The 144,179-nt window shown below is 38.4% G+C and overlaps 5 protein-coding genes across 14 annotated transcripts; 3 read left to right on the plus strand and 2 right to left on the minus strand.

Annotated features, from left to right (window-relative positions):
• Positions 1 to 1,872: 1,872 nt before the first annotated feature.
• On the plus strand, positions 1,873 to 100,453 carry ripor2 (RHO family interacting cell polarization regulator 2). Of its 8 annotated transcripts, none has more exons than XM_069195041.1 (25): positions 30,631 to 30,931; positions 51,596 to 51,693; positions 52,074 to 52,128; positions 53,119 to 57,066; positions 64,769 to 64,889; positions 65,310 to 65,465; positions 65,878 to 65,956; positions 66,497 to 66,520; positions 67,194 to 67,247; positions 76,131 to 76,280; positions 77,207 to 77,270; positions 77,387 to 77,430; positions 77,836 to 77,961; positions 78,426 to 78,574; positions 80,413 to 80,542; positions 81,889 to 82,563; positions 83,648 to 83,814; positions 85,267 to 85,432; positions 87,233 to 87,368; positions 88,966 to 89,127; positions 89,859 to 90,029; positions 90,639 to 90,841; positions 91,501 to 91,584; positions 94,505 to 94,595; positions 97,362 to 100,453. In XM_069195041.1, the coding sequence occupies exons 5-25, from the start codon at positions 64,795 to 64,797 to the stop codon at positions 97,460 to 97,462; spliced, it is 3,027 nt and encodes a 1,008-aa protein (XP_069051142.1). In that variant the 5' UTR covers positions 30,631 to 30,931; positions 51,596 to 51,693; positions 52,074 to 52,128; positions 53,119 to 57,066; positions 64,769 to 64,794; the 3' UTR covers positions 97,463 to 100,453. The 8 variants fall into 8 exon arrangements, with proteins under 8 accessions (XP_015212726.1, XP_069051140.1, XP_069051142.1 ...); XM_069195040.1 differs by lacking the exon at positions 30,631 to 30,931 and adding an exon at positions 45,397 to 45,639; XM_069195042.1 differs by lacking the exons at positions 30,631 to 30,931; positions 51,596 to 51,693; positions 52,074 to 52,128 and adding an exon at positions 45,397 to 45,639 and having other exon boundaries at positions 56,969 to 57,066.
• A 7,351-nt stretch (positions 100,454 to 107,804) lies between these two features.
• Positions 107,805 to 110,261, plus strand: armh2 (armadillo like helical domain containing 2). Its single transcript, XM_015357273.2, has 2 exons — positions 107,805 to 108,015; positions 109,747 to 110,261. The coding sequence occupies exons 1-2, from the start codon at positions 107,817 to 107,819 to the stop codon at positions 110,169 to 110,171; spliced, it is 624 nt and encodes a 207-aa protein (XP_015212759.1). The 5' UTR covers positions 107,805 to 107,816; the 3' UTR covers positions 110,172 to 110,261.
• Positions 110,262 to 110,430: 169 nt separating this feature from the next.
• Positions 110,431 to 116,806, minus strand: gmnn (geminin DNA replication inhibitor). 2 transcript variants are annotated; one of them, XM_015357271.2, is made up of 7 exons: positions 116,704 to 116,806; positions 115,717 to 115,763; positions 112,878 to 112,982; positions 112,516 to 112,672; positions 112,134 to 112,216; positions 111,540 to 111,650; positions 110,431 to 111,139 (listed from the first exon to the last, which is right to left on the minus strand). In XM_015357271.2, exons 2-7 carry the CDS (start codon positions 115,750 to 115,752, stop codon positions 110,972 to 110,974), a joined length of 660 nt encoding a protein of 219 aa, XP_015212757.1. In that variant the 5' UTR covers positions 115,753 to 115,763; positions 116,704 to 116,806; the 3' UTR covers positions 110,431 to 110,971. The 2 variants fall into 2 exon arrangements, with proteins under 2 accessions (XP_015212757.1, XP_015212758.1); XM_015357272.2 differs by lacking the exon at positions 116,704 to 116,806 and having other exon boundaries at positions 115,717 to 115,787.
• A 2,413-nt stretch (positions 116,807 to 119,219) lies between these two features.
• On the plus strand, positions 119,220 to 128,176 carry c10h6orf62 (chromosome 10 C6orf62 homolog). Of its 2 annotated transcripts, none has more exons than XM_015357270.2 (5): positions 119,220 to 120,627; positions 121,377 to 121,553; positions 122,130 to 122,270; positions 123,745 to 123,879; positions 126,887 to 128,176. In XM_015357270.2, exons 1-5 carry the CDS (start codon positions 120,499 to 120,501, stop codon positions 127,010 to 127,012), a joined length of 708 nt encoding a protein of 235 aa, XP_015212756.1. In that variant the 5' UTR covers positions 119,220 to 120,498; the 3' UTR covers positions 127,013 to 128,176. The 2 variants fall into 2 exon arrangements, with proteins under 2 accessions (XP_015212756.1, XP_006635756.1); XM_006635693.3 differs by having other exon boundaries at positions 119,222 to 120,627; positions 122,130 to 122,255.
• Positions 128,177 to 130,272: 2,096 nt separating this feature from the next.
• On the minus strand, positions 130,273 to 134,313 carry acot13 (acyl-CoA thioesterase 13). The gene is made up of 3 exons (XM_006635712.3): positions 134,158 to 134,313; positions 133,143 to 133,327; positions 130,273 to 130,689 (listed from the first exon to the last, which is right to left on the minus strand). Exons 1-3 carry the CDS (start codon positions 134,239 to 134,241, stop codon positions 130,533 to 130,535), a joined length of 426 nt encoding a protein of 141 aa, XP_006635775.1. The 5' UTR covers positions 134,242 to 134,313; the 3' UTR covers positions 130,273 to 130,532.
• Between the last annotated feature and the right edge of the window lie 9,866 nt (positions 134,314 to 144,179).

Consider the following 144,179-nt stretch of genomic DNA (forward strand, 5'->3'; position numbering starts at 1 on the left):
CATTTGAAATAATCCAATCTATCAAACCCTTCCGAATGTTTATAATGTCTGTAAAATAAAGCTGTGCACCAGAGAGCGGTTTCTAATTATTTTGTAGGTTTTTAGTAGTCTTGTTTTTTCAAATTCCCACTAGATGGCACTATAGTTAGTTATAGTTCAGGTGGGTAGCTGCGTCAGCATGCGTAGGCTGCAAAGGAACAAGTAATAGGTTTATTCCATGCTGAAAAAAAGAAGAAAGAGAACACAACGTTTCAGCCGTGGAGCCTTCTTCAGGTGTCTTCAGGAGCCTTCTTACACCTGAAGAAGGCTCCACGGCCGAAACGTTGTGTTCTCTTTCTTCTTTTTTTTCAGCATGGAATAAACCTATTACTTGTTCCACTATAGTTAGTTATTTGTATTGTCTTCCCAAGTGGCTCCATCAGAGAAATGTGGTGAAATTTCTGTAGGTACTTAATATTTACTGTTTATTTTAAAAAATGATTATGGTAATTGTGTTTTGAATGCTTTCAAAATATTTAAGGAAGTATGTTTATACATCTTACAGAGTCTCACTCTGTGACTCTTCAAAAGCTCTTTAGTTCTGCTTTAAACTGGTTGGAGATCTTTTAGAGACCAGCAAATAAATTAATATACATGATACATACTTTGTTAATTTATGAAAGTAACTCTCTTTAAGGTGTACATCAAGCAAAAGACAGAAAAAGAAAATATATATTTTTAAGCATATTTTGAGGTGAGAACTAGAATTGATTTGGAGGTTGAAAACAACAAAGGTTACAAATTAGAAAAGGTAATTTAGTCCACATGTCTTTTTTTCTAAGAACACAAGAATGAGAACAAGAACACTAAGATCTGCAAATGAGAGGGTCCATACTACACTCAAGTTTTCACTATTATTTCTTAGAAGTATTTTGGAAGTGCAGTGGGTATAGAAAGTCAAAATTTGTACCTTTTGTTGTACGACGCTCTGAAAATAAAAACAAATTAAACTAGGCTTGTTCCATTTTTATTCACACACAATAACCCACATTAGCCAAGTAAAAATACAATTCAAAAACATTCTGAAAATTAATATTTCAACAGTAAAATACCTTATTTGGATAAGTGTCACACACACACACACACAGACACAGACACAGACACAGGGTCTATTTAGAGACTTAAATTACCCAAACCAGCTTGTCTTTGGAAGGTGGGCACGTATGAGCACAGAACTCAACACAGACAGGCATCTCAGTCCAGAATCAAACACAGGACACTGGAGCTGTGAGGCAGCACTTTTAACCACTATTAAACTGTGCTGCTCAAATCACTGAAAATAAAAACTGTGCTGTTCAGATCACTGCAGATAAATCAAATTGCTTTTTATTCCTTGTTCCAGACAGTGGAGTCCTTGAGGCGGTGCTGAATAGTCTTCAGGAAGCTTTTTGAGTGATGCCATCGTTTCAGACTCATTTTTCTCTATGAGAATGACTACACCTACTGCACAGGCCTTTTTCACTCAACAATATTTCAATTTTGTGACAGCAAAGCAAAAAAAACAACAGTGAAACATGAATTAGAACTGGAGCTAATTCTGTTATAATGTAGGTTAAATATATTCCTGTAATAAAGTTTTGACAAAGTGTTACAATGTTCCCAGCCTAAGTATAGATAATGTTTTATGCCCTGGAGATCACACAGCCTGACTTTTTAGTGGAAATTTTAAAACTCAATTTCAGAATTAGACAAGGACAGTGCGACAGCTCCTATCACTGTAGTTAGAGGGCTAGAGCAAGGTATTCCTTCTTCATGCTAGTGATGGCAGCAGAGCAGAGATGGAAGGAGCTCTGTTTTGCTTTGGCCTTTTGTCAGCTTCTGCCTGGCAGGGATCACATTTCCACATCATGATCATCTGCAGCTTCTGTTCCTTCTAGGCGGCTTGGTGCTCAGGCTTGGGGGGGAGAGGAGCAGGCTCATTAATGTACCAGCCTCTCAGTGCAAAAGGAATTATGTCCCCAACCTCATGCATAAAACATTGAAGCTGAGGGAAGCGTGAGGGGAGTCAGCCAGGTACAGTGTCACAGCTGCAGGAGAGATTGGACTGCCCAGACCTGAATGAACAGCAGGTCAGTTGAAACAGAAAGAAAAGACATCCTCCTCTGGGGCTAAAGATGAGGGACTTGCAAAGTGGGATTTTGTTTGTGGAGTGATGCGCATGGGTTACAGGGACATCTACCCTGCATTTGCCCTTCCCCCTCGAGAGGCCATGGATTTGTCTGGACGGCTCCACTGGATCAGGAAGCGGCCATGGAGAAACTGGGCCCCCAGACGGGACTTCAGCAGTAAGTGTCTCAGTGCGTGCGTCACTTTGAAGAACTGTGCTTTGCTTTAAAGCCTCTAGAAGGTGATGAGTCATTCTGTCTAACGTGGCCTGTGTACTGTGAAAGGGAATGTCATTCTGACTGACAGGATTCATCTTGTCTCAGCTTCAAATGTTGTTTTAATAGTCTCACTAATTCTTGCTACAAGACCAAAGTAGAATAATTTTTTATCATTTACACAAGCACCTAGTTTTAGCACTATCTGTTAAAGCACAGACTTGCTGTCAGTCTCTCTCTGTGAGCATAATTAGCTTCTCAAAATCTCAAGGCAAAGTTTGATTTGGATTCTGTAGTCATATTTGTTCTTTAAATTGCTTGTAATGTCTCAGCTGCTGCATTACCACATGATAGCTCTAAGATAATTTAAGTGAAAATGAAAATATGATAAATTAGGGGAACTTATTGCCTGTGCAGGGTACTATGGGATACAGCAATGATGAGATGACTTCAAAATAAAATGCACTGGTGCTTTTGGAAATGATTCTACTCGATCCTTTCTTTTTGTGAACAACTTTAGTTTGGAGAGGAGCACTACTGAAAAACTTAACACCTAAGGACCCCTAAAATGCCATCTAACAGCTATACCAGAGCCACCCTACAACAAGGCTTTGACGCTGATCTGCAGCTGCATTCCCCTTGACCCAGTGTGACCCCACTGGCACCATGGATCAAAGTAGCTGATAGCTCCATATAAGTAACATTAAGACAGGTCAGATCCTGTGATGCCAGGGGAGAGAATGCAGAGGCTTCCAATTCAGTGCCAGGACTTTTTAGCAGCAGTCAGACCAGCCCACCAGATCCATTTTTGCTGCTGTGAGACGCCCAGATAAGAGTCACAATCCAACAAGAGTTCTAAATGTGACCATGGAATGTGTGTATTTGGAATAAAGGACAAACGCAAAACAACCTGTTTCAGCTATTCATCCATCACTGGGACTCCAAAAATATGTAAAAATGTGCTGACAGGCAGGAGACTAGAAACTGTTTTAGAAAGTTATTGTCTGGGATCCACATACAGGTATTGAAGTAAATGTAAGTGGAAAATTCCATGGTAAGGATTTCTGGAGGCAGAATTGGAATTATCCTAAATTCTGTACCAGGAAAAAGGTCATCTGCAGCATTCAAGTCCCTGTCCTAAATTGGAACCACGGCTAAAGTTTTATAGAACGGTGCTGTAATAGAAGGGCATCCTTAGAAGAAGCCAGTTTTTTGGTTTCTACAAAGAGGCTGTACACTGGGTGTATAGACAACCTCGCCCTCCAGGGTGCAACGGCAGCACACATTGCAGTACACAACGAAAAAAGAGAGCTGTATGATTGCTTGAAATGTGGAGACTGGAGCACTCCAGCTTAGTCCCACTCCCTTTTGAAAATGCAGTGCATTCATTTAAAGGTGATCAGATAATTCCAACATACAATAAAAATTCCTTACACTTATATGGTGCTTCTGTGGACAGTTCACTCAGAGTGTTTTACGGGTAATGGGGACTCCCTTCCGCCACCATCTGCACAATGTGTAGCTCCCACCTGGATAATGCAGCAGCATTCAATCACTGGGGAGGAGAACAGAGTAAAGAAACCAATTCATACATGGTGAGTATTAGGAGGCCATGATTCATAAAGGATAGGGGGATATTTGGCTGAGGTTAACACCCTTCCATATAACCTACATTCAAGAACAATGGTTTACAGAAAAGTCTCTGTACAGACTTTATCAGATATATGGATTCTTATATAACTTATAACTTGCACCTTTCCCAATTCATAACATTAGTATATATTTTAAATTAAATTATTAACTGTACACCTATAGGCTGCAGTAAGGTGGTATCTGCAATTGTAAAAGAAAAAGGTTAACTTTGCCAGGGCTGGACTACAGCTAGGATCACACCTTACCCCTTCTCTAAACGACAGACTACTTTCTTCTAAATTTTCTCCATTCATTGGAAGTTCCATTTCACACCTCTCTAAACCTATTCTGACTTCACACCTCTCACTCCTCCTCTCTCCCAGCCTTTGTTCTCCCGCTACATTACCTTTGCTTACTGCCTTGTCTTTCTCACACCTGAAGAAGGCTCCACGGCCGAAACGTTGTGTTTTATTTCTTTCAGCATGGAATAAACCTATTACTTGTTCCTTTGCAGCCTACGCATGCTGACGCAGCTACCCACCTGAACTATCTTCAGCTTCCTATGTAACATGACTCTCAAGATTTTCCAGGCACCTGTGATCTTGCAGTATTGTCTAAATGTTTTCAGAGTTTTCAGAACTCACCGTTCTCTCATTCCTCTTGCTAGTTCGAGACCCATACTCTGCACTGTACTGACTATTGACTGGGATAAAGTGAAAATTTCTTTACTGGTTGTTTAAAGAAATAAATATACTGCTACAATTTTTTATTAAGAAGAAACATTTATTGCTTGTGTTATTATGTTTTCTCACTTTAAATTAGTGGGTCAATGTTTTTGAAAGTCACAAAGCCATTCAGAGTTTGACTCTCTTATGTCACTTTTTGCAGAAGAGGTTTTAGTTCACTACAGAACATTTAGTTTAAAGATGCCATAAATGGTACCGTAGAATACTTTTTGGGTGTAGTGCCCAGTCTTGGGAGCAACAGCCACTTGTCAACTCTACATGAAGAGCAGTAGTTGTATTCTGTACTTAAAATGATCTGTTGAACAGCAGACAAAGGATATGCTACTGTACATCACTCTGTAATTGTGCTCATCTGGCCAGCCAATTCTGAGGCTGATTTAATCCTCAGTCTTACCACTCCAGGAAGGAGTAGTCTATATAGCCATTAAATGGGACATAAAACAGTTCAAAGAACTCATTAACCTTTTAAAAAACATCTGTGCTGAAAGAATAGCCTCTTTCTTTTCATAATCATTTCCACAGCAGGGAATCAAGTAGTTGCTATTTTTAGGGTTTTATCTGATGTTCTGTCTAATGTTCTTTATAAGACTTGCAACAACAAGCAGATATCCTCTGACATGCAGCTTTTTTCTAATCTGTGCTCTATGAATATCCCCTCTCCAATTACTATGTAAATTAGTGGCACATTTTCAGGTCCTCTATTTTATCTGACTTTGTAAACACTAATGATGACATCTCTTATCACTCACAAAAAGTATAACTTCCACATATAAACAGGAGTAAAAATAATAAAAAATCCTTTGGGCATTTTCCTAAACATCCTCCATCTATTAAGTGATTTTATTTTCTCTGTGCCTTCCTTTCTAGCTATAATTACAATTATTTGTTGTTTTTTTTTTTACCCAAAGCAACTTATATTTGCAGACATTTATATAGCTGGGAACCAGAGCAATTTTGGTGAAGTTCCCTTCTCAACATCATTGTCTACTGCTCCAGGGGTGCTCTGACCCCAAGATTCTCTCCCTATCTGTGTGTCTGTATCTCATGGAGAGCAAGCGGGGGTATGCAAAAAGACGAATTCCTAATGCAAGAAATTGTATGTGGCTAATAAAGTGATCTTATCTTATCTTTTCAAAACTAAACTCAGTTTTGCTTGAATTTGGGGTAGCATTGAGGTCTCTGAATAAAACGGTATTCAAACTTTAAATATAATAATAATAACATCATTTTATTAACCCTTTACAATTTCTTGCATTAGGAATTATCTTTTCGCATACCCCAGCTTGCTCTCCATGAGACACACAGACACAAAGATAGGGAGAGAGCCTGGGGTCAGAGCGTAGGGTCTGCCATTGTACGGCGCCCTTGGAGCAGTTGGGGTTAAGGGCCTTGCTCAGGAGCCCAACGAAGTAGGATTCCTCTGCCGGCTGCAGGATTTAAATAAATATTAGGCCCAATGATTTAACTTAAATAATGCATTACTGAATTTCATCATGAAAATCACATCATCTAGTCAAGTATAAAAGTCAACATTTTTTTTAATTGAATGTATTTTAATGGATTGGGATTCTCAGGGCATGTGCCCTCCCCGCTCCCACCCCAGTTCGAACCCAGGTCTCCGGCGTCACGCAACAGGGAACTGGCCTAAATCTCTGTTGGCCCGGGCGGCCAAGCTCCCTTTTATGCGCAGGGGCGTATTCGTTACACTATAACAAATTTACAAATACAAGTAGAGGAGAAAATACAGATGAAAAAAAGAAAACATTAACAGAACAAAAAACAATTAACTGCCAGCGGAAATGAGAGAAATATTTATGTAACCAAGTTATATTTTTACATAGATCAAACGTTTTTCTTGCTTTAGCATTTTTCATGTTCTTTATGGAATTTAAATAAAATTTAAACTCCACCTCAAACTGTTCATTGACTTCAGTTCACCATTCAACACAATCATCCCCCAGAAACTGATAGAAAAACTGAGCTTGCTGAATCTCAATGCCTCCCTCTGCAACTGGATTCTGTGTCATGATAGTAATCCCTCCTCTTAAGGGTGCTCTGGCTCTTTCACATTTTAGTTGATTATGTGCACCTGCATCCAATCCTGCCCCTCCTTATTTAAGGCCTCGTGTCAGGATCGCTAACCCCTCCTCTTAAGGGAGCTCCAGCCCTTCCTCGTTCCCTCCCATTGTTTGCACCTGATCCCTATTCCCGTTCCCCCTTAAAAGCCAGAAGCGGACCTCACTCCTGGTTCCTCATTGATGTCCACATCATGAGAGTCCGGGGTCTTGCTGCATCTGGCTCCGTTATGCTTTTAACTTTCTGTTCCTAGTTCCTGGTTCCCCTCGCCGGTTCCGACCCGGTTCGTGTTTTAACTCCCTGGATGGATCCCCTGGCCTTGGACTCTACCCTTTGTCTCGGATTACTCTTTTGGATTTCCTACATGGATTGTTCGCCTGGACTCACTTCCCCTGGACACCTGCACTGAATGGACACGCCCCCCGTCTCCAGACCCTTTTTCTGCATGATTATTTTTCCCCTTGTGTCTTCACTAGTCTGGATCGTGTCGTCCGCATATGGCCCGGAAAAAACTGTTCGTTACACGTCATCCCTGTTTTTATTCTCTCTCCCTGTACCAGATTTCCTTCCATTTTTTAACTGTCTTGTTTTTGTCTCATCTGGATTTCCCAGTTTTGGACTCTTAGACTTCACCCTGGATTTCCCCACTGGACTCCCTCGGACTTGTTTGCCATGGTCACACTCCCCGAGCACCAGTTCACCATGGTCACCCCCCCGTTTGTCAACCTGCCCTGATCCTCGTCTCCTCCCCGTTGTCCTTTTCCACCTACTTCCAGATTATGCTGTCTGCATAGGGTCCAGAGCCACGCATTGTAACATTCTGGACTTTCTGACCAAGAGACCTCAGACAGTCCGAATTGGAAACCACATCTCTAGTTACACCATATTGAACATCAGAACCTCCTAGGGCTGTTTACTCAGCCTGCTCCTGTTCACGCTGATGACTCATGACTGCACTGCTAAGCACAGTTCAAATTACATCATCAAGTATGCTGATGACACATCAGTGGTGGGCCTCATTAGTAATAACAACAAGGCTTAAACAACAATCTGTCTCTGAATGTCGATAAGACAAAAGAGATGATAAATGACTTCAGGAGGGCCCATGCTGATCACTCCCCACTGCACATCAACAGCTCCCCTGTGGAGACAGCTAGAAGTACTAAGTTTCTTGGTGTGCATATCACAAATGCCCTCACTTGGACCATCGACACCACCTCCCTAGCTGAAAAAGCACAACAACGTCTCCACTTCCTATGGTGACTGAGAAGGGCAAACCTCCCCCTCATACTATTCACATTCTATAGAGGTACCATCGAGAGCATCTTGACAAACTGCATCACTGTTTGGTTTTGGAATTGTAAGGCCTCAGACCGCAAGCCCCTGCAACAAATTGTCAATATGGCAGGAGCCTCCCTTCCGTCGATTCAGGACATCTACCACAAACACTGCACACACAAAGCCTTCAGTATTGTGGACGATCCCTCCCACCCCTCCTGGAACCTCTTTGCCCTGCTACCATCTGGTAAAAGGTATCGCGGTACACTGTCTGATGTATTCTTTGCACAATTCTTTGCACAGTCCTGTAAAGTAAATTGCAATATGCACATTATACTTTATGTACCCTGTACCCTGTCAGAAATGTCTATAGCATTGTCTTGTCAGTGCCTTGTCTGTATTCGCGCTGTAGACTTGGAGAACGATATCACGCTCCTCTGTATACTTGTGTATGGCTGGAATTAAAAACAAACTTGAACTTGAACAATATTTCACAGTGAGTAGATGTGTTTTCTCAACATGAGCTTCATCTTTTTGTGCTCAGCAAAATGCTGATGCTTGCCAACCTTGAGTTGCCTCTTTTTGTGGTTATTCCTTTAGAAGAAGATTCATCCTAGCAGCCCAGCTATTAATCTCATGATCAAGGTGACTTCGATGGTGATGTTTGACACTTTGCATTTCCAATTGTTGCCTCGCAAACCACTTGTTTAGTAGGTTATTGTGTCCAGTTATGCTTGTAAACTATTCCTGGCAAGGTAACGACTATTCCTTAAACCCTTAATGTTTAATAATAAACGCTACAGTGAAAAGGTGGTAGAATAATCTTTTTGTGGATTTTTTATAATCATCATTCAACTTGTTAAAGTCAGTGATCGAAGTGTTCAGACCTTCACCATGATGATGCATGATAGAACTGAATGTTGAATTACCAGAGAAACAGGAAACCATTGGAGGTCTCTGTATAGTTTTAGAGGAATCTATTGTACTTCCAAACATCAGAATGATGTTGTGAATATGTTTTTGTTCAATTTTTAAATAACTACTTAGAGGGGTAACAAATGTGGTGCTTTTTTCTGGAATTTAGTTATTAATTACATGTGTTTGCTCTGTACAATGTTATTATGATTACCATGTAAATATAAGAAGTTTTCAAAGTGAGACACACTGTCTTCATATGAAGACTGTATCTCATTCTACTGTATTGCCTGCCCTATTTAACTAGAGGGATGATTAATTCTGGAAGGCAGTGTAAGTGGTAGGAAGTTAGATACCCACGTTCACTGTATTTTATATTTTATAATGACACCCCTTCTCTAGAGCACTCACAACCACTTCCTAAACACCAGCAAAATCCACAATGCCAAAAGACCTGATCTCTGTCTGCAGGAAAAGTCTACCCTGTCTAGGTTTCATAGGAGTGTCGTCAGTTCAGTAACATGCTCAATGTGTTGGGCTCTATTACATATGGACTAATTCCAGTGCATCAATACACCCACACCCTCCATAATTACATCTCTGTAATGTAATTGAACACTGAAGTGTATCTTAAACTGAAGTGTATCGTGATAATGAATTTCCATGGCTCAGTTTGCTAAAACTGTAATCACTGGGAGAATCATCTAATCCACCACACATGGTTGAAATAGCAAAAAAGTTCCACACACTTCCACAGAAGTGGAAAAGGCCTTTTGATAGTTTATGTGTCAGAAATGACTGAAATTTAGCTGGTTCAAATCTAGGCTATGTCATTAGCCAACTGTGTCTGAATTGAAGCATTGTTACTGAGAGACACATCACTTCTCCAATTAATACAAATGAATCCTGTTGGATTGAAAAAATATGTGAAAAAATGTGGAAAGATGACTAGAAGAAGAATAATATGATAGAAGAATAAAAGTGTGCAAGATACTCATCACTAATAGTAGTGCTAAGATCATTTTGGTAAACAGAAATTATTTACAGTTTAAATTGCGGAGAGCTGAAGTACTGTAGCAAAAAAAATATTTGTATGTATTTTTGACAACTGTTTTTGTATCCAAAATGCTGTGTAGCTACAATCACCAAAAAAAATACACATGCAAAGAATAGGAGCTCACACAATACAAAAAACACCTTGTAGTCAGATCTCATTACTAACTGGAGATCTGACTACTGGGAGACAGGAGCCTCTGTGCTGAAGAAGGTGCCTTTGTTCATACAAGACACTTAACCAAGGTCCTGACTACCTTGTCATTACAAGACCATATTGCTCCATAAAATTGGAGTTCAATTTAAAATCTACTCTAGCCTTGTGCAGTCTGGGCATCCTTAAGGTTTCCCTTAATTCAGCTGGTGAAGTAACTTCTCATTTCACCACCTGATCTGCTGAGTGGTGGAGCTACTGGCTCATAGTGGCTTTCACCCATCATCTCTTCGGGTGCTGCAGCTGAAATGGATCCCCTTTTATATGTAAGGCATCTTGGGATCCTTTTTGATTTTTGTTCTGTGTTCTGCTGTTCTTTTGTTGAACCCATAATTTCTTCGATATTAGGACTTTTCCTATATTTCCCTTCAGTTTCATTGTGATTCTTCAGAACAGACACAGCCTCTAAAATCAACACATAGTCACAGCTGAAGGGCTTATTCTTGTTACCAGTTTTATATCACTGATAATTTGGCTCCTAGATAACTGAAAACAAGATTCAAAATTGAATAAAAGTGAACAGAAGTGCAGAAGTTACTTAAAATGATAGTGTCTTTAGAAGAAGAAACTACCTAGTAAATTCTCGTAACTTCTTGCCCAGGACAGTGCAGAACCATGATTCTTGTTATGTAAAGCAGACTACACCAAATGGTTTACCTAGTGATAACTGGTCGCACTCACTCCCACACATGTGTGCACACATTCATCAGAGCCACCCACGATGTTCATAAGTATCAACAGCAAATATCATCACATGCTGAATCTGATGCTGCAGTCTGCTATATGAGAAAGACTGTCAAAAGTATTTTATTGACGGTCACACAATAGGGCTCATGCAAAATTGTGACAATTACAGAAATAGGAATTAGTTGTTGTTTCCAGAGTACAGATAGACTCTCACATTGTTGTTTCCAGAGTGCAGATAAGCTTTGTTGATATAGCTAGACTTATTTAGAACAAGCAGATTAAAACATTTTGACAGAGCACTCCCTATTGATTGTATCTGCTCATCAATTTACATCTTATAGTTTTGAAGGTCATCCTGTGCTGATATTTGTTTATGATATATTGAAACATTTCTTCCATTTTTTTTTGTTGGTGGATTATTTTAATGTCCTCCTATTTACGAGCAAATAGGCAGTTTTACTGCTTGTGATAGGACTATGCTATTTTATTGTTATATTATTTAATATTAATTATGTATTATTTGAAGCTGACCTCACTTTTGCAATTCAACACCAAATACAAGTGTCTTATATGTCACTTTCATAAAACAAAACTTGCACTTAGTCTGCTGCTCCTGTGCCAATTCAGGACAACATGTTTAGATTTCACTTAATGGAGCACAGAGATGTACAAGAACCTGCTCGTGGACCCACAGGGAGTCCATGATAGATCCTGACATGGACTGATGTGGGAATGTCCTACTAGAAAGGGCTACACTATTTCAGTGCCTTCCCTCTTAGCCTTGAAATTATGGCACTTATAGAATTGGGGGTTGTTTTCAATTGAACAGTTTCTTCCAAATGTGTGTCAATAAATATCATGTGATTTATTACTGCCTTTATTAAACTGCAGAAAATAGCTGTAACCCTCAGTTATTGGTACGTCTTAAAAGCAATGTCATAGTTACCGTACATGTGCATACTGTAGCAAACTTCTTTCAAATATCATTTTATTTCATTCAAATGAAGTTATTAATAAGACACTGATTTTATTCCTATGTTGCATGCATTGCAACCTTCAAATATTTTTATATGTCTGGGGAACATATTGACTTAGACCTCAGTTATAAATATTAAGTTATTTTTTATCAATTTCTCTAATCAATTTTCAAGACAACCAACCAAAAACAAATATATAAATTTATAAACAAGTATATAAATATACAAAAACACAGAAATAGGAGATCACACATGACAAAATAGGGCAAGGACCGAATTAAACAGGTTTTGAAGAAAAGAACATTTGACTGTGTTGTCACAGTTTGTGCAGTATCCAGATGTATCCTAGCTATACATTAAACTTATGAAATGGAATAAAACCAAATGTGTTTTAGGAATGTTTCAGTCCTCATTCAAAGTCAGGAGATGCAACATGCTTCTATAGCTACTGGACGCAACCTGAGTCAGAGAGACACCTTTATGATATTATTTACAATGCCAAAAAGGCCTATCATCCAGTTTGCCTAGTTCTCTATCCTAATTTCAGTGTAACGTGTAATGTTGCCATAGCCGTCCCAGGGACGCCAAAATGTAATGTAGCGTGCTCTCTGAAGGAACCAGTTCTGTAGGGTTTGGGCATTTACTGGGACAATTTCATTAAATATATTGCAGTGTATAGCATTAACATGTGAGCCATCTAAAAATAACAATTTATTAAAAGACAGAATACTGCATCACTGTAAGCACGAGCCTAATCTGACTCGATTTCTTACAATCTCCTCTCACCATGGCAACCAGTGAAAACACAAATTAAACACAGTGTCATACTAATACAACAACTGCCGAAAACTCAGACCATAACAGATGTCACCTTGAGTACGAACATCTCTTGTAGACCAGGGTGGGGAGGCAAAGGGCTGAGAACCCAGCAGTGAGAGGAAATTATTCCACATAGATAAAAGTTTATAGTGTGTCGGGGGGCCAAGAATGATTGACTTTCCTTGAAATTTCCACTGTTTCTGAAATGCTTAGGCCATCTGAAGGGAGATCCAGCCCTTTGGAGCAGAAAACAAAAAATCCTGTTATCTAATTGGCTTAAATAGAATTTCTTCAATTGGGCTCCATGAAGCTGAAGGTCTGGAATCCATGTCTTAAAGACCCTCAAGAGAAAAGACAAATTGCATTTCTTTAAGATATGGTAATGCAACTTAAAACTTTCCAGTACTTTGAGGAATATTGTTCACTACTGCAGATGAAACTTATTATCATAACATTATTGTGTTGGGTATTGTAGCGGGAATTTGATAGGAATAATGTAAATTAAATATGATGATGAATGAATATACTGTCTTCTTCAATCTGCTTTAATTTTATTAAAGAATTAAAAGCATCATTTTAAACAAATCTAATGAAAATTGGGGGAGATCTTCAGGCCCAAATTTGTGAAACCAGTCAATCGGCACTGAACAGTTCTGTTAATATGTAAATTCAAGTTGCTTATAACAGAATTATTATAGTTCCTCATCTATTACAGTAGGTTTATCTGTATTTTACTGAATGGGGGCATAATATTTTAAGAACCCTTTTTCTCTGTCTCTGTCATCCTAATTTATTATAACTCAAAACAACGAAAGATGAGAAAACTATGTAACAAGCAGTACCAAACATATTTTGGTACCAAACATATTTCAGATACATTGAAACCCTCTTACATGGAGACTGGGATGGGAAATATGTATTAACAAGTGCAGACAAATAGCCAGTCAAAATAGGACCTTAGTTTTACTTAATGATCAAAGCCAAGAGCACAATAAGGTTATGTAACTTATTTAGGATGAAACAAAGCAAGTCTGTGGCAGAGCTGGGGCTTGAACCATAAGCCACTTGGCAACACATTCTCTGCTGCAGAACCCCTGAGCAGCTCAGGTTAGTTAGTTTCTGAAGCCCTTTCCATTTACTCCAGAAATCTGTGGTAACACTTATATTTCTGCTTGTGGTTAAGGCTTATCAACAAGTTTTCAGGAAATAACATTTCTTGGTGGACTTTTCAGATATATCAGTCAGTTCTATGGCATCACAGTGCTGCCTGCATGTTTCCTTAGGAAGGCCACACTACCTTCCTGATTTCCGGGGTCTATAGTCTTAGAAGACGTCGAAACAGGAAGGCGAAGGAATATAAACAGTGCTAAATATAAAAATAAATTGAATTTAATTTTTAATTACTTTTGTTTAAATTTTATTTGAACATGAATTGAATATTCATTTAATCAAATAGAAAAATGTTTAAAAAAGGAACATCACCTCATGTTGGAGTGATTTAAACAGCTATGTATCTGCTCACAACAAGGCCCTGAAGGGATAGACTGAAGGAATTGTCAAGAGCTCCTGTGTCAAATTCAGCTTGATTTCAAACATGCTCCATTTTTCACACTGTGTTTGTGATATTTTTATCTATTTTCCCCTCCCTGTTTAATGTTATTGCTTTAACTTGATTTGTAATGGGCTTTGCAGCCCTTAGAGGCATTGTTAGGAACAACTACCCACTCCATGGCAACCAGCTTCCTATATTCAGCCTGATGCAAGAGTCACAGAATCAGGGTCTCTCTGCTGTGATGTCTTTCTGACATGCCACACATCTTATATTACTCGGTACTGCAAAAATATATTTTTGATTAAGCTTCTGATGTGGTTGAAAAAAAAATAGAATTACAGTGCTGAATAATTGAATTTTGTGTTTATGAATACTGCGGTATGACAGTACTGCTTAAAATCAAGCCTTGAAAATGTTCTCAGTGCCTCTTCAAGATATCTTGGAGACTGAACACTTGATCTCCCTTCTAGTGTTCTTTGGCTCTACAGGGTCTTGCACAAGACTCTGATAGCAGCAGAAAATCAAGCACAGGACTTAACTTTAGAAAAAATGACATTCTTGCTCATAACTTAAATAAACCCAAGTGGGAGTTCAAACTTCTGGTGCTGCTGAATTAAATGAGATCACTATGACCAATCAAATTCTTTTCACACTACTGATAAAGATATTCCTCTAATATCTGTTTTGATTTTCATTTCTTTAAAGTGTTGTCCCACTAGTTTGCGGTGGCTTGTTATAAGTTTGGTATGTACTGTACACACCTGCATTTGGAAACAAAACCTTTTAATTCTACAACCATATATAAAATACATATATAAAACTATATATGAAATACGCTTGCATCCACAGATCCTCACCAACTTCTACAGATGTACCGTGGAGAGCATACTGACCAATTGCATCACAGTCTGGTATGGCAGCTGCACCGCATCCTACCGTAAGGCACTGCAGTGGGTGGTCAGAACTGCCCAACACATCATCGGCAGTGCTTTACCATCCATCCAGGAAATCTACAACACAAAGCCCCCAAAATTATGTCTGACCCCATTCACGTCAGTCATAACTTGTTTGTCCCCCTACCATCTGGTAGAAGTTTCCGGACGCTCCAGTCGCACACAACTAGACTCCCAAATAGCTTCTTCCCCAGAGCCGTCAAATTGGTGACGCCCCCACTCAATCCCATCATACTATGATCTCTCCTCACTTCTTCCTGCACCCACAACGACTGTACTCCTACACCACTACATACATGACAACTGAATGTAAGCTAAAATTGTACTTAAAACTGTAGCAATAATAATAATAATAATAATAATAATAATAATAATAACAATAATAATAATAATAAAACTTTATTTTATATAGCGCCTTTAAAGGTGGCTTCTCAAAGCGCTTTAAAGGATGAAAAGCGCAGTAGTACAGAAGTTGTACTATTTATTAATTGCCGTATTATTTTTGCACTGTTCGCCAAATTACTTTTGCTTTGTTTTGTCCTGTTTGTATACTTTTGCACTGGCACCTTACTGTTGTTTACACTGTTAATTTTATTGTATTACTGCCTATTGTCTTGTCTTCTGTTCTATTTATATACTACACCTGAGAGACTAATGAGAAACACTTTTCTCTATACTTTGCAATTGAATATAACATGGACAAAATATAATGCGGTCTAATAAATAATACCTGTTACAAATGTGAAGCCATTGAGTCTATCTTGCTCATGTGAACTCTTTAAATATTTTAAATTCTAAAACACGAAGGTGGTTTCAACTATTGCATTTCTTAAGTAACCTACACTCTCCAACAACAGAGTAGGAAGAACTGTTAAAGGTTCTAACCAAGAAAGGTGTTCAACTAAAGACTAATTTATGTGATAGATAGATAATACTTTATTAATCCCGTAAGGAAATTGATGTGTTACAGCAGTCCAGCCCAAGACAAGCAAAAACAGACATCAGAATAGTTATAAAACCAAAGACAAACAAAATAAATAAATACATAGGTGTGTGCAAAATGTGCTGATCATAGTCACTGTAAAAACAATAAAATATGTGCAAAATGTGCATAGGTTTATACAGACTGATTGTCCAAAAAGTACAATGGAGTAAACATGCTGTCCATAGAGGAGCAAATGAAGGGCTAACAGTCCTAGCCTAGGGCAGCGTTATACACCCTGACAGCCGTCGGGAGGAAAGACTTTTGGAAACGTTCCCTTGAACACCGTAGCTGGAGCAGTCTATTGCTAAATGTGCTCCGCTGCCCAGTAACAGTCCCATGAAGCGGATGAGAGGTGTTGTTCATGATGGCTGTGAGCTTGGTCAGCATTCTCCTCTCAGCCACCACCTCCATGGGGTCAAGGCTCATCCCCAGCACAGTGCGAGCCTTCTTGATGAGTTTATTGAGCCTATTTGCATCTTTTGTCATGATGCTGCTGCCCCAGCACACCACAGCGTAGAAGATGGCCGCCGCCACCACTGATTCATAAAAAACGTGTAGCATTGTTCCACACACACTAAAGGACCTGAGTCTCCTAAGAAAATAGAGTTGGCTCTGACCTTTCTTGTACAGGGCATCAGTGTTACCAGACCACTCCAGCTTATCATCCAGGTGTACCCATAAGTACTTGTAGGAATGTACGCCCTTTATGTCCTCACCCTGGATGGAAACAGGGTTCAGCGGAGACTTATTCCTTCGAAACTCAAAGATAATTTCTTTGGTCTTGCTGGTGTTAAGCTGGAGATGGTAAAGATGACACCACTCCACAAAGTTGGTAATCAAGCTCCTATATTCCTCCTCCCTCCCCTCTCTAATACAACCCACAATTGCAGAGTCATCCGAAAACTTCTGCAGATGACATGACTCAGAGTTGTAACTGAAATCAGAGGTGTAAAAGGTGAACAGGAATAGAGCGAGGACTAACAACCTGCTAACAACCTGTTCGGACACACAGCTCTGTAGCCGTACATACTGTGGCCTGCAGGTCAGATAGTCTATAATCCAGGACAACAGGGGAGTGTCCACCTGCGCCACCCTTAGTTTATCTCTCAGTAAAGGTGGATGGATGGTGTTAAAGGCACTGGAGAAGTCAAAGAACATATACTCTCACAATGCTCCCCGTCTTCTCCAGGTGAGAGTTAGGTCTGTGTAGCAGATAGATGACTGCATCCTCCACTCCCAGGTGTGACCAGTAGGCAAACTGCAGGGGGTCCAGTGCTGTACTCACCAGGGTTCTGAGGTGGTCCAGTACAAGCCTTTCCAGAGTTTTCATTAGGTGTGATGTAAGTGCCACTGGTCTGTAGTCATTCAAGACTTTAGATGTCCACAAGTCTATGTAGAGATTAATTATTTCTGCCCTGGGAGTCTGCACATCCACATTATCTCAGCATTCTATCTACAGCTGCATTGTTGTAACATGTCGCAACATGCTGTGTACTGCTAGTTAAGGGTCTGAGGTTAAATGGTGAATTATTCATAGCTGTATTCAAAACCAAAGCAAGGGAAAGTGTAAGTGTCTTTTTTTTAAAGTATATACCCATCGTTGGGAGCATAAGAGCCTTCAAATTGTCATCAGAGACAACATTGTCGGGGATCAGATGCTGAACAAAGATTAGACATTACTCATAAAAATTCTCAAGCCAAATCCAGCAATGTCACTCTCCTATTGGTTAGTACAAAAATATTTATTTATTTTTATATCTGAGGCTACTTAGTCATTAATCAAGTTCCATCACTAATCATAGCTGTTACTGTTATAATTCATCACTTAGTTGGTGTTTAAGGTGTTTTTTTGTCAGATTTCATGTGGACACTTAATTATAATTAATTCACTCTTTGTGTTAAAATTGTCTTAAACAGGTTAATAATTTGCAGATATATGTTGTTTTTTCATGAGTCCATGTTTTAAAAAGTAGAAGAGATACAAAAAATAGCAAAAAGAGGGCTCAGTGAAGAATATTTTAATTCAGTAAAACATTATTTTCTATAATTGAATGTACTGTATATAACAAGTAAAACAAGTGATACATACTCATGGAGTTAAATGCCACTTTCTCAGACCGTATGCACAACAATTTTATATATTTTTATTTTATTTATGTGTTTACATTTTTAAGCCTTTTTATTGTTCTTGTATGTACAAAGTGTGGGTAGGAGATAAATATAGTTATACTGTAGAAAACAACACTTAAACTATGAATTTACAATTTTTAAATACTGGTACAATGATGCATTAACACAGAAAAAGCATTCATAGCAATGAAAACTATAATTATTCCATTTGAAAAGGGATAGGTTGCAAAGCATTTTGAAACTAATGATATAACTTACTGAAAAAGAGAATATTGCAAAAGGAGTACAGTTTTGATTTAATAGTGTCTATTACATGTATAAACGTCCAATTAAAGACATATTTTCTGCTGTGCGCTTCAATTTGGTCTCTAGATTAAGGCACTCTCCTAACAAAGATGGTGATATGCACCATCAGCATAGTATTCAGTAGTTACACACATGAGTATACTCAGGAGTACAGATTACACTGTAACTAAGATTACACTCTGGACAGGATGAAATGCTACTGCAAGGCACATACAAGCACAAAGGGAAAAGTCAGAGAAACCCATTTATCTAGCCAACATCTCTTGGAAGGTGGTAGGAAATAAAGACCAAAAGAAGATCTTCCTGAGCCATCAGAACATTCAGACACCACACTGAGGACACCCCAAAAGATGCATGTGACATTTCACGAAAATAATAAGACAAGAAAAAAATGAAGCATCCTAAAACTAGTAATAATATGAGCTGAGCATTCTTTCATTTTTTATATTTGCTGAAAAGCGTCATCTTTCATTCCACAGTATATTTACTGTAAATGTATATGTAACTCTATTGGGGATTTGCAAAACATGAAAAAGATGGCATTATTCAGCTTGAGAGATTAAAAACACCTTTGTATCTCACTACAAATTCAGAACTCTAATTTATGCAGGGTTTCTGAATATAAATTTATCCTTTTTAAATGTATCCTTTTATTGAATAGAGTAATCTCTATGGACCAGAATCACAGAGCTTCCTTTTTAACCATAGAGAAACTCAAAAAGCACATTTAAATTTGTGCCAAACTCTGCAAGCTTTCCTTCATAACCAGTGCATCTATAAAGCTTTTTAAAACATTGCTATTAAGATTTCTATAACAATGGAAAAAATAACACACTGTGTTCATTCAATTCAAAGTGTTCTTATTATATATAATATATAGAAAGTGGGGCAGAGTGGTGGTTCTGTGAATAAGGATCTGTGCCTGTGCCTGGAAGGTTGCCTGGTTCAAATCCTGCAGCCAGCAGAGGAATCCTACTCCATTGGGCCCGTGAGCAAGGCCCTTAACCCCAACTGTTCTGGGGGCCCTGTACAATAGCTGACCCTGTGCACTGACCCCATGCTATCTCCCTGTCTGTGTGTCTCATGGAAAGCAAGAACACTTTTATTATACATGATGTGCATTTTTCAGCTCTCTTGCCCAATGAAGATGATAAAAGTGATTTTGCTATGTGTCTTCCTGTAAAATTGCACTTGAAGGCTTGGTTCCTTATTTCTGGTAACCTGCTTCATGAGAACGGATTCTGTGGGCGATATGTTACAAACCACAGTTCAACTCCACCTTTTTGAAACTTTTCATTAATATTGTTTATGTTTCATACAAAAATAGCAACATAAGCAGCAAATCACTTACATATACAGTACATATTGAACAGTTAAAGCAAGGGCAATCCTTTGTACACAGGGGGGTGCATACACTATATTCCTTACAAAAAAGATGGAATTTGATCATGGAAATTAATTATGTCACTTTTAACATGTCCACATTTTCATGTTATTTTTAATTTCCATTTAATTTAATTTCAGTCTGATATGCACAATTCTGGCAAAGGGTTAACTCTTTTTGAATCCGCTCTTGATTTAACAATTAAACTACTCCTTCAGAGTCACTCGGGATGTTGGTTTTACACCACATTTACCTTGGACTGAGTACAAGGAGGATAAAAGGCTAGCTCAGCTCATCATACTGATGTGGTGGCAGAGCTGGGGCTTGAACTGGGAACTTTTGTGAAGCTCTTTTTTGTGAGGTCCACCATCTGCAAATCTGAAAAAATAAAACTTGGAAGAGCAAATCAGGCAGCTAAAGCAGTACAGTCCCAGAAACTCTGAACCAGAGCAAAATGATAATTGCTTGAAACCAATATACCCATGCAGATACCTTGTATCCATGACATTAGTGTCAGATTGACGTTATTCTGTCATCCAGTTTCTTACTGGATTTAGAAATCCATCATCTTTAAAGAGCAAGAATTCCACATAAATTGTGACTTAGAACAGATTTACTGTGATATGGACGAATACAATACTTTGGCTCACTCAAGCACGATTTTTTGGCCAGAATTAAGAGGCCTAAGCAAACAGAATGCAGCAAACAATCACTGGGTTGGTCATTTTCAAAATGGGCTTGGTTAAAGTGTTGATTTGGTTTTATCAAATCAACAACAGGCAAACCTTTCCAATGTTACATTTGTCTTTCCCAATGTAATGCTGGATGTCAAATACAGATGGCAACATGCAGCTATAAGCTGTTAATTAGACTGTCTCAGTATCAACACTGGAAAAAAATTACTTCCCAATCACTCACCTCTTAAGTTATTTATTTTTGATTTATGTCAGGAAATGTGCAATCCTGATCCTGTAGCTTTAAATGAAGAATTGGTAGCCAAAAGCAGTGTCTAAACTTCCAGTTGTGCTGTAATTACGGCATCCTCTGCATGAAATTTCTTCTTTCTTAATTGCTTCACTTTTTAACAATATTCAATCTGTTGTAAAAATTCTCTTGGGATGTTTTCAGTTTTTTTAATAAAAAGTGGCTTTGTGGCAGAAGAAAAATACAATTATTCAATCTTAAATTCCAGAATTTAAAGTGCTTAGTTCACTAGATTATACCCAAAGCAAAAGGTAGAAACATATTTTGTTTCTGAAGATGTTTATTACTCAGCTTCAGTGATGCTTCCTGTAAGGCTCATTTTCAAAACAGGTGTAATGTGATTTGTTCCTTAAATCTAATTGTGAGAGGAAGTGGTGCTCATTTTGAAACTAGGGTGTGGACTTCAACGGTTGATTCTGAACTCTTTAAAAAACTCAGACAGGGGTCCTGGGAGTAAATGTTTGTTCATGAAAATATTTAGCTGATACACTATCAGCTTCGACAACATGGCTGGGTAGCTTGTTCCACACTCCCACAAACCTTTGGGTAAAGACGTATGCCCTGTTCTTGATTTTAAATACACTCCTACATAATTTCATGTGCAGTCTATTTCATGTTTCATTTTAAAGAAATCCACTGGATGTTCTAGTGTCAGAGGATTACGAATACTTGTATAAGGTTTCCTCATAATCTTTTTTTTCAATATTGAAAAGGTTTAATATGTTCAGCTTGCCAGTAAAGGACATTATCTTAACCCTGAATATATCTGGTTGCTCTTTGCTGAAATGATTCCAAATATTTTTCAAAATATATTCCATAACTTGTACACAATATTCTAAATGAGGTTTTACTAATCTGTTACATATTTTTTATATAACACCCCTTAATTTCTACACATTTACATATACTGAATATTTGCAAAAGTTTTTCATTAGTACATTAGAAAGCACTTTTCTTATAATGTACTATTATGTATTATACCTAGGAGTACATTATAAGAACATGCAAATTCCAGAGAAGACCCCACAGTCTGGAGCCAAACCCAGAAAAAAAAAATTAAGCCTCAATATTCCCTTGAATCTCTCTCTTGGCCCTTCTAATATTACTTTTTACCAGTGCTTGCAATTTCTTGTACATTTTTCTAACTTGATCTTTTTTAAAATGATTTTATAAAAAGCTTTCTTTTCCTTTATATTTTACAAGTTGATTTGTTAAACTATTTGGAATACAGTTTTCAAGCTTTTGATTTATTCATTTTTGTTATTAATGTGTTCCATATGGTCTGTGTATGTTACATGTGCAATAGTGTTTATTGATTGTCACTATTATAATTAAAGCAACAGAGAGTTTTCTGTCAACCTTAAAAGCAGATGGCATTAAGATCTCGAAGATTAAGAAGAAAAATCTTTCTGAACCAAAGGTAACCACTGGCAAAATATGGTAGGGAAGACTGTCAACACATCTACACATCACGTGGATGAAATGAGCAATCCTGATCTAAAATATACAAAGTGGGTCAGAAATAAAATATAATATGTGTTGTCTGAAGGAAAAAAGTATTTTATCCAAAGATTAATCTCTTCTTGCATTTGTATAGAATTGTTCAGCCCATAGGACCTCACTCTTCATTTACAGGAGGAAACCCTCTTTGTCCACCACTGCAGTGCAGCACCGCCTGGGTGACACAAAGCAGCAATCATGTGCTAGCAGTCCTCCCACACAGTAGATTGAAGGAGAAGTGAGAAATTACTTCACCAATTAAATTAGACCAAATAGTGTAATATCACAATGGAATTTAACCAGGACACTGGAGTTAACACCCCTACATCCCTATCCCATCCTTCGGATGAGACCTAAAACTGAGGTCCTGACTCTCTGTGGTTATTAAAAATCCCAGGGCGTTTCTCAAAAAGAGTAGGGGTGTAACCCCAGCGTGCTGGCCAAATTTCCCATTGACCCTCACCAATCATGGCCTCCTAGTAATCCCCATCTATGAATTGGCTTCATTACTCTGCTCTTCTCCCCACTGATAGCTGATGTGTGGTGAGCATTCTGGCGCACTATGGCTGCCGTCGCATCATCCAGGTGGATGCTGCACATTGGTGGTGGTAGAGGGGAGTCCGCATTACCTCTCATGCGCTTTGAGTAGAGTATCCAGATAAGCTTCAGAACAAAGACAACTCCTACAGCACAGGGGCCACTGTCTCCATTTTGGGGTTTTATTACTACAACTATGCCACTTACTACAGTAACCTGGTCTCCCTTGGAGGTCTCTCATTCCAGTACTTTGCCAAACCTTGTTTTATTCATCATTCTTTGTTTTCAGCAATGTACCTATAGTATACATACATTTAACATTGAATAATTATGAAGAAAGATACAATAGCTACTTAAAAATGATCAGGTACAATAGCATGTATATTAAACATCACTGATCTAGCCTGTGGCTCATTATTAACAACATGCCCCTCTCATTAAAAAAGGCATTTGATTAACTATGGTCCATAAATTCCCCATCTGGAAAAGAATCCAGTTCTATTGCCATAAAATACATGATATAAAGTGGTACCTCAATGAGCAAGTGACCTACCTTCTTTTCTGTAGGTTCTATTAAAAATCTGAGGCTCCTGCCTCCACATTCCATAAATATCTAACAAAATGTATCTGATAAAAGGTTCATCTTGCCTCAGGCATTCTTTTGACAGACCAATTTTGCATGTACTATGGCACAATTAGCCGAATCTTGATACGCTTATTTTTTTTAATTTCCAAGGCTGATCAAACAAATTATGGAAGACTAGCATGAACATTTTATCTTCGAAGGTAAAAAAGCCAGAGACAGATGTACACAGCAGTAAAATCTTTAAAAGGCTTTAGAGAAAATGGACAAGAGCCAAAGTCAGCTTTCTAGTTCTGGCCTCAATGTTGTTCCCATGGTAACACAGCACCACTTCTCAATTATTGCTTATATTGAGCCCACTATGTATAGCTGTTGGTGACACACTTGTTGCCTATTTAACCATCAAGAGTTTATATTTTCTCAAAAATCATTTCTCCAGCTTTACAGTTGTGTAAATAAGTATTAGAATATTTTCAGACTTGTCATTTGATGAGCTTTTCATAAATGTATTCATCTATTACAGAAATGATCTCTTCATATGTTTTGCAAACATCCATCCATTTTCTAACCACTTCGTTCAGTACAGGGTTGTGAGGGAGCTGGAACCTGTCCCAGCAAGCAAGGGGGAGTACACACTGCTGGACTGGTTGCAGTCCATCACAGGGCACACACAAACACATACATGCACACACTCACACCAGGGCCAATTAACCTACCAGTATATCTTTGGACTGCAGGAGGAAACTAGAGCACTAGGAGGAAACCCACACAAACATGGGGAGAACATATGAACTCCACACAGACAGCACCCCACGTCTGGATTGAACCAAAAGCTGCAGGGCAGTAATGCTTACCACTGTGCCACCATAGCACCCATTTATCACAAATAAAAGCGTATCAAAACAAAACTAAAAAACCTAGTTAGAAGATTGTTTTGGGGACTAATCTCTGCTGAGAGCCTGTGATGTTTGAAATATGTGCTGTTTTAAAGGTTTATATTTTTAACAAAATAGTTTTATTGTTTGAGTTATGAGAAAGTTCATTGAGGACAAAGTTGCCCTGGAATGGGAGGAGTTAAGATATGCTGTTGTGTTGCCCACATGTGAATGGGTGTGCATGTTATCTCAGACAATGCGTTCTGTTGTTCTATGATGACATAGACAGGGCAGTGGAGAAGCAGCCTCCTCTCCAAGATTAAAGTGTGTGTATGTTTTAACAAGTTATAGGATTTCTATAAACCTAACAACAGGTTACAGATTTAAGTCTACAATCACGGCAAATAGCTTTTATGTCTTCCTGATTTTAGTATTTACTTTACTAAGGCCTACTTCAAACTAAGGGGCATCCAATCCACTGTTGCACTTTAGTGCAATCAGCACCTTAGCTTTTACAGTAATTGATAATTAGCTGGGGAATGTATCATTTATGGTCCTGCACTGAGGTACTAAAGGACAACTGTTATGTCCCAGTGTGTGTTCTGTGTGTGTTTTTTTCTATGTTCCACACTGCTGACCCTTGATTGTTCTCCCTTCCCCACTGGCCCACCATCACTCCACTGTTTCAGTATGATGTCATCATTAATTAGCCTCAGCCAATCAGAACACATCTTATTCAGCATATAACGTGGAGGTTTTCAGAAAGAAGAGGCCTTTTGTTTGACTTCGGTCCCGTTCGGTTTTGGTTTCCGCTCCGCTCCGCTCCTGGTTATTGCTTCAGCTTCGTTTGTTGGTTTGTTTTGCTTTGTGTGTGTGTATTTTCGTATAGCTTCGGCTTTGTTGTTTTGTTGGATTTACGTAAGTTTCTTTGTACTTTTGTTTGTTTGTGTGTTCATCCTTGTTTTGTCATTACCTTGCCCCAGTGTTACATGTTCAACTTTTGTGTTCTTTTTGTACCCTGCTCCTATTTATTACTCTTGTTTTCCCTTATTTGTATTCCTGGCTCACTTGTGTTTTTGTGTGAACTTTTGTATATAAGGTTAGTTTAGGTTGTTGGGTACACTTACACATTTAGTTGATTTTGTATTAGTACACTAGTTTAGTACGGGTGAGTGCCGTTTGTCTTGTATGGTTTTGGGTAGTCATTGCAGGTTAGCTAGGGTGTTGAAGATGCCGAAGACCATGTGTTTCGGGGTTTCTTTTGTAGTCAGATTAGCTTTCCCTCACTGTCCTAGCCAGCTCCATTTTTGTTTTTCTTTTCTTCGGCACCACACTAGTTCCTTACCCTTATCACGCTTCCTAGTCCCTCACCAGAATCCCCCTGCTTCCAAAAGAATTATCCTAAATGTTACACCCCTTTTCCCCTAGACACTTGGGGTCGTAAAAACAACATTTGTGAAATCCTGGTCTTTGACAACTGTATTTTTTAATCTTTCTATCTTCCTGATTAATTAACCTCATTTCAATTTGAATAAGTCACACTGATCTCTTTATCATACCTATGGGATTTTAAGACACTGTAAACAGGAAAGCAACTTACATACAACTTAATACACTGGTAGACTTGCAAATTCCTTTCAGTTCCAGGTTTCTTGTTTCAACCACATCCTGTATTATTAATGACCCTGCAAGGAACACCAGTATGTGTCATGAAGCGTTCTTTCAGCACCTTGTGCAGACAACACAATGCGGGAGGAAGTCAAGATAACACGGGGAAAAAGGCATGCAAGGGGCTGGAAGGAAAACAGGGGGCGTGTCCATGGTGCGCTGGTGTTCGGGGGAGGTGTGGCCTAGGCAAACAGTCCAAGGGAGTCCGAGACAAATCCAAGAGTGTAGCAAATGTCCAAGACTGGGTAATCCATCCTGACAGACAGAGTTAAAAGCCAGTGCAGGATCCGGCAGAGGGTCAGGGGAATAAGAAGGGCGTAACGGGACCAGATGGTCAGGACACCGTTGTGAAGCCTATGCCATTGAGTCGCTCCTGGAATCGCGGGTAGGTGTGCTTCCGGGCATCCATCTTCCAAAGCTGAGCCCCAGTAGGCAGGAACGTCTGGCTTATATAGCATGGGGGGCTGGAACCGGAGGCAGGTGCAGGAGATAAGTACAGAACAAGGAAGGGCTGGAGCATCCTTAAGAGAAGGGGTTTACGATCGTGAGATACTGTATGTAAGCAGTGCATCCCTGGATCATGAACTTGTGGATTTAAGGGACAGTTTCCTAGGAAAATTACTCATTTAGCAGCCATATCACCCTGCAACTCACAACTGGCAACTCACTGAAGCTAAGCAGGTGTGAGCCTGGTCAGTACCTGGATGAGAGACCTCCTGGGAAAAAACTAAGGTTGCTGCTGGAAGAGGTGTTAGTGGGGCCAGCAGGGGGCGCTCACCCTGTGGTCCATGTGGGTCCTAATGCCCCAGTATAGTGACGGGGACACTATACTGTAAACAGGCGCCGTCCTTCAGATGAGACGTAAAACCAAGGTCCTGACTCTCTGTGGTCATTAAAAATCCCAGGGTGCTTCTCGAAAAGAGTAGGGGTGTAACCCCGGTGTCCTGGCCAAATTTCCAATTGGCCCTTACTAATCATGGCCTCCTAATAATCCCCCTCTATGAATTGGCTACATTACTCTGCTCTCCTCCCCACTGATAGCTGATGTGTGGTGAGTGTTCTGGTGCACTATGGCTGCCGTCGCATCATCCAAGTGGATGCTGCACATTGGTGGTGGTGGAGGGGAGTCCCCATTACCTGTAAAGCGCTTTGAGTGGAGTGTCCAGAAAAGTGCTATATAAGTGTAAGCAATTATTATTATTATTATTTAGATTTTCCAAGTGGACCTACGAGTAGTCAGTCTGTTTGTGTGTAGAGCATATAAGAAATCAATTGTTGTGTTAAATGAAATACTCATGTGACAAGCTCTATATTTTCTACAAAAAATACCTGAAATAAGAGGCAAATTATATATTGGTATTTCCAATTTTTCTTTTTAGCTTTTAATGTGGATTGTACAATGATTTTTGCTTTATGGAAGTCCCAGTTTTTTTCAATATCCAAATGTTTGTAACCACTCAGGTGCAGTATATACAGAACAGCAGACAAGACAATACAATAACAATAACAATTTAAACAATAAGTATGGTACCAGTGTGACAGTACCCATATCTGTTAAAAACTGTGCAAAAGTACACAAAAAGAGCAAACAGTGCAAAATAATACAGTGTTATCAAATAGTACAACTCAATCAAGTACAGTTTTATGTTCAAGTTCGGCTTACATTCAATTGCCTAGAGACACGCTGTACGTACCGGTGTAAGAGTACAATCGTTGTGTGGTACAGGAAGAAGTGAAGAGAGAGCATAGTTTGGTGGGTGGGAGTGGGGGGGTCACCAGTTTGATGGCTCTGGGGAAGAAGCTATTTCGGAGTCTAGTTGTGTGTGACTGGATTGTCTGGAACCTTTTACCAGATGGTTCTACCAGATTTTTTCAGACAGTGTTGTCGATTTCCTGGATGGATGGTAAGGCATAGCTGATGATGTGTTGGGCAGTTTTGACCACCTGCTGCAGGGTCTTGCGGTAAGATGCGGTGCAGTTGCTGTACCAGACTGTGATGCAGCTGGTCAGTATGCTCTCCACCATACATCTGTAGAAATTGGCGAGGATCCATGGATGCAGACGTATTTTCTTCAGCCTTCTCAGAAAGTAGAGCCACTGTTGTGCTTTCTTGATGAGACTGGAGGTGTTGAGTTCCCATGTAAGGTCCTCAGTGATGTGAACACCTAGGAATCTGAAGTTGTTCACTATTTCCACTGCAGTCCCTTCGATGTAGAGGGGGGAGTTGACTTTTCCTTGTCTCCTGAAGTCAACAATCAGCTCTTTAGTTTTGCTGATGTTAAGACATAGGTTGTCTCACATGCCCTCACCTTTCTTGATCTGTCAGGCACCTCCTCCTTTGCCAGCAGCCATATCACCCTGAAAGTCCCAACTGGCAACCCACTGAAACTAAGCAGGTGTGAGCCTAGTCAGTACCTGGTTGGGAGACCTCCTGGGAAAACTAAGGTTGCTGCTGGTAGAGGTGTTAGGCACTCATCCTGTGGTCTGTGTGAGTTTAATGCCCCAGTATAGTAATGGGGACACTATACTGTAAACATTTTCATTAGAAGTAATGGCATTTTCGAGTTTTGTCAGTCTTGGACAGTGGCATTTAGCCAGTCGTGTTCCTCTCATGCATACATAGCCCCGAATATAAAGTAACAGCTCCTCTCTAGGGAGCTAAAGGACCCTACCTGCTCTACCCTGAGTAAGTGACTTTACTGGGCACCTCAGAGTCCTGGTCCGGAGATATTCTGCTTTTCTGGTCACATGTGTGTCACCTTCTCTGGCAGCTCTCCAGAATTTTATAACAGCTGAGAGTTGTTATGTCACAGGTTTCATAAAAAAGTTATTAAATGATTAAACAGCCTTCATTGTATTAAAAAGTAATAAATCCTTAAGCTTATACAGAACTTTTCTGGACACTCCACTCAAAGTGATTTACAGGTAATGAGGGCTCCCCTCCACCGCAACCAACGTGTAGGCCCCACCAGAATGATGTGACAGCAGCCACAGTGCGCCAGTACACCAACCACACACCAGCTATCAGTGGAGAAGAGAAAAAAGTATTGAAACAAATTAATTAGTTTATGAACATTTGACTTTTCTGTGTCTGAACATACACAGGCCAGCATAATGAAACCTGCTTGCTTATAATGTCCTCCAAAGAAGGTCAGGTTAATCATACTTAATTAACGTAGAGTACAACATTCAACATTGTTAACTGATTGGTTTCCATGAGTACTGTACTTTATAGGTTCAAAAAGATTTCTCTGGATCAGTTTTATTGCACAAAATAAATAATGTACAGTAAAAACACCTGACAGCAATAGATTAAATAATGCTTTTCTTATGCAATCTCATAAGTTGCCCTTTCTTAATGAGATCTGAGTCTATTTCTCTGGACACAAGAAAATAATCGTGATAAGATTAGACTAGAAAAGTGGGAGCTAAAATCAATTGAATGCAACCTAGTTACTATTTTTGGGCCTTGACTTTCAGCTCCTCTCTCTCACTGGAGTGAATCACATCACCTTGTCTGAAACACACAACACAATTGTGTTAAAGCAATGCCTAAAGTTTTTTCTGCAATGACATTAGAAGGAAAATAATGGCTTGCAGGAACAAACAACTTGGGACATCAAAGCCTAAAGAAATACTCAATTTATGTTCTACCTCCTAGCTTTTTTAATTGGTACAGTTTAATGTTTGTTTTCTGTGTTCTTTGCTGCTGCTAATTAAAAAAGAGCTAACAACCAGTAGAATTTTGGAGTCAGAGTTTATCCTCCTTGCATGAACAAATGTTGACATGGATGGTAAACCCATTGTTTGGATGCATAAACCAACAATGCTCCAAACTTACAAATCAGATGTTTCAAATTCGATTAAACATTCTATAGCCCTTCACGGTGTCTGAAACATAAAAAAAATGTAAAAACAAAAAGAAAAATGCACACCAGAAAATAAGAGGGAGTCATGACCCTTTACATTTTTCTACTGTTTTACTGTCAGATACGTTCTACTATATTACCAAGCACTGTGTACCATAAGTTTTAACCATAAAAAGCTACCACATACGTCTTGTCATCATCCCTAATTTATACTGTACATCATTCACTTTCACATATATCCCCTGTCCCTTGTTCACAAGTGAAATTAACTGTAGTTTATTTTGTTGGACTGTTTCTTATAATCCTTTGTAAAAGGGATTAAAAAAACTGTTTATTTACCATGTGGGTACTCCTTCCTTTTTTTCTGGCTGGTAAGATCATACTTTAATGATAAGATGTTATATCTCTAGAAATGGAACAATCCTGTGCTAGTGTAACATTAAGAAGAACATGACACCCTTGAATGCCGCTGGTGGTTGTATCCACTCCTCCACACACAGCTAGGCAGGGTGAATCTGGAGACGCTTATCGCTCTCTTTCTCACAAAGAGGTTATGAAACTTGTATATTAGTGGGGAAACAGTTAGGGTGGTGGAAGTTGCACTTTTTTTTTCACAAAGTGAAGAAAGCACTGTGCAGCTTTTCATTTCACTCAGGCAGAAACTGAGAGGCAGTGCATATTATCTCAAGAAATTGCCTGGAGGAATTGGGCAACACTGATTAAATTTAACAGTACAGTGAGCAGCTCAGAAACAGCAAATTGACAAAAAGTGGTCATAATGACAGAGATCACTGAAGATGACCTAAATGCCCTGATGCTGGAGGAATCTGAGGACGTCTTCTTTGAAGGTATTTTAGCCTAACTAAAGAGAATTGTTACTAAATAGAGGGAAAGTATGGCATTGTCTATGTGCACTAATGCATTGCAGGTCATGCAGACAGCGCTGCTTGAAGTTGAGCCCTTTATGGGTGTAAATGAGAGATTTTCTTGTTAGAAGGTCCAGGATAAAAGCTAAGAAAATAGGTGCTGCTATAGTAGCACTATGGTAGGTTTTTATCTAACAACAGTAAATTATTTGTATTATTTTTTCATTATAGTTTTTATTAGGATTATTATTTATTGATAATTAATGTGTTGCTTAGACAATACCACACTCCCATATTGCATGTGGACTGATTTATCAGACAGCTAGATTGCACAGTGCTGAATTTCATTTTTGTCTTGAAAAGCACACATTTAGTCTGAGCATATAGCCACAATTATTGATTTTTGTCATTGGTATTTTGTTTTTTTACACTTTACAGAAATAATAAAGCTTTGTTTTTTTTTGTGGGGGTGTTCCTTTATAAGCCACACATTTCTAAACCAAGAAACCATGGTACAGAAGGAATTTCTGTGGTTTGTTTTTTCATTGTGCTTTACAAAAATAAAACTGAGGAAGGATATATACACTAGGCCATCTGACCTATTTTGTTTGCTCCATTGGTATGTCATGATTTTTCCAAGAAGTCCAGGTTTTATTAAGTCAATTTCTTTGCTCTGAGATTTAAGGTTTTCAGTTTACAGTTTTTCAGTTTTCAATTTAAGATTCCTCTTTACTGTAGTTTGTAAGATTCTGCATGCCTATACAGCTCCAAAGAAGCTTGTAGTTTTAGCTACATTTTAGTAGTTTAGAACATTTCTATAATGCACAAATCTCAATTCCCAGCCTGATTTACTATTGGACATAATCACCTTTTTTAAGACAGTGTTGGATTTACTACATTTGAAGCCTTCAGTTGTGGTCTAGATCTCAACAAGTACTATGGATTAGGTTTCTAAAGCTTGGGCATTTTACATAAACACCAAGATACGAGAGAAAATGTATTACTGACCTTTATCATGGACTTTTACCTATTAAGACACACTTTTACATTCTTCGGAGGTGCACAGTCATGGTGTCACAATTTGCACAGCAGTTGCATAATAGCTACACAAAAGAGCTATGCAGATTTGAAAGACCATATCAAAAATAGTCTTTAGGTTTACAAGCCTAGATTTGTATAATGGAATGGGAGACTTAAAATTAATGGTTATGTTTAAAGTTTCATATGACAGAACATAGTTTGTACAAAACATAGCTAGAGGGAAAATGTCACACTATGTTTGTGCATTAACTTTTCATATGGACCTCAAGTCATCTGGAAAATCATCAATGCTTTTTTTAATAAAAACCTCTCTCCTAGGATAAAGAAGCTCATAGCAGTTTACCAGAGTAAATATGTAAAGCTACTTTGCATTTCTGCTGCTGTTTCTCAAATAGCCATGTTGTAACAAGGCAACAGGTAAAGGTTTATTCTATGCTGAAACCTGAAGAAGGCTCCACAGCTGAAACGTTGTGCGTCTTTCTTTTTCTTTCAGCATGGAATAAACCTTTACCTGTTCCTTTGCAGCTTATGCATGTTGATGCAGCTGCCTGCTTGAACATGTTGTAACAAGGCCTATAATATAAAACTACCATCTCAGCTTATCCAGTAAATATATATATAGTGGTTGCTCTTGCATAAATCTATTTATAATATACAGAATATTATTCCCCAAAAAACTGATGTTATGCTCTTAAAACAAGTCTGGTTTTCATCCAGACACTTGTAATGTTCATTTTTGTCTAACCCATCCTCTGCCGAGAGGTTGATTCAAGAGTCTCCATGTTTCCTTAGTGATGTTCATCTACAGTTTCCTGCAATAAAAATGTTCTTTGATGTTTGTTGCTTGGTATGTTGTTGATGTACCTGTTATTTTTTATATTATTTTCAAAGAATTATTTCCTCCTTAACGATTCTGCCTTGACTTCTAAAGCCAAGATCATTGGGAAATGCAAAGTGGAATCAGAGCAGGGAAGACGTGCTGTTTGATCCTGACAGAAGCATACAGTAGGCTTAGCCATGTTATAGTATTACATTACATTCTATGACCCTTGCCTCACCCTTTGAAGTGCCCCTGCTCTCAGAGTAACTTACCAATGCCTAGTGTGTCTGAGTGGCGACAACCTTTTAAATGGAGTTAGTGCTGCTACCACAAACAATGCCTAAAAACAGGTGGAGTGTGGGGGAGGAGGAGAATCTGTGCACTCACAGAGAGTTTCAGTGTGAGATAATATAAAAACAGTCTGTGACTAGTAGATAAGTTTGTATTGTGTGTGTAGTAAGGTGGAAAGAAATGTCTCATGTGAAAGTGGCTGTCGTTAGAGGAGTTTCTTGAATTGTGTTTCCTGGATTAGGTATCAGGCTTTCTTGGATTATAGCTTTCCTTAATTTCTGAGATGAACTGGCAAAACTGCATTAGCACAGTTCCCTGCTTCCTCTTTACCTACAGTGTTGTAAAACATTTGGCAATGTTTTGTATATGTTTCTGGATGGGTGATGGACCACCATGGCGATGGACCAATTCTTGTTGGAAAAATGACAGCATCTCACAAAGAATGTGTGCAATAGGAAAAGCAACCCGCACTGAAACTAAAGACACAGGATACACTGTACTTTTAAAAGATTATTTAAGAAAATAACTAGCTTACGTGTGGATGTGTTAGCATCTCAGTCTTTTGACACCTTCAGATCTCTTCCTTAATTATGGTCTTTGGCAGTGATCACATGCAACAGGCTTCTTGACTTATCAGCTGTTTACTGTGAATCGGAAGAAGCAAGATGAGTTTAAAAATAAATTGTTAAGACCTGGGTGTAGCTCAGCTGCTTCACCACAAAGAGGAAATATAAAAGGAAAAACTCTCAAATCAGTTTAGTCATAGTAGGAGAGATGCCCTTTTGAAAAATCAAATGCAGGAGCTTATCAAATGCTCTATTTTTAAAACATATCATGAAGTAAAGAAATGGTGTTATTAATTTTGAAATGTGCAAATATATTAGCATATATTATACATTAATATGGCTGGCAAGCACCTCCTCCTTTGCCAGCAGCTATATCACCCTGCAGCTCACAACTGGCAACCCACTAAATCTACAGTAAGTTGTTGTGAGCCTGGTCGGTACCTGGATGGAAGACCTTCTGGGAAAGCTAAGGCTGCTACTGGAAGAGGTGTTAGGTGCTCACCCTGCGGTCTGTGTGGGTCCTAATGCCCAGTACAGTGACGGGAAGACTATACTGTAAAAAGGCACTGACCTTCAAATGAGATGTAAAACTGAGGTCCTGACTCTCTGTGGTCACTAAAAATCCCAGGGCATTTCTCAAAAAGTGTAAGGGTGTTATCCCGACATCCTGGCCAAATGTCCCCCTGGCCCTTACAATTCATGGCCTCCTAGTAATCCTCATCTATGAATTGGCTTCATCGTTCTGTTCTCCTCCCTACTGATAGCTGATGTGTTGTGTGCACTATGGCTGCAGTCGCATCATCCAGATTGGGTGCTTCACATTGGTGGTGGTGAAGGGGAGTCCTCATTACCTGTAAAGCACTTTGATTGGAGTGTCCAAAAAACAGCTATATAGGTGTAAACAATTATTATTACATAAGCAAATAAACACTATGCTCTTCATATGAAAACAGCTTGTCTGTTTTATTAGTGTACTGTAGACAAACTTAAAAAAAGCTCAAATGTCCTAAAGGAACAAGCTCATATACAGTATCTATCTATCATCAGAATGCCACTTCCTGGTGAGTTTAAAGCCAAACTGGGGCATATCACAGAAGCACAGAACACGTCGGGATATCACTGCATGTCAAAAACACACGTACTAACATAGGGGCAATTTAGAGACACCAATTAACCTATCTAGTATTGCACCAGAGCACATTAAAGCTGGTTGGAAGAACAATATCTTTTAGTTTATCAGGCCATGACAATTCAAAGACAAATACATGAAATGTAGACATCCAAAGGCTCCCAGAGACATGTTCCAGGTCTCTGGGGCTGTCGAGAGTCAATCAAGGTTTTTGCTAAGACCATTTAATTGTACACAACCAGGTTAGTCTCTCCCAGTATTGTTTATTTGCTGTTGTGTTTTTTAAGTACCGAGTTGGAAAATGTAAACCAAAATCTCACTTCACCTCACACATGTAATAGAAGTATTGAAAATTGTTTGGTTGAGCCTCATTTCCCCAAACAGATCTCCTTTTCCTTCGTTGTCCCCTTTTAAACTCTTATCTACCATTTAAAAAATGTAAAGGGGACACATGCCGCTATAAAGACAAAGTGTGTTTCTCACCACAGCTGTCTGCTGGATTTAAACAAGATGTCAGTTTGTCTGTCAGTGGGGCACAATTATTTCCTTGTGAGCATGCAGTGGTGCTGCATTTTTCTCTGGCTCCCAAAAAATAGGATTGTACGTCCATTTCATAGTCTATGGATGTAATCTGTCACCGTGCTTGCATTGAAGTTCACTGAATGGAGTCACCTGCCACACTCGTGGTTATTCAGTTCATTGTGCACAGTAAGATCTCTTCATGTCTAACTACCCAAAGGCACTAACAGTATTCACACTGAGTCCCATGTCTCAAAACAGTCACTCTTTTGGAGGAGTGCAGCCACCGATGGTTGACCTTGTATTTGCTTTCTTAAATGAGAGAAATTGTCTGAGTTGTCAAAAAGTGGATGAGATGGTTTGGAAAGACACAGATGACAGAAAAGAATGAAGATTCAACAGCACAGGGACTTATAAAAGCTTCTTAGGGTTACAGAAAAGGGCTGTAAAAACAATTACCATGATTATTCTTTCCTTTCAGGTATTACCGTTTTAAATATATGCTTATTTACTTTGCAGAACTGTTTTCATGTCTCAATGCACATTAATATTCATGCTATGAATAAGAAGAATATATATAAGTATTGCCATCTTTATCTTTTATTGCATAATTCACCAAAAACGTTTTTGTGCATTTTGTAAACTAACCTAACATTCGGATGATTAGACACTTAAACAGTGCCACTGAAAATATTTGAACTGATAACATTATTTTAACAAATAATGTTTATCATGGGTGACACAGTAGTACAGCGGTTTGAAAATAAGTAGATGTTTATTGCACATTTGAAAGAATAGTCTTGTTTCTAGAAACAGGCTCCCAATACACGCTGAATGTCTGAAATGGTATCATGTTATAATTTAATAGATAATCAACACGTAAATGTAAATGTAAAGCATAGTTCAGGACCCTGTGCAGACGGTATAATCTGGTAGTAAGTGGAGAAGGACAACAGGGAAAAGATGTAGAGGATCAGGATGTGTTGACAGACGGGGGGGGCATGACGGCGGTGATCCCGTGCTCGGGGGGTGTGGCGAAGGCAAACAAATCCAGACAGTCCAAAGGGGGAATCCGGGGCGAAGTCCAGAGTCCAGGAACTGGGGGATCCATCCGTGACAGACAAAGTTAAAATCCGGAACAGGAACAAGGAGTAAAAAAAGGGTAACGAGGCCACGGGCCCCGAGCAGATGGTCAGGACGTCGGGAGGAAGCCTGTGCCGTCAGGTCTCTCCTGGACCCGATGGTAGGCGGGCTTCCGGGCGTCCATCTTCCAATGCTGAGCCAGGAATAGCGGGAGCGCCAGGCTTAAATATTGGCAGACTAAACAGGGGGCGGGTGCACTTAATGAACTAAAATACAAAGGGTCAGAGTGCCCTTAAGAGAAGGAATGACGATCGTGACGGTAAAACAACACTCCAGAAAAGCTGGAAAGCAAATCTGTTTTTCTAATTATTTTTTCTTTTCAATCCTTCTTTAACTTCCGTCTCTGACTCAAAGGCACATGGTCTTGAGGGACCTGTGCCCAATAACCTAATAAGAAACTGTGTTAGTCTTTTTTAGACTGTTTCCTGAGAAGTGGAACTGACTTGAAGCATATGACTACAGCTAGACAAGGTGCCTGAAAGCTCTGAATTACAGTAGATTTGGAACAAGCCTGAGGGCACACTCAGAGCACTCTCAGTTTCTGTGAAATCTAAAGTCATTTTTCCCAAAAACAAACAACTGACAATTAAATATATGTATTAGAAATCAATCCCAAAACACCAGTCTCTCTTTAGTTTAAAAAATTTAAAAATGAACACCAAAATTCACAAAAATAAACTTTATACCTGGAATATATGTGTGCTGATGGAAACAACACAATGGACATTATTGTCTAATACTTAAACCTTATACTGAATAGATTTTATATTGAAAGCTTTTTTAATTAAAACATCCTCTATTAACCAAATGGGAGATTTCCAAGCAAATCAAAATTCAGTTTGACCAGTGTAAATCATAGTTTGACCAGTACAGCATCATAGATTTCTGAGATCACTGCACTGGGGAGCTGTTCTTAGTGCAACATTTTGCATTAACATTTTGCCAGCAGCCATATAACTCTGCATCTCAGAACTAAGCAGGTGTGAGCTTGATCAATACCTGGATGGGAGACCTCCTGAGAAAAACTAAGGTTGCTTTTGGAAGAGGTGTTAGTGGGGCCAGCAGGGAGCACTCACCCTGTGCTGTGGTCCATGTGGGTCCTAATGCCCCAGTATAGTGACGGGGACACTATACTGTAAACAGGCGCTGTCCTTCCGAGGTCCTGACTCTCTGTGGTCATTAAAAATCCCAGGGTGTTTCTTGAAAAGAGTAGGGGTGTAACCCTGGTGTCCTGGCCAAATTTCCCATTGGCCCTTACCAATCATGGCCTCCTAATAATCCCCATCTATGAATTGGCTTCATTACTCTGCTCTCCTACCCACTGATAGCTGATGTGTGGTGAGCGTTCTGGTGCACTATGGCTGCTGTCGCATCATTCAGGTGGATGTTGCACATTGGTGGAGGAGGGGAGTCCCCATTACCTGTAAAGCTCTTTGAGTGTAGTGTCCAGAAAAGTGCTATATAAGTGTAAGTAATAATAATAATAAAAATAATAATAATAATAATAATAATAATAATTATTATTATTATTATTATTATTATTATTGTTGTTGTTGTTGTTGTAATTAACATTTTCCATTAAGCAACTAAAAGACAATTTTTTGAGGAAGGCTGGGAATCACAAAATTATGCTTCAGCATTCAATATTTTCTTTTAAAGGCCTTCCACCTGCCTCTCATATATTTAAACCTATTTTTAAATTTGTTTTAAATTCCAGTGCCTCACTAATAACAGCATGTATCAGCATTTCATGTTGTGAATTACTGTTACATTGTCTGCAAGTTTGAAAGGAAAGACCACTACTGCTTGACAGTCGGTCTTCAGGAGAGAGTTTTTTCAGGAATGAACACCCTTGTTAGCTGAAGCCCTGTAAAAAGCAGGGTCTATAACAAATGCTGGAACCTGTATGAATAGTAGGCAAAACCAAGATCCAGTTTCACAAATCCATTTATTGTGGTGATCTTGTCTAGACATGACTTAGGTTGTTTCTAAGAAACATAATCTGCTGCTGGGTCTGCTAACGAGTCAAACGTACAACATTTCAGTGGAATGGCCCTCATGAAAGTGATTAATGGTTAAAAAAAGGAAAGTGGTGACAAGAAGGGTTTGTTTTCAGGGCTGAAATAGTCATCCAAGGCATCGGCGCATTTAGGTTCATGCTGATGTTAAGTATCAGCCTTCTAGGATGCAAGCCACAGAGCTGCAGTATTGGTTGTTTTTGTTATGGTGACTTTTCTCAGATAACATGTACTAATTGATTTGATTAAATATTTTTAGCCATTGTCTGCCTGGAATTTCCTCCCCTTAAACATTTTGTTATATCTCTGCTGCAGAACATAGCAAGAGCCTGGTTCAGGTCTTAAATTGAAGCTAACGCCCTTGGCTTTGAGTATGAATAGTCATATTTCTTTTATTTCAGAATGTGTCCACTCAGCAGACATAAATATGAAAAACAGCAGGTGGAAATTTTGTTTTGGTCTTCAGAGGTTTTAGAATTTTAGAATTCTAGGCCTGTCAGGTAGCTGAAAACGCTGTGTAGGCCTTGTCCTAGATGTCTACTAGCTTGGATAAAAATCTGGCACAAATTGATCAATCTGAAAAAAAAATCTAGATAATGTTTTGTGAAAACTGGACCTGGAATGAAATTTCTCACATCCCAAAATAAGTCATAAAAAATATTGAAAGCAATAACAATAAAAGCCATTGCAAATTGCTATAAAAACCTTTAGACATGGCTAGAGAGCCTTTTTCTGCTGTTAGACATCGGAAAAAAAAACTTAGAGTTGCCTTCTGGTGTGAAAAAAGGACCACTGATAAGAAACTGATTGATTACCCCCTCTGAATCAATGATTGACAGCTAGAAGGCAGGTAGAATGCAGCATGAGGCTTCTAGAGGAAGTCTCACCCCTGACTTACACTGTGGTTCCTTGCGACTACATGGCGCACAAGCATAGTTTGATTTAATTACCTTTTTTTTCGGTTCTGAAAAAGGTTTTCTGAAGCTCTAGTTTAACCTTTTTTGATTGATAACAGGTTTTCTGTAAAGGTTTTGTGGTTTTGTTGATGTAAAACGATGAAGTGAGATGCTCCTCTTAAGTCAATATTTTCTTAGACCGTGGTCACAATGTTAAGAGGTTTTAAACTTCACATACTAATACACTTCTGATTGATTTTACTTATTTAAAGGAGGGGGCAAAGAGGATCGAAGAGGGATGTTCTGCTTTTGGGTATACGCACTATGGCAGGAACCTATCTACTGTATAAAACGCGTGTCTACTGTACTTAAATCCTCTTGTGAAGGTGACAAATTTCTTTATGGCTTCAGACTCAAGTACTGTCAGGCATTCCACATGCACTCACACTGACACGCATTCCACACGCTCTCGCAAATGCTTTCACATTCCAACATGCACCCATTTAAACAGGTGCTCATGCCGAACTAATCTTCCTTTCGCCTTTCACTCCCGTTACTGCTTAAACCCCTCTTTTCCCTTACCATCGCTTACTATTTCAGATTCTCCCTGGAGCTCCCTAGTGCACGTACCCTCCTTCAAAAGCTTGTTCTCTTCCTTACTTTCTGACTCTCACTAGATTCTGACCACATTTCTGCCTTTGTGTTTTGGGATTGGTTGCCTTGCTATATTGTCTCTACCTGGTCTTGGCTATCTCCTGCCTTTTGGATTTAGGATATAAGGACTTGTTTCTTTTTTTGGTATCCTTTTCTATTTGGACTTCCTGCTACTGCTCAGAGAATAAGCCTACTTGAGCCCTGCACAGGGTCCTTATTTTCGGCATTCATAATTGCTAACAGGTACATGATCTAATCTTGTTTAACTGTCTTTGCACTGCCTAAGACATCATACTTACAATCATACAATCCTTCTAAATCAATAAGAGGCCTGAGTTGTTATCTCTGTGATTGTTCTTAGTCGGATGAGGTCCTATCTGTCTGATAAATAGCAAATTTGTGACAGAAGGACATAAAGCCTCTGACACCTCTTTGGTTACTCTTGTCCCACAAGGCTCAGTTCTAGCACCTCTTTGATACTGCACCTACATTTTATTACTTGCACAGATAATTTGTTGCCACAGTATTAGCTTCCAACCTTATGATGGTGACACTCGGATGTAGTTACATACAAAGTCTGACACTGATCTAGGTGTTTGTTCTAACAAGCTGTAAATCAAATATACAAATTTAGATTCAACAACTATTTAAAGTTTAATAATGATGAGACATAAATTATGCTACTGAAGCCTTCATACAATTTATGTAAGATATATTTCTAGCATGGTCATAGAAGGTTTGGAGGTTAGGTCAGGTACTCTGATAATGTCTTAATTTGCCTGTCTATGATCCAGTAAGATACTGAGAAACTGATTCATACTGTGGTGTTCTGTGGATTAGGTTACTGTAGTGCACTGCTTCCTGACATCCCTAAGCATACTAACAACAGTCTTTAGTATGCTCAAATTTCAGCTTCTCGATTTTTAACTAGATCTATGTCCTGAAAACACAACACTTCTGTTTTGGCCTCCCTGATTGTCATACTGTAAATATTGGAACTAATTATAAAATTAACAAGGTCCTAAATGATCCAGCTGAATAATACTGCAAAGGCTTACAGATTTATTGCACTCCACCCTGACTGCTCAGCTCACTGTATTCTGGTTTGCAGTGTGTCCCATGATGAGGCACCATACTTTGAATTAAAGGGTTGTCTGCAGTTCTGCCCTTCATAACTTATTCTCAGCTGTGTTATGCTCTTCCTGAGGCTGTATTTCCAGATTTGTATTATAACTGAACATGATTTTATTTTTGTTATTTTGCTTATATATTGATCTTTTAATAGTGCTTATCAGTGTAACTGAGTCTTCCACATATTGCATTTACACAGATTACAGCTGAGACATCTGAGACATTAAGTCACCAGGAAATATATGCACTTACTGTATATTTCTTATGATTTGATCTTCTTTAGGAATAAGATAATAAACAAGAAATTAAACTAGAACACATATGGAACAGAAATAAAAATGTTGTTGCATGTCCATTGAGGAAACCCTTAAGAACATTTTTTCATTCCATACAAACCATAGGATATTTACCATAATGTTTCAACTTTACCATGGTTTTAAGATGGTTTTCTGTATTATATTAGGGCCATTTCTATTTAGACTATATTACGACTGAATAAATATATGGAAGAAGACATTTAATGTCGACATGTTCAGGGTGTTGCATAGAGGTAAAAGTACCATAAAAAATGCATAAATATAGAAATGGAAACACCGAACTAAGAGAATGCTTATTAGAAAGTCTTTTTGATGCTGGGGAAGGAATAAAAAATACAATGTCAGAACACACAATTAACAAATAAAATGAAGAAAAAGGAATGTTGTGTTAAAAGTGTATGACTACAAGGGGACCTCATTCAAGTATTCAAAACCTTCAGAGGTCTTCAGCTGTAATGACTGAGCACCATCACAGCATAGTTTACGCTGGTCGATTATGGTAAACACAGTGATAACATTCTGAAACCATAGGAACGTACAGAAAAAGCCATGAAATCCCACAGTAAAGGTGCATAAGTACAGTAATATGTTCACCGTGTAAACATTTGAACTGTCAGTGTCATTGTTTAATTCAAGAGTCCAGGGAATCCTGAGATCCTCAACAACTTTCCACTCCAAGTCCAGTTAGCCTTCCTGGAAAAAGAATGTGGGGGAGGCATTTATATGAATTTGGGGGACTGAATCTGAGAAAGTGTCCCCACAAAGGCAGTAACCCCTGACACATGCAAGTATGACTTCCTAATTTGTCCTACACCATATCAGATGAATCTAGGGAACATGATATGCCAAGTCAGTTACAGTATATTGTAGGTAAAGGAACTCAGCAGGGTGAATTTTGGGGTGTAATAAAGGAATCCACGTTCTGGACAGTTAAAAAGTAATCCAAAGGCTGACAGGCACCTTGCTATACCTGCTATACCTCTGTTGAAAGAATTCAAATATCAGGGCTGTTCTGTCACACCATATTTTGTTCCTGTAATGCAGTGACTTGTTACCTTTTGAGATCTATTCAGTTTACCTCAAGGATAAAAGCCTTGTGTTCATCCAAAAACCTGCACATGCTACAATATGTTTTGTTCCTTCTACAGGAGTGTTTGCAGTTTATGACCTACTTTTAACTAAGTAGCTCATTTTTCTTTTAATATTTTTTTTATTTAATAAAAAAACAGAACAAAACAGCCATATGCAAAAAAGAAAACAAATTAAAAATCATCAGAAATGGGAGATCACTTATAAATACAGGAAAAGTAAACATTAAAAAAATGATTGAAGCGTGAAAAAGCATCTGGCCATGTTGTCACAGCTTTTCCTCTAGCAAAATGTAATCTACTAGTACTTCTTTCCTAACAGCAATTTCTTCAAATGAATGCAATTAAGTGTGAGCTAAATTGCATTCTCATTCTCCACCAAACATCAAGTACATTTTTTAGCTGTAATCAGACCTCTAAATCTCATAGTTTTTCCATCATGTGGCATTACAAGGACATGGATGTAAAAATAATGATGACACAATAAGATTAATTCGAATTTATTAATCTGTGACTGGTTTATTTTTGGAGTAGTTTTCTCAGAAAAATTATTCTTACAAAAGAGTTATACTACTAGGTTTCCAGTGCACTCATTTAGTTTATTATTACCTTCTGTGCAGGAAGACCATGTAATTATTACTTTCATCATCTTAAAGAAAGATCTGCACTTTTTGAAGTAGTGATAGTTTTGACCACCTATTGAACATCACAATATTTTTGTTGGAGGCTTCTTTCCAGACCAGTTTTTCTCTCAGCTTCACGTGGGCTCATTTATAGATCACATGGTCATTGACATTCTGTTCAATCAATTCCTTCTGGGGGAGCTTCAGTAAAACATTTCTGCATTCAGGAGAAAATGCAGCTTTAGTTGGAGCATACTTTCAGTAGACCAAGCAAACTACAGTACATACAGTAGGTTTCTAAAAGGGACCAGGAGGTAAAAACAGACTTCATTGATTGATTACTCATCATTTTAATGTTTCTGTTTCACTGTCTTGCTTTCAAAATCACTGATTAACAAGGTAATAAAAGACACTAATTACAAAATTGTCTAAAATGTACTGGGAAAATGACAATACCAAAACACAACTGGGGCACCTATTGGCACATAGATGGTGACAAGATGGCAAGCAAATAACTAAAGGTCACAGAAATTGATCAAAGGCTTCCCATTCTTTTATCCTCCCTCATATTATGTTTTAGTACTTATTAGCATGGAAACTGAAAGGCAAAAAAAGATCCTTCTCGACAGGTACAGTAACAGATTATAAATATAAAGTGTTGCATTAAATAATAGGATTGTACAGGTTGGTAGTAATGTAGTTTGTCTATACTATTTCATATTTAAGACTTTAAAATATTAGATTTTTATTTTCCAGGAATATGTATTATTTTGAAAATATGTACATGTTGTGGAAATAATCATGGCAAAATCACCAACAAAAAATAATTAACCTGCTCTGAATTCAGGTAATAATTACAGTACATACTCCTTGTGACAGTGGCACATTTAATAATGGAAAATCTTTCCACTATTTTTGTCTCAGTTCATTTACTGTATGTTTCTGGTACATGATTCTGGATGCTGATGACAGTAGTAATTACAAGATAAATTCTGACTTGAGGTGAATATTTAAAGCACCCTCTGCAATTCAGGGGTTTGACTCAAAATGGCCTTAAAACAAATTCCTCCAGATGCTTCAGTTTCCATCCAGATCAAAAGAAATACTGATAGGCTAATAGTCTTCTGTAAAAAAAATGGCCCTTGTGTGTGTGTGTTTGTGGTTCTATGTGTCCTGCAATAGACTGGCATCCCTTCCAGGGTGTACCTTGCCTAGTGGTCGTTGGTTGTCAGGATCGGCTCCAGCTCTCCATCAACCCTGTTTTGTTTTGTTGTTGTTGCTGCTGTAAAGAGTTCTGCCATATATGAAAGTTAATGTTGCTGCAGCCAATTCTGCTTTGCAATAATTTTTGCAATCATTTGGAGGTAAAGAGTAACAGAAATCAGCCTTTTATGGTTCTCTAGGTGCATAGAGACATCAGGCAGATTAAAATTTCTTGCTTTGTAATAGAATATATGATTTATAGAGAAACAATTTGCACTGACAGAAATGTTACAAAAATGACCATAAAAAAATTGTGTGTTGTACAAACTCAAATACTGTAGACGTTTTTTTTTTTACATTTATACCGGAGTATTGTCACGGAGACCAAAAATAATTTTGTATCCTTTAATTTAAATACACAATTTAAATTAAATTGTGTGTCTGTGTCTGTTTGGTTTGTGTGTCTTTGCTTAAATTAACTCTGCTTTAATAATAATAATTGCTTACACTTATATAGCGCTTTTCTGGACACTCCACTCAAAGCGCTTTACAGGTAATGGGGACTCCCCTCCACCACCACCAATGTGCAGCATCCACCTAGCTTCAATTTAAGACCTGAACCAGGCTCCTGCTATGTTCTGCTGCAGAGATATAAAAATTGTTTAAGGGGGAGGAAATTACAGGCGGAAATTGGCTAAATGTGTCCATGGACATAAGTTAATGGCAATTATTCACCTCAACTCAGAGAGTAAAAATGCAACGCAAGTACAAGTTTGAGATGTAGGAATTATCAAATGCAGCAGGTCTGTCTGAAGACTTTGAAATGTCACGACAAACAGCTCTTTAAATCGTTTACGACATAAACAGGACCCGTCTCGTACAACTCACTACACCCCCTCAGCACTAAACATACAGTATCTCCTGTGTTCTGTTATGGCTCTGACGAATCCCACCCACTCCATGTGGACCGCCTGCTCATTGGCTGGTATTCAGCAGCAAAGCGAACCTAAACTGGGATGAGCATAATGTGTTTAGTCGCTCTCAGTTTAGTCACTGTCGAAAGCACTGTTGTATTTTTGAGACACTTGCCTAGTAAGCAGTGGCCCAGGGATTTTCGGATGCCTCTTTTTAATTGTTGTGCTGTCAGATTAAAAACGGAGAAAGAGTGAAAAAGGTTGCTCAATTTCGTTTCAATGGAAGGACGCAGATAGTAGCCTCTGGTTTCAGAGAAAGTAGTTTTTGCTTTTAGAGGTGAGTAGATCCCCCTCTCGTAAATTTACATTTCGCGTGAAAACATAAAAGGTCTGCGAGGCAGGTAGATAAATACGAATGCATGTGTTTTGCTGGGTAGCTTTTACAGGTTACTTCTTCGTGAAGTTTTGTGATAGTCCGCTAGTTTTATTTAATCACAGACTTGTTAATAAGGCCGATGAAGGTAATTACAATCAGGATAAGATTATCTATACATGTTTAACAGAATGCGACTGAGAAGCATGAATGCATTTCTAACGCTTAATTCCATTTAAATGAAATCCCAAATGATTAACGCATTTACGTACACAAGGACATGTACTTAATTTAGTTTTAGTACAAAACTGGTTTTTGATCCTCTATTTTCAAAGCAGTAATTTCCTGACAGTATAAAGTATTATTTTTTAATGTATAAATTACATTACGACCAAATAAATACGTAAGCTAAAGTTTTAAGTTTGAAACTTGGGTTTTAATTTTCAAATGAATGTTGGAGTTATGTTGTGATAGAACATCATAACATTTCATGGTTATAATATAATTTGTGTGTACAGTACAGCCGGTATTATTCTTTACAGAGTGATAGCTGTGTGTTATTTTGTTTAGATGATGTGATGAAGTGAAATAAATGATCAATCTCAGTCTTTGATGGTTGTGCATTCACCTCTAGCAGTATTAACTGTCTATAGTAAAACCACTAGACAATCTGAGTCTTCAAGGAGACTGACATGGGGTTCAGACAGCTGCACTGTCCGGGTAGGTCCTTCAGGGAGGCTAGCTCAGACACTTTGAGGAGCAGTGTGGGGAAGCTGCCATTGTGAGTCTGGTCATCATGATCTGTGGGTTCTGTGAATGAAGCACAGCGCTGTCTTTCTTTTGGTCCAAACTAATGTATTGCTTAGTAATCTAAAGTGGAAAAGAAGTGGTCCTTTCATTTTACAAGGCTGGATACTTAAGGATTTGAGAGGATGGAAGAGGGGGGAGGGGATTTCATTATGTTCCACACACCTCTTTTGCATAATATCTTTCAGTTTTGAAGTCATGGTTTTCATTCTCAGAGAGGTTCTGCACCAGAACAGGACACAAAGACACTCTTGGTAACTTGGGGACCTCCAGTACAATCCAGTACTACCTAACAGAAACTATCCATCAGTGCAATCTTTTGACATTTGTCCGAGGACAAATTAAAAGAAAATGTGATTTTTAGGCTCATGTTGTAGATCTGTGTGCAAGTGTCCAAACACCAATGAAAATAGAAAATAAAAAGCAATAAAAGACTCATACAATTTCAATTAGGTTATTTTTACCTGCAGTTGTAATACCTATATAATGTTGTTGATGTGAAGAGTCATAGCAGCACAAATGTGGACAAAGATTTATTCATATCCCAGATGAAAATGGAACAAAATCAGAAATATTTGCACATTTCATAATGTATTTTTACTTAACAATTCTTAACATATTATTATGTGATCTTTATAATATTGTGTTGAGCAAAGTCATAATTAATTCAATTTCTATAAAACACAAGGGGCACATTTATTCACACCCCTGTAGTGAGTATTTTGAAAATCGTTCTCTGGCATGAATTACACTGACTAGACCTGTCCTGTAGTGTGTTGTGAGGTTCAAGCGCTTCTGAGGGGGAAGTTTTGACCATTCATCCAGGTAGAATTGCTCTTGGCCCTCCTGTTTGGTTTCCATTAGGGAACTGCCTTCTTGAGTTCAAACAACAAATGTTTAATTGGATTGAGGTCTAGAGATTGAGATGGACATTTAGATGTAAGTTTGACTTCAGGATTCAGGATTCAGGAAAAGGATTCTTCTTTGCAACTTCGACATGAATGCCATATTTATGCAGGTACAGTAACTGTACTGTAGTGTTCAACACTGTATTCTGAAGATTCCAGTTTGCACAGTGGCAAGATCATCCTTCCCCTTTGCAGTAGATTCTGTTTTGTTAAATTTTATTAATGGAATGCTTGGAAATGTGAATAACGTGACCCCTGTGGTTTCTGGAATTCAGTTATTTTTGACAAATATTTTTGACAAATATTTTGACAAATATGACTTTACTTTGGATGACACGTATTTGCAGTGATGAACAATGCTGGGGCCCTGGGTTCAGATATCCTGAGTGATATCTGTGTGGAGTTTGTATGTCCTGCCTTGTTCTCTTGAGTTTCCTCCATGTGCTCTGGTTTCCTCCCACAATGTTACGTTAATAATAATACGTGTGCATGTCTGTATGTACCCTGTGATGGACTGACATTGCTTGCCAAGTGACTTTGGCTCCACTTTAACCCTGAATTGGAAGTAGCAGTTAGACTATGGATGGTTGGATGACTTTGCTTTATGCAGTGCAATTAAAGTATGATTACAGTATATTATTTTTAGAAAATAAAATTTAATGTTTAATCAAGATGCACTATTCAACCTGTAACCCATTCTTTAATATAATGTGGTTTTTGTTCCTATTTCATCTTAGGTTTGAATAAATCTAGTGAATGCTTTATAAGTATGTTCCAGATGTAGTAGACCTCTGTATAAAATGCTAAATAAATAAGATGGTATCTAAATAAAAATGCATTGGTATTGAAAATTTCCAAAAGATGATGAAATAACAAAATGTTAAAAGGTATATTTAACTACTTACTGTTCTGTTTCAATAGTGGTGGTTAAACATACTAGATAGAGTAAGAATTGAAAATACCTCAGAGTGTTTGCCAGGTTAGAGATGGTGTTTGGGCTGTTTTTGGAGCCATATGGGTTTTTTTTTCTTCTCAACTTATCAGACACATTTGCTGGTAGCATTGCCTGTGGCTGACAGTCAAACAAGTGGCTTACAAACAGAACCACTTCCTGGACATACCAGATTCTGTTTTCCAACATGAAGTTAATCATCTTTTTAGTCTCAGGGAGTATTTTTTGTTCTTTTTTGGACTGCTGACTTTTAGGTTTTAGTTGATTTAATTATGCAGTGTATTTTTTAAATGTAAATCTGACTGTAGGAAGACCTTGGAGCAAAAATTGCAGTGTCGTTGTATTGTTCAGTGCGAGACCTGACCGTTTAAAGTTACATTAACTTCTGATCTTTGCTTCAGAAACTTTAACCAAGTAATTGAATCAAGACACCACCAATGACAGTGCTTTTTTAAAACAAATCCAATATTGAGAACAGAGTGTGCATTCTGTGAGGTGGGATAGCTTTAAGGTGGGGAATTAATATTTAGATTTCCAGTATTGCTTCTAAAATTTAGAAGGATACTACAGAGATCTCTCATAACTAGGAGTGCATGACTTCACTCTTTGCACAGCCCTGCTGCAGAGAGGGAACACCCACACAGTATTCCAGAACATATTCTCCCTACAGAGCACTGGTTGCTCACATGTTAAACTGAGTGTGACTTTGTGTGCATACCAGAAATTAACTTTTTAACTATTAATTTAATTTTGACCTGGAGTGTCCAAAGTGTAACCATCTGAAGATCTTTTGCCTTCTGCCTTTAAAACTAAAACCTCCTCACCATTCTATTTTATGTGTTACTTTGTTTCTCACAAAAATATTGGACTAAATTGAAAAGCCTTATACATTTGTTTTACAATTGTATACAATATTACACAAAGCTCTGAATCCTTGAGGAATAACCCATTACTTAGCTGTTTCATTAATTTCATTGCAGTAGACATAACTGAAAATATGCTTTTCAATTAATTGTGTGTTTGAATCAGAATCGCCAATATTATTAATTATATTAATTAATTAATTGCCGTGCAGATCTCTGAGTTTTATGAATTTTGTGTGGACTGTAATATCTCTCTCTAAGGACTCAGCTATCTATCTTTTCCTTTTTACCATTTCATGAGTATGTAGGAAGGTGAAATATACTGTGCATATGTACCATTTTGGCATTAATTGCAGTTGTGTGTGACTCCTTATGATACTTGTGCTTTACACCAAAAATATTTATTTGGGTGACCTGTGTTTGATATACTTTGTGGAAAATATCTGACAGTCCCTCCCTTACAACCACCTACAGAGATTTTTTCAGGAAGGAGAGGAGTGAGTGAGATCGGGAGGGATTTCTGACATTCTGTACTTCAGCCACACAGAGATGGTAAAAAAGGCCAAGATCAAAGCCTCTTTATCCACAGCTGTCCCTTAGCAGTCTGCTGGGGCAAAGAATGTGGCTCACAGATAAGTGTGTGCTTCACAAGTCAGATGCTGAATTAAATCAGGCCGGTCATTCTCAGTTCACTCCAGAGCACTGCACAGTTTGAATTGAGAGTATTAGTTCAAGTATGGTAGCTTGCTGCTTCTTATGAAATCATTATTTTTCTTTTAGACTCATATTACACTTTTAAAGAACATTTTTCTGTCTTCTGTTTCCCAACCTTATCTGTCAAGAGGTTTGTGTTGATCTGAAAAACAAACTTGACTGATAACAAAATGTTTATGTTCATTTTTATAAATATATTGCTTTAGGTTTGGTGTTTGCAGATGATAGAAAAAAATGGCAAAGTTTGTAAAAAAATTGTACCCTACAAACAAAATAAAAAATATGATATAGTAATATTAAATACTGTTGTTTTTGTGTTACTGTACATTGTATAGTACATTTAATGGGTAATTGTTAAATAATTTACTTGTGTATTAACTCAAGTATCTATGAAACATAATGAAATTTTAACCTCTTCCCTTTTTAACTATACTTAAGATAGTATAATGAATACAGAAGTATTTTTATCTGTAAAAAGTTGTTTTAATAAATAACTCAGCACTTTAAGAAACAATGTGTATATCTGAGGCTATGATCTAAATATATTGGAACGTGACATCTGGTCCAGACTGTAATGTACTTTGGAGAATGAAAAACTGGCACTCCTTGTGAAGCATACCAGGTGTATCATGGGCAAGGACTTTGGTTTTTGGGAGTGCTGATGGGACTGTGGAGCAGGTGCTGCAATCAGTGGCCAACTGGCCCTCCTGGGATACCGAGGAAATCAAACCTTTAATTGGAGACATGTGGGGGTTTGCATTGCTCCAAACACACATATAGTATTTTTAGCTTTTTGGTATGTGGCTGCAACTAATCTGCCCGATTGTGACTGTGATGAGTTGTAGCAGCTTTCTTGTGCTTACAGCCCTGCAACCCACCATAGAGCAGAAACCCTGAGTCCAGGACAGTAAGACATGTGTTTGGTATAAGGTTTCTGATCCACAATTTCAGAGTCCATCTGTGTAGTACCAGGTCTTGACATTTGATGGGTAGGGTTGTTGTTTAGAACTTGGTGAGTCTTGTGTTTGTAGAATGGAGACAGCTCTCTGGAAAATTTTGTAGAGTAGTCCAGAGAGACAGTACATATTATTGCAGACATTATTTTCAAATAATCTGGTTAATTGGGTAATTTAAATATAATATTGAAGAAAATCATTAAAAATGATGAGAGTTTATGACATTCCTCTTTAAATAGGCTGTTAGTTCTTTTATTTTCCAGAGCCTAAATGTAGTTGAACTTGAACTTAATTGCCATATGTAACCAGTACATGTAGTGGTACAATGGAATTCTTACTTACAGAAAGTCTCTCGATTGTTAAAACAAGTCTTAAAACACAAAGTACAGACAGCGCATCAAGATAATATACAAACAAACAATAGACAATGTACAAGTAAACAAGTAAACAGTTTGAATGTAAACAATGCAGACGTGTAAACAATGACTGGAGATGTGCAATAAATAAGAAATCATAATGAGGTAGATGGTGTAGCTGTGGTCCGAGGGGCATGGCTAAATGTGTTCGCACTTCTTGTGGATAGAAGCTATTGAAGAATCTGGTGGTAAGTGTCTGTATGCTCTTGTATCTCTTGCCTGAGGGCAGTGGGGTGAAGAGCTCATGCCCGGGGTGGTGAGTGTCCTCTGTGATGGCCAAAATTCTATTGACCATTCTCTGCAGTGCCTTTCTTTCTCGAGAAGAGGTGTTGCTGTACCACACGGTGATCCCATTGGAGACGATGCTTTTGATGGTGCAGCGGTAGAAGTTCACCAACACAGGTATTGGCATCCCCCATCGCTTGAGGCACCTCAAGAAATAAAGGCGCTTCTGAGCCTTCTTCATGATAGAGTCAGTGTTCACAGTCCAAGTTAGATCTTTAGAAATGTGAATTCCCAAAAACCTAAAGCTGGTGACTGTTTCCACTTCCGTTCCATCAATTCTGAGTGGGCTGTGAGTGTGTGGCCTGTGTCTCCGAAAGCCCACTATTGGCTCTTTCCTTTTATTTACATTAAAGTCAAGGTTATTGCTATGACACCACCTAAGTAGCTGTACGACTTCATCCCTGTAAGTGGACTCGTCATCATCACTGATCAGTCCTATTATAGTGGTGTCATCCGCAAACTTAATGATGCGGTTGTTGCTTTGTCTTGCTGTGCAGTCGTGAGTGAACAGGGAGTACAACCTTGGACAGCAGCCTTGTTCCAGTGCTCGGGGTGAGTGGTGTTGATGTTTTATTACCTATCTGCACCACCTGTGGTCTCTCTATTAGAAAGTCCAGCAGCCAATTGCAGAGAGAGTTGCACAGACCTAATCCCCTGAACTTTGTCACCAGTTGACTGGGTATAATGAAATTGAATGCTGAACTGTAGTCCACAAACAGCATTCTTACATACGAATTCTTAGTGTCCAGGTGTTCCAAGGCTGTATGTAGAGCCAGGGAGACAGCATCTATCGTTCTGGTAGGCCAACTGCAAGGGGTCCAGGGACTCCTTGATGGAGGAGTTGATGTGTGACAACACCAGCTTCTCCAGGCATTTAATCACCACAGCCCTACAGGCTGATGTATATCTCCCATTAAAAGGAAAGAGATGTTAACAATTAAAGAATTAAATAATGCACATCAGGGAATTACAGGAAATGCAGGTGATTTGTTTATGAAAAAAATAAATATTCTAAGAGGCACATTTATTTTTAGTTCTGTCATAATTGTAAACAGTAGCAGGGATTAATATTAGTTACGTTTTCTTTCAGATATATACAGTAGCTCATCTCATATTTAATCCCATCATACATTCTTATGCAAATGGTTATAGCTGGTTCAGAATTATGAAGTTATTTCTGATGTTCAGTACAGAAATCACTAAAAATCTACTAATTGGATGAGGTACTGAGTTTGTCATTTGCAGTAGCTATGTTGATGAAAGAATTGTTATAAGCTAAGCCTCAACAAAAAAGAGAATTTTGGTCTTAGAAAAGAGATCTAAGAATGGACCATTTTACGTATATCTTAACTAGAAGGTATAATGTTATAACAAGATAGATAGATAATACTTTATTAATCCTGTAGGGAAATTGATTAATATCAATTGATGAACAAGCAAGCTTACTATATATTAGATATAGTATATTTATGCCACCATTCTGAAACAATGTGATAATACTAAATAATTGTAGTTTATTATAATTTAATTTTGTTTCTTCAGCATCCTGATGCCTAAGGAGGGAAGGAGGACCTCTTCCCTCACAGAAGGCATTTAGTTTAGTAGCCCTGAGATACAGGAACTGCATTTCATGATCCAAAATCCAATGAAAGAAATTAGGTGGAAGCTGCTGAGAGAAAAACAAACATTTTCTTAAATGACAAATTTCACCGTGTTGCAGGTTTTGGAAAGAAGATGATCTCTTGCTGTACCTTAGATGAGTTACAACTTGTAGTTACTTTTAGAAAATAGAGTGCAGACTTTGACAGGAGACTGAATGCTTTGAATATGGCTGCATCCTTCTAAAATGCATTAAGGCATCATTTGTGTGCAGCGTCAGCTGATTGTGTTTGAAAGTTTTCCATCTTTGCCGGAGCTGTATAATGAAATGATAGTGGCAATTAAGGGGTTTGATAATGATTAAACCTTTTCAATAGAAAACTTAACTAACTAATGGCAACTTTTAAAAATAAATGGTTTGCTTTTTCTTCTTGCAGCCTTACAAAATGTATCACATTCACTACCACCAGTTTAATGCACAGAAACATGGGCATCATTGAATAAACTTGTACAAGAAGTTAAACATGATGACCGGAGTCTGTGATACAGCCCTGCAGTTTTGGGCTCTATGTACATTGTTTTTCCGATAAGGTTGGCATATAATATGTACATATGTATAAACACATTGTGGTGGAAAGTATGAATTAACCAACATCTGTATTCAACCAAACTGAAATTTCATGCTTGTTACATTGATGTTAAAATGGCATCAAGTAATCATTATGATTTATATGAATATCTCTGAGATTGTACCATTGCTGGCTGACTTAATAGGACCCTCCAGTCAAATGAAGAGATTTCCTCAGGGATGGGTAATGCTTGACAAGCATGAGACAGAGTTCAGTCATCTGCTGCCTTCATCCAACATAGAGAGGACTCAATCCTCTTCAAAGCTGGAGGAACTAGTACAGTGTGCAAATCAATCCCACTTGTATGTTACGTCCACTTACCTGACTGATGCATCTGTTCCATTTATACACATTTACATTTCAAAGAAGCAATTGGAGTTTCTTTTTAAGGACTGTAACAACAATGTCTTATCCAAGGTTTGAACCTACAACTTCCACTTACAAAACCAGAGCCCTATCCACTACTCCACCTCACGACAACCACAATTGAAGGTGACCCTGCTTTAAGAATGGAAAATAATCAGGCTAAAAATATGTCAAAATCTTGTCTAACACAAGTACTGATCAAACTGTTTTGCTGCTCACAGAGGTAAATCATTCAGTAAGGAGATTCCTAATGTATTTGTCATTGTGTGAATTATTTGGAATCCAGCTGCCTTTTTACACCCCATTGTTTTCAATTTCTAGGAAAATGCTTAAAATGCTGAAAGAAAGGAAATTTCATCTTCAAACCTAAAACACTTAATAGCACCAGTCCCAATTGTCAGCTTTTATAACCAAGAACTCCTGGTGCAAACATTGTAGATTTATGGTGAAAGCAAGTGTTTGAAAAAAAGTGTTCTTTTGTAATATGTATTTTCACAAAAATAGCCTCACAGAAAAAAACCCACAAAAACATGTAACCATTAAATGGCCAAGTTGACACTGTTAACACTGTGCTTTGGTATAAGAAAAAACCTGTTATCATTTCAGAACTCCTCTGTTGTTCATGAATTCAATTTAGAATTTATTATTCTTGTCTGTTATAATAAATGTGTTTTAGCTTTAAGAAAGTAGTTCAAAACTGGAATCGTATTAAATATATTATGCATTCTGCTCTAAATTACAACCTTGACAGGAAGAGCCGTCAGCAGGTTTAGTCTCTTGATGTCATTGTAGAGTAGCTACAGTCTATTGGAAAACTGCATAAAAAACTGGCAGTGTTTTGTAGGATGTAAACACTACAGTTAAAGCATTTATTATTGTGCAAAATTATATCTGTCTGTGCTGCTAGACTGGCCTCTACAGAAAAGCAGACAGTTTTTTATTTTGGAGTTTAAATGATGGATTACGGTTACAAGAGGGCAATACAAAAGTTCACTGTGTGGAACAAAACCTTGTGACTGATATATTTCAAAACGGTTTTCCCTCGGCTATGTGACCTATAACTTACTCTGTAAGCTTTGTGTTGAATTGGAATTACATTGAAATTTGTAAGTCTGCATTGGGTATTAGGATACAACTTTACACTTTCCATCCATCTACTCTTGTTCCAGAGGACTGGGTTCTTTGATCAATATGTATGCATTTATATACAGTACATATTTTACATACTGTCTGCAGTACTTTTGACAATGTGAATTTACTTTTTTTTGGAATCCTTATAAATGCTGTTTGCTCTATTTTCTATTATTTCTCTTTAAACACACATTCACAAATTATAAGAAAGTTATAAACTAAAGGCCATTCTATATATGGAAAATTATATTTTTAATTGATTCATTTTTTAAGTTAATGTGTACAATGGCATTACAAATAATAAGGCCCTCAACGTTTCCAGTGTACTTTTCAGTGTTCTGTGAGGTGCTCTGTGTGCGTAACCTCTTATTTGTCATGACATCATAGGAGGATGGAAGTGACATTTATAAGCTTTTTAAACTTTAAAAGAAGGGTTTCAACTGATCCACAGATGATGAGGACCTCATACATATGACAATGATATGTCATAAGAACATATCATGTTAAAAACAGAAAGAGGCCATTTGGCCCATCAAGCTCCTTTGTTTGCTAGGTGCAAATTGATTAAAAGATTTCATTTAGCAGCTTCTTGAAATAAAATAGGATATCGGCTTCAAAAACATAGCTGAGTAGCTTGTTCCAGACTTCTCCTGTGAAGCGTTCTGTTTTCAGATTTAATACACTTCCTCTGTTCTGTGTTTAGCTGATTATTCTGGAAACATCCATTAGGTTTTGTCAATGTGTATGAGAACTCTATATATGTAGATCGTTTCCTTTTGTAAACTAAATCTTTTTAGTCTCAAACAGAGAAAACTTCAGAGTACAAAAAGACTATAGGATATTCCTCTGAGACTGTTAATGTAACTGGTTGCTGTTCTCTGAACTATTATAAATTTATTCATATTGAAAGTAGTCAATGTTCTTCTGAGGTCATTATAGTGCATTATAAAATTTTAACATAACATCTGTTGACCAAAAGGTTATGCTTTTCACTATATATCCTAACATTCTGTTTGACTTTTTATTGAATTTTCACATTGTTGTATACTGTATGTGTCATCATGAACAGGTTATTTCATGTTTTTATTGCATGCATTTATTAACTATAACAGAATCTAAAACATTTAAATAAAATAGGAAGACTAGTACTCCTAATACCGATCCTTGTGGTACTGGACTAATTAGGCTTCATCATCCCAATTTGAACATTCATCTTTTTCTGTATTTTTTTCTATCCATTATGTAGTTCTTATTTCAAACATACACATTTTCCCATGGACTACACCTGTAATTTAAGTATTAATCTTTAGTAACATTATTAAGCCTCCTACAAGTCTAAATATACTACATGCTCTGGTTGCATCATTTCTTCCATTCTTGTGTTTTAAGTACCTTAATAAGTTAGTTAAAATGGACCTAATATTGATCTACGTATCAGTATCAATATTGATAATGTCAATATCAATGAAAATAAAAAAATTGAGCAGTTGGGATTGAATTGCGAATATGTCATGACATGCATCCAGTTTTGTGATTTTAGTGGTGATGTATTCAGGTCTAAATTGTTTATTGTGGATAGGAAAAATGTTGGTCACATGTATGCATTGCTGTTACTATTACTCTTTGTAAAGGCTATTACTAACAAGTATCACCAAGTGTTCTTTTAGGACCCTATGCAGAAAGCACAATCCGGGGAGGAGTGAGGAAAACACAGGGAAAAAAGCATGCAGAGGGGATGGAAGGAAAACTTGGGGGTGTGTTCAAGGTGCGTTGGTGTTCAGGGGGGGGTGTCCGAGGCAAACAAGTCAAAGGGAATCTGTAACAAATTCAAGAATGTTCCAAAGTCCAAAACTGGGTGATCCATCCTGGCAAAGACAAACGGAGTTAAAAGCCGGAGCGGGATCCGGCGAAGGGTTGGGAGAATAAAAGGGGGGTAACGGGAACAGACGCTTCCAGTACCGGACCCAGAAGGTCAGGACGCCGTTGTGAAGCCTATGCTGTCGAGTCGCTCCTGGACTCGCAGGTAGGCGGGCTTCCAGGTGTCCATCTTCCAAAGCTGAGCCCAGATAGGCAGGAACGTCTGGCTTTTATAGCACAGGGGGCAGGAACCAGAGGCAGGTGCAGGGGATAAGAACTAAACAAGGAAGGGCTGGAGCATCCTTAAAAGGAGGGGTTTACGATTGTGACATCAAGATGTTGGTTGTTTTACTTTGTGTCTCTGTTGTTAAATGACATAAAATACAACAACATTTTTCTGTGTTTACCTACATATCAATCAGATGTGTGATTTAAAATGTGCCCAGGCAACTTGGGATAGTTGAACCTTTAGTAATTACTGGGAAGTAATAATATTTATCCTAGCTTTTTTTTAGAAACACATGACATATCCCTGCTATTTCATATAGTGTCAAAAGTCCAGGGTGTTCAGGATTAGTCAATGCCTCTAATGCAAATTAGTTGTATTTGAATCTTTGTGACTGTGCAATCTTTATAGACTGGCAGGGACTTCTGATCTCTAGTAGAGAAATTCAGTCTAAAACCTTTTAGTTCTGATGTACTACAAGACACTTCCTCAGAACATCTTGTTCTCGCTCAAAAATGTATTTTCATACCTTTAGAAATGACGTTATGGCGAAATGTGCGGGAAATTGTGAAACACTGCAAGTAGTGTAATGGAAATTTAGCAAGTCTGCATTTCACCGCTTCTCCCTTTTGATGCTTTCACAAAAACATCAGACATTCAGACAACTGTGGAAGATGGTAGGTTCTTTGGTGGGTCTCTGTACCACCCCATAGCACATAATGGGGGGCATTAAAACAGCATGCCTTTGAAATTTAAAGCTTTGAAGTCTATGCAATTTTTCATGAAGTGTTCACTAATTATTTTTTTATAATTTGGTTTGTTTTATAAAACATAAGTTAAATACAGTACATATGAAATAATTCAAATACAGTTAAAGGGAGTCCAAATATAAAATGACAAGTGTCACCTGGCAAGCAACCAGGTTTGGCTCAAAAGTAAAGAAACTCCCAAACAGCAGTCTTCAAATACAAACAAAACTGGATTTATTGCCATCAAAATAGGGATAACCAAAAAATAAACCCTCACAGGAATACTCTCTGCACACCTTCCCTCCAAGGCACTCTCTCCATACTGAGCTCTCCAAGGACCATCCTCTTAAAGGGACTTGCTCATGTTTTTTAACAGACATTTAACAGAGATGGGCAATTTGATCAAAATAAAGTATTTAACCATCCACAAAAACTTATACCTTTGAGTCATGCAACAGTTATATATCCACTTAAACAAAACAAATAACCTTATATCTGTTATTTATAGATGGCTCTCCAGTAACCTTTCCCTTTAAGATCATTTGTGGGATACTACAAACAGGAAAAGTGACTGGTGGCCATCTTGATCAACACAATACAATACTCCACTGGGGGAAACACTGCAGTGATTTTAGGGAAACAAAAAAAAAGTATCATTCATACTTCATTCGTATCACATACACACTCTCAAACATACCAGAAGGGTAGAGGGAAATATTGGAGTATTTCAAATTCATTAAAAGAAAGGAAAAAAAAACAAGCACTCTGTTACAACAAGCAATAGCAAAACAGTGAAGTAGACGCATGTTACATGAGCAATGCTAATGCAACACCGAGCAGTGTAAACAGTATCCATGGAGCAGTACACAGTATATAGGTGAGCAATTATTGATTACAGAAAAGGGATATTAGTGAGCAGAGAGCAGAATCTTTGGTTCCTGCATAGTCAGGATTGAAAATGAATGTGGACTTGAGGTAGGAGAGAGGAGGCACTGACATTCTGGTGGAAGAGAATGAGTGATTAAAGACTGGGGCAGAGTGGTTAAGACAGTAGCAGCAAGAACAAATACTGTATGTGCAGCTATAGGGAGCCAGAAGACGGACCAGAGTGGTGGCATGAGAGAAACAAGGTAGAGAAAAGACCAGGAGAGTTTTGAAAGATTTGGAGAGGGAAATAGCACAGGTCAGGAGGCCAACCAGAAAGCAGCTGCAATAGTTCAGGGTTTGAGGATGGGATTTTTTAATAGTGGTGTAATAGGCACGTTTAAGAAACAGGGAAAACAGCCCAAGGTATATCTTGAGGGACAAGTATATCTAAGGAAGGAGATCAGGGAAAGGAGCCTGGAAGAGTTGGGTAGGTGCTAAATTCCATTCAGTTTATTTTTATATAGCGCCTTTCACAACAAGGTTGCCCCAAGGCGCTTAACAAAGCTGTTTGACAGTACATGACATTACAATACAGCAAGAGAAAAGGCCAGAAGGCAACACAGGAGAGGAACCAAAAACTCCTTTGTAAGGAGAAAAAAACCTCTAGGTCAAGGTCAACTGGCTGCCCAACCATATTCGCGATGTCCTTCTTGGATCCATGGCAGTGATGCAGCATCCAACTCAGATGGTGCCCAGCTCGGGCACCATCCAGCCATGTGGGGAGGAGAATAGGATAGTTTGGTCAGAACAGATGTATCTACCTGGAAGGCCAACACTGAGACACACAATGGCATGTACAGCAGCACCAGCAGCCATAGTTACAACGAGCTACAGTATGTTGTAAGGTGTGAGTAGGCTAGGCTGAAGTAATAGTTTGGATTTCAATCCTGAGATTGACTCGGCATCCTGTACATTTGCAATATTTCTTAACTGTAGAAAGCATGGGTGCGATACTGCATCAACATGTGAGTTAAATGAGAGCCTTGTGTCTAAGATGACGCCTAAGTTATGTGCCAAATCTTTGAGGCAAAATTTTAAGTGAGTGACAAAACATTTTCAGACATCCAAGACTACTTCATTAATGCAATTAGCTAGTGACAATTGACGAGTTGTCATTAGGTGTAAATTAAATGTATATTTGAGTGTCATCAGCATAGGAATGAAACTTAAATGCAAGTGGTAGGTTTGTGGGTCAAGGAAAAGAAGATGTTGGTGTCAAACAGGGGTGTGAAGAAGGGTCAGTAGAGGACTGAGAAGGTGGGGTCAGTAGGTTGAGGGTGAGGGTTGCGGTAAAGTGGTGAAGAGCATGCGGATGTCAGTGATTCTGGAGAAAACAACAATGTCATCTGTTGAGATGAACTGTAGTTCATCTACACATTACAGCAAGTAGTAGCGAGGGTAGAAGGGTTGAAAGGGATGAGCAAATAGCTAAGATCTTCTGAAGTGGTAAGAGCATGAGGGTGAGTGAGCAAAATGTAGTGAGCCTGTCAAGGGGTAGGAGGAGCAGTGAACATCTTGTTGCGTTCTTCACCATCCTCTTCTACTACGTAGACTACATAAGGGATAGGGGATGCACTGCCAATGGAGCTTCAAACTAAATTTTGAGGTTGTGAGCTTTGACCCACTGTGATTGATTAATTGTCTCAAGTGTATGCTACAGCCAATTTCCAAGTTTCTATAGCAAGGTCAAGTAAACAGCTGAAGTTTATGCAGTTATAGCCACATTGGTTCCTGTAAAGTGTTATGTAATACAACAAAACTACTTAAGCTAACACCAAAATGAAATAAAAACAGTTACGTTTGTGATATCTTGCTGAGCGTGTCTAGATGTGCTGTCTGTAATGCCAGCTGGAATGCCATCTGATTGCGTCACTTTCAACAATTCTGTCAGTTTACTAAAGTGATACTAATTTCTAGTCCTCAAGTATCTTAACCTTGAAGGTTTTCTAGCATGGCTAAACACCAGGCAACCCTGTTTGTTACATAACCAGATACCAGTATGTAACTGTAAACAAATTGTTAAATTGAGTTAAGTAAATGATTTAACAAGCAACCAAAAATGTCCAGTGGTTCTGCAGGACTAGAAGTAGGTGTTGCTGGTCCAACAGTTTGCTAGCAGTGCCACCTGCCACTTCAATCTGGTTGTATGTACCTATAAGCATCTCCTCCCTGTGTTACAGAATGACTGTGGAATATTATTATTCTACTGGTCACCCATACAGGAGGTAGATCATGGCTAATAAGTGGTGAGAAAGAAGTGCTTCTTTATAGCTGTGCATCCACTCAGCCATTCAGCCTTACAACATGTAGAGCAGGTGCTTTTAGAAAACAGTGCTACATGCAACAGAAATCTTGAACAGATTACCAGGGTGCATTTTGATATAACATTTTCTAGTGGGTCAAATAAAACAGTTGTGAACTGGAAACTCCATAAATAACTGAATACTTCTGCCTTTGCCATGTAAAAAATTATTCGGTCTTCAACAAAGAACTATACAAAGAACGATTGCATATATTTTTAAATAGCGCTGTACTGTATATAGTGTATCATGATCTGCACCATACATCTATACTTAATTAATTACAATTTGTAACCATTACTGTGAAAAAACATAACCGAAAAGTTACTCTAGTAATTTAAGATTATTTAGAGAGTATAGATAAACTAATTAGAATTGACATCTGATGTACAATACATATACATTTTCTAATTTCTCATACATGTATGTCGCATTAAATAATTTTAGACTGGAAGGTCTATAAATGAGAGAGTGCAAGAAGTCTTTTGTTTCAAAAGCTCCTCCACATGAACCACGTTGTCCCATTTCTTGTTTGAGCGCCTTATAATGGCAATGTTGTTTTATATAACAGTTCATATATTGTGTGCCGTTGCCATGGGAGTATAATTAATACAGGCATAGAAATGAGGCTGCAGCTAATGTACTGTAGGCTGAATATAATTTAGTTCACACATGCTTCTGGCCTAAGCCATAGAGTGACTAAATGATTGTGTGTGTGCGAGAGAGAGACAGCTTCTGTGAGATAAGTCTGGCTTAGTCTTATTTATGTTTGTTCTCATGATGTCCCTTGTTCTTGGCAGCTGAGTGTGTTTAGCCTAGTGATTTAAAAGGAATCCAGCTGGAGTCCTGCTGTGAGAGAGAATGCAAGTGGCACATCTTGCGTTCCCAGTGTGTTTTCCACCCCGAGAGCTGCCACATTGCTAGGTCCCACAGGGCCTCATGCTGAGAGTATGGATTTCAGAATTTGGGTGTTAGCTGACCTGCACACCAGACACATGCTGGAAATGACTTATTGCTGTTGCTTTCTATGATGGTGACATGCTTATGGGGTTTGTATTTTTTTCTTAAACTTCTTTACACCGTTCTAAAGGCAGACAATCACAAATCCAAGTATTAGCCAGGCATGAGCCTTGATTACTTTCTTGAGCTCTGACAAGATTGTTCATGTTTGGGGGGGGGGGGGGGGTGTAACTGATATTACTGGTGTGTTAAAAGCCAAAAAATATCCAATGACCCAAATTTTGAAACAGAAACATTTGATCTTAGAAACATTTGTGTTTCACTCCTGCTTATGAATGCCATTGGAAATTCATGGAAATTCAGTTTCTGATAAACAGCTCTGTTTAAACATGGCATACTAAAATGGTCAGCCTCAAATTGCAAGAAATAAATGGCTGTACTCAGGAAATTCAGTGGCTGGTTTCTATTAAACAAAAAAATCTACAATGCTCAGCTAGATGTATAGTTTTGCAGCCTTTTCTTATAATTTAATCCCTCATAATCCTGTTTAATGCCCCTTTTCCGAATTGGCACAGTGCATCCTGATGTGCTATGAGGCTCTAGGGAAAGAGGAATTAGCACAGGGCTTCACTATGGGGAGTGGGTCTTATCAACCCACCAGGAATGGAGGATATGAAAGTTATCTCACAGTTTTCAGGTACCACATTGCAAGTTCACAGTACATCAGTACTCCAGACATTGCTTCTTGGCAGTCTGTCTCTTTTTATATAAATATTGAGGCACTCATGTAATTGCAAAAAACAAGTTTTCCTTTTTTGAAGAAATTCAGTTTTGTATTTAATTTATGTGCTCATTGTTTAATTTGCCATTCAGCTTTGTTTCATCTTTGTGTTGTGCTCATTAGAGAACACCTCTATCATTTTAATAGTTTTATAATAGAAATTTTTATTTTTCTGGTAGTCTACTCATATCCTTCCAAACTTTCTAGAAGGTGTTTTTTATGTATTGTAAAGTAATCTGTGGCAATCAGCCCTAGTCGTGTGCAGTTTGTATTATAAAATGTAGTCTATAACAAGCACCAAATTAAACAAACTCCTTCTTTAGAATGCTTTTCAATGTTGTGAATATATTTGTTCTTCAGCAGCTTGTGTGTAGAATATAAGGTCACTAAATTAGAATGTACTGTACAAGTGATTAAAAATCAGCTTCGCATGAAACTCTGTGGTGAGGGCAGGACAATTTTTCTCTTGTTTTCTAAGGAATAGTTACACTTATACTGTATAAACATTATTTTTGTGTGTGACTTAATCAATAAATCTTAAAAAATACAAAATAATTGATTTGCTTTTTGCTCACACAGTGTTGAGCCTCTGCCGACCTGAAGGGTAATCTCGGGCTAACAAAGCTACTATAGAACACAGCCCAATCACAGAAAGATGTTTATATATTAGTATTTGACAGGTCCAGACTATGAGGAGCATAATGCTGTGCTAATTCTTAGAAAATTAACAATATTAAACTTAAAATGCAGTTAGATATTAAAAGTACAGTTCTTAAAATGTCCTACAGACCCTGCTCTGTTACTTGTGTTTTAGCTTACGTTTTCTACAGTACTCTTCAGTTCTGGGACATCAGCAGAACAATGTGAGAGACTTGTACTACAGTTTGTTATTTTTGGTTTTAATACAGAAAGTTGAAATATCTTAGATCAGATATCAACTCATTTTTAATGTGCAGTACTGAAAGGTATATACATTGAGGATTCATATAATATGTGACTTCTGGTATAATAGATCCACCTGTTCTTGGTTTATGTAAACCAGTGGCATCCTTAAAAGCCCTACAAGCTCTAGCAGCAGGTCAGTAGCACAAGTTGTAAAAGCCTTTGAGCATGGGAATGGTTCAACAGTCTTCCCTGTGGGGATGACAGTCAGTTAGTGTGATACAATACCTGATGTTCCTTTCTCATCTTGGTTACTGGCAAAATGGCATGTCTGAGGAAATAAAGGATGCTCAGCCCTTTCAAAATACCACATCTAGTTTTGTTAGAAGTTACCTAAACTGTTAATAGGACTGTGAGAAACAACTAATGTTACTAAAAACTCTGTTTCATCAAAGGCACAGAAAATATCTGTATTATGTATGCATAATACTTCACCCCCAGTTTTGACTCCTCAGCTACAAGATTTTGAGCACAAAAAATCAAATTTGCACCTTTTCCTTATCAACTCTTTCAATGTGTTATCAATGGATCAGACTCATCTTACAGAAGAAGGTGGTTAAATGAATACAAATAATTACATTATTACATTACATTACAAAGTTACATTACATTACAAAGTTACATTATCATAAGCAGGCTTATTGGCTTTTATTTTTCATTGGGCTGTTTTGTGATCAGACACTTGTGTTTGCTGGTCCCTGAAAGTTGCTTCTCCGTTGTTGCAGGAGTGTCCTCCCGATTCCCTGAAATCATGGCAGCTGGGATGCACTCCCCTGGAGGGCCCAACGGGATTATCAGGAGCCAGTCTTTCGCTGGCTTCAGTACTCTGCAGGAGCGAAGGTCCAGGTGAGGGGACTCTTTCTGATTGTTATTTGAGACTCAGGACATTAGTCCATGTTGCATGATAGATGTAGTCATTGTAATTAATAGAAAAAAAACTCTAAAAATCTAGATTCTTCTATTACCAGCAGAACAGCATTTTCTAATGTTGCTTAAAGTATTTTTTTATTTAATAAGTAATATTTCCCTTTTTCCCATTCAGAAAACCACCTTCTGTGCAGTGAGTTAACTACATTGAAAATTAACCCAGTTTTCTTCCAGGAAAAATAAGGCCTTTGAAAGCCTCCAGTCAGGTTTAACTGCCAAGTTAGGTGAAATTAACTCAGGATACCATCACCCTACGCAGGCGTCTCCTAAAACCTTATCATGTGATAAGATTTAATATATTTTTTGTTGCAACAATTGATATATTGTGTGCATCCTCAGGTGCAACTCCTTTATTGGTAACTCAGCTGTGCCCAAGAAGCCCCAGTCCAAGCCAAGGAAGACGCACTTGTCAGGACACAAGACCAGCAGCAGCTCCAAGGAGTCTCAACCCAAGAGAGTGGAGGAGGTGTACGGAGCCCTGAAGAGAGGATTAGAGTGAGTCTTCTGCTTCACATATTTGCTCTCCCCCAGTGGTGCTTAGCCAAATGTGAGAATTTGCAGTCATAGTCAGCTAGTTACGTGACCCAGGTTCAAACACAAAATGTTGGTTCATAGAGCTCAAGCCACACTTGTACCTTTACTGGTTGAGCCCCTCACAGCTTGCCCTTTTCAGTGCCTGACCAAGATACAGTGGTAGAGGAAGAGGATCAGTTCTGAAACCTTTCTTCAATGGTATTCATATTGTGTCCATAACTGTGGCACAGTAGGGTCTGTGCTCCCTCAAATGGTTTTGATTCTAGTTCATTTTGTACTGAATTGTATTCATCTATGTGTAGTCTTTATTCCAGAAAGACTGAATTAATATAAAGTCTGGTATTATTCTTGATCTTTTCCCTTTGCTTTCCAGTGAATATCTAGAGGTTCACCAGGCAGAACTGGACAAGCTTACCTCGCAGCTTAAAGACATGAAGAGAAACTCCAGATTGGTATGATGCTTGGCTTTATTAGTCGTTAGTGAGGTGCTGCGTTGCCTCAATATAATTAAGAATACACAATTTAGTGGTGGATCATATAATGATGAAGCAGGACTACTTATTCATGAGCTCAAAATAGTTAAAAAAGTTTCATTACAATTGAGTTTTTCACAACAAGAGTGATTTCCAATGTTTGACCTACAATATCTTTAAGACCATTTCAGTTTCACAAATATCAATTCATATTTGTATGGATTTGCACTTCCTAACCTTAATACTTGTTTATATTAAAAAACGTGGGGATTTGGTTTTATGAATGTAACTGTATTAGAGTTTTCTTGGTGAGATTAGAGAAGGTCCAAGATAGTGGACTAGTGTCTGATCATTTTGACAATGGTTAAAAGGGGGAGTTTATCATCATTTCATATCATGTATGCATGCAACCGGTGTAAAAGTATGGTGCACTCCTCTTATATGAAGGGTTAAAACACTCAAGCATTATCATAACATGATAAAAAACATGTTTTTTTGTTTTTCTGTTTTGTTTTTCAGGGAGTTCTGTATGATCTAGACAAGGTGAGTTGGGATGAGAAATTTGACTATTTGGATTTAAAGGATTTAAAATGAATAAATTTGACTATTTGTACAATATGTAATTGGATAATAGATAAATGTCCATTCTGGTGTCAGCTAAATGCAACATTGAGCCAGAATGTGCAAGATACTTTACAGAAGAACAGGCAGTATTTACACGGTAATGTTTTTATCATGATAGTGATCAACAATAGAAATCAACAACATATCACCCGCTACCTTTTGTGGTGTCTAGTTTTCCTTAAAGTGTGCTGAGCACAGATTAAGAATATGTAACCTGAATTGGGAATGCACATTTTAATGTGCAAAACAATCCCGGTTTGGAGACCTAAATAAGTTTAAGCTAAGAAACACTTGAAGATTTGAAGATCTGTGTTTCAATATAGTATTTAGCCTGCAATGAAAATATAAGTATAATATGCAAGGATGGCTAGTAATATACAAAGTAGGGAATTACTCAATTTGAAAAATTTATATTTTTAATGAAAGCTACATCCTAGTTCATGTGGACCTTAATGGGTGGATGATCAGCTCTAAGTTTCTACATATTCCTGTAGTGTATTTACACATTTGGTCTTATTGTTGACTATTTTAATGTGTTTTCTAGAAATACGCATTTATTAATGTACATTTTTCCAAAACATTATTCTTTCAGCAAATCAAATCTATAGAAAGATATGTCCGAAGGCTGGATTTCCACATAAGCAAGGTACGTAGGCTATGTTATTTTCTGTCTTAATTATGAGATTGTCCTGGGAAATATAAATTCTGAGTCCAAATTCTGACTGACGTGCATTTGTGTCCCTGTCACATTTGTTAATAATTAAAGGGGAACTGCAGTCCCAGTTTCTCAGACTGGCTATTAAATCATTCATTTATAGAAAATAATTTCCACATTTTGAATTAAGCACAAAATCATGAACTTTTTGAAAGTACTATATGGTCACCATTGTTGTCGCAAATGAACTGCAATGTGAAAAAGCCCTTCCTACTCACTAGTCACTGTAATGACTAATGTAATGTGAGTGAATAAGTACAGGTTGATCAGCAGACATTTAACTGGAGAAGTGTTTTAATGTAATTTGCATGCAGAGTTAACAAGTAAGTAGTATTTGTTGGCAAAACCAAGCAATATTTCTATTAGATTAAACAGATGTATTCACAAACCTGCTTGTTTAAAATGTGAAGCCTTTTTGCCTCAAGTTACTGTGTACATTTTGCTTTTATTGTGGTTTGAAATGCACCCATCAATGCTAACTCTTTCAGACCCTGAAATGTAAAAATAGTATTCCATTTCACCTTTAAAGCCTAAAAGTGGATAATTTAGACACATTTAGACACATTAACAATATAGAAATGCGGTCAATGTTCAAATTAAAATAGAAAATACACATTAACCTAGAAAGCCTCAGAAGGACACAGTCATGTAGTGAGGCTCTGTCTTTTTTCAGGGAACAGCTGATGAGAGAGATTCTCTCTGAGATCTCTGAGATGAGATTCTCAGAGCATTTAGCTAAAAGCAACCAACCGAGCTGGAATGGCATCCTTCTTTGTAACCTTTCTGTTGCTTCACGTGTGGGCATGCATTATGATTCAAATATTGACAACGTTTTTAAATTATTTGTTTAACTGACACTGTTGTCAGGTGAACAATATACTGTATATAAAACCAAACAATGTTTATATATTTAAAAAATCAACTTGAAGTACTGATCCAGCAATCTGGGGAAATACCTGCATAATAATAAGAATATAAGAAAATAAGAAAAATGGGGAAAAGACATCTGGGCAATGATTAGTTTGCTTCAGTATTGTACTACTTTTAATTAGCATTTTTCTGAAAAGCAAATAATGTTAGTCTTAATGTCACAAACATGTTTTTGCTGTTTGAGTGCCCTTTCATGGCAGAGCAGGGACCGCTTCTCTTCCTGTTTCCATTGTCTACAATGTGCCAGTGAAAACTAAAGCACTCAGGTGCTCTGCTACTCCTACACATTACTTAACTATCTCAGTGTCATCCCCACACAAGACAGAGATCTGTTTTTTGATGTAGTTCAAAACGTAATTCAAATACATTTGAGATGGTCAAACAATTTTGCATAAAAGGTGCATATTCACTTCATTTCTTACTTTAGTTCTCAACATAATGCCCTTCTGTCTTCCTTCCCCTAAAATTGAATTGAAGTGGTCAGTGCTTTTTTCCCCTCATTCGTGTCTGTGCAGTATTCATAACTCATCCACTAAAGAGATACTCGATGTGACAATTGGTGAAGAGGTAATCAGAGCAGTGATCTGACGACAACATGAAAGCCTTGGCATCCATGGTTATCGTAAAATGGAAATTTGAATCTTTAGAACCCAAGTCACTGTATGAACAGTCCCGCCAAGGATTTTTTCCATTTCAAATCCCAAGTTCATCCACTTAATCTTTCACCTTATTTTCCTGGTCCTTTATTTTTTTGCTACACATCAAAGCAAAAACAACTGCAACAAATCTAGGTCAAAAGTATTCTCGAGAGCTACTAACAACTTTTTCTGGTGACTGAACATATAATAGTTTCAATTAGCAGGAAAAATGAATAGATTTTTTTGTGGTACAAAGACTACATCTACGATTAGAGATTTTAACAATAACCTTGAAATACATCACTGGTAGAAAACTTGCAAATTATAAAAATATTATAGAATTTTCCCATCCTGACAAACTTTAACACAGCGCAAATGACTTTGGTAAACCAGGGACTTGGTTGTTTAATTTTTTTTTATTTTCATTTTAAAAAAAGAAAGTAGCACAGTTTTCAATGTTGATAGTAGTAACATATCTCTTTCTTATTGAGTAAAATAGAAGGATCTTTTTGTTTCATTGCTGTTAGAAAACACTTGGGTACTCCAATACAAAATCTGAAATCTAAAAGAATCTATTTTAAAAGTCAGTAAAAAACTGGATTTTTGTTTTTCTTTTGCTCATACAAGGAGTTTACTGTATGTAATTGTCAGTGTGAGGTGGAAAATCAGGACAGTTGGAGTGGAGCGGTGGCTCTGTGGCTAAGGATCTGTGCCTGTGGCTGGAAGGTTGCCGGTTTAAATCCAATGGCCGGCAGAGGAATCCTACTCTGTTGGGCTCCTGAGCAAGGCCCTTAACCCCAACTGCTCCAGGGGCGCTGTACAATGGCTGACCCTGCACTCTGGCCCCAAGCATCTCTCTGTGTGTCTGTGTGTCTCATGGAGAGCAAGCTGGTATATGCGAAAAAGACAAATTCCTAATGCAAGAAATTGTACATGGCTAATAAAGTGATCTCTTATCTTAGGTATAACTCCACTATATCACAAGTGTTTAGAGTGTATGTGTCTTGGTTGCTATGAGCAGTGGACAGTTGTTAGAATTCACTTCACAGGTCTTTAAAAATCCTCTACTAAGGAGTTGTTTACTTTCATCCTGTAATACATAATAATATAACACCACATGTAGCAAAAAAGTGAATCCTTCACCAAATTCTCCATGCTCACTAAACACTTTGTAACACTGTCCTTATAAATAACAGGGTAAAGGTTAAGAATCTTTTAGAGTAACTAAATATTTAATATATTAAAATGGGCCGGAGTGGTAGAATATGCAGTACCTTTCTCTTTTTATTTACTGCAATATGTAATGAAAATGTTAAATATCACATTGCTTTATTGCAATTGCAGATTTATTCACAAATAAATCTTTACAGCTCTTAAAAGCATAATTTAATAATAACTTAGGTTAGAGCCCTGAATAAAATTATTCTCAATAATTGATATGTATAGCTTGGTGTTTTAAAATCTTGATTGTTTTGGTTTGATTGACTAACAATACAGTCATTTGTTTATGTTATGTTATTACATGTTACTGTTATTGCTATTGTGTAACTGTCTATTGTCTTATCTTCTGTCCTATTTATATACTGCACCTGAGTGACTAATGAGAAACACTTTTCATTATACTATGCACCTGTGTAAGTTTAATGACAATAAAGTTGAATTGAATTGAATTGAATTTGTAATTCATCAGTGACCATTATTCAAAGTATCTTTCACAGAATGGAGGGGGAAGTGTACATCAACGACTACTACTATGGTAGAGCCTCAACTTTTAACATCTAAAGGATAAGGAGATTCGTTAACTTACTGGGTATAACAGAAAGTTGATAACTAGCAAAGGCAGGGCTTGGTCTGAGAACCCCCTGGTAACACCCTTGACCACTGAACTGCTTAGCCTATAGTCAGTTAGTTAAGCAGTGATAATGATCTCACTCTGCCGCACCCAAATTCCTGCTGGTATTCTCTTTTTTTATAAGACTTTGCTGGGTTTCTTTTCTTAAGTAGCATCTTCATATGAGTGTAACATCCCTAGCAAACAGAGTTCTGAATTAGGGTCTCAGCAGCTTGCTATTGAATATAGCTAATGTTTCTAATTCCTCTCACCATGGCAAGAAAGATACAATCATTGCAATACGTGTGGAGTCAGAGGGAGACAGAATTTCAAACCTAGACTGAAGAATGTGCAGTAAATGTGACCTTATCTTTGGCCTGCTTACCACACTATCATTTTGTAATGTATCAGAAATCAACATGTATTCTTTGTGTTTCATTATGAATGACAGATTAAATTAAAAATATTAACCATTAATTTTTTACTTTGTGAAATTACTGTCACAGGTTTTAGAAAGGAAAATATTATAGTAGTCAACATTGTATGGTTATTTAAAGAAAGGGGGTAAAAATATTTATATGTGGGTTGTGTCTGTTTATGTGTAAATGCATCAAATATATCAACATAGTGTTGTGAAAGAGGTTATTATGGCAAAGACTGCAATGTACCACTTCCTGCTTGCAACAACCACTTCCTGCCTGTGTAGGAGAGAGGAGGGCAGGGCAAACAGGAAATGTAGCAACATGTGGTAGAGAGGAGAATGGGGTATTTATGTGTTTTCTAAGGGAAAAAAGTGGGTGAGGGGCTTATTTTATTTATGACCATGGAAATAGTAATTAACCCTGCACTGATACAATTATACAAAGGGTTTCTCTAAATATTCTATTTTTAGAGCTTTTGCTTCAGTAATAAAGGTGACAGTAGTATCGTAAGTGTCTGACTGAAAGGAAACTGGTAGCAGAACCCCATTAACCATAAGGGGTACTGATAGAAGCACACCCTATGAACCTGTAGCAAGCACATAAATCTATTTTGTTATTACTGACTCTCTGCAATTTTAAGAGTGTATCTTTTTAGTGAAATTGTAACACTTCTATCTAAAGATGAATTTGAAAAAAATGTACATATGTTCTCTTCAGATCTAAGTTTCCATTCCTTTCAGCATTTTTTTAATTTAAAAAATGAAGCTTTGTGGGGGAAGGATAGATAGATTATACTTTATTAATCCCATAGGGAAATTGACGAAATTGACGGATAATTTACAGCAAATATCCTGATGTCGGTCTGTATTTTTTTAAAATGCTAACCAATAGCAGGATGAATTTTTTTTTTGTGTATGTCGTTGTCGTCTAAAAAACCAAAAGCTGTTCAGTGAGTTCCTTGTACATTTGGAAAGAGCAGTGTCATTTCGAGTGAAGGGCAGTTAGATAAGGTATAATTTGCTCACGGAGGAGGTGGAATATTTGTTCTGTAATTATTCCTTCTTGAAACAGTTCCCCTCATTGCTAACTGCTAAGTTGGGTAAAGATGAATAATTAAGACTGTGGCACTGAGTCAGCTGCCAGTGTTTCTCCTGCTTGTTCCAGAGAGGTGTTGGTCATTGTAGTGAGAGAAGAACAAGGTTCAAGTTCAAGTCCAAGTTCAAGTTTATTGTCATTACAATCATGTACATGGTATATGGTATAACGAAATGCTATTTAGCTAGCTCTCGGACATAAGTAGTACAAAGAGAAAAAAAACACAACAACAACAACCACAACAATACAATTGTGTAGCAAAAGAAAGACAGAGACAACAGGCAGTGGGGTCAGTATCTCTCCAGCTGTGAAGGTGATATCTGATTCCCAGTAGTACCAGCGTTAGCCAGAAACCTGAAACTCCATGCTCTGCTCTTAACTCCTTCAGAGCAAATTGTAGACTGGCAAAAACCCAGCTTGGATCACATTTCTGCAATATACTTTCTTCCACCCAGAGATTTTGACATTCACATTCACATTTTTTTCATGAAGTGAAGATAAGAAAATGAAATACTCAAAGCTGCAAAGAAACAGAGTAAGTCTACAGGAAAATATGATGTGTTGGGCTATTGTTAAACTGCAGACTGGGCAATATTGTCTTCATCTTAAGTAGTTATTAAATGGTGCTATGCATTTAATTTGTATAATTGCATTAGATCTCATGTACAATGGTTGTTGTCACATTTAAAGAATATTGCTACTCTAGAATCATCTTGGTCAAGGTATATTTTTGGGTTTGAATGAATATATTACGAAGAAAGAATCTTCAAAGGTACTTGGCACAGTCAATCCAATGGATGTAATTTAATCAACAGTGAAGACCAGACCAGAAGACAAAAGACAAAAGTACTTGGAAATTCATTGTTATCAGAGCACCAGCTTCCAGCAGCTACTAATCTCAAAAAATGGCTTTTATTTTGTGGGTTCATTGTTGTTATTGCTACAAACAATCCAGACAAACTACCCTCTTGCCAAAATATGTATGCACCTCTTTATCTGGAAGAAACACATTCATGCTCTTATCAATATGCAGTTGCATGCTTTTTGAATTGTTCCTCCTTATTTGTTTCTGTATACAGTTGACTAACATTAACAAGTATTGTTGGTCTAAATGATACTTTAAAATCATGCTTGCAGAAAAGCAGCTCTGTTCCATAAAGGATATCTAGCAATGTAATATTGTCCTTGATGGGTAACTCGGTGATTTCAAGATTTCAAGGGGCCTTGGAATGCCTGATAATGAGTTTCTGGATTTTCATAGGTACGGTCCACCCAACTGTATACACCATAGTTTTTCCACTTACCATTTCTGTAGGTAATGTTTACTGTTTGTACAAACAGGGGCTCCCAAGTGAATCAGACAAGAAAAGTGCTCACTCAGAGTGCAGGTTAGACTACATGATCTAGATGTCACTAGCTGACTCTTACCAGGATTCTCCGAGCTGCAGCAAACAACTGGCAGAGCATTGCTGAGTTAAAATAGGGATTAGTAGGTCAGGAGGCTCTGGCAAACACAGTTGCTTAGAGACATCAGTGAGAGACATGCTGCTTCTCCAGTTTATGTTACCTCTCCTGTAAAACATTGTGTCGAAATCTTGGATATCTCTGTATGTGGACATTTGGAGGTGCATGTCTACACATCTAATTTTTCCAAACCAGTACGGGAGTTGTTCCTGGAAAGCTGGCATTTTTAAAGAACAGAAAAGAAAAAGCTGACATTACCTTCAATAATTTGTCTCCATTTGTTTTGTCATAATTTGGTGTTGCAAAATTTGCCTTGAGAGTATGTTTTATTTCCCAACTTAATTAAATGGGTGTCAAAATAAATCTCTGGGGTACTGAGGGAAGCTTGCTGAATAGTACTGGGCAAGACTGTAATGAAAGGGCAATTAATCTGTCTTGGAGTTAAGCCCAGAGAGAAAACAGAGTTAGTATTAAATGATGAAAACAACACCTCTATCTTCCACAATCAAACTGCTCCACAGAAAACCCAGTTAAAGGCATTTATTAATGTGAAATAGGACATACTGTTCCAGTAAACCAGCAAACCACATTAACTCCTGTAGGAATAATCTGTCATTTCAACATGGTAACCCTTTCATGTTTTGGCAAAGCTGTTTTCCTCTTCATTCAGATCATTCTCGTCTGGTCCTGGACGATTTTCAGTAAAACAAGGCTCTTAACTTAAACTAGCCCACTAATGTCTTAATTGGTCCTGTTTAACATCTCCAAGCTTTATAAGTGGTTGTGCTTTAAAGAGACCTTAAAAAATCTGCAGATACTGGCCCTCCAGGACCACAATTAGACACCACTGATCTAACCCATGATCCCCACGATCAGGAGCTTGCAGTTTCATTCTCTTTTTTTTTTTTTTTGGAAGCTGCAAGGTTTAGGATGTGACGCTAAGGTGACGCTACACACCTCTGCTTTATGTTCATAGAGCATTTACCATTACCATTACGCTAATTATGTTTTTGTTTACTATTATACTATTTACTATATACTGTAGTTAAGTATATGCCCAAAGAATCACACTGCACTTCACTGATATCTGATTTAGACATTTTTGTAGACATTAACATTTCCATATTTCTAATTTTGTAACATGAAAAAAATTTCCTTTAAAAAAAATCAAAATGTGACTGACAAAAGCTGCTGCTTTTTGCCTTCTTTTAAAATTGAAAATGCATACCTTCTTGCCTCATGCCACTGTCTTTGTATTATCATCCCTGTGGTGGCCTGATTATGAACTGTCTGCAGTGTCCGACCACATTCAAATGCACAGTCAGGAGCGTTACATTGACCCTGCCAGATTTACAGAAAGAGGAATGGGAATTCCATGGAGCGATGCAGGGACAGTGGAACAGTGTATCCCAGGATCTCTACAGGCTGAAGAGGATTAGCATAATTAATTTGAGTGGGAAAGAAAGTCAGCCAATGTGTGATCAATTGTGAATGTTCTAAATGTGCATTTCCATGATAATAGAAGTGTGATTGCATTTGCTTATCAGTCTGAAAAACATGTTAATTTGTTCTGTTCCAAAGCCGACACCAAAAAGCATCTACAGTACAGGCCGTTCTCACTTTACAAACTTAGCCCTATTCTGAAAGCTTGTGTTAAATTTACTCAACAGTAATTCATTATTAAACAAAAAGATGTTTCCACTTTGAATTTAGCAGCCAAAGGCTGCTTTCCCTGACTGACCTGTAGTGCATTAATTAATATATGTCTATAGCGAAGAGTTTTGGAACAAAAGCACAAAATACCCTAGTATTTCAGTAACACACAGGGATTATGGCTCATCATTAACAAACATTCCCTGTGTGATTTCTGTCTAGCACCAAGGTTTTAACCTTTTAATTTCTTTTGTCCTATAAAGTGATGATCTGAAATCTTGATCTTTATATAATTATGGTAATAAACATGGCATATTTGCAAGCAGATCCTTCTTATCCTACCTTTAAACCTTATTTATGTCCTACTGGATGTATGTATCCCACAAAGAGTGATGAATCCTTATTTTTATTACATACAGGAGACTAACACAGTATGCCTTATCTTATTACAGCACCCACCCCACAGCTGGCAGGCCAGGATTCAAATCAAGCCAGAGGTGTTAGAAAAGCAATTTTCTGTTGCTTCACTTTCAGTCTCATCAGAAAAATGAGTAAAAAGAATGGTCGCTGGCAGGGCAGATGACTAGGTGTCTATTAGCGCTGTTACAGTGCAGTCAGCAGCATCTGCTCTATGAACAGACCCTCACACCAGGTGCTCACAAATGAGCAGCATTACTCAATTGTAAGTGACAGCCATTGCAATGTACATTACTTGGCTATAGCGCATACCTGTCTGAGTACGTGCCTGAGTGAAGAGAATCTGTTTATTTGTTCCTGGCAGGTGGATGAGCTGTATGAAGCCTTCTGTATCCAGAGACGCTTGCGTGATGGCGCCTGCAAGATGAAACAGGCATTTAGTGCGTCGCCCTCCACCAAGGGCACGAGAGAGAGCCTGGCTGAGATCAACAGACGCTACAAAGAGTACAGCGAGGTAAATGCCAGGTCTTGTAATAGGAAAAAACAATCCTCCCTGTTCTTTTATTTCTGAAAAATAGTACCTTTGACATCTTTGAAGGTAGTGTAATTTGAGAGGCTTAACTGAGACATGTCTCATTATGTCTGAGTCATTTTGACATATATGTGTTTTATATTTGATTAAATGGGTTTATTTACTGGCACTGACATAAATATTCACACACTAATGTTTACACACAATAATACACTTAATAAAATAGAAATTAATGTTTCTCAGGGAAAGTTCCAGAACTTGCAAACAATACAGCTGTATTTATTTCTTGGTCTTCTGTAAGGTCTTGTGTAATAAATTATATATTGCCCAGGGCATGTTGTACTAAACGCAGAGAATTAGCTACTGTTTCCCTTACTGGGACTAGAGAGGGTGACTCCCCTGAGGATGGTGCTGCTGGGAATAAAGAGGATGACTGTGTCCTGAGGTGATTGTTCTAGATTTAGAGAAAGAATGACCATAGAAATAGAAAGTGCTCCAAACCTCAAGTGTAAAAAGGCAATAATGTGTGAATCAGGAAAGATTCTGTATGAAAAAGGATATGAATGTCACAAAATCTAGACTCAAAGATACCAATAAAAATAATGAAATAATACAGAATGAAAAACCTCTTTGAAAAATACTACCACTAGTACATTTCACACACAAAAATGGTTATTCAAGGTACATTCTATTTAAGGAAACGAGAATTTATTTTTGTTAAAAAAAGCATTGCATACCTAGTCTGATAGATATTTCACAAGGGATGTCGTCAAAAAAGAAAACAGATGGTATATGAAAGCAAATGGCTATCCCAGTACATAATCTACATCTAATGAGGGAGAAATTCTCTCACATGCTGAACCTCGGTGGAACTACCAACTGTCTCATTTTCCTTTTATACCCCTCAGAACATGTGCACTTATGAGTGTGAATTGGAAAATCTTTTGGGGGAGTTCCACATTAAAATGAAAGGTAAGAATTCTGAAGTTTGCAGTTGTTAATAATTACAGTAATGTTAAATTGTTTAATTGGAATCTAAGTCACAGAATAATTCTCCTTTTCTCTTCTCTCTCTGTCTTACCCTGTAGGCCTGGCTGGTTTTGCTCGACTCTGCCCAGGGGACCAGTATGAAGTAAGTACTGTTGCTTCCCGGACTTCTAAACACATCTTTCTTCTTATCTTCATTCAATATAAACAAAAGTGAACAGCTGCAAGAAAACTTTGCTGTCACCTCACATCTGGAGTTATCAAGATACTCAGGACTGCACTCTTCAATACTTGAGATTCTTAATTCACATGAGTCTGTTTGCAGGATTTCTCAGTTTCAAAATAAAGATGTAAGAGTTGCAGAAGAGACTTCTTCTTTCTGTCCACTTGCTCTTCATGGAGTAAATCATGCAAAAATATTGTTAATTTATCACCTAGCAGTAATTGCCCTATATGGTTTTAAGATGTAACAGCAATGTTTTGGTGGTAAAAGTTGTTGTACTACAAATAAAAACTGTCTTTGCACATCATGTGTGTTTTGTTTTCCCAGATTTTCATGCGGTATGGAAGGCAACGATGGAAGCTGAAGGGTAAAATTGAAGTCAACGCAAGACAGAGCTGGGATGGTGAAGAAATTATCTTCTTGCCCCTTATCACAGATCTCATTTCAATCAAGGTAGAATCTTATAGATGATCTAAACACTTTCAATTGCAATTGACCATTGAGTATACAATACATATATATCCACACATTACAGATATAACATATAATGCTTGAAGTTCTTTCATAATTGTAACTTGTTTATTGCATTATGCATCTAAAAGGACAACTTGCATGACAGTGATGATTATATTACCACTGTTTTAGTGCAACTAGTGCTTGTATCTAGTAGCATGTTTCTGTTTTAACAGCTATTGACAGATGTGTTTTTCACTTGATTATTTTAAATATGCAGTCTTGATTTCAAACAACACAAAATAGGTGGGGCTCATATTGTGATTTCCACTCTGTCTTTAGTGTTTGTACTCAGTGGTTTTTATCAAAGCAAAATATTTCCTGATGTCTTCAACATCATGCTTGTTTTTAATTAGTTGTTCTGAGACTTTCTAATTTGTCTCTGACCCCTGTCTGCTCTTCAGGTGACAGAACTAAAAAGCCTGGCTTCTCACATCTTGGTTGGGAGTGTCATCTGTGAAACCAAGGACTTGTTTACCGCTAGGCCTCAGGTGCTTGCAGTTGACATCAATGACCTCGGCACTGTCAAGCTCAACCTGGAGGTCACCTGGTTGTAAGTTGCAGCTTCTTAAATTTAAGTTCTTAAAATTCAGTTTAAAGAAACTGAATCAAGAATTCCCTTCTAAATTAAGTACGTCAAAACATCCTGAGAAAAACATCTGAGAACTCTCCAGAGAAAGGACATTTAAAGCTGAAAATGAAGGTCTTTGACCTTGTGAGGCTGCAAGATGGCTTTAATGAGATCCTTGAAATTTTAAAAGGAATAAAAAAGTTGATTGGCCCTTTGAAAATATTAGATCCAACAGAATGCAGGGGCATTATAGAATAGACATAACCAAATTATTCTTATAGTGCTAAATAAGTATTCTTTGCATGCAGTTTTTGCTAATTATTGCTCAATGATTTGGTTTGCTTTTTTAAAAAACTTGTTGAAACTAAGCTAAATTTCAAAAGTTTGAAATTAAGATGTTTATAAATGAATGAAACAAAGTAGGCCAGAATGATCTGCTACTATTACTGGGTGAGTAGTTCTTTTCAGCCAACAATATAAGGGGTTGTTGTGTAACTATAGAGGCCTGCACAATGATTGCACAGTGTCCCCTGCTGGGTAAGCTGAGTATAATTTCCAGACTGAAAGATTAGCTGTGTTTTAACCTCCCACCTCCCATCCATCCATTTTCTAATCACTTAGTCCAATTCAGGGTTGTGGGGGGAGCTGCAGTCTATCTCAGCAAGCAACAGGCGCAAGACGGGAAGCACCCTAGACAGGACGCCAGTCTATCACAGGGGAAACACAGACACACACACACTCACACCAGAGCCTATTTAACAGAAGCAAACTAACCTACCAGTGTGTCTTAGGACTGTGGGAAACATCCAAACCACCCAGCAAAAACCCCTGTCAACACAGGGAGAACATGCAAACTCCACATAGATAGCACCCCAGGAATGAGCCCAGGCCCCAATTCCAACTTATGAGGTAGCAATGCTAACCACCATGATGCATTATGTAGGCTTATTGTGTGCCTTGAAAGATTTTCATAATATGAGCATACAGTAGTCTATAATAGTATTACTATAATAAGTATAGTAATACTATAATGTAGTATAATTTAGCTTTTGGCAATTTTCGCCTTCAGATCTTCAAAAACCTCACGCAGAATTTTCAAATTGAAGAAGAATTTTTAAACACCTTGGTGTGTTGTCAAACAATCTTCTGTTACCATCTTTGCAGTCCTGAACCTACTACTTCAATCATCCTCATCTGTTGCTCTGGTGCACAGAAAAGACAAAACAGACAAGTAGTTTCATATTTTCCTGTGTGTGATATAACCTGGCTATAACCTGTAAAAAGATTAGAGTGCTTTTGCCTAGACACTTGAGTCCAGCATTCAAGACACCCCACACTGGTACTGTATTTCATAGAAATGACAAACTATTGCTGAAACCAAAAAGAAAAAAAACAGCATGGTTGTAGTTAACACATAAGAAAGAAACTTTTTTTGAAAAAAATCAAAATCTTGATTAAAACTTTAGAGACGTACATTATGATCACTAAAAATTATTCTTCTCACACCCTCGAATATTACTGTTATTATATTGTTAATATTAAACAATATTATATTGTTTAACTAGCAAGCCCCACCTATACTGCCAGAAAAAGTGGGAATTGAAAAACAGTAAATTAAATAATTAAATTGTAATTAAATAATTTTGAGTATGTTTAACTACCATTGATCCCCAATTCTAAAAACAGTGTGGAGCACTTTTTTAATCCACTTCTGTAAAAGATTAAATCAATTGCTGATTTCCCTTCATTATTTGTAGCAGTCCTGTTAGAAAATTTTCTCTAAGATCTCTTAGACAGGACCCTTGTTCTCTCCTCACCAGTCCATTTGATGTCGAGGACCTGACCCTGTCTTCTGGGAATCTGAACAAGGCCTCTGCACTGCAGAGGAGGGTGTCTGTGTACAGCCAGGGCACTCCTGAGACACCCACTTTTGAGGATACCTCCTTCTTTGTGAGTTACAATTTATTCCTCGGTTCATTAGGGAGGAGGGGTAGCTGGTGCTTTCCTTTATTTTCAGCTATTAGCTGTTTCTGTAACCAGCTGTTGCTTTTGCTGGTAGCTGTGGATTTTTTCACTAAATAAAAAAGGCAGTTTATTAATGTCAAGCTCTAGCAGTGAGATCACAATGAATCAAGAAAATGTTCTTCAGTCTAAAAGATCTGCTAGGTTCCAAGCTTTATTTGGAATTAACTTTTAACTACTAAGCCAAATCTTCTAATTATCCATCCAACCACCTGTTACCAGAGTAACTACTGGTGCCTGGTGAGGGTCACAGTAACACGACTATCCCAGAAGCATAGGGCACTGGACAGCAAGTGGGACTGGATGCCAGGCCGCATCACAAGGTGCACATACAGATGTAGGAAACTGCTGCAAAAAACTGCCAACTTGTGAAACCCCACACAAACAAAGGGGAATATGCAAACTCCACAAGAAAAGGTCCACAACCCACAGTTGATCCCAGGGACTGGGAGTTGTGAGGCAGCAGGTCTAAGTACCACTCCTCCGTCCACCCTTTACTGACTTTACTGGTCAGTAAAGACCAGGGACAATTCCATACTTACCTTTAGTATTTGGGTTCATTTTCCTTTTCTTATTTGTAGAATAATAAATCACATTGACCTGACTGCAACAAGGTGCAATATGCTTTTTGTTTCAAGCCTATACTCAACCAGTGCTTGCTGCTTACTAATGCTTTTTTGACTTTTGGCATTTGAAGAAGTGTCTACCACATCCCCAGGACAGACAGCATTTGTTATTTATTGATACCCTGCGGGACACATTTTTTGAGAAGCTGAGGCGTAGCCGCTCATTCAGTGACCTGCCCTCTCTGAAACTTCGGCCAAAGTCAGAACTGGAGCTTTATGTGAGTGCAGTGGTATGACACTGCTGTGTGCACACTCTGAGAGTCCCTGTGGGTCTGCTGTGTGCCCATTCTCAGAGTGCTGTGTGTGTTTCTGCTGTGTGTGTTTCTTTGCTTGTTTTTTTTTCTTGATATGGTTTGGTTAACATTTATTACAGGTGTCAACAATTTGTATTCTGATGTAAACCTGGGACCTTAGGGAATCTCCAGTCCCCACTGTAGTTGTACTGTTGGCCTGATTAATTCCAAACTAGCAAATCATTTTTTTTTCACAGAGACAACCTTGAATAGAATCAACACTATTGATTTGTTGTTTTTTTGGAGCTTGTATTTTCAGATCTGAATTCTGCCCTTGTTTTGGTTTCTCAACAGATACCTCAGTGGCTTTCAACTTCTTCTTTTAACTCTAAATCTTGTGCCTCTCTCATTGCAGTCAACCCTGCCTGATGATGTCTTTGACAGTGGGTCATGCTCTGAACGGAAGCGTCTGTCTTTCACCTTCCCAGAAACACTTAATGGCAGCACCTCGCCACTCTCAGGAGTTCTGGGCCTCTCCAACCCAGAGATCACAGTCACTCCGCCAGAGAATGACAGTCATTCCTTGCACTTGATGGGAGAGGAGAACGAAGAAGGAAAACAAGGAGAGAAGCAGGAGGGGAGGGAAAAGGAAAACAATGGCATTTTGGCGGGTGAGATGGACTCAGAGTGGGAGCTGCGTGAGAGCCTCCAGAATGGTCCTACCTCCCTGTGCTCGGAACAGCTGTCCATGGTGAGGCCTGAGGATGTGTTCTTGAATGCCAGCGTCTCAGAATCTCTCCTGCGGGACTCGGATGAAGCTCTGGAACTAAAGCCCGTGGAGCTAGACACAGATGAAGGCAACCTGACCAAACAGCTAGTGAAGAGCCTGACTTCAACAGAAATGGTCCCATGTCCAGACAAGTCAGAGGGCTCGCTGAGCTGGGGATCAGAGGGCAGCAGATCATTCCTGGACAGTAGCCTAGAAGAGTCCATCCAGGGACTGCTATTGAAGCTGGAGGGCGTAGAAGAGCAGTGCAAGGAGCTTCAGGACCTGGAGCAGGAGGCCATGCGTCTGGAGGATCTGCTGAAGGTTAGTGTGGACACTGGGAATGCTCAAGTGCTCCAGCATAGACTTCCTGTATGAGACTGTCTTTAAGTTATACACTTGAGTTTCTTTGTTTTGATGTTCTTAAGTTTGCTTATTTCCCGTTCAGACATAAAAGTGATCGCCATTTGATTTGTTTTTATTTATGCTTTAAATAGTAATAAATGTTGAAATATCATATTGATTGATGACCTATTCAGAATTTGTTACCAATATCATTTTGCTTTTGTAATTTGTCTTTTTGTTTGATTGCAATTTTTAAATGTTCTTTTATTTTTGGAGGCCTTCACAAAACTATGACTTCTGTTTGAATATTATCTTATTCATGTCTATTTTAAAATAAAATATTTTAACATTTATATATTCTTAGTTATTTGCTTTTTTAATATTCTGGTTCTTAAATGCCTACTTTTTAGTAAAGTTTTTATGGATTTAAAATAGAAATTTTGGGGGGATAAGAAATTATTTTTATTTTTTTCTGCATGTTTACTGTGTAGCAAACTGTTCCTTTTTTGCCAGATTTTTTTAGCAAGAAATTGTTTTTTAACTTTGAAACATAAGATACTTAACAAATGAGGCAGGGCCATTTGGCACATCTAGCTTGCTTATTCCCAGTAAGTTCTTTATCCGAGGATCTGTTTCTAAGGGATCCCAGGGAATCTGATTCAACAGCAGACTCCCATAACCCTTTGTGTGAAGATGTTCTTCCTGTTTCCAGGCTTAAATGCACCTTAATACATTTCAATTGCCACTTGTGTCTGTTTCTCACTAATAGGACTTGTATCAATTTGCTTCATATTTTCCTCTGTTGAACTCAGTTCCTCTCACCTGTTTGTGCATGACGTTCCTGTGAAACAAAAAATAAATGTTTTTTTCCTCTTTAAACCAATCTCACTGCAGCGCTGTTGTATTAGTCTAAAAGTAGTGTAAAATGTGTTTTTAAGTGTTTGGAAATGTCAGCTTGGTTGTCAACACAGAGCACGCAGTCTTTCTGAGAGGAAGGCAGTGGGACACAGTGAGGCGTGGTCCTCCATGAGAGTTTGAAGCTGTGGCTCTTCTGCTTTTTTAGTGTAAACCGGCTGCACAGAGGAGCAGGTCCTCCAGTTTAAGTCTGACTGTTGAGAGCGCTTTAGAGAGCTTTGATTTCCTCAACACCTCAGACTTTGATGACGATGACACCGGGGATGACGGGCTTCCTCGCTCCGTGTTCTTTGACATGGAGTCAGAGAGGATCGGGTGAGTCAGGGACAGCCCATAATGGATTGGTGCACCAAAACTCCCCCTTCCCTCTCTCTACTAATGCTCAGCCCCCAGGAGTGCACATCCACCAAGTCTATCTCTGGAAAAAGGGCCTGGCCTTGACCGATATGTTCTTGTGTGTGTATGTGTGTGTGCATGCGTGTTTTTCCTGTCCAGTTTGGTCACTAATACCTCTTGTTTCTTTCCCCTGTTTCCTCTATAGCCCTGTGACTCAGTGCAGTGGAATAAGGTTGTCAGTAACAATACCACAGGTGCCGAATTTACAGGCATGGTGTAGGTTTCCTCTGGAGTCTAATATAACTGTTGTCCACCTTGTCTGTTCTTGTGTCTGTGTTGTCATTACGTGAATGTAGGAGAGACGGCTATTGCAGTTGTTCCATTCAAAAGTCCTGCTCACTTTCTATAGCAGTGTGTGAAAGACAATTTGAGAGTAAAGTCATCTGAACTTTTCAGCCTGTATGATTTTTGTCTTCACAAAATTCTAAAAAAGAACACAAGTAAAGTATTTATCTGTAAGTAAAGATAAATCACACTTCAAATATAAAATCATCATGTACTGTACAGTTGTCCTTTGATATTTTTCTTTTTGATTTTGAGGGCGTCTTAATATCATCCTACTGGTCAAGTATTGCTCTTCAGCTCATGGCAATGACCTTTTTACTGTATGGGGACATCACATACTGTGTAATGTCCCCTACACATCTACTGAGCCTTTCATTGTTTGACAAGCCACCAGCTCCACAGAGCCTCACAGGAGGGACAGCTCCAACTATTAGAGCAGTGCAGCTCTTGCTGATGTCACTCCAAGCCTGCAGGTGCCTGGGGGTCAGGAGTCACTGTTTCATCTAGAGACAATAAAACAAAAGAAAATCATTCCAACCCAACTGCAACAGCACTCAATTGTGTGCCATGACTTTGGGATTCCTGGTCACAGTGAGCTACTGCAGCCCAAATATTCAGTCAAACCTACAGTAGTTATCTAAAAATGGTGATTCTGGAAACACAAATTAAAATTTTAAATGGAACTTTTTCAATAGCCTCACATTGTGCACATCTCCAGTCATCATACACATGGATGGATAAAGAGGGTAGGGAGTGGGTGAAATACTATATGCACCTTACTACAGATTACTCATAGTTGTGCAGTTTATGTGTGCCTAGGAGCTAATTGGGAAAGAGATGTAACAAAACTGACAGTCTAGACAAATTGCTGAGTGTCAACATTCTGCATAAACTGTGTTTTACAGCAGCAGTAAAAGCAAGAGCAGAAAAGTACTATTAATCTATTAATCTTAATTTTGTGCTTTAAATAGCATACTTTGTTAAAAGATTTGCATTCATTGAAATACTGCATGCAGTGGTTGTTGCTTGTGTTGTGCCTGAAATATTCAGCAAAGAGTCCCTATTAATCACTTTCATGATGTTCAGGCCTGGGCACCACCCAGAGGCCAGAGGTCACCTGAGCGAAGCCCTGACTGAAGACACAGGAGTTGGGAACAGTGTGGCTGGCAGCCCCCTGCCCCTAACCACTGGCAATGAGAGTCTGGATATTTCCATTGTTAAGCATCTCCAGTACTGCAGCCATCTTGTACAGGTACTTGCCATCACAAATCCAGTCTCACACTATTGTGTTGATACTGACATAAAGTTCCATCCCTTCCCACACTGACAGCTCTGGAACTGGCATATAGTCTCAGCCCTTTAAGATTCTACTCATGCATCTAACATAAGAGAAAGAATGTAAGAAAAGAAACAAAAGCGAGGAGGTTTTCTGACTTTCTGGCCTATTTGACTGCCAGAAACATCAGTGTAACCATACAAAATATGAACAAATGATTCTTACAAATTTCAAATATAGAATATACAGGAAACTGTAAGACCAACAGCAACTTTGAAAGAGTTACAAAGTTCAGTGGCTGAGATGGGAGAAAATGTCCATGGGTTAACCATATCCCAGTCACTCCACAAAGTGGACTTGTGTGTTACTGAAAAAATGACTCAAAGTCCATATGAGATTTGCAACAAAGCACAAAAGCGATATTGGAAATGTGGCAAAATGTTTTGGGGTTAGAATAGAAGAAATTGAGGTTTTTTGCTGTGAATGAAAAGCATTACATCTGTATCTATATCACTCAATCAACATCATCCTTACTGTCAAGTATGGTGGCAGCATTATGTTTGTAGTTATGCTTGTCATCAGGACGCACTTGAAAGTTATTGAAAACTGGAACATAGCTGGAGAAACGTATTGGCGAAAACCAACTTCAGACCTACAACTGGGACAAAAATTCACCCTTGAGCAGGACAATGATCCAAAGCATGAGGCCAAATCAGCACTGAAATGGCTTATGAATAAGAGAGTGAATATCCTTTAGTGTTCCAGTCAAAATCCTGATTTGAATCCTATTGTGGATCTCTTGAAAGGCTTGTAAGTTTCTGTCCATATGCAATTTCCAAGCAATTTATGGAGCTTGAGCAAAAGTGTCAGAAAATGCACAAAGATGATTGGCAGAGGTAATAGAAAATGCCCAAACAGTCTTACTGTTGTAATTGTCACTGTAAGTCTGAATACTTATGCAATCAACATATTTTATTTTCTTCTGTGTTTTTTTTTAATTTACTGTATCTTCTCTGACCTTTAGAAGTCTTCTGTTTGTGCATTACATTTTAAATAAAATGTCAACTGTAAAACATATTGTAAACAATTAATCATTTTAGAATTTCACACAATGGAAAACCATAGGAAGGGTTTGAATATTTTTGCAAGGCACTATACTATGTTAATAACATTTTTCTGGCTCACAAGCAAGATTACCTTTGCTTTTTTAAAAGAGAAAAAGAGTGCTACTGCCTGCTATAAATTGTCTTCTTCCTGTGTTCACATGGGTTTTCTCTGGATACTCTGGTTTCTGTCAGCTTCTCAGTAACATGCAGAACAGGTTTGATTGGCTGTATTAAATTGTTCCTTCAAGCATCCAATCCCTAGCCCCGTGAAGTAAGGACCTGGGCATACCACCAAATGGCTCTGCCCTGTATAGACAGGCTCTGGTGCCTCCCCACCCAGCTCTTCCAGTTGGGTTCATGTTGCCATTAGCAGATTAAAAAGCAATTTAACAAAATATTAAAACTTAATCCTAAATTAATCCTAATAAAAATGTTGCAGATTTGATCACTAGGGAATGGAGTGCAGACAGATACAAATCAGAAGAGTCTACATCAATTAAAAAAATGACAGTTATAACACACCCATTATAGACTACAAGCTGCTTTAAACAGAGGAAGATGTGATCAACATGATCATGCAGTGTGCACCTCGGTGACCCTGGTCTTCAGATAGCTGCAATATGCGAACAAGTGAAGCTGAGGTGTGTTGTCCTATGGTTGGTTTTTCCAGCAGCTCTTGGCCTCCAGGGGGAGCCCTTCCCACCGGCGAGCAGTGCTGCAGAAAATCTCGGGACAGACCCTGGTACTGGAGGAACTGGGAGAGATCAGCACAGAGAGGCTGGGGGCCATCAGCTCTGTTGCAGAGGGTGTGTATCCTAAAATCTGGCTTGTCAGAAAACGTCAGTGGTTGAAAGATGTGTGTTCCTCTCATTTAATTTCTTAGCTGTTTATCAATTTAGATCCATTCTGCATTTTATTGCCTTCTTTCAAAATAGCACTTTTGTCTGTTTTTTTGTCTGCAGTCTTCTTTTTCTTAAAAAAAATAATCAGGGTGGTGTTTAAACTACTTCAAAGTTCCCAGTGAAACCCATCGAGGTATTAATGGAAAAATGGATGTGTGCCCTTGAGGATGGCAGAAGAAAGTAGGGAAGGCAATCAAATGTGATTTAATTACAACCTTCCCATCCACAGTTCTCTTAACCATCCTTAGCCATCATCCATGCCAGTAACCCTTTGTTGCAATATAAGCTGCTACATCACCTGCAAATAAATATCCAGTAGCACACATATACATGGCCTGTCTGGTTATTTAAAGTCCATTTATTGCATCACTTGCAGGAAACAATCTGCCATTTACATCGGTGAAATGGGGAGAAGACCAAGGAACACATTAGAGCAGCGAGGAACAGAGATCTCTTCAGTCCCATTGAATGTCTCCATTCATTCACAAATTTCAGCATTTAACACTGGAATTCAGCCCCAAGATTTCCATGTGTTTGGGCCCTCTTTCTCAACCGCTGCGCCCATTCTCACAGGCTCTTTCTATTGTCTCCTTGCCCAGCCCTTTGCTTTCTCCCACACTACTGAAGAAGACTCCACAGCTGAAGCCTTGGATCTTTTCTTTCTACTTCTTAGGTTGGAATTAACCTCTGCTTGTTCCTTTACAGTTCACACCCTAGATCTCTCCAGTGAAACCTCAAACATGATCTGATTTTTTTTCCAAGAGGTGGTGTTCAACAAAACAGAAGGAAACTGAAGAAGGTTGAGAACACAGAGTGAAAATGTATAAAATGTCCAAAAGGTGACAGTGTTGAGCACACACCATTTACCCATCTTAATCCTTAACTCAAAATAATTTCACAGCATGAATACCTAACACTTTTAGGCAAGTAAACATAGTATTAATATAGTATAGTTTATAACAAAGCAAACTGAACACAATGATCATATTTCTTTTTATGAATCCAGACAGGATGATCTGTTACACTCTATTTGTAACATATTATTTATTCCTTCACCAGAAACAAAAATCTAATCCTTCAAATAATACCAGAACACAAGCATTTGGCAGTTTGTAGTAAGAAAGAAAAACAAAAATATGTTGAAAAATATGCAGTCAGACATAATAAGTTAAGGTATGGACATACCATAAGTATGCCTCTCCCAGCCCCACCTCACAAGATGCACCTGAAGAAAAGCTGTGATTATGAGGCATGAATTCTTAAAGCTCTAATAAGAGGTTCACATGTCCTATTCTGAGTTAGTGGGAGAGTTAAGAAAGTGTTGCTGTATTATGGGGCCCCATGGAACATTGCAGCTGGGTGAAGGAGTGCCTGTTAGGCCGTTACAGCACCAGTGCATGTGACAGTGATGCTGCTGTGTTGGTGTTTCCGTCTGTGTGTGTGAGTGTGTGTTGGGCCATGGAAGTGTTTGCCTTGATGGTTTGTTTCTTTGTTCCTTCAGTTATCCCAGGATTGGCGCAACAGCAGGCCTTGTTGTCACTGTGGGTGGGGTGCAGTGGGTCAGGAAGCATGTTCCACACGACAGCAGACAGGATCCTGAAGCAGATGCACTACTGCTTTGCTCCTGCCCTGCAGGAGAGATGCCCAGATGACATTGACACAGGTATGAGGAGAATGCTGCATGAGGAGAGACCGGTTTATTTCATGAAAGCTAATTTATCTCCCTTTCTCTAAGTGCTTTTCTTTGGTATTATCATACTTGACATAATTTGACCAAATTAGCCTGGTAAAGTATAGTCATTTATCATGATTTGTTTTTTAAGCTTGAAGTGTCAAACAAATGACAAAGTTCAGGTGTCTGTGAAGCAGAAGTCCCTTTATTCCTATGCATATGGAAGTCTGGCTTGCGACCACCAGACTTAAAAAATAAGTAGCTGAAGATGGTCCTTTATACCTTAAAACACAAAGAGTTACTATGACATATTCCAAACAAATGATGAAAAAGCAACACCTGCCAATTGATTATATCTAAGTTGCAGACTAGACAACAGTAAGGGTCTTTTCATAATCTGGGTGTACAGCCAGCTTACCAAATCCGTGCCCTTATCTTACTGACCAAAGACAGGCAGCATCTTTATATACATTTGAGCACAAAGCTTACGTCAAGCCACTAAACTGCATAGTTTGCAAAAAACATACAAAAACATGAAAATGATATTATCTCACTTCCCGGGCATCTCTCTTATCTCTTCATTCTTCAAGCTCAATACTGAACTTGAAGGAATTAAACAAGGGAATTGTATTTTAAGTATAGTTATGTAAAAAATACACAGAATACATTGTTATGGAAAAACACTGATTCATTAGGAGGTTTGCTGTATTCTGTTTCCCCAGCCATCCAGACTGTGGTGAGTGAAATGACAGACAGGAGTGAGCTGGCCTCCTCCACCTCCTCTCCCTGCACTTTCTCCCAGGACGTGGTCACCATCTTCCAGTTCCAAAACTACATCTCCACCTATAGGGTTTCCAACATGGAGGACCACCTGTTTCAAGTTGCCAGTGAAGGTACTACCATCCCAAGTTAGACATCTGAGCAATAGTTTAGAATCTTGTAGGCCTTTTTAACACATAAAGTCTCTTATTAGAAAATTCATGCCCAAAGATTCCATGTGTTGTCTAAAGTAAATGACATAAACCCTTGTTTGGGGGAAAAAAAGATGTGTTGCATTATGAGCCATTACAGGTTTTATGAGTGAAAAACCCTTATTTAAGCCAAATTCAAGACACTGAAACTGCTGTGAAGGTGAAAATGGGGTTGTGAAATCTCTGTGAGACAGATATGCAAAAAGGAGCTCAGGAGGTGACACATATTTAGCAGAGTGAAAGTAGTCAGGATTAGGATGTGACCTTGCATCTGAACTTCTGTTAAAAGCACCATGTGTCGGTTATCGCAAGCCATTCTTAAATCATGCAGTTCTTAAATCCTGATATGGATCAAACTTCTATGAGGTGGGAGGCCTGGTTATTCCCCTGATGTTTCAAATTCAGTCTGTCTTCTAGGATTATGAAGCCAGGCTCAAACATGGTGGTAAAGTGACAAGGCCAGTAAGAGACCCAAGAATTGTGTGATTAGTGGCCTCACTGTGGCCTCAGCTTAGTTTTGTGCCATTTCAGCTCGGTTCCTGCTGGCCCTGCGGTCTTCAGAGGTCTACTGTGTGCTGAAGGAGCTGGAGGAAGTGGAGGTCTTGGCTCTTCAGCCTCGACAGGAGACTCTGAAGGTCGTAGCTATGCTTCTAACTTCCGACTCTATACAGATCAGGCAAGCTGCAGACCGATTCCTTCAGACGGGTGCCAGAGACACAGCATTTAGACAGAAGGTGAGCGCTGGTTTTCCCTGTTCTCAGAATGAGTATTCTTGGTGCAGACCCACGATGATCCAATATGAAGCCCAGTATTGAATGAATCCGAACCATGTCACTGTTACTCCAGTGAGCATGGTGCCAACTGCTCACATTTAAAGTTATTAATTGCCTTTAAAAATATATTTAAAAAGTGTTTGGGAGCATAATTGATGTATTTAAATTTAAATTTAAATTTATTTCAATTTGCAGAAAATATTAATTAATTTGCAGTGAGTTTTACAGGTATTGGGACACCCACTTCAAAATGCAGTACATTCAATTAAAAAATAAATTACATTCTTAATAAAGTGGCAGCAGACAATAAAAGATTCCATTACAATTAGTCTGATTTTATTAGTTATTTTAAAGTGACTCCATTGAACAGAAAAATAAGACTAAGACTGAGTTTACAGTGCATTCAACGTATTAGCAACTCTTTTTGCATAAATTCACTGCGCAGTATATCAAGCCATTAGCTAGAAGCTGACATACTAGGGTCCTCAAAATGGAGCTTGAAACTGTTTGATACAAGTGTACGAAACTGACAAGCTCTGGTTCTTGTGTTCACATGTGTTCTTGTGAAAGAGACAGACAGGGCCAGTGCATGGCTCTGATGTGTGTGCTGTGTTGTGCAGGCAGTTTGCTACTACACAGAGGCTCTCTCAGAGGCGGGCGTGCACAGTCAGAGAGCAGCTTGTGCCGCGCTCAGCTGTCTAGTGGTGAGTGACTGGTCTAGGACCACTGAGTCAAATACATGGAACCAAAGAATGAATGTCCATTTACATTAATTGTTATTCTTTACCATTTTGTGTCATTTGTTCATATGCTGGGAAGGACAATACTTCTTGTTTTGAAGAATTATTTTTTTACTTTAAATAGATTCATCTGTCCAGCCGAACTATCATGCTGGTACACTCCAGTGTCGGTGAAACTCCCAAGATTTGGCTTTCTTTGGTATCCTGCTGATCTATAATTCAACAGGAATTGTTTGTTTGTGAAGCAGAAAGAAGCATGGGTTTCTTGGGGCTAGCTGGATGTCGGTCATTTAGGGAAGAGCGTAAAAGGACAACAGATTAAAGTTAGTTGACCTATTCCAACAGCTAAATGGTGAAATCAATAACATCTAAAAGAAAACATCTAAAATAAAAGAATACTTTATTTATGTAGTTTCTCTTCCTCTGATCCTCTGATCGGTAATACAGTTACTTAACAGTGCTCTTTTATCTACCCTTGACACCTTTGATCCTTTAAAAACTCTAACCATCTCCTTCTTTCGCCCTGCCCCCTGGACCATCTGTGATCTATGAAGGCAGCATCCCGCAAACCTGAGCATTGGTGGCGTCTTTCTGGCCTAAATGTAAAGGCTAGGAGAGATTACTTGTCTGGATATAATGTTACAATAGAGTCTGCTAGATCCAACTACTCTCACATCATTGAAAATTACCATAACAATCCCAGACATCTTTTCTCCACCATCAACAACTTGCTAAAGCCAAACTGCCCCACCACATTACCTGCCTCATCACAACTTTGCAACACCACATTCTTCTCACTGTCCCATTGTCCTCAATATTATAAATAAATCCTTGAGCACTGGCGTTGTACCAACAGTCCCCAAAACTGCTGCCGTTACCTCCCGTGCCAAATAAGCCTGACATGACTCTAGACAGTCTTAACAATTTTTGCCCCATCTCCAACATACCCTTTCTTGCAAAAATTCTAGAACATGCTGTCACATTTCAGTTACATAACCACCTCATGACAAATAACTTTTCCGAACCCCTCCAATCTGGCTTCCGTCAACTTCACAGCACAGAAACTGCTCTGATCAAAGTCATTAATGATCTTCTAATAGCTCCTGATTCTGGTTCTCTTTCTATACTCATCCTTCTTGATCTCAGTGCTGCTTTTGACACTGTTGACCATAACATCTTACTTTCTTGTCTTGAGACTGTGTTTGGAGTTTCTGACACTGCTCTCAAATGGTTCAAATCTTACCTTACTGATCGCTGTCACTTTGTCTCTCTTAATGAGTATAGGTCTGAAATTGGATTTGTTAAGTCTGGTGTTCCTCAGGGTTCAATACTGGGCCCCTTGCTCTTAAGCATTTACATGTTTCCACTTGGTCAGCTTTTAAGATCACATAGCCTCAGCTATCGTTTATATGCTGATGATACTCAAATATACATCCATATCAAACCTGACACTGATGTGGCTGTCTTCTATTCTATCTAATCGCATCTCTGACATAAAAACTTGGATGACTCAAAATTTCCTTCATTTTAACTGTGACAAGACTGAACTCATGCTTATTGGCACCCCCCATCAACTTCATAAAGCCAATCCTGTATCCCTATCTGTAGATGGTTCTGTATTTGAGCTTCAGTCTAAATTGAAAAATCTTAGGGTGATATTCGATTCTGGCTTAACATTCGATCCAATTGTGCAGCATATTGTCAAAACATTTTTTTCCACCTCAGAAATATCGCTAGACTACCCCCTATGTTATCACTAACTGTGGCTGAAAATCTCTCAAATTGACAACTATAATGCTCTACTCACTGGGGTATCTAAATCTACTTTGAACAAACTGTAGTATGTACAAAATTCCGCAGCCAGAATCCTGCCAGGTCTAATGCAAGTGATAACATTACTCCTTTCCTGGAGTCCTTGCACTGGCTTCCTGTCAAATTCCGTGTGAACTTTAAAATCCTCATGCTCACCTATGAGACTCTGCATGGCCGTATCGGTACCGGTCTGAACTATTATCGCCCTACTCCGCACCTTGCAACTTTCGCTCTTCTAATTCTGGTCTCCTAAGTGTCCTACTAACCCTACATTGTATGGGTGACAGAGCCTTCTCCTGTTATGCCCCCAAGCTCTGGAACTCTCTGCCCAAAGACACAGAGAGACCTTCTCTAAACTCCTTCAAATCCAGACTCAAAACCTTCTTTAGAAGAGCCTTTACTTAACTGGTTCCATTCTTTACCCCTCTGCTTCTTCTTTTCTTAGTACCACCATCCATGGTCTCCTCTGTATATTGTAATTGTGTTTTATCTTGTGTATTATTTTTATTTGTTGTTGTCATTCTGTTAAGCGCTTTGAGAAGTCACCTTTAAAAGTGCTATATAAAAAAGTGTATTATTATTATTATTATTATTATTATTATTATTATTATTATTATTATTATTATTATATAAGGAATTGTGGCTTTCTGAAATGAATTGGCCATTCTATTAAACTCAACACTCTAAACTTTTTGGTGAGCAGCTTAAAAGGATTTTGAGATCTATAAGCTACTAGCAGCCACATAAATAAATATGGGTTTAATGGTGTTAGTGTAACTCTTCTCATGGTCATCACTTCATCTCTTGGCAAAACGTCAACTACCTAAAGACAATATAACTCTTATATTCTTAAATATAACACTGTGCAATCCATCTTAATGTACAAAACTGAAAAAGCTTTTTGAAGACACACCATACAGAAATGTATGCCTAGAGTTTCTCCATTCTGCTTTCTATTTCATCTTCTGTAATTTTCTATTTCTCTAATATGACTGCACTACGTATTTTTGTTGTGTTCATATGCATTTGAGTAAAAGTATGACTCTAGCTTTTTACCAATTCTGTCTCTCAGGCCACTGAAAGTATTGACGCTGTGGTGTCTCTGTGTGACTCTGCCGATGAGGAGCTCCGGAATGTTGCCACAGAAACACTGCTTACTTTTGGTGAGTCTGGCTATATTACCTAACCCCTGTGTTCCCGTTCTGAGCCCAGGTTGAGCCATGAAGCCCGACACTGCCATTCGTGTTTAACCAGCTGTGACTGTGATTGCCAGTGGGCCAGGGTATTCTTGGTTCTTAACACAGCAGCAAGACCCGTGGCTCAGTCTGGTATCAGAGAGCTTGCAGTGTTATCACTGTGTGATAATACCACTCACTGCTAGCTCTGCCCTAGACACTGTAAGTATAGATGGTTTAACTGCACATTTCTAACATCTCTCCCATATTATTACTAGGTTTGTAGCAGTAGGTTAAGTTGATTGTTTATTGCCAATTCCAAAAAATGTTGCTGATTGTGAACTTATTTTCTTAGACAAATATGTACTGTAATTACATAAGTCAGTATTTACCTGCAGAGTGCCTTCAGTTGCTTTTGGTAGCATCCAAGTCAAAAGGGAATACAACAACAGGGGGCACAAAAGTAATCAGCAATTAGCCTGGGGAATTAGTGCATGTGCCCCAGGATATTGGGGAACCTCATGCCAGTCTGAAGTGACAGTAGTGGTAGTACAGTTTTAAACAGTCACACAGCGATCCACTATCTCGGGGTGAAGACATTCAGAGCAATTATTCTGTTGGGGGAAAAAAAAAATCTTTGTTGGAAAACTCACAGGCCTTAATTTTTGTTATAGATAAGGAAGGAAAGATGTTATCTATAAGTGTGCCTCAGGCTGTTCTCAGGTTCTCAGGGAATTAGGAAGGTTCCAGTGTAGAGGGGGAATAGCCTGTCTGTAGGTGTGCCTCAGGCAACATTCAGCTTTGTCAGAGAAAGAGCTAGAGGCAATAGTGGTAGAGCAATACCCACCTAGAAGCTGTAATCAAGTTGTGAAAAGCTCCCAGGCCACACTGCCATGCACGGAAACAAAGACATTTAACGTATAAAAAGATACAAAAGAAAGATTTCAAGAGATATTTTGAATGAGCATTGGGGCCAGTAGGAGGCGCTCACCCTGTGGTCTGTTTGGGTCCAAATGCCCCATATAGCGATGGTGACACTGTACTGTAAAAAGACGCCGTCCTTCGGTTAAAAAAACCTGGTCTGTTGTCATTAAAAATCACATTGTGTTTCTCAAAAGGAGTAGGGGTGTTACTCCAGCATCATGGCCAAATTTCCCATTGGCCCTTACCAATCATGGCCTCCTAATAATCCCCATCTACTGTATGAATTTGCTTCATCACTCTGTTCTCCTCCCCACTGATAGCTGGTGTGTGGTGAGCGTTCTGGTGCACTATGGCTGCCGTCACATCATCCAAATGAGTGCTGCACATTAATGGTGGTTAAGGGGAGTCCCCATTACCTATAACCTTCTTTGAGTAGGGGGTCCAGAAAAGTAATTTATCATTATTTTAAGTTTATCTCCACAAGGAAAGTAGCTGGGCATGCCATGTCATTAGTTTACTTTGTTATGAGACTTTGGTGCCTTTCTATCCTGCAACCACTCCTGGTTATGTCTTCACATGGATGGAGTAACCCTTACATTTTCTTACTGCCATAGTTAATTTGTTAAATATATTTAAAAGATGTTCTGTTGAGAATGTAGCCTTGAAATCACTGATTTGGGCAACTGATTTGCTTTTTAAGTATTTGAGTCACCTTACTCTTGTAATGCAACAGAAGTTGTGTTTACCTATGATAATGCAAAGCATTTCTACACTATTGTAATTTCCGACATGTGTGATGTCACTTATCTTATTGCAATAAATAGGAAGGTTATTCTTTCTTTTGTGCAGAACGTAAAGGGATGCCTGATGCTTGTGCGTCAGTATACTGTATAACACAAGGACAGAGGTTGGGGATGTGAGTGTCATTATTTAGAATTATGTTTTTCAGGTTATATGTCATTCTATCCAGCATGGAGGAATCCTTCAAGAATGAGTCGAGTAACTGTAGATTCTAAAAAAGAAAATAAAAAGCTTGTCTTTGTATTTCCTGTAAGAACATGCAATGTTTAGAACTTGCTTCCATTCACTTTGAAATAGGTGTGTTGTGAATTCCTTTGTAATTTTGTCAAAGCAGTGCTATCAACAGGTGAAGTGTACAAAGGTTAATGAGTGCAGGTCGTCCCCAGTGGCGTGGGAAAATGCAGTGCCATTCCTCCCCAGGCCATGCCTCTTTCTTCTTTCAGACATTCAGAAAAGACTCTCAAACACCTTCTTAACAGCATCCAAAACAAGGTCCTCCAATACTCTGTTATTTAAAACAAATCTTTCCATTTCATGTTATGATTAGAAACTGTGACTTTTTCAAGTTTTACCTTTATCACTCCATACGTCTGTACTTCACAGTATGAAATTGACCTGAGTATATAAAATACTAAAGGGTACAGACAAGTGAGCTAATCTAACACACAGTAAATCAAAGACAGACTTACGAAAGAAAACTAAAAAGGAATTAATTTAGAATGAAGAAAACTTTTCATTACACAAAGAGTTTTGGGAGTCTGGAACAGACATCCTTGTCAATTACCAACCAAACTATCAAAAAAAAACAAGATAAGCCAAAAGAAGTGCTTGCAATATTTCTTTTGAGAAGTGCCTCTTAAAACATCTGCTTGTGATTCGGGTTTTGGTATAAATGTTTGTTCCTATATTCATTACAGTTTAAAGATTTATTCCATGCTGAAAAGAGAAGAAAAGAAACACAACATTTTGGCTGTGGAGCCGTCTTCATGTGTCATTGTATCATTGTATTTTGGTGTTTTGTACCCTCAGGGGAAGATGGTAGACTGGCGTATGAGCAGCTGGACAAGGTCCCTAGAGAAATGGTACGGGTGGGCACACGTCGAGGGAACGCAGTTACCACAGCTTTTTGAAGAGCAAAGGACAGGCCTCAACCACAGAGTGAGCAGGGCTGTGGGAGGCCCTGACAGGCCTTCCTGTTGCACAGATAGAAACTAGAAAGGCTAAAGAGCCACAACAGCCCTACCAGTGTGGCTTCAAGATCCATTCACTGGCTGGGCTTTTCATTTGTGTATTTCCAGATAATTTTCAAGCCATCTCTTTGCATTAGTGCATTTTTAAACTCATTGTTTTAATTAAATTGGTCATTATTATTGTTATTATTGTTCATTGACCTCTTGGTTACGGGCCTGCCATTTTCTCACTGGGCCACTCTGCTGTTTCAGTTCACAAAGTAAGGTTGGCACTTTAAAGTTGCACTGTAGACAACAAGTACATACCTTACATTTTTATGTTTTTCTGGTACGTACTGTTCAGTTTCAGGGATATTTACAATGTTAACACTTTTATCACCATTTGCACATTGCATTAAAGTTTTCAGCAATTATCTTAAACAAAGGTTTCATCTTAAGATCTCTGTTAGGCTGTGTGAGAGAATTGGGCTGTTTAAAGTGTTTTCCAGGCTTTGTTTATTCACTCCTGTTGGAGTGTTTCTGTGCAGTTTTTTTTTTACAGAGAGGAAGGGGAGCAAAAATGAAAAATTTCAGCCTTTCTGTTTTGCTGGACAAACACTGGGACCACACACGCCTGACACACGCATACACTAATCCACTATTCAGCAATTATCAGGGACATTGACTGATGCTTGGGGCCATGTTTGCTGGGCTTTAGTAGGAGAAGAGGATTGCACTTTGCTTATATAAAAAGGAGGCACTGAAGAATGATTCCCGATCCAGATCTGAAGGAAGACTATAAGCATACAATGAACATTATTGCTTCTGTCCTGTTCTGCTCTAAAGCTGTCATCTCTTAAACAAAAGTCTTCTGGAGTTGCTGATGTTAACTAAAGCATTAATTGAAATTATTTATTTCTGTGCTCTCTGTATTTAACTTTAACTGGGTAGTTTATAGAGTTTTTCTATGTTATAATTCATGCTTTTCAGTTAAATTTAAGTATGAATGAGCTGTGAATGTGTGTTGTACTTCATGTTCTGCTCTGCTTATACATCAAAAGCTGGTTGTTTAGTAAAATAGTGACTACAGTTTCTCAGAGATTTCAGAGAGTCAAAAATGTACTTGGGTCATGTTCAATATCTTTCAAAAGTTTATCACCAGCATTTCATGATTCCTCTTTATCTCTTCAATTTTGTTTCCCTCTTAACTGCCGAAACTATAATAATGTATAACTCCAGATAATAAGTGAGAAACCTGTTGTTAAAGATGCTGTTGTTATTGGTAATTAAAATAGCCCATTTTAACCCTGGCTATTATACCTTATGGCTAACTATGAATATTTCCTAAAGTTTGATGCAGTCAATGCCAACAACCAGTAACTTCAAAACAAGCAAACAGTGAATTATATATACGAGAAGATGTATCTAAAAAATATGATTTGATTTGATTTTTATTTCATTGCCGTCGTCAAACTCCACAGGCTTTAACATTTACAGATTTTATTATTCAGTTTAGTCATGGGTCCATCACAAGGTTTTCCAATCCTGTTCCTTTATCTCTGTTTATCCGCTTACTCCTAAAACATCAATTAAACTAACATTCAATGTTCGACATTATTTTCTATTCTGAAAGGTTGCAGGTTTTAGATGTAACTACCAAATATCTTACAGTTTAAGAAATGAAAAAAATATAATAGATCAATCAAATTATTAGTTCAATTAAGGGCTCAATTAATTGGTAGCTCAGCAGACAGCATGGCCACTAGGAGTTAGGATTTGGAAACCCTGTTCAAGTCAGGGGGAACAACTCCAATCCTTGAGGTTTCTAGTGTATTTCTATCTGAGCCTGTAATCACCTGATCAAAATCATTATTTTAAGTCCACCCCTGTCCTTAATAAGCTGCAGATTTACACAAACCTATAAATCCTGGTGGAGCAACACTTTGAGACGAGAGCCACACCTTTCCCGATTGTAAGATAGAAATGCCCAGATTTTGTTCTGGCATTCATTAGTAGATACATGTGAAAATCTGGGGTGACTGAAATTGAGAGCAAAACTGAGTAATGCAGAAAGAAGGATCTGATATTTATTTTTCTGGTTTTGACACAGTTAAAGATAGAAGTGTGTTTTACTGAAAGAAAAACAATGCGACATCAGTAATGTTATCACTAACAGTGACAAATGTTTATGATTTTTCCTGTTTGTTAACTGGAAACAATCATTAGCAGAAGCTTGTGGCAAAACATAAATGTAATTTATCTACAAGGTAATTGAACTGGTCTTTTTGGAATTCTGGAAAACGTTTCCTGAAAGCATTAGTAGCAATTAGTATGAACCAAGAATCTTGTTTTGTGATAATCATAATCATAAAAACAATATTCATAAGGTGCTTGCAGATAATAAAACCTTTGAGTTTTCAAAATGAAATGTCCAGCACTAAGCAGAGCATCATTATCCTGAAAAAATAATAAAATACCCTGTGTTACACTTAAGTAGTAAGCATCAGTGACATCAAGGAGATCATTAAAGAGAGGAAATAATTTGACTCACTCCCCTGTTGTATTTGTCTGTAGTCCCAAAGTCAATACTAGGAACAACCACCTTCACTATACAGTAGAATAAAGGAGAACTGAGAATGTAACAAAACCATAGGTTACAGTTTTCAGTACCACCAAGATATGACTAGAAAACACTTCTTCAAGTATTCATTCAATTCAGTTCTATTAGAAAAGTTGTGTAAAAACTAGTTTGTTTCTCAAACATGAAGGGTATTCTGTTTTATTTTTCTTATGCACTGTGAATCGTAGTACTTTTTAGTTTTGTAAAAAAAAGTATTTGAGATAAAAATGGTTAATGTTTGTACGTGTTGAGCATCTGGATGCTTACCGTTGCTTCTTATAAAAACTCCACAGTTCCTTTGTACAGAAAGATTAAAGTGGCCTGTATCATAACTGTGTGGTATTGATTGTCCTTATTTTCCCATGTTTTTCTCCAGGTCTACAGTATCATTTTTCTCCTGTTCATTAAAAATGGTAATACATTTTATTTTTTTGTACAATTATCTTTTTTATCAAAAGGTGTGTGTCTTTTGAGAGTTTTATGCCTTGGTGTAACCTTTTACAGGGTCATGGTCAGCCAAAAACTAACCTGGTGGATGAGGGGTGTAGGGTATGTTGAGCTTTGGACAAGATGCCAGTCAATCACAGTGTACACATACATTAGAAAGGCAAATTAGCAATGTTACTTAACTAAGAATCCAAGTCTCTGAACGGTGGAAGGAAACCAGAGTGGCCACAAGGAGAACATGCAAACTCCATACAGAAGGAGCACAAGATGGGAATTGAACACATGAGCCAGGAGCCATGAACCAGCAGCTCTAACAGTTCTGCCCCACCTTAATATTGTCATTCAAGTTGCTATCAAATTCTTCTAAAAGGGATAAGGACAGGAGCCATCTGTCATTTTCCCCTACTACACGATCAACAGCACATGACCAGGAAGGCTAGTAGTCAAGGAATAACAAAGCTATCCGTCAGCTATGCATGTTTCTCTCCTTTGGCAAGGAAATTAATTCTCTCTTAACAACTGGGATCATTAACCCAGGCGATTAATCAAGCAAACAAAATTAAATCTATCAACACTTAAACTCACAGGGCAACTTTTCATTCAGAATTTCCTTGTAATCATGAAAATGGTTAACCTCTTGCCCAGGTGAAAAATTGCCTCCAGTTCCAGACACAGGAAATGCTACATTTTTTTCCCACAAGGTGTCTTCTCCTCCCGTGGGAATCCCAAAAGCAAAGCCACAGGCGAGGAACTGAGCACGCTCAAAGGAGCAGACCAGCCTTACAAAGACATTCCACTCTCAACCTGTTTAAGCTGATCAGTGGGGCTTGAGCGCGAGACACAATTCTGATACACAGGAATGCAGTGTTTGTTGGGAGGCCGTGGGAAATTGTTTTCTTTTTCAATTCAATTGTGTTCTTTAACAACAGGTTTGTGTGGTTATTGGCTGGTTTATATCCTTTTTTCTTCAATTACCATATTCTGAAGAAATATCAAACATCACACTTTCAGAGCAGAACTTTCCACAACTGTGAAATGGTCTCGATTGTTCTTGCTCAGCTAGATTAATTTACGGTAGAGAAAGAAAAAACAAGACATTTTGAAATTAATCTCAATGTTATAGTGTAGGTAATATAGGACTCATATCTAGAGAAATAGGCTCCGTATGGCTGTGATCTTTTACATTTCTGTTCTCTTTTGTTAATGAATGTTTAGGCATTTAGGCCTATGGCAGGGATGGGCAATTCTGGTCCTCAACACACAGAGTCCTGCTCATTTTGTAGGTTATTTTCGGACAATTGATTAAGACTAAAAAACAAGTAATCTAACTAACTCAAATAATTATTTCAATGTAGTTCTTTAGATCAGAAGAGAAATAAAATCAGAGAATCCTGACTGGAGTTATCATTTTCTGGTCTAAAGCACGATATTTTGACCACCTAACCATTATAAATATTTATAGTTATGTTTTGTTTGAGCTTAGGAGCTAAATAAGGGATAGGAAATGTTATGTTAAAAGGGGTTATTCGAGAGTCTGTCCTCCAGAGCGCAAGCAGAAAAGCATTCATCACCATTAAGTTCCTACCTCTTTCTGCACAAAACGTTTGTCATTTCACTTTTTTTCCAACCTTCAACACTTAGGCTCCCTTACATCCGTGGTTTGGGAATTATTTGAATCCATCTGATTTTTAGCTCACCATGTGCTGATATGAAAGACTGAGTCATATATTTCATATATTTTAAGTGAGCAAGACAATGCAGTTTCACTTGTCAGGAATACCTTCGTTCAGCGGGTATTGTGGAACATTTATTACACTCTCACAATGGAACTGAGTGTAAGGGGAAACATTGAACATAAATTACTTTTTTAAAGAATGTACTAACACTAATTTAGTGAGCTTTCATCAATTTCTTCAGTTATACTGCTGATTGGTTAGGATCTACAGTGCATACCCATGAATGGATGTCTTGTGTTTGTACATTTTTTTCTACACATGATTGTTTTTGTATTTATATATAAGATATTTACTCTGTCTCAACAGTATAAACCCATATAACAGTGATAAGTCTTCATTGCCCTAAAATCCAGATTATACAGGTAAATTTCTATTTACAGTGAATAATGTTACAAACAATTGAAGGTTAATACCATAATGATCTGTGGATCTCATCAAGTCACTTCTGCAAAGATTCAATGAAATCACTTTCAGTCCCATCATCTGTAAAAAAATTCTTCCCATTCTCAATGCACTCTCAGCTGAACTTCCATTTGTAAATTAGCATCTGCATGTGTCGTGAACACATGAAAGCAGTAGACATAACTCTCATTCAGTAGACTTATAGGGAATGCCTAAGTGCAATGGTTTAAGTTATTTCAAAGGATGAAGAAAGTGATATAAAAAATAAAATATTTACCTTCTAAAAAGTTCTAAAGTTCTTGATCAAACAGCAACAAAACAGTTTGATAGTTGGTGTTGTAATGGTTATGCTACAGTTTTAATAACAAAAAGGGAAGTTTATTGTGACTATGACTAGGACTAGGACCTCTCAGCTCTATATTGTGGGGGTTCCCATAGTACAAATTTTTAATTGAATGAGCAGCCATGGTCTCAAAAGAGAACAGACACAACATTTAAACCCACCAGGTTTATTTTCAAAACCAGAAGTGGTTCCAGAGAATGTTATAAAGAAGAAACTTAAAGGCATGAAAACTATTATAGGATCACACAGCTCAATATCTTGGAGATTTAAACCACAACGTAAACTGACAACAAATACTCAGTGATTAACTAAAATGCAGAGAAACAAGACTAAAACACCACCTTAAATTCGACAGGGAGCACTTTGCAGAGAAGAAAGCAAGCACAAAATAACCTTTAACATTAAGATGGGCTTTCCCCAATAAACAGTCAATAAAATGATCTCTTCCTCTTGGAACCAAGTGCCACTCAGCTGAAAGCTTGTTAACCAACAGTAGCTTGTCTGAGAGAAAGAAAACAAAAAAGAAATGCATTTGTTAATCTCATACAGCTGCAGTGTAACATCTTAACAAGTTTCCTGTCAACATACATCTAAACAAAAGAACAACATTTGTTAATAAAGAAATATGGTATTAAACCATACCAATTTTGATTATTTTAAGCATTTTAGCTTGAATCAGTCTATATACTGCAAATAAATGGCACTCTAATCACTAAATTAACTAATTAAATGCATTAAAACTAATTAAAATAGCCAATGATGCAAATGTGCTCAAAATCAGGTCTATGTAGACTGTACAACAAAATCCCTATACTTGCTCTTTGGTTCCTCATGTACTTAACAACCTCTCATCAGCAATCAGCACAGTCGACAGCAATTCAATCGGACTTGATAAGTAGACTGATTGACTAGACACTTGAGTACCACACAGTCAGAGGTGATACACAGGGTGTGGACCAGACCTCAACAAAAGGATAGAAGGAAAACAAAAGAAGGGAAAGAAACCACGACACACCATGACACTTGTCAGTTCACTTACAATAATAGCCCTATGAGTCACCATGCACCTTGTATATTGTGGTATCCCTCTGCTGATACCCATTAAACTCTTCCCTGCTTGAGACAGCCATGTCTTCAAGGCTGCAACAAAACATCAATCTCTGAATCAAGCAGATAACTGACCTTTGGTGGAATATTTGGACCTACTTACAACTGGAAGTTCAAGATCATAACACGGTACCCCATTATGCAGGACCTGGCACAGATAAAAACACTGGCAAAAGCATGATCCAATTTTCTCTAGTTGGAGCAGGAACTAACTCAATATTCTTTATACTAGGGACATAGCATGGGCGAATAAGGATATAACATCTGTTCCCTTATACATACATACACAACACATACAGTGCTAGCACACTGCCACATAGAGCATAGGGTCTCACTTACCAGCCCAATTGCCTTGGTCCTTTTCTTATAATCACTGCAGGTGTTCCTTTATATTTCCATGTGTTTTCTAACCATTTCAGGATTCTAGTTCAGGTTCGTGGGGGAGCCGCAGACTATCCCAGTAAGCAATGAGTTCCAGGCTGTGCACACCTTGGATGGCATGCCAATCCATCGCAGGGCAGTTACAGACGCACACACTCACAACAGGGGTAATTTTAGCAGTAAATCCTCCTAGGCTTAGCAATATTGGACTGTGGGATGAAACTGGAGGACCGAGAGGAAACCAACACAAACACAAAACCTACCAACTCCATGCAAATAGCACCCCAGGTCTGGAACTGAACCCAGGGCCCCCGTGCTGCAAAGCAGTGAAGAATGAAGAGATAAGAGAGATGCCCGGGAAGTGAGATATTATCATTTTCTTATTTTTGTATGTTTTTGCAAACTATGCAGTCTATTGGCTTGAAGTAGGCTTTGTGCTCAAATATATATAAAGATGCTGCCTGTCCTTGGCCAGTAAGATAAGGGGCATGTATTTGGTAAGCTGGCTATACACCCAGAACATGAAAAGAACTAACTGCTAACTAGTCTGCAACTTAGATATAATTAATTGGCAGGTGTTGCTGTTTTATCATTTGTTTAGAATATGTCATAGTAACTCTTTGTGTTTTAAGGTATAAAGGACCATCTTCAGCTACTTATTTTTTAAGTCTGGTGGTTGCAAGCCAGACTTCCATATGCATATGAATAAAGAGACTTCTGCTTCACAGACACCTGAACTTTGTCATTTGTTTGACACTACAGCAGCAATGCTAACTACAGAGCTGCCATGCCACCCTGGAATTCATACACAAATTCAAAAAAATGAATATCTCAAAAACATATTTAACATGTAAAATATAGCTTGTTTTCTTTACACCCACCATTGCTAACCACAACAAGACAAGATAAGGGATTACTCTTTTGTATGACTTTGGCTCTTGAAGACAGGGCAACCTCTTCATAATGGTTCAAGTGGGAATCTGCATCTGGGAGCAGACTGAAAAAGACATGTCTAATAACTCACATTCCTGTTGTTTGGCTCTTGTGGTTCCTCCTTGTCTGTCCAGAGTCATTTATCAGGTGCCCTGTCTGTTTGTCCCACTATTCTTTCTGGAAGGGGGTTAAAATTATTCTGTCCTTATATGATGCATTAATTCAGTTATCTCTGTCACATTTTAGTTCTGGTCTTTGACACCTGAGTGAAGGACTTTGTGGGAATGGCATTTGGCACACCCTTTGTGACTGAGTTACACCGCAGACATTTTTACACAGGTATTTGCCTTTGGGGCTATCTATTTGCTTTCTTGTCATTTCCATGTCACTGAAATGCAGGGCCCCACAACTGTCTCTCTGATATCTTCTGAAATGTCATGTACAGTGATCTAAGATTACAAGACTAGGCTAATAGACTTAAGAAGCTACACTGTCCCTGTAGGTCTTATGATTCACCTGTGTGTTGACAAGTGATTGTTTTGGATATTTGCAAACTATATTAATAAACTTGCATTTTCTGCAGCATAAAAGTTTTAAAAAGTATTATAATTCACACAGAAAACAAAATAATCATGGATTCAAATAGAAATACCCCTGAACAAGAGCAGTCATCTAGTTAATTGATGTAACACATCAATTTCCCTACGGGATTAATAAAGTCTTATCTTATCTAATTAATTAATTGCTTACACTTATAAAGTGCTTTTCTGGATACTCCACTCAAAACGCTTTACAGGTAATAGGGACTCCCCTCCACCACCACCAATGTAAAGCATCCACCTGGATGATGCGACGCTCACCACACATCAGCTATCAGTGAGGAGGAGAGCAGAGTAATGAAGCCAATTCATAGACAGGGGTTATTAGGAGTCCATGATTAGTGAGGGCCAATGGGAAATTTGGCCAGGAGGCCAAATAGGTAGGGTTACACCCCTACTCTTTTTGAGAAACGCCCTGGGATTTTTAATGACCACAGAGAGTCAGAACCTCAGTTTTACGTCTCATCTGAAGGACGGCGCCTGTTTACATTGTAGTGTCCCCGTCACTATACTGGGGCATTAGGACCCACACAGACCACAGGGTGAGCGCCCCCTGCTGGCCCCCACTAACACCTCTTCCAGCAGCAACCTTAGTTTTTCCCAGGAGGTCTCCCATCCAGGTACTGACCAGGCCCACACCTGCTTAGCTTCAGTGGGTTGCTAGTTGTGAGTTGCAGAGTGATATGGCTGCTGGCCATTAGTTAGAATAATTAATTAGGCCATTAGTTAGAATAAGTACTACTGTCAGGTGTTTAAAACAATCAAGACCATTCAAATATAATACTTAGATGTCAATGTGAATTGAATTATGTAGGAAGGTAGATTTAATACAAGGTTCTCCAACATTTGTCGTGGAGTGGTCGTATCCAGCATGTCTTATGTACAACCCTAAATGACCCGTTTCTTAAAATTGGGAACACTTGCAAGAAAATAAGAAAATAATTTGTTCTGTTAGGGGAACTATGGACCATGATGATTGAAAAGCACCCACAGTTAATTTAATCAACCTTTAATCATGGATAAAGCTTAAAGTTTTAGGAAGTTGTGGTTTAATGGGCACCAAAGAATGTTTTGTACTGTGGCTCTCCATGACCTGGGCTGGAGATCCCTTTAGAGTATTATGATTAAAGTATTTCAGCAATAATAGAATACATTCCCATATAGCTAAAAATGAAAGAAAGGGGGACTTCATACTCTGTGAAGTCCTCCAAAAATTGCATTGATAGAATGAATCACATTAGATGTAGACTAAGTTTATTCTTGGTCCAAGAACAGACCAGGGTACTGAAGGTGGTCACCAGCTTCTGCGCTCTTGGGTTTTTGACATCCAGGCTCTGTCATTTTGCTCTAACATAAGGGATCCCAATATTGGTCTTGGGGACCCACATGTCTGCTGGTTTGTGTTCCTCCATTAAATAACTGAGCCCTAAAGTGACCTCAATGAATTTACATTGCACTCTTTTTGTCCAGTTCCTACACAAAGCAGGTTGCTTTTTAACTATTCTGTTTCTGAAGTACTTTAAAATCTCCAACCTTTGAGTAGAAAAATAATTTGCCAAGGGTCTAACCAAAGTAACTTGCTGGTTCATTAAAGTAATGAAAGCCCTACTCTAACATTCTCTAGACCTTGTGATGTCACAGTCCAAGTTATGACTCATGGGGCATAAGAATTTCTGTCTCTCATGATTTTTCTGATTTCCGATATCCAGCTTCTGCTAAACAACTGAACCTTGAATTTCTAGCTGCCATGTTTCAGCGTCTGGCTTTATTTTATGAGACACACATCAAACCCCATCTGTTTCCCAGTGAGGACCTGTCAGACATGGGGAGTGAGAATCTTCACCACAGAAAGATCAGGCTTGCTGGCCGGGACATTCAGAACACCAGCCTACCCCTGAAGAAAAGAGTACAGGCAGCCTCCTATATTGGGCTACTGGCCTACACAGGTACCTTAATCCTCCTTCTATAATTAATGCTTTGTCTTCTACTCGAGCAAAAAAAAAAACCTACTTATCTACAGGACTTTTCTTGCCATCAATCCCTTTAAGTGCTGTGATTTACACATAAAGCAGGGTTATTAACCCCATCTCCTTATAGCAGGTTACCCAACATGTTTCGGTTGTCTTAAATGGACCAACTACTGAAGGACTTCAAATTAAAAATCAGTAAGGGGATCCCATCATTTTTAGCCAAGGTTTCACATAGGTTGGTGTTTTACTACTGGAGTTACAAAAAGTGTACAGTTTATTAAAGTGCTCTTTTCATAATTTTAAAACACTAGCTGGCATATTCTTATCGATAAATCTGAGCTATAACTAAGTCATATTGTTAATTTTAAAGATTTTGTGTTTTCAAATTAATAAGGTTTCTGTTGATTAAGTATTTAACTTTATCATTGCAGTCTTATGTGTTCTGATGAAATTAAATTATGGGAGTTCAGCTCTTCCTAGTTTTCAGAACACTAACAATACCTAGATGAAGAAAAACATCATTTGCTGGTGGTGGTTTTTAAAATTTGTTTCACATTTAAAAAATAAGGAAAACGATACAGATACAACACACAAGAAGCAACTAAAAGACAACTAAAAAAAATGCCCTTTGAGTATAAAAATAATCTAGGCAAGTGCCAATCCTTAAGAACATCTTCCGCAAGGCAAGTCAGTTTTTATTAAAAAACAAATTTTTGCTGTACTTCATGACTGAAGACACTTGTGTCACAAGGGCACCAAGGACTGAAAGCCTGGGTTGACTAATCCCTCTCAGCCATCTGAGTACCACGGTTTGGGGAATCCCAGTCACACACTGTTGGACATCAGCCAGGCACATATCTGTGATAATGGAGCTCAACCTGTACTTTACCACTTGAACACTCAAAGAGAGCCCAGGTAAAGGTTTTAAAAGTAATCTTTCAGGCACCAGTTTAATTTTAAAAAGCGCAGAAAGCCCATAAATACATTGTATAAAAACTTAGAACCATAACCAGCACCAAGTGCTTGATATTTCAATGGGCCCAAGCAGTAAGCAAAAACAAAATGTATCCAATTCTACCACCCACTTCCATTCAAAGATCTAATTGGATATACTGTACTTTGCTAGAGAGCCTTGTTTTCTTTCTACACTAGGGGAGCCTACAAGCACTTTGTCTTTAGTGATCCGTCTCAAACATAAGAACTAGGATTTTTTTTAAATCATGCTTAAGATAAGGTTCTTCTCCTCTAGTTAAACTAATGGAATGATGATCATTGGTAGATAAAAGCCAATACATTTATGAACATTCCTGTGGTACTTCAGTGTAAAATGTTTAATCCTCCATCAAGCATATTCCTGCCAGCAAACCAGTGAAAACAATTAGATCTTAGCACATCTACAGTGTTTCAATAGCCTTGGAAATGTTTGTCCACCAAGCATTTGGCAGAACTAGTATAACTTGAAAATCTAAAACCACGCTTTCCAACATCCACAGGCTCAGGCTTTCGATATAGGAACAATAAAATTACAATGTACCTACCACAAAAGAAAATAAATGTCAAGATGGAACCAGCAAACAAAAGCCAATCTGTGTTGCCATCAAACAAAATGCGAAACACTTTTGCACTCATCTTGGATCACATTGGCGATGTGAAGAAGAGCACTGTTTTTTCCACACAGGATGACAGACTTTTTCGTGCCACTTTCAGGTGGCTACGCGGCTGGGACATGCGCTGGAGAGTTCATGGCTAGCCTCATTGGCTTTCTAAAGCATCCTGCCATCATGGACAAAGGCATCATGACAGTTCTGCAGAGTCTGAGTGGCATTTGCTACATACACCTTCACAACCAGAAAAGGGCAAAGGACCTGGAACTCGTCGACATTCTCCTGAACATCCTGCATATGAAGGAAGCCACCCTCTTACTAAACAAGTCCACCCAAGTGAAGTTCTGGAGCTGCTACTTGTTGAGTGTTCTCTGCTGCAACAACATCCCCATTATCAAAACACTAAATAACTCAGAGAGACTACAGAGAGACCTGGAGATCTTGGCACACAAGGGGTGGTATGGCTGGCCCAATAACTACGCCAAGGAATTGCTCCAGCTCCTGGGATATGCAAGGCCCAAGCACTGACTAGTATACTGCCAACGTCACAAGCAATACTCCGTAAAATTGAAATTCATACAAGGTTAAGGTGTGCTTTAGTAAAAGCTTTCATACAAAGATTTTCCATTATTAACTGATCCTCCCAAACCTGAATACTAACCATGTTTTATCATTTAAGACTACTAAAAATTGTGAAGTACAGTTTCAATACCAATTCATGAAGATTTCAATAGAATAACTTGTCATCACTTTCACTCCTCAACTAAACAAAAATCAAAACAGCCACTTAAATTAAATTCAGTTTATTAAAATGTACAAGTGAAATACCTTTTAGGTAACTATGTACAGATCACATGCATTAAAACTGCACAAAGATTTTACATCAACAGCTGGTCAAACCCAAATTATATAATGGACTTTAATAACCATTTACATCCAGGTCCCCAGTGTCAAACTGAGCCGATACCTCCCCAATTTGTGCAAGACAAGAAACCAGTCTTGATTCCGCAGGGAGAACAATTCAACCCGTCTTGATAAAAGCATGGAACCACTCATCCTTTAACAACAACCCTTTTTTGGGTTCTATATCCAAAACGGGTAATGGCCAAAAACTAAGCTACCTATAGGCCAGACAAAATAAAAATAATGGAAGCTTCGTAGTAGTTTGGGGAGGGGGGGGGGGAATTCCCTTACACAAGGCAGTGTGAGCAAATTACAGGAACAATCAGGAGTGAGCTTGTTCAGGCAGAATCTCACCATAGGAACAATTTAAATATGTACTGCATGAGGAGTCTTTTGTTGCACTTTGGTTCCCATTTTAAAAAAAGTTAAATTTGGTTAACAGAATCAGACACTGATGCAGCAGGTTCCTCATAGTCCTCTTCCAAAAACTCCTCTTCCTCACTGCTCAAGTCTTCATCTTGATCCTCTTCTTGTTCTTCCAAGTCCAGGTCTCTCACAGCTTCAATACTATCCGGACTCTTTCCAGTTAACCTCTGAAAATAGTTTTTTTTAAACTGTCAAGTTCTTGCTGGAGATCCCAGATTATGATGCTGTATATCACAAGTCACTTAAAATATACAGAACCAATTAAATTCATAAAGCATACAACAGTTCAAGAAACTTTCTGCTCTGGCCAATATATGGAGGAAGGCAAAAACTGTTTTCTGGAAAGTGCTTGGAATGTATTAAGTAACACTCAAAATAAGAATGCACAAGACATTCATCCAACTCTTATGAGAATTACTGAATGCAGAAGACTAATTTACCCCCTAATCATACATGCAAGCCAAGCTTTCATAAAGTAAAACAAGAACTGGGAGTATACTTCAAGGATGCCTAATCCTCTATTGGAGGGGAAAACAAAAGTATTATCTTCATTATATTTGCTCTTACCTCAATCATATCTGCCATGTACTGAACATGTTGTGCAAGTTCCTGAAGTTCTTCATTTTCTTGCCTTAATTGGGTGACCTGCTCATCTCTGGATTCAATCTCCCTGTGCAACTGTTTGGGAGGGAGAAAAAGTCAATGGGAAAAACTACATTATGTAGCTTCTCATCTAAATTTAATCATGGTATTAGTTATTGGTGTCGATTTCAGTTGTGCCTTGGTTTTCACCACTTCAGTTTGTCATTTTCTTACAGAACAGCAATGAATGTTTAAGGTGGATCTCTTTGTAGTAACTGTTAATTATAACAGATATGAATAACATTAAGGGCTGGACAGTTTCTGCTCTTAACATATGGAGTTTAAAATTAACTTACTGATGTTGAGGCACAGAAATTATCTACCATTTGTACAGCAAATTGAATCAATCTTTAAGAAGTATGCATGCATTATAGAAGTAAAGGTTTTGAGACAAAACCCTTGCTTTACATTGCATGTTGACATCTTTGAATTTCCAAAATGCCACTTGTGTGGGACAAAAGTTAAGGGAATGCAGCAAGTAATGGCTAAACATTACTCTACTTTTAGGGATTAACCAACCTTTTCATTTTCTTGAAGAACATTATAGAGTGCTTTCCTCCTTTCTTCGGCAACCTCTTTCCAGTAGGCAGATGGTGGGATTTCTGTTTCAACAAAACGTATATATTAATGTAAAACAGCAATTTGTAAAGCGCGTGTTCCTACCATTTTGTTATTATTTAATAGACGTGGATGGAATAGTATAGTTAGTAGTTCCAGAGTGAGCCACAAGGAACAGAAACTTACAAGCCATTTAAAAGGAATAATTCTATTAATGTACAGCTTTACATTTAATGCAGAATGCATGTAGCAGTCTAGAGTTTGTTATCAAATACATGACTAGTAGAAGAAAAACCACAAAGGTTTTCAAAATATATTCAAACTAGCCGGGACAAATAAATACCTTTGACCATAAGCTCATATGCCTCCTTTGTCATTTCCTCAGACGTGTTCTTGTTTTCACTGCCCTCCGTGTAAACTTTGACTTCTGCCTTCACCCTCTTTGATCCCTTTTGTTGCTCAGCAATCCACAGTTTTCTCTTTGAGAATGACTTAACTGGCTAAAAAAACAAAAACAAAAAAAAAGCCACCACAAGACAAATCTTTAGACACAGGAATGATAAAAAAATGCTTTAATGGAACACATCTACCAAAAGTAAACATTTATGATACAACAAGGGTTCTATGAAGCCAGTTAACATTAACCTCCATACTGAAAATACTCAATACAATGTACTTGCAAATTAGTCACCAAAAATTCTGTACCTCTCCTGCTCTGCCAACCAGATGCCCAGTTGTTGCAGAGGGCTGAAGGACCTGCAGTGTTCGCCTCACAGTTGATCCACTCTGAACCCCACTATTGCAAAAGCTCTGGGGGGAGGGGGGGGGAAAGGTAGATTATGAAGACGCAAATTAACCAAAGAAATTTTAAGGGTGTAATCTGTACTCATGCAAATGAACAGAACAGCACACAAGTTAGAGGGGGGGGGGTAAAAAATAATGCAAATAGAACATCTTGGCAACAGATCAGGCCAAAGTGGTACTTGCGGGAATGAACAGTTTAATCAGTATACCTAACCTCATTTACAAAAGCTTAACTTCATTGTTTCCTTCTAATCATTAGTTACACTGTGACCATGGGATAGCAAATAAGAGCAGGTAAACATTGTGGGTCTGACCAGCCCTGCATGTCTGACTGCATTACCAGCGTGGGAAAGGAGCAGGTTTACCTTGCACTCTGTGAGGCAATTCTGCTTCATTCCCATGGGTAGCTATTACTGTTTCACAGATAATTATCTTACTGCTACATTCTTGAACAAAAATACCGTGGGAACTGGCTTCAGAAATAGACAATTCAGAGCTGGAGTTATTTAATGTTTTTCACTTGGGGACAATAGTGCAGGCTACAGTAGTCAAGTTACAAAACAGGAATGCATGATAGTGCTTAGAAAAGAGGCTGTGTGTGAAGAAAGGTGAGAACTGTCACTTTCACTACATGAAAAATGTGGTTCTCATTTAACCACTGATCAGGAAGAATAGTCACAAATATAAAATGTCACAAGGGGCTCTCAACTAGGTCTGGGCAATGTATTGAAAATTTAATTGATACCAACATTAAGAATCTCTCAGTGACCTAATTTGCTTATACAGGTTGGTATGTACGGTAAAAGCTTTCCCCACTGTGTGCTTAATGAGCGGTCCCCTTAAAAAACAACACCAAGTCATCATATCCAGTCACATGCTTCTGCCTTGTCCAACCTTCGTTCTTCATTCAAAACACAAAGAAGCATGCTGGGCATGAGACAACACGAGTGCTCATATAACGTAATAATAATGTTTCTTTATTAGCCCTATACAATTTCTTGTATTAGGAATGCGTCTTTTCGCATACCCCAGCTTTTCTCCAGGGAGACACAGACACAGAGACAGGGAGAGAACCTTGGGGTCAGAGCGCAGGGTCTGCCATTGCACGGCGCCCCTGGAGCAGTTGGGGTTAAGGGCCTTGCTCAGGGGCCCAACGGAGTAGGATTCCTCTGCCGGCCGCGGGATTTGAACCGGCAACCTTCCGGTCACAGGCGCAGATCCTTAGCCACAGAGCCACCGCTCCGCCCGTGCTAAACCCCAGTCAGACAGGCAGGCAGGGATGACCCAAGTACAAAAGACGACAAGCAGGTATCTAAAAAAAGATGCAGTGTTGATTGTTTGGTCATATTTTGGCTTCAGCAAACAGGATACTGAACAAAGAGAAGTCAGATGTAAACGGTCGGGAAAGACATTTTTTGCGCCCATAAGTAACACGCGCAACTTCTTTCATCACTTGAAACACTACCATGAATACGAAAACTGCATGTCCAAAAAAAGGGGAGTCTGAAAAGCGCACTCATAGCTGAAGTGATTCTCCCAAACAGCTGACTAACACAAGCATTTACTAATGCCACTCAATATGCAAAAATGTAACAAAAAAACTAATGGCATTACATACTACATAGCAAAGGACATGGTCCCCATTGCTAAAGTGGGGCACAATGGTTTCAAAAGACTCCTTGACAAGAGACAAGTTGTGCCCTTGAGAAAATCTTTTGCTCAAATTGCGGTGAAATGGTTAGTCATATATCTGCTGAAGGAAGGGGGAGCAGCAAATGCTACACATTTTCACCTAAAAAAGGCAGTCAGTGCATAGAAATTTAAAGTTAATTAGAAGACCAAAGTTTGCATGTGACAATCTAAAATTATACATCATATGCAAGTCCATCATTGATTAACCAAATATGCTTTGAGATTTTTTTTCTGAAATAGTACAATGTCAATAAGTTTGTATACTTAGAAAGAGGTTAATATTACACTACATTGTAGATATTTGTGGGGGGCAGAGGGGGAGGTATTCCCTGTTAAAGTGCTACTCGATTAACATATACATCCACACAAACTTAACACTAACAGGAGACACGACAAACTTATGTTATACTGACAATCAGCACAAATCTCACTATCTACGGTATTTTGGAGCCCTGTGCTACAATTCCCGAGGAACAGACTCTATACCCAACAAAAAGAAAGTATGCAAATGCCAGGGTCAGGATGAACTGACCAGGGGTATTGTCCCTTCTTGATGCTATGCATGAGCCAAATGTTTCTCCCTCAATTTGACACTGAACCTCCAGTACACCACTGTAGAACTTGTCCAGCTTTTTTTGGCTAAAGTTCCATTCTCCCTACATGGGTACAGGAGTCACAGTCTCAGCTCATTCTTACAATTGGATGTTACAAAATGATCAGGTCCAAGACCTGCTGCTTTTGGATGAGGGGCAGTGTGTGCATGTGTAGAAGATTAAAATTAACTTCTTAAGAACACAGATACTGCTCAATCAAACAACTCCTCCACTCCCACCTTCAGAAACAGAAACACTACAGATTATTTTCACATCAGGCAAGTCCCATAATAAAAAATATAAAATAGATCTGCAGAAGACCATTACAGCTTAGTATAGACTTTTAGTCTAGAGAGTCCTTATATACATTATTTTTTTGGAAACTACAAGCCACAGTGCTCTATTTTTAATTCATGGGGGATCAGAGAAGGCTTTGTACCAAACTGAAATCTTACCTTTGTGTTCCCGATCTGTCTCATTTCCGAATTCATTATCTACAAACCTTAAAAATAAAAAAAAATAAGGCTGGACTGAATAAAAAAAGAGGGTTGATCATGTTAGAACATCTAGAATATTGCAAGGGTATAGATTCCCTTATAACTACACGTTTAGTTTTTTCCCCGTAACTGGGAAGGGAAAACATTTACATAAATAAGCCTGGTATAGTTTAAACTATTTATATGGATCATTATAAATTACCATAGCAAGCCAAATAAAACACCTATAGAGCAAAGCATTAGACATTTAATCATGCATCATCCGCTTTATAAAGTTCACTTTATACGTTAAGGATTACATAGGACAAAGCTGACAAATACGAGTAAGATATTATGCATTTATTTTAGACACGTTTCATGTTGCCATCCGTTTAACCGCGCAGCCCGAGGTCTTTGTGTGAACTTTCAAGGCGCCTGAACAGGAGCCTGGCTCTCCCACAATTCCCAGGGAACACTAACCGCCTGGGAAAACAGCCGCCAAAACTCGGGACGGAAGCAAAGGCCCGTGAAAGGACAGTTTCCAAACTCCAGTAAGAAAATAAAACTGAAAACACTATTAGAACTAATATTCGCTTCGAGGCTTAAAAGGCACAATAATACAGTTAATAGCACATTTCATCCTTGCGTGTAGAGCTTTTACACAAAGAGAAAACACGAAGTATTCTTTACAGAGGTTTCCTAAATGAACGAGGTCAGTTTAAGCCTGAATCCCAAGATATTCAGATACGACTTGTTCTTAAACTCAAAATATCTGCTTCATTAGTCGCAAACCACTACGTGAACCTTTACAGCCCATTGCCTAGCACACCCTGCAAGTAACTAGGTCGCATTACCACTAGGACGTAGTACAGACTGTAAAGCGCTGAAGACTTACTCTCATATACCGCTTATAAAAATACACTATTTGAAAAATAAATAATTGCAATCAAATCATCATCACATTACCTTAATTACAAGAAAACAAGCACACACGCTCCTCCACACAGCTCAAACTCAATAAACTAGGCTCGCGCGTTTGGCTTTAATACTCAGTTGGTCACGTGTCCTCGGTTCTCATCAGCGGCCCGCGCGGAAAGTCTTCCTAGACTTTTTTTAAGGTGGAACCGCTCACTGATAATCCCAGAAAGCCTTGATACACGAAGAGTAAATTATATTAATTATAAAAACTCATATTTTACCTCACTCTTAACAAGAACCACTGAACTCTCTTTTTTAACATTGTAAATGCGATAGTCTTATAGAAAATGCTACTGTCAACTCTACAAATAATATATTAAAATGGCAGTAGTTCATATAAACAGATCGCCGCTTCCTGGACCTCAGTGTAGGACCTGCAATAAATCTGATTTTAATGCACCACGTACATGTCTTGTAGGATTGTATAGTAATAAGCTGTTTTACATAACGAGATTAAACGTTTTGCAGATGCTGCTTCTTTTATAACATTTTTCCTTTGGTTTCTTTAAAGACAAATGATGGCAAATAACTTCTAATAGTCATAATGTGTTTAGATTAACATTAATTTATTAGCGCTCTTCGATCCTTTACACTAAATATATTCTATCTGATCACTTACAATGATTACATCCGTTACACACTAATTTAATTTTCTGTAATATTTATGAAATACTTCATCAGCAGCACCCATTTTCCTGTAAAACATATTCCATTGTGCTTTGTTTAGTGGTTTACCTGACAAAACTGAACTTTTTCCCGCAAAAAGTTTTTAAAGGCTTTATATCATAATCTACATATTGGTGATTTGAACTTCATTGAAAACTTTCATCAGCTGCAGTTTATGATAGTATATAAATCACCTGTTATGAAAATATACCGTGATACATCACGGTAAAAGCAGAGCGTAAGTGTTGTTTATTAAAACATTTTTTAAACCATGGGGAAGCATATAGGCCTACATATAGTAGAGAATGGCAAATCCGGTATACATTAATAATGGGTGGTGCGCTCTTTATTGTGGAGACTGTTACATTCATATAACACAGAACAATTAAAAGTCTGAGCTATCGTGGGAACTCACGTGTACGAGCTCTTACTTCAAGCAATGGTTGCTTGTCAGCAGTTAGACGCAACAGACAGGATTACAGCATCAAAGGCGGCGACGGGAGCTGTGATAAAGTAAGATAATGCTGTGATACCCTTTGAAATTAGATAATTGTTAATCGCAGACTTTGTTATACGGTACTAAACGAATCAGTTTCAAAATAATTTCACGTAATACGGTGCGTAACTTGTAGAAATTACATGCAACCCTGTAATATGACGTTTCTGTACTCGTTTTGCCGAAACTTAACTGTTACAGTAAGAACATACAGACTGATATATTATCAATAGAATTATGCCAAATAGGTTGTGCAGTCATATGAAGAGCGGTTACTAACAACTGCTGTGACTTTTTTAGATACTGTAAAATGGAAATATGAATAAACCATTAAAAGCACACAGATCCCTATCAAAGCCCCGCTTGGAGTTGTGTTTCAGTGCTTTATTTAATCAGTGGAATGAGACACGCATTAACTCAATATACAGAAATGAAAGACTATACAATAAGTGGTTCTGAATTTTGCTTATTGTAATTATGCAAGCCATAGGTGTTAAATACAGAATTAATAATTGTATAATTAAACACATTATATTGTAGTTCAGGTGGGTAGCTGCGTCAGCATGCGTAGGCTGCAAAGGAACAATAGGTTCACTCCATGCTGAAAAGAGAAGAAAGAAAACACAACGTTTCAGCCGTGGAGCCATCTTCAGGCGTTAACATACATCTACATTATATTGTAGATGTATGTTAACGTCGATTTTTCTATTATTTGGTGTCCAAGAGGTCGATTCACTGTGAATTTGTGGAATATACAGATAGCCCATTTTCATTCCTTGTTCTCTTTCCAAACTCCCACAACCCCTTGCGTAAAGAAAACTTCCCCTCAAGTCCCATTCTATCACTAACTTTGTTACAAAAAAACTTTCACCTGTGTTGTAGCGCCGCCAAGCTACCATAGCTAGAGCAACCAGATAAAGGATTTTATAACTACCGTTGTACCTGGAGAAACAGAGCAATTGTCACCTCTAGCACAATTACAGTGGGTCGGTTTTCATATTTTCCTCGAAGATACTGTAAAACCGTTTGTGATGAAATGAGAGACTTGAGATTCCGTATAAGAGTAGATCATTAATTTTGCCCGTTATGTCTGACCATGTCTATAGAGCACACTCGTATCTGCCATATCTGTAGCAGCGTCTATTCTGGTATTTACGGTTGTTGGTCTTCTTTCACGTTAACTCCGGGACACCCCCCTCTTCCGTAAAATGTTATACTTTAAAATATTTTTGATTGAGATATTTTGCAACGAAACACAAAAATTGCATTATTTAAAGAGCTAAAGTAATTATAGAAATGAAACTCGTCCCATGTTTTAAAACAAACCACATTTAAGTAGTCATGGTGCATGACGTTTTTCAGCCATTTTGGGTTGTTCGTTTCGCAGAGGGCACTTATTATTTTAGACCAAGGGGGATCGCGGGGCCTAAGACACGGATTAATCGAGCAAACATCATTTTATACATTAATTGTTGAATATGGGTCCACCAGGGAGCAAACCGCGCCGTGTATCGTTTGAAAGAATGGAGGATTTCGGCTGGTTTGTCAATTTATCTTGACATGGCTTGTTGGTGGGTGGAGGCTGACGAGTGAAAAAAAAAAACAAAAACACGCAAGTTAGAACTATTTATAAAAAAGAAAGCGAGAGAAAAGATAAAAAATCGAATAGCCTTTTGTGATGTTAATCTAAGAACGAAATGAAGAGGGAGGGTATAAAGCGCGTAAAAATGGCGAAATATTAAAGTCGGTTTAATAATGTCATAATACGCGCTCGAACCTTCATCCGAAGAGCCGCCGCTGACGGAGGATGTAGGAGAAACTAAGTGCAGCTTTACTGGCAGGACGCGATTCAGCCGAGCAACGTAGGTAAGATGTAGTAGTATCGTCTGTATAGCAGGCTCCTTGAAAACACAAAACGCCGTCATTATGAGCACGGCTGCTGGGCCAGTGCTAATGCCAGTGAGCTCCGATATGACTTCTCCGTTTTTTTCTGTTGCGTCTGGAGCCATCGTTTCCTGGCATCTGCGTTTCCCTGCCGCGATCCGCTGTACCCCATATCCCTTAACAACGCGTTCATAAACCTAAGTATCTCTACAAAAAAAAAAACAGAAAACACCAGTCATGAATGAGGCTGGGAGAAGACAAATTTAAAAGTGTACTTTTTATATTTCTGTAGCGATTTGTGTCGGCATGGGTTTGATAGCATCCTTTCGGTTCGTGTCAGTTGCGTTTTGTGTAGAAGTGTACTACATCTTAATTTGATTTATTTTCTTTCGATTAGTTAAACTCGCCGTTTTTATTCGGACCCTTTTGTGAAACTGAGTGGCTGAATTTGTTTTCGTATATTTAAAGCATAACTAGCGTGATTCACATAAGTCATCAATATGATTTCTTAAAAATAATTAGCTGTATTTAATTAATACCCCCTCCCTCCCACACCTTTTCATCAACACTGGGGAAAATGACTTAAGTTATTTAAAATCTTATCTTTTAGTAGATCTAGAGTAGAACTTCCACTTAGCTTAGACGCCTTTACTTTTAACTAGTTTCCAAGAAGGGAACTTGGCATATCATGCCCCTAGTTATAAAATATTAAGGAAAGCCACCATCAGTAAGTCGCAATGGGGGACCCAAACTCACGGAGAAAACAAACCATGAACCGACTTCGTGCTCAGCTTAGGAAAAAAAAGGAATCTTTAGCTGACCAGTTCGATTTCAAGATGTACATCGCATTTGTGTTTAAAGAAAAGGTGAGTGTGATGTATAAAATATACATTATCAAGTTTATATTCTTTAATGCAGGAATCTCCCAATTCCAAATGTCGATGATTGTGATTTGGTTTTCCTGTCTCTCAAATCCTGTTTTCCTGTCTTTGGGAGATACCTAAATTTAGTACAGTTAACACTGAGTTGATAATGATTCAAAGAGACACAGAAAACCTGGAGTGCTATCCACCAAACTAGGATTGGATACTCTTAATTGTGTGTTATGTTTAAGTTCTTTAATATTGTGGAAGTAACATTTGAATTGCTTTTGGGCAACAGTGAGAGCTGTCTTCAGGGGTCCTGCTGAGCTACATACATTGGTATATATGTCAGGACTTCAAAACGTGGGTACAGTGCAAGTTACAATCAGCATTATGTGTAAGGAAAGCCCTTATCCCTGAAAAGATGTGGTGGTTGGGTTTGTGTGTGAGTGAGGGTGATGAGGAGCTGTCAGAGAGGAGGAAGGTCAGGACAGCCATTTCTACAGTCAAATCAAACTGACATTGTAGTAAAGGAGGTTGGCTTTCTTGGGCAATTAAGCAAAACTTAAGTTCTTTATAAGTATTCAGATGTTAGTTGATCTGAGCTTGTGTCCTTTTTGGGAGGGTCCGAGTGACCTTTTTTCCTTGTTCTTACTTTCATTTCCTGTGATTGATTTCCTGGGTTGTGCTCTTTTTTGGGTATTGGGGATACCCTGAACATTAACAGGTGCCTTTGTCTTTTCCTAATTCAGAAGAAGAAGTCTGCGCTTTTCGAAGTAGCTGAAGTGGTACCAGTTATGACGAATAACTATGAAGAGAATATCCTTAAAGGTGTGAGGGATTCCAGCTACTCCTTAGAAAGTTCTTTAGAACTGCTGCAGAAGGATGTGGTGCAGTTACATGCCCCTCGCTATCACTCCATGCGCAGGGTAAGTAATGTTCAGACTTGTGTAGAACCTTGTACAGATTTAATTAAGAATTCAAGTATATGTTATTTTTGGTTGTCTGTTGGATAATATTGCATTGCTCCTTATTATTTCATATGAAGGCTAGTTTGTCATTTATTCTGCATGAGTCTGTATCAGAGAATATTATTTTCTTGTTAAAGTTTGAATCAGATTCTCTTATCCCTTTCATCGTCTTTAATAATCCTAAGTAGTAAGGACATCAGGTTGATGTTTAAAAAGGGTGAATGGCTTTGGTGAAAATTCTGCCCTGCAAAGAGCTCAACCTACTTGTCCACCAGCACCATGTACATCAGCAACTTGGTTTTCTCTGTCTCTCCCAGTATTGATCAGACCCAGCCTTGCTTTGCTTCTGAGATCTAATGTGACCAAGCCATAAGGTGGTAATGCTGTTGTCATAATTGTGTACTGTATGTGTAGTGTCTCTCAAATCTAAATTTTGAGAGATAGTGAAGCGAGAGCAGTGATTGGACAACAAGGTGGTAATGCTGCTGTCTTATTGGTTTGAGTTTGTTTGACATACTGTTTCTTCAATTGCAGGATGTCATAGGTTGTACCCAGGAGATGGATTTCATTCTTTGGCCTCGTAATGACATTGAGAAGATAGTCTGTCTTCTGTTCTCCAGATGGAAGGGATCTGAAGATGAGCCCTTTAGGCCTGTTCAGGTGGACCTACCTACAGTCTGTACATAGAAACTGCCATTGTTTATAAAATTGCACATTTTGATTACTTTTATTCCTTGGAATAAAGGGCTAGTCCAATATTTGAGACTAAAAAGTCACTTAATATTTTAGGGTATACTAAATCAAATGTATTACAGTGCTGAAATCTTATTGATTATGGAGTCATAGTGTTTTAAAAACAATAATGCCAAGGTAATGAAAACATCTGACCATTCCAACTAAATTACACTTATGCTGAGCTGTTATTTGTTCCCTATGGAGTCTAGGCAGGCTGTTTTAATGTTTTTGCTTATTTGATGTAGTAAATGAAAATGTTAAACCAGCTTTCATGTTGAAAGGACCTACTGGGACAGATTCAGGAGAATGAAGAAATTAGGCACTCTTGGTAAAACTCTTGGCACAACTGTTCTAGTCACAGAAGAGGAAACTTTATTTGAAATATATCCAAGATTCAGTTCCTTTTTTATGCAAGAGAATTGCACCAGAGAAAATGCAGTTTCATTTGAGTGGGATGTAACAACTTCATTGTATTATAACCTTAAATCAAATATTTGGTCCATATTTTTATGCACACCATAAAGTGTGCTTAGAATCCTCATATGAACAAGATCTGTGAAAGATAAAATGCAATGAATGTCATTTAATTAGATATAAGCAAGATGGATGTGGAGAGAATATATTCAAAACCTTTATGCTTGTAGTCAACTTGAGTTCCCATTGCTGGTATCTTAAAGAGAGTAATTCAGTATTCTAAAAAAAATCCTTTGAGTTTCTAATTTTAATTTTTTCATATATGAAGAGACTTGCTCTTTGTGTATGTAAAGAATGGTTACTGGTCTGCTGTGATGTAGACTAGGTGAACCCCATGCTCTCTTTAAAACAAAATGTTGGTGTCAAAAATAATTATTATAGCATAAGGAACATATGGCCATCAGGACCGAGTTTGGTGGAGTTTCTAATATAACTTACCTCATTAGTATCAGAGCGCAGGCAGTGTACTGAAGATGCCGGAATAGGTATACCAGTGTCTTACCATTTAAATGTGAGCACAGTGTTACAATATATATCATTTTAAAATAACAAAAAACAAAACTGAAAGTATGAAATGTAGATGGCATATTGCCTAAGTTAAATTCACAAATACATTCACTGTTCTTGAATAAAAAGTGGTTTAGCTCTTTTATTGTGATGACTCTTTCTGTTCCTGGTGGATAAATGGTCAGGGTATATATGTGATGGACTGCTGTAATTAAATCCAAAGTTTGTCCTTTCCTGTTGCATTGCCTATCTTTGACTTTTTTTGTGAATTCACAGCAGATTTTATGTGAGGAAGCAGAAGTCAAACTCATTGAGCAGCTTGTGCACATTGAATGAGGCCTGGTGTTGAAAGCTATTGTATGAAGGCTATAGGCCAGGTAGGGGAGAGTTAAGTCAGGCCAATGGAAGAAATAAGTGACTTTGTTTATTTCAGGCCAAGTTTGAGTTTCATCATGGAGACTACGAGAAGCAGTTCCTGCATGCACTGAGCCGAAAGGACAAGGCTGGAATGGTCATGAATAACCCCAGTCAGTCTGTGTTCCTCTTTATGGACAGACAACACTTACAGGTAACCTCATGCTGGGAGGCTGTATTTTCACTCGGGGGCTTTTAAAGTCTAGTTCATTTGGCTGTTGATTGGTTCATGTAGGTTGATATTTGGGTTTAGTTGGGGGTTGTACGTTCACCCTCCAACAGCCATGTAATCGCAATATGAGAGATCAGTTGACCATTGAAAAAGTGATCTTTGTAGATTGTAGATTTGCCCCTTCATTCCTTTTATGAGTTAATACAGTCCTGCTACTCCCACTTACTGTACATGCCATGCAAATTAATATAAAAATACCAATGTGATTTATTACTGAGGCAGGATTAGGCATAAAAGTTAAATGACAGCACTCACAACAAGCACGAATACAAAACAATTTAATGAGTACTTGCAAGAAGTGCAAAACAGTTAAGTAGTGCACAAATTACACAAAACAGGTGTTGACCTAATAGATTTGGGCAATGAGTTCCATAGACATGGCGCTATACACAAGAGGTCTGTCTCCCACTATAAGGAGTTTTGTCTTTTGCAGAATAAGAAAGTCTGAATTGGTAGTTTCAGGGTTAAGAGCTGGAAAATACCTGTGTAAGTCTAGTATGAAAGCAAGGGCTTCCACAGAGGTGTCAGTTTGGCAAACAGTATCACAACATTCTTAGCGTGTGTAAAAATGCTGGACAAGTCCAGTTACCTATAATTATGAGTTAGCACAGCTGCTAGAGGAGTGACTTAGTGACTCTGAAAGAGGGGTGATTGTTGAGGTGCATTTGTCTGGACCTTCAGTGACCTGTGCTGTACAGTGAGGCTGTGCATAATTACTGCCATGTGTCACCCAGGTAGGTGCTACACTTTAGTGTAGGTGAAGTATGAATCCCTTGTACTTACGAAGCACTTTGGATTTGAAAATCACACAAAATGTAAGAAATTATTATTAATTACACTTTTACTTGGCAGTCTTTTTTTCATAGGTTTATATGAAAACCTATGAAATAGGGCAGTGTTTCCTTATCCTGGTCATGGAGTACAGCATCCATATTCAGACAACATCCTCAAAAAATTCCTCCTTTAACACAACATTCTAAAATTAATTAAAATATACAATTGTGTGCAAAACGTTTAGGCACTCTTGGTAAAATTGTATGTGAACCTCTAAGTACAAAGATGTTGACGCAACCTTTTTTTGCATGGTACAAACTTAAACATGACATCTTTCCTCATATTTTAATGCTTAATTAGTATTAACAGTTTTTTAGATATTCAAAATATTAAAAAAGTGAATATGACAAATGCAAAGGTATGGGCACCCTGTCAGTCAATATTTTGTAACACCTCTTTTGGCAGAAATCACAGCTTCCAAACATTTCCTCTAGCCTGCTTAATCTTTCTATTCTTGCTTTTGGAATTTATTCCCACTCTTCCTTGCAGAACCCTTCTAGCTCAGAAATATTCTTAGGTCTTCTTGCACGCACTGTATGTCCCCCCCCCCCCCCCCCCTATTCAAGTCTATGAACTGTGAAGGCCATTCAAGAACCTTGATCTTTTGTTCTTGTAAGTAATTTATGGTTGAGTTTGAGGTATGTTTTGAAGGTTGTCTTGTGGAAATATTCAACCTCTGTTCTTCAATTTCTTTTAGGATTTGTTGATATTTAGTCAAATTAATTTGTTGACAGATGTTCTTTTCTGTGCTTTTTGGAAAAAAAAAAATTTTCATCAGTCCATAGCACTCTGTTCCATAAAGTTTTCGGCTTATTAAGGTTTTGTTTTGCATACTTTAGGTGTTGACGTTTGAGATCAGATTGTAGTCCTTCTGACAGCTCTCCCATGTAACTTTGTACTGTAGACATGTGAACAACTACTCATGTTGGATAAACTTCTGTAGATCCTTTGCAGTGATCTATGGCTTCTGCTTTGCAGATCTAACCTGTTTGTGAGCAGTTCTATCAGAGATGTTTCGGAGATTTTTCTGGGTCTAGATATTGCCCTGACTCGAACCGTAACCTTTAACAATTTTAGTGATGATTCTTACAGTTGAAGGTGGAAGTGTTTAGAGACTTTTTTTATAGCCACTTATAACTTTTTGGGGAAAAAATAAAAAGTAGTAATGAATCAACTGGAAGGTTGCCCAAACGTTTGCACATGCAACATTCACTTTCATGTTTTAAATCTGTTAGAATCAGCAAATATATAGTATTTCTGCATTATAATTTGAAGACAAATGTACCATGTTGAGATTTGTCAACTACTTTTAACTTGGAGGTTCACTGAAATATACAATATATCCAGGGGTCCCTAAACTTTAGCACACAACTGTAAAACAAAGTAACTGTTTACATAAGTGTTCATCCCCCCTCCCCATCGTGAGTTGGTGTTTGTCACTTTTGTGACGTCAGTGTAGGGGCATTTGACAGAAATTAGTTTTCTTTACTAAGTCTTGACCAGCTTCGCACATCTGGAAACTGCATTTTTTGTCCATTGTTTATTGCAAAACTGCTCAAGCACTCTCAAGTTGGATGGGGACTATTGGTGAACAGGAATTTTCAACTCCGACCACAGAGTCTCGATTGGATAATCACAGTTGTACATTTTAGGTATAATCAAAATGTATTTAAAGTATGTCTCTTTTTGTTAGTAATATTCAAAAACTATTTGTGAAACTAATCCATACCAATGAAACAACTAATCCAGTGTTGTAAAGTACACTAAATTGGCCTTTCAGTAACAGTTAAATCTGTTCTTTTGAGCTGAAGGTTGTAATCTTTGCATATATTGGTTTAAAATAGAAGATGGTAATTTCTGAACTCATAAATTGATTAATTGGTTAATAATCACTATCATAAGGCAGACTACAGATTTTGGCTTTATGGTCTTAGTTGCAGTTTTCTTATCATTCTCCTTAGTAATTTTGAGTAGAAGAGGTTCCTAGCAGTATTCTACTCCAATTACCCTGATGTCCTGATGAATTTGAAGATCCTCATCCATCTTTTCCTCTATAGTGAGCTAATTCATTTTTTCCTCTTTCCTGGTCAAACAGACTCCAAGAAAACAGGCCACAGTTTTCAAGTTGTGCAGCATCTGCCTTTACCTGCCACAGGACCAGCTGACCTGCTGGGGGGTTGGGGGCATTGAGGACAACCTCCATCCCTACATGCCAGACTAGGGTCATCGCCTAGCCATACAGGGAAGATCCTAGAAACCACAACAGCAAGCTCGCCTCCTCACCTCCACAGAGATTCCTTTTTAATGACAAGTGAACTCGTGCTTGGAACACTCCTTTTGTTAACCATTTTTTCATGCATCCCTGGAGCTTCTTCTCTCATTCACTCATAATTTTATTTCCTACCAAACTTACTGTATATTTTTTTCCTTCTTTTCATGTGAACCTGCACGAACATTGATTTGTCTTGAACGGTTGTTCCCTTGGAGCAGCATTGTCCCGGAAACCGGTGATGGAAAGAACTCTATACACAAAACAGGAACAAATGACTAAAGTCTTAATGACGGTCCTCTCATTTTGTACTGGTTGTGTGTCCCTGTCATGAACGATAGTCTACTCGTTTGTATTTTTCACAGGATCAGTGCTACCAGAGATTTTTTTGTTGCAGTTAGGTAATCTGGGATGAGAGAGGGCAAGTGAGTGGAAGTTTGATTTCTCGAAATCTGTTATAAATCCTAAAAAAGCAGAGAAATAAGGTGAGGAGCCTCGTCAAAGATCATTAAGTGTAGGCATTGCCTTTCTGTTTATTTTTTTTCTGCTGACAAGTGTTGAGTTTTGCTGGCTCTTTTATTTTTGGATCTCTTTCTCTGAATTGGCTATGATGTATTTTAAAACGTATTACTTAGTGAAAATTTACACACATTTAAGCCAGGCAGACCCTAAATAAAAACAGGAGCATGGACAGCTTGTAGGATGAGGGTACAATAATGATGTGATGCAAAATGGCAGAAAAAAGCTTAAGACGTAATGTTTTTCAAATGCATACGGTCATATAAGTTGTAACCATACAAGGAAGTCATGCACTATTCTCTGGCTACTGAAAACATGTTGTGGGATTTATTTGGGGAAAACTTAAAAAAAGTGGGGGGAAGCTCATGTACCAAGCAGTTATAAGCTGTGGAGAAAAACGTAATGGAAGTGTTTAGATTTAAGACTTTTTTTTCTTTTGACAGGCAAAAAACTCTTGAAGAGTAGGAAATTCTTGCATTGCTTTAATGGGATGGGGTTAATTGTAAGCTGGCTTTACTGGGTATAAAGGCACAAATCGGCAAATTTATATTTGCCTCCTGTTAAATCAGCAAACTGAAATAAAGGGTGAAAATAGAATTGTTTTGTCTGTAAATTTATTGGATGCCTGTCTTTTCCTTGAGAGGTACAAATGTATCTCTTAAAATTGTATACATCCGATAAGAAGCCTTACTACAATTTCATATCAGGTGGGTATTATATATATATACACTTATATACACTCTTAGGAAAGTGGCAGTGTTTGCTTGCCAGACTTATTCAGAAAGCTTGAATAGCAAATAAAATAGTCCTCATTTAATGTGTTTGTCAACACATGAAATCAAAACTTGGTAAACGTCAAGAAAGCGGGAAGTTTTATGATCCATTCTCTTAACCCCTGTACTTAGATTTGTGGGACAGAAAGCAGAAATAGCTGTGTATAACTTAAATTACTAAAAATGAGCAAAAGCACATTTAAAGCTATAATATCAAAGATTTTGACCGAGAAGCTACATCATGCTGCCTGCACATTAAACCTACAGTAAACATAAATATCTACAGGTATAACCAGTGTATCTTCCATTTTTTTTCCAACAGTACTGTAAATGTTGTAGATCCTGTATTCTGCTAGGTGCTTTAAGATCTTTTGATCATGAGCCAAAGTATAGAAGATAACTTGCTGGGGAGCAGGTACAAGTAAACTGAATGGAAATAATCCCGAGTTGGCAAGAATGCTGATATTTGATATTGAGTGTATTTTCAGCAGTGTTGCCAACTTTTAGTCTGTTTTTTTTTTTATCTCGGAAGCTAAGCTAGGGTGTCGGTATTGGTCATGATACATGTAAGTAAAATAAGGTTGCTGGTTGAGTGGGTTATTTTGTCCTTAGCCATGAAAAATCCCATGTTCTTAAGAAGGTGGCCTGACTGTTCAAACCCAGGTTGGAGTTTAATCTGTTTTACATAAAGATTCCTTTAATTCAATTAGTGAAGCTATTTCTCACTTCTCATTAATAACTTCCAAACATCTTGTAGATGGATGCTGCCTTTAAGTGATGGAGTGGACCCCCCCTGTATATAAAGCATTTTGGGATCCTTAGGGTGGAAAGTGCTATAAAAATGCAACTTAAAGTTTTTACAAACTCTTTAAAGTAATTTCCCACTTATTTTTAATGAAGCCATGTCTTGGAATACTTTCACCCTATTTTAAACATCAAAATACAGATCAGTCTTAGACTGCGTATTTTCACCTGCAAAGGTTAAAGTTGCACCTTCTTAGTTGCATCTGTAAGTTTGCTGTATTCATAGAAATGTCATGCAGATGGATAATTGTAGGGAAGTGTGGATTTTTCCATCACATCTCAGTACAGAATGCATGTACAGCTACCACTGTGACTAACAAATTCTATGATACACATATAAGAATACGTGGGAAGGTCTAGTTTTTGACCAAATCTGCATTCAGTGAATTAGAGACAACTAGTGTAACCTTGGCTCGCAGTGCAACAATGAGTATTCTTCTATCCAAAAGCACTTGTGATTTTCCAGTATGTCAGATCAGAGGTGCACCCAAGTCCTACCAATTCACTGGGGTTTAAGTGCAATAAACCAGATAGAGATCTACTGCACATTGATGAAGACATGATCGTATTTTCTATTAGTCTGATGAAGTGCTAGTTTTTGTTTTATAATCCAGGTTGATTAACAAGTGGATATTGGATGGCACAAAGATTGTAAAGAAAACATATCTTGTGAACATCTTTGTTCATGCAATATGAATTGTAGCTCATAGTACAAACATTTTTAAAAGTTTATTATTCCATGCCCTTTACTAAAGATTCACTTAGTTCTTCAGAAGGGGTTCATACAAGGGGCCTCCAGAGTGATGCAATCAGTAAAGATGCTTGTCTGAGTCATGTCACTAGCTGACTGTGATCAGGATTCCACAAGAACCAGAGCACAATTAACCTAGTGCCTCCCTGAGGTTGTCCGGGAACTCTCGTCTCTCGGTGATTCCTGTGACCCCACAAGAGATTGCAGGTACGCTATACTACTGATGATGGACTTGTGGAATGGAGCTCTTAAAACACAAATGGGTCAACAGTATGCCTAAGCTCCTGCATGAGATTCGTTACTGTGAACCGAGTCTTGAAAAACAATTGGTCATGCCAAAGTGGGTGAGTTTAACAAAACAATAATTTGTAATTATTAAAAGAGAGAACACACAAGTAACTTTTATTTCTGTTCACCTTGAGTATTTAAAAGTATATGAGCAAATGCTTCTAAAAGACACCTATTATACAAGATGCAAAGACCAATAACTTACATTAGAAGTGTGAAGATAAAGGCATAGTTGCCACAAACACTTTGATCACCAGTGGCATTTGTGCCAGGTAATAGATACAGTTTTTCTTAGATTTTCTACACCATTCAGAAGTGTACAGTCTTCTGGTCTTGTTCAGCCACCAAGATGCTTGGTGTGTCTTCCCTGAGCAATGAGCTTTCCTGTTTCTTTGTTTGTGATATCTACAGTTGCAAATGCCAAGGTCCGTCCTTGCTTCAAAACCTGGGCAGTGATAAGGACATCCTCTCCCAATTTTGCAGTGTTCATATACCTAATCATTAAAGCAAAAAAGTGTTATTAATTGCTATGCTAAAGATGAAACATAATTGCCACAATCTACGCTGTTATCCTGTAGCTGATAAATATGGTCATTCTAGAAGAATTTTCCAAATACGGTAATATTGTACAGTTATTTTTTTTCTGAGCAGAAACCCAGCCACAATATCTGTAGTGTGTATGCTGATTAATGGTTCCATTTAGTTCATGCTATGAGCCTCACCAACCCCACAAACCTCACTCTTTCTGTCCTCAGATTTTAATACGGCTATGGGATAACAGTTAAACAATATATTATTTCTATGAGTGTGATGTACAGCCACGTAAAAAAGAAAGTACACCCTCTTTCAATTCAATGGTTTTACATATCAGGGCATACATAACAATCGTCTGGTCCTCACCAGCTATAACTAGACAAATCCAACCTCAGATAACAGACAACACATAACAGATTTCACTATTATTTACTCAAAACAAAAAGTAAGCCAAAATGCAGAAACCATGTGGGAAAAAATAAGTACACCCTTACTGCTTCCATAGGAATTATGAAGGTAATTAGCAGTCAGGTGCTGCTAATCAAATGCACTTGATTAGTTGATCATCAGGAAGTGTGACCACCTCTATAAAAGCAGAACGTTTGGCAGTCTGATGGTCTGGAGCACTCAGGTGTGTGTTAACACCATGCCAAGGAGAAACATCAGCAATGAACTCAGAGAAGCAATTGTTGCTGCTCATCAATCTGGGAAGGGTTATAAGGCCATTTCCAAACAATCTGAAATCCATCCTTCTACAGTGAGAAGGATTACTTACAAATGGAGAACATCCAAGACAGTTGCCAATCTTCCCAGGAGTGGGCGTCCCAGCAAATTCACCCAAAGGTTAGATGGTATAATGCTCAGAGAAAACGCAAGGAACCCAGGAGCTACATCTAGGGATCTACAGACCTTTGTTAACAAGTTAAAAGTTAAAGTTAATGACAATGGTATCAGAAAAAGACTGAACAAGTATGACTTTCATGGAATGATAGCCAGGAGAAATCCCCTTCTCTCCAAAAAGAACATGACGGCAGAGTTTAGGTTTGCAAAGTTGCATCTGAACAAACCACAAGATTTCTGGAACAATGTCCTTTGGCCCGATGAGACCAAAGTGGAGATGTTTGGTCATTATGCACAATGCCATGTTTTGTTAAAACCGAACAGCATATCACCACAAACACCTCATAAGAACTGTCAAGCATGGTGGTGGAGGGATGATAATTTGGGCTTATTTTGCAGCCACAGGACCTGGGCACCTGGGCACCTTGCAGTCATCGAGTCAACCATGAACTCCTCTTTATTCCAAAGTATTCTAGAGTAGAATGTGAGGCCATCTGTCCGACAGCTAAAGCTTGGCTAAAATTGGGTCATGCAACAGGACAATGTTCCCAAACACACAAGCAAATCTACAACTGAATGGCTGAAAAAGAAAAGAATCAAGGTGTTGGAATGGCCAAGTCAAAGTCCAGACCTTAAGTCCACTGAGTTGCTGTTGCGGGGCCTTAAGAGAGCTGTGCATAAATGAATGCCCTCAAACATCAATGAACTGCAGCAATGTTGTAAAGAATCCTCCAAAACGATGTGAGAGACTGTTACAGAAAATGATTACTTCAAGTTATTACTGCTAAACGTGGTTCTACAAGCTACTGAATCATGCGGTGTACTTAGTTTTTCACACATGGCTTCTGCATGTTGTTTTTTTTTGTTAAATAATGACATAGTGGAATCTGTTATGTGTTGTTCATCACCTGAGGTTAGATTTATCTAATTTTAGGACCTGGTAAGGACCAGATGATTTTTTGTTATGTCCTGATGTATAAAACCATAGAATTGAAAGAGGGTGTACTTCTTTTTTCACATCACCTTAGCTGTTTTCCAGTGCTTTGACATTGGCTTTTGAGGTAAAAGTCACTAGGACTAAAAATCTGCTTTTGTACTTGACCAATATAGCTGAATGGATGCCAAAAGGAAGGCAAGAGAGAGATAATTTTCACACAATGGGTAACTTTACTATTGACCGTAGTGCTTTTGGGTCTGAACATTTCCACTCTTCAGCAAGTTTGATGGAGTCCAAAACTTTTTTTAAAATACCATAAATGTAAAGGAGATGCCTGAACCATATTCATTCAATGAGAATGATTCCCAGTATAACAGGTAGTGGCTATGACATTATAAATAAATAGAACATAATTATGAGCTTATTGATATCCTTTCAATTGCAGTTTAATGGTTACTTTGAGAGTTTAGAGGTAACAGGTCTCTTCTACAGTTTTTAAGGAATTGTAATGATATTTTAAAGGACTGAACGCCAAGGAGGCAGAGAGCTGCGAGGACAAAGGTGCCGTTTAATCATTTTTAATGAATGCGTCTGTTTCAGTTGTAGAAGTAAAAACTTGAGGAGTAACAGACTCACGTGATGTTCATGTCTACGCTGACGCCGGGCTCCGCTCTCTCAGTATAAAGCAGGGCCGTAGTGGAAACTATATCCACCAAAGTGGCAGTCAGCCCCCCGTGCAGAGTGCCCCCGCGGTTCGTGTGCTCCTCTTCCACTTTCATCTCACACACCACTTTCCCCGGGCAGGCAGACACGAGGTGCATCTGTACCAACAACACCACATCACACACCAGACCGGAGCGATCAGGGCAAACTAGTAGAAAGATTTTCTGGTGCTTGTACTTTAGAAATAGCAAAAATGCTAAAACATTTGGAAGAAACAATCTGTTAAGTTATTAACAGTATTTTTCATTAGATTCTGGAATTTTAATATTTTAATAATGTAACGCAACGGGGGCTCAGGCGGGCGCCCTTGCCGCATCTGGTCGGCCCCTGCACCGTCCGGGGCACGAACCCAGGACTTCAGCGTCTCTCTGCAGCGACCTAGCCCCGTGAGCTAAAGAGAGATCTCTCAACGGCCCACCCAGTAGCTGTAGTCCTGCTATCACAGGGAAGGGCGGTGACGTCACCTGCTCTGGTACGCCGGCTCTTACACACAGTGCTTGTCGGAAGTAAGCGTTACAATAAGTTAACCTTATTTCTATGCGCATTAAAATCGTGCTCCTTGACGGAGCGGAAAAACCTGGTTGTTTACATTCAAGTTTTTTAGGCGTGTATACATTATTAAAGTTGATAACTTTTGTAATGTTTGTGGGCAAAATGAAAAGCAAAACGAAACTCTTCCTCAATCTTGTGTCTATCTGATGACTCCCTAACCACTAACATGATTTTGTTATAGTACTAAAATGATACCTAAACAAATCTAGTAAATACGAGCTGACGGTGTCTGAAAATACCTGTAAATATTTAGGCTTGTCCCGCAAACTGCAACTAAAACGCACCACAATGAGAGGACACCGACATTAAAATCCTAAATGGCAGCATTTGTAGTTACCAGGACAAGCAGCTGCAAACGCCTTAGAATTCCACTTACCTTCCTTAAAACTCGATCAAATCCCGGACCATCAATCATAGCTCTCATTAACTGTTTTAAAGAATTTAATGACGAAGAACCCATCACTCAATGTCAAACACTCAGAATAAGCGCCCTTTCTCAGTAGCATGAAGCTGGCTACATTAAGTGACGCTGGCTTGGCAGCACCTTTCAAAATAAAAGTCCCCTAAACCTGCCTCATAAAAAATAATCCTGGACCAGTTAAAGTCACATTTATAGCACAACAAAAATGTGTACATCCTCAAAGCTAGATGGAATGTGATAAATAGACCCACAGGTAATAGGAAATTGCCGTTTTTCAATAATGTATGTGCTTTCTTGCAATCGTACTGGTGTTTTTATATCACTTCCTCCTTGCAAATTGACAGAGCTGTGCACTGCTAGACAGCAAAACGTCTCATTGCTGACCAAAAAAATTGTGCCTCTCCAAAAGTAGTTCAAATCTATTCTACAGACCCACAGCTAATACAAAATCACCATGATTTTCTTAGATAAGTGTCTGCCAAAACTGCTGGGGTTTATAGAGCACCTCCCATTCCCAGACTGGGACCATGCAGTGATGGGCAGGGAGTGGTCTCACTCCCCTCCTGACCAAACAAACATTTGTGCCTCTTCAGAAATACCTCAAATCTATTCTACAGACCCACAGCTAATAGAAAATCACCTTGATTTTGTCACATAAGTGTCTCTTTCAAAACTGCTGGGGTTGATAAGATCACCTGCTGTTCCCAGACTGGGACCATGCAGTGATGGACAGGGAGTGGGCTCATTCCCCTCCCGACCAAACAAACATTTATGCCTCTCCAAAAGTGACTCAGATCTGTTCCACAGACCTTCAGCTAATAGTATATAACCATGGTTTTGCCAGATGAGCGTCCTTTGCAAATGTTGACGGGGTTTATAGGGGCCTTTTAGCGGTGGATACTAGATTTTTCTCGAAGGACATGTTATCACAATGTGGGCATTGTTAACACTTCACCGGTGGATCATCCTTTCTGGTTTGAAATAAAGTGTCTATTTCACACATTTTTCCTTACTGTCTATGGGATAATTGTTTTTTTTTTTGGGGGGGGGGGGGGGATGAAAGACATACTATCAAACTTCAGTATTCTGCTTTATTAAATTTATTAGAGTGTATAGAAACAGCCAAAATATTGAATAGACCTTCAATGGTGATGTGTCTTTCCTAGGAAAGTGGCTCTGCCACAGACATGGTATGGAGCCTTTTTGATTTGATTCGGTAATGTGGAAACAATGACTCACATGTTACCCAAGTACCAGTAGATAATTGATTCCCCCCATGTGTTGCGATAGACTGGAAAGTAAAGATGCCTTGCAGGTGTTCTGTATCAAAACACTACAGATTTTTTCTTAAATCAGATCAGCTTTTATTATTTTGAGTGTAGAACTACTCAGATAGCATTCCAATGCTGCTTCAGCTATCTGGCCTATTATCCTTTGGACACAGAAATTCTGCACAGCACGGGGGGAGGAAAAACCTCACTTAACTGCAAGAGAACCTCCAGGAGTCCATGGCTTGGGAGTCCAATTCTGGATCATTGATATTTCGCGAGAAATTCTCTAATATTAGATTCTTTGTCAATTTTACCTGGTTTGGCATCTATGGGTATTTTTGGAAATCTGAATAGCTTTAGATCCCTGAAGGGTATTGTTACAGGTAACGCTGTCTGTTTCTTTGTCACTGATTGCAAGCTATTCAAAGACTCTTTCAGTGCCTTTTTATTATGCAGTAGAGTTGATATGTAACTGTTCAGTGTCTCCAGGTTTTTGTTGTATTTCATGAGTATTGTCATTCTCAACTGTGAGTACATGGTTTGACCAACATATGTCTCTGTCTGATATCTCATTTATTTATAGAAAACAAAGGCAACATTAGTTTAGTCTATGCTATGTGTTGGTTGTGTTTGATCATTTGCTTTAATTCTAAATTTCTGTCCAATGCATGAAAGTACCGCCCAATTATGTCCACCTGTGCTTAAAGAGTTTCCTTCATGGCATATTGTTGATTTAATAGTACATTGCACTTTACCAACACCTTCCAATTCCAACTGCAGTTCGCAGAGGAATGTGCTCTGGGAATCTGAATCACAATAGTTTGTGGACAAGAGCTAAATCGTTGCTTCCAGACCACTGATTGCTTACAGTTTGAGCAATTCTGTGTGACTATGTTCTCTAGCAAAGACTTGTGTATGAGGGTCGATAAACTCATGAAAAAATCAGCTATCTGTGCAACCAAAAAGTGACTGACTTCAAACTACAGTTCTAGCAAACGTCTACATGGGAAGTAATAAAGGTACTATTTATTTGGCCACAAACAACCCAGGATATAAGGGGAATTATTAAATTGGCTGGGTCAATTTCTCTCTTGAAATCTATTGAAGATATCACTTCGCATATCTCATCTGTTGATGGGAGGTTTGACCAAATTCAGTTAACAGCCAGGCATAATCTTAAAACCTTTAGAATAGAATTCCATATTTATTTTGGTCTGTATTGCATTCATATTACACACTACATGACAAAATTAAACCAGCACTTGTTTAGGGCTTTTTTTAACTGTTTTTGAGATTTTAATGATATTTCTTGTTCCATTCCTCCTCTTCCACAAGGGCAGGAGACTTACTTGTTCTAGACAAATTCAGTCTTATCTTATCACAAAATTCCCTTTCATGTGCTTTGTAAAGAGTTCCTAACCTTTCCACAGATTCATTTTGAATTAGACCTCAGAAATTGATGTAGTCCGTCCATTTTTCGGTATTGCTGAAATCTGCCCATTGGTATGTCTGTCCATACTGGGATTGGCGACAGGACATGTTTTTTCCAGAAATAGTTTTGAACCAAAATAGTCATTGGGCCCTTTGTTCTCCTGTCTGTGTATATCTGCCATTGCCTTAATTTTTTCTTAAATGGTAAAGAAATGGAATCATTCAAATTCTCTATGCATCCAAAATCAACATACAGTATGAGTCCTCAGCACCTGTAACAGTGGAGACACTGCTAGTGTTCAATTGTGGCACTCGACTTCTGAAATTGGAAATATACTGTGTGACAAGTGTGTTACTGTATCTACTACCCATGAAAATGCAGGTGTCATAACTATGAGCAGACAGGTCTTCTAATCCTGTGGAATTAACTATGACACTAAAGATATACATGCCTACTCTACAAGGTTTCCTGGGTTATTTTAGCTGGTTTTGGAAAATTACCACTGTGCTTGAGTTTTAATTTCAAGTGTGTTCTCATAACAGCTACCATCTAGATTCATACCATCAACATCAGTTCTGCACATACTGTGCATTTCACATTCGGAGGGAATGACATGAGGAACAATTTCCTTGGGTGTTGGATGCACTACATACAATACAGCTTTCCACTTCTGTGTCACCATTTAGCTCGCCCTCCCTATCCTGAGAAACCATCTGTTTTTTGTCTGTCTAACCACAATAAGATACAAAAATGAGATAATCCAGCACTGTTTGAGTACCAATGCTGACATGTGATACAGTACATCAATTTTACTTTTTTTGGTTACATCTGACTTATTATGTATTACACTGGTGATTGCTTCAAATTTGTTCATGAAACTGAACCCAGTTTTTAATGCTGTAGCTTTAACATCACAATTTTCTGAGCAACACAGAAACCCTACAGATTAAATATCTTTGTAATTCCGTGTAATACCTACACAAAGTTAAACCGCTCATTGCAAGCATCGCACTCCACCTTTGTTTTTTTGGGCTGTGTCACGCCCAACATCCCTCCCTAGAGGGCGCTCCACTGCTCCCATTATTGTCCGAGTGATTAAGCTCTCCAGGTGTACCCTTTAAGCGTTATTACTTAAAGACCAGCTCCTCCAGTCTTCGGGGCTCATCATTAGGGTAAGATGTCGCGAGGCCCGCCTAGCACCAGGAAACCCTACGTCCGTCTCCTGAGGGCATAGGCCTCATCCCCGACACCTCCCATTTCCTGAGCCCGGGGTCTGGAGGATCTTGCCCCGTCACCCTTGGACCTCCATGTTTTGTTTGACCATGTGCTCCCGGGGATTTTAACTTTGTTGCTTCCCAGGATGGATTTCTTGTTGATGGACTCTCGGACTGTGCTTTGACCTGCCCTTGAACCCGTTTGGATTTGGATGCTATTTTGTCTTCCCCGTACACTGTCTCACGGATTGTCACTATTATTTTGTGCACTATTAAACCCCTGTGTGTTCCCTTTTACCACGCCTCCTGTTTTCTCCAGCTCTTACCGCATCGCATAGGGTCTTCTCCAAGATCTGACACGGATTTCAGTCCGTGTTCGTGACAGGCTGTTGGATGATTTACAAACGCATTACAGTTTCTGCCTTTTCAAAACATTGCCAGTCATCCACTCTATGTCTAAGAAACTTTTTATTTATTGTATGGTTACTTCGTGTCACAACTATGGTTTTGGTTGCAATACTATGATCTTCAGTGTCAGCGTTACTTTGGTTAGGATCGCGGTTGTTGTTTACACTTTTCACTGTACATCACTGCACGGTCCCAGTCTGGGAACAGCAAGCGGTCCTACCATAACCATGGTTATGTACTATTAGCTGAGGGTCTGTAGAACAGATTTGAGGTATTTTTGAAGAGGCACAAATGTATGTTTGGTTGGGAGGGGGGTGAGACCATTCCCTGCACCATCTGTGCACCGTCCCAGTCTAGGAATGGGAGGTGCTCTATAAACCCCAGCAACTTTACAAAGACAATTATCTAAGAAAACCATGGTGATTTTCTATTAGCTGAGGGTCTGTAGAGAAGATTTGAGGTATTTTTGGAGAGGCACAAATTTTTGTTTGGTCGGGAGGGGGGTGAGACCGCTCCCTGTCCATTGCAGCACGGTCCCAGTCTGGGAATGGGAGGTGCTCTATTAACCCCAGCAACTTTAGCAAACTTTAGTTTAGGGTCTGTGCAATAGATTCCATCCACCTTTGGAGAGGCACAAATTTTCCCCATCCAGTTCTGCACTGCAGGTTTTCTAGAGGTGATCCACCCAGACCAACAATATTAAAAAAAGACTTAAAACTGAATGAAGAAGGGTGATTTGCTATTGGCTGACTGTCTTAACATTATGTGTTTCACCACTTTTGATGGTGTAAAAAATGTTTTTTTCCCTGGTTATAGTTTAAAAAACTGATTGAATTTAAATAAAATAAAGGATTTGATTTAATTACAAATTTCAGATACAGTTCCTTTAAAAGCTTGCATCTTAAAACCTTTTTCATTGAACTAAAAAAAAACATTTCTATGAAAACAGAAATAGCAATGACAATTTTAACAGTAGTATAAATAGAAGAAAGGTGCTGTAAAATTAATAAAAACTTCTAATAATCTTAGATTTGTCTAACTTGGAAATTAGTGGTTTCGATTTAGAATTAAAAAGGACCCTCTCAAATTTTGGCAGAATGTTCAAGGAATTACAGTTAACCACGAAGAAATAACAAAGCAGCTGTTTCAGCTGCTTGTCACTTCGCTTAATGCTGCTGTACTCATACGCGGTACGTGGTAGCTGAAGGACTTTTATGTTGATTGAAATTCGGCTATTTACATACACTTCCGGATCATTAGTGTCGCTTAATGTAGCTAGCTTCACGCTACTGTATTGACTGATGCGAGTGTGCATTTTACAGATAACTATTCATATCACCTCTAAATGCTCTACAGTATTTTTAAGTGAACGACGTTTACAGAGCTAAAATACATCCAAAGTATGTATTTGACGCTTTTATTAGCAGGCCATTCTTGCAATTAAAGGTACGATTAATTGGTTAGCACTGTAAAATGCGACTATACCAATTCAGTGTCAACTCTTGTGGGAAGTAAGTCACGAATTTCCAAATGAGGCATCGAAAATAGAATACTAATTTCGTGGGTTTCATAAAAGTTTAAAAGCATTATGAAGGATCCAACAAGATCTTTGTTTATATTATAATACCTTCGCAGTTTTTATTCTCATGGTGCCTCACTCGATATTACTCTAGTTGCGATGCATTTACTCCAACCTCTGAAACCCATACGTGCGTGCACGTTCTTCTGGTATGTTATTATTGTAGCGTTTGCAGGTTCTTTTTCAGAACTAAAGATCAGTGGAGATGCGATTAACCAAGCACTGGCTTTATTTAACAACCACACCAAACCAAACACAAGATCTACACACACATGAGGAGACTGACGAACACGTACACACATTTAGGGTGGTAATTACCTAACAACACACTCTACTTTTACAGGACTACACAGGGCACTAGAATTACTAGGACATTATTTACACAGGTAGGGTCAGCCGCTGGTCATCGTGCTGACCCTCAGACTCTTCCCGGCTACCACTCCCAGCATGCCCAGCGGGAGAAATATTAACTTCAGAGTAACTCGTAGAACTACTGAACAATCTAAAAGCATCTTAGAACTGTTAGAAGCAACAAGTGAAAATGAGCTCTCAGCTTTTCATTAGCTAAAGACAAAGTCCCCTTTTCGCGTAGACTCTAGCATTGCAGATTTGAATGCGAAAGGGCAAAAAATTAACATGCGCCTATTCCTTGTGGTAGCGGTAAGTTTTCGATCTTTTTGCTTAATAATTTTCGCTCAAACACTACAACACTACAAATGAAAAAGGCAATCAAACTAATCAAACTGCAGCTTTACACGTTTTAATATGTACCGGTAGTTTGTGAGCTGATGAGTTTTCGTTGTATTATTTTGTGTCTAAGGATAAAAAATGTACAAAAAATGCACAATGTGACATAAGGTAGGAACGTGATTCGTCCGCAGAAAAAAACATCGCGCCAGGCTTGCTTTCGGGATGTTTATGTTCGGAATAACTATTGGCGGGAATAGGAGAAAACTAAATACAACAAATGAAACATCACAAAATATGCATACATGTGTCATGTTTAACTTATGGTTGATCTTTAGAAATGAATTATGCAACTTGCAATTGCAGAAGAGAAGGAGGGCATACGTTTTCATCGGAGCCTCCGAAGAAATACCAGACAGGACCTAACACGAAGATTATGCTGATAAAGACTGGTTTATACAGTATTTTACTGTTGATCAGTATGTTACAAGGCACCTTCCTTCCATTTTCATTTGTTGAATTTTGAATTTTATTTTACTATTACTGCTGAACAGAGCTTTGCAAAATCGAGCAGCTTTGTCCTTCAGGTATGAGACTGTAAACATCCAACTGTAACTAGTGTTACCAGAACTTCATACAGAGTCAGATATTATCAACAATGATGAAAATTATTTAAAGATAAGTGATTTCAGGATCATTTTGAATATGAATGAAAGTTATGAAAAGAAGGAAAATGTGTTTTTGGTTGCAGTAACAGTGTTGTCTCTGAGAACCAGTCATGACGGAAACCTACTAGATATAATTCCTTTATCAATTAATTGTTTTTCTCTGTGTAACATTTCTCTACCCTACTCGGTAAATACCTCACCTTCCAACTTTGTGTTGCTGTAAGGGGCTCTGGCACCCCTTGCACTGAGAGGTGTTTTTTTTTTTACAAGACAGATGTGACTAGTGTGATGCATTGAATTTAATAAAAAACACGTATGAATCAATTTTGACTCCACATATACAAAATTTGGATAGTGATACAAGATTACATTTAATGTAAAAAATAACAAACTAACAGAGAACAAATAGTTCACATCACCTTAATGAAGGATGTCATGGTATTTAGATGATAAACATTTAATTTGAAGAGCAAAACAAGAAACCAGTCATTGGGGTCATTTTGTACAACGTGGTATGAAGATGGGCATGAATTGCCCGCAGAAAAAGCAACGTATGTTTTCAGGAGCTATGGGCTAGAACAGGAGAAGACTAAATATAACAAATGAGACATTACAAATATGCATGCTTGTGTGATGTTTGTCTTTTGGCTGATGTTTATAAATTAATGGTGGAACTTGTAAATGCAGAGAAGGAGAATGGGATACGTTTTCATTGGAGTCTCAGAAGGAATACTGGACAGCTCAGAACAGGAAGATCGTGGTGATAAGGTAGACTGATACAGTACTTTGGTGTTTAATTACCTCATTACAGTGTGTTACAAGGGAGTATACTTCATGGCATCTTGTACCAAATGCACGTTCCTTCTGTAAGCTGAGCTGATCGTTTACAATTTGGCTGTGCAGAGAGACCAAGACGAGCTATGTCGACTCAAAAGCAGCTGAAAAGAACAACAGAAAGATTAACCCCTGGGGGCTTCTTAGTGAGCCCAAGATCTCACCAAGAAGCCAGGATATTGACTCCAGCAACAGGCCTGGGCAGACTGTTTCATACCTCGACCACTCTCAGCTTCAACAAGTCTCTCTTGTTCTCTGATTGAAATGGACTCCTCTGTAAAGCGCTGTTCTTTCACATCACTTAAGTGGGGCAACATCAGTTGGGCGAAACCTTGCAGTACGCTTTGCTACGCAGGTTAACTATGAATCCTTGTCAGTTCATCATTCATAGTGCATTTATAAACCCTTAATATCGTAGCATTATGGTGAAGTACATTATGTCACAATATTAGTTCCCCCTCCTTAAGGGTACTCCAGCCCTTTTACTTAAGTCTTTATTCTCTGCACCTGTTCCCTATTCCCAGCCCACCTTCAGCCCCGTTTTCCTGCATGACGTTTCCCCAGTGTTTCCCCACTCCGTCGGACTGTGTCGTCCGCATAGGGTCCGGAAAGAACTGTTTGATACAGAATACAGAGCCTTCACCTGGACCCCGCGGACGGCACCCTGGCAGCCTGGATTCCATCGGTTTATTTTTTTTCTCGCCTTTTTTTTTCTTAGGGCTTCGGAGCCGCCCTGAAAAGGAGGGGCGTACTGTCACGATATTAGTTCCCCCTCCTTAAGGGTGCTCCAGCCCTTTTACTTAAGTCTTTATTCTCTGCACCTGTTCCCTATTCCCAGCCCACCTTAAAAGCCAGGCGCTGACGCTCATCCGGGCTCTGCATCTGATTTCCATATCGTGCGAGTCCGGGACCTGGAAGCGCCTGGTCCCGTTAAGGTTTTAATCTCGGTTCCCGTTCCTGTTCCGTGTCCGCCGGTTCCGACCCGGCCTTCGTGGTTTTAATTCCCTTCTTTTGATGGATCTCCTGGTTTTGGACTTACTCATGTGTTTTTGGATACTCTAAGGATTACTCTCTGGGATTGTTCGCCTCGGCCACGCCTCCCCCGTGCACCAGCACACCTTGGACACGCCCCCCTGTCTTCAGCCCCGTTTTCCTGCATGACGTTTCCCCAGTGTTTCCCCACTCCGTCGGACTGTGTCGTCCGCATAGGGTCCGGAAAGAACTGTTCGTTACACATTACCTATATTTATACCATTAATGCCGGTATGTTTACAAATAGCCATGGCCAATGGTTCAGTGGCTAGGGTAAACAGCAATGGGGACAGGAGACATCCTTGTCATGTTCCTCTGCTGAGATTAAAAGGTGTAGATATCAAACCATTGGTTAGAATTTCAGCGGATTGGTTAGTATAAGTGAATCCATTTGAGAAACCCTTTTCCTATCCCCATTCTGGAAAGAACCTCAAACAGATACTGATGTTCGATTCGATCAAATGCTTTCTCTGCGTCTAATGATAATATTGCATTGTCAGGCACCCGTTTCTTTTCATACACAATGTTGAGTACCATTCTAATATTGTGGAATGCTTGCCTGTCCTTAACAAATCTATTTTGGTCACTATGAACTAATTGAGGCAAATGATTCTCTAGTAATTTTGCCAAAACGTTACACAAAATCTTTGTGTCATTATTGATCAATGAAATGGGTCTGTATGACCTGCGTTCTAATGATGATTTTCTGTTTTTTAGTAACAGTGTAATTAATGTATGATTTAATAAGGGAGGTAGAGTTCCATTTTTATATGACTCTTGGTATGACTCTTTACATGTCCATAAGCGGCTGAACTAGTTTACTTTTAAATATTTTATAGATTTCTATAGGGA

The sequence above is a fragment of the Lepisosteus oculatus genome, chromosome 10 (genome assembly GCF_040954835.1).
Source record: "Lepisosteus oculatus isolate fLepOcu1 chromosome 10, fLepOcu1.hap2, whole genome shotgun sequence".
Taxonomy (NCBI): Eukaryota; Metazoa; Chordata; class Actinopteri; order Semionotiformes; family Lepisosteidae; genus Lepisosteus; species Lepisosteus oculatus.

Bases quoted from the DNA above. Each gene is read 5' to 3' on its own strand.
- c10h6orf62 (XM_015357270.2), top strand. From the start codon at position 120,499: ATGGGGGACCCAAACTCACGGAGAAAACAAACCATGAACCGACTTCGT. The intron at 120,628-121,376 runs GTGAGTGTGATG...TTCCTAATTCAG, and splicing joins CATTTGTGTTTAAAGAAAAG to AAGAAGAAGTCTGCGCTTTT. The intron at 121,554-122,129 runs GTAAGTAATGTT...CTTCAATTGCAG, and splicing joins GCTATCACTCCATGCGCAGG to GATGTCATAGGTTGTACCCA.
- gmnn (XM_015357271.2), bottom strand. From the start codon at position 115,752: ATGAATTCGGAAATGAGACAGATCGGGAACACAAAG. The intron at 112,673-112,877 runs GTACAGAATTTT...TTGTTTTTTTAG, and splicing joins TGGTTGGCAGAGCAGGAGAG to CCAGTTAAGTCATTCTCAAA. The intron at 111,651-112,133 runs GTTGGTTAATCC...CCTCCCAAACAG, and splicing joins TTCTTCAAGAAAATGAAAAG to TTGCACAGGGAGATTGAATC.
- armh2 (XM_015357273.2), top strand. From the start codon at position 107,817: ATGTTTCAGCGTCTGGCTTTATTTTATGAGACACACATCAAACCCCAT. The intron at 108,016-109,746 runs GTACCTTAATCC...TGCCACTTTCAG, and splicing joins TGGGCTACTGGCCTACACAG to GTGGCTACGCGGCTGGGACA.
- ripor2 (XM_015357240.2), top strand. From the start codon at position 2,192: ATGCGCATGGGTTACAGGGACATCTACCCTGCATTTGCCCTTCCCCCT. The intron at 76,281-77,206 runs GTAAATGCCAGG...TATACCCCTCAG, and splicing joins GCTACAAAGAGTACAGCGAG to AACATGTGCACTTATGAGTG. The intron at 90,842-91,500 runs GTGAGCGCTGGT...TGTGTTGTGCAG, and splicing joins ACACAGCATTTAGACAGAAG to GCAGTTTGCTACTACACAGA.
- acot13 (XM_006635712.3), bottom strand. From the start codon at position 134,241: ATGGGTTCTTCGTCATTAAATTCTTTAAAACAGTTAATGAGAGCTATG. The intron at 133,328-134,157 runs GTAAGTGGAATT...TTGTTGGTACAG, and splicing joins TTGATCGAGTTTTAAGGAAG to ATGCACCTCGTGTCTGCCTG. The intron at 130,690-133,142 runs GTGAGTCTGTTA...TTTAATGATTAG, and splicing joins AGCGTAGACATGAACATCAC to GTATATGAACACTGCAAAAT.